Below are 144,179 nucleotides of genomic sequence, written 5' to 3' on the forward strand. Positions count from 1 at the left end.
GTTTATACTCTTGCTTCATTGTAACTTTGTTTTGGGAGGCAAAACTTCATCCTTTGAAGGTTTCAGTCATCTCAAAACAATGCTGTGTCTCTGAGTGACATTTTATCCCTAGAAGAGGCCAACTGATGTTCTACTAAGCAGCACACAGAAAGCTTAAGAGATGTTTAGATCAGAAATCAGATCTCACCCACGCATGGAGGATCGCTTTCTGTTTAACATTTCATTGTGATTTTGTCATTTGTGGGTACAAGAAGAGGCTGTAGATGTTTATTTCTTGTGAAGATTTCACACATCCTGCAATGGTTTATTATAGCTGGCCTATCTGTATTTTCTGAGCAAATTAGAAGTGGCTGGAAAAATCAGAAACCACCAAAGCATTTGCTAGGGTAGGAGATGGAAATCTATAGCCTCTGAAAATGGAAAATTAAAAATTTCAGAGAGTGGAAAGCGTTTGTCACTTGAAATGGAGGACATAATTCAATTTCACATTGAGTTGACAAAAACTGCTTACTTGAGACACCTACTGGATCTTGTCTCTCCCCTCTGCTCCTAACTAGTTCTGTTTTCATTAACAGGCTGGCTGCAATGGAATGGAGCTCCATTAGCTTTATATGAAGAAGCTGATGGTTGTCCTGCGTTAACAGGAAACACGGTCTTTTATTTCAGTGCTAATCTTAGCACAGGTATGAAAAAGCATAGAAATTATGTGGATTTACCACAGATATTAATTTATGAGAAAAGTTTGCTTCTGTGTTTTTTTTAAGGCTCAGCATTGGATGCAATTTCTTTTGCCTGACTTGTCCAAACATCTTTGGCTCAAGTTTCCAGCCATTATTTTTCTAGAGAGTCGATGTGGAGGAGAGGAATCGTGGTTCTTGCATTGGACAGACCTTTGTGCTGCAGCTTCTAGATGTGGTGTGGGATAGTTTTAGCCTGAGGTAGGCTGTGACACTCAGCCGTATCTGCTCCATGGCCCTTATATAACCTTAAGTGTCCTGGTGGTAGCAATGATATGTTCAGAATTAATATTCTTCAGACAAAAGTGATCTGAAAACTTGTTGGTTCACTGCAAGGTAGGGGGATAGCCCATAGATTGGACATGCTCAGGAGTTCATGTTCAGTTCCTTCCACTGCCTTGGTTATAATTTTGGCTCTCCCTGTTGGATGCCTTGGCTCCCAGAGGTGGAGGCAGAAGCTCAGCCGTCACTGGGCTGTAGGCCTCTAACTCCCACCTCTAACCAAAAATGTCCTGCAGAACAAATATTTTCCTCCTCTTCTTTATGACCCATTGCAACTCCATAGTAGCTATGTTCCTCTGCCAAAGACACTCAAATCTATAAAAATTTCTGGGAAATGGCACCATCTGCTACTGTAAGCGTGTCCTAGGGGGTCTTAACCAGTAATTAGGGTTTGTTTTTCAGACAAGCTCAATGAATGCAGTGTTGTACTCTGTGTGGCAGTCTCTGAACCACCTCCAAAATGTTTGCCAAATTTTCCTCTGTGCAGGGCTCTCTCTTGACAGGATTACCAACCTGGGCCTCATATTCTCTGGTCTGGGTCTGTGTCTGATTGGCCTGAAGAGCAGCAGGCTAAAGTGGCTGTTCAGTAAGTGCTAGGCACTTGTCAGCTTCTGCTGTGCTGAGTCTCAGTAAGCACTACATGTCCACCCCCATCCCCATGCCTTTTCTTCTCCCTAAAACAACAGGGCCCCACACAATGTTCATACAGCTGGGAGGTTTTGTTCTCAAAAACAGCAGTGGGAACCCGAGTACTGCCCACACAGCAGAGTTGGCCTCTGTCGCAGTGGGAACCTGCTGCTGGCCTGTGCTGCTGCACGGGCACACACCTGCCATGGGCCTGCAATGGCGTTGTGACGTGCTTCTCCACTTCCAGAGTGGTGAAACCTGGCTTCCTAGAGCTCCGTGTTTAGTGGTGTGCTGTGCTGGGGCTGGCACAGAGCAGGTTCCAGCCGAGGTGGCTCCTGCGCCAGGGAGATGCTGGTCAATGGTTTAGAGAGTAAATCCTGTGAGGAGTGGCTGAGGGAGCTGGGGGTGTTTAGCCTGGAGAAAAGAAGGCTCGGGGAAGACCTTACTGGTCTCTACAATCACCTGAAAGGAGGTTGTGGCCAGGTGGGGTGTCAATCTCTTCCTGGCAACTAGTGGCAGGATGAGAGGACAAGCTGCCATAGCTTCAAGCTGCACCACGAGAATCTTGGATTGGACATCAGGAAGAATTTCTTCATGGAAAGCGTTGTCAAACACTGGAATGTGGTGCCTAGGGAGGTGGTGGAGTTACCATCTTTGGAGGTGTTAAAGAAATGACTGGGTCACCACCTGGGTTTCAGAGAGGGGAGATGTGGCAACCTCGTGGGTTGGCTCACCTCTGTGCTGCAGAAAGTGCCAGCATCCTACATCATGGCTACCTGTGTGTCAGGTGGATAGAGGGGGATGCAGCTTCTGGTGACCAGCTAGATAAATATACTGGCCTTGGGCAAACCCAAACCTTGCTCTGCCACTTCACAAAGTGCCCCAAAGCTCTTAAGTTGTCAAGCCTTTGAAGTTTCCTTGCTGCCCAGCCCTCAGTGTGCTTGTTTGATCATGTCACTTTGTATATATATAAGATTGTGTTTAGCCTGAAAGTGTTTCAATAGCAAAGTACCTTCTGTTGGACAGAAAAGATGGCACTGAAAAGTCATCAGGGAGCCAGCCATGGTGTCCCCATGCACTGCTGGGAAGAGGCAGGGACGCAGAAGAGGCCAGGCTTAGAGGGAGAAGTGGTTGCTCCAGACAGCTTAGGTTTTGCTTGCCTGTGTGTTCAGCAAGCTGTCCTTCATTCAGACAAATGCCTGAATCTGTGTGTGGTTGCAAGCATTTATTTCCATAGTCATTGTGCTGTTATTTATTGATCATTATTCATACTTTTCCTTTCAGAATGCCTCAGTCAGAGAGGCAGAAGTAATGCTGGCATTACAAAACAATTTTAATAATTTGTAAACAGTTGAACTAAAGTGTTTTCAAAGAACAGGAGGGCTCCAAGCAGTTTCCACATCACTGTGGCAGAATAAACTGAATGACTGACACATTCTTGGAAATCAGCACTGCCCCACAAATGAACTACAGACAGCAAAACATTTGCAAAATAGCCCCTTTCAGTCTTTTCCTTGATTAATTTCAAAAGTGTCTAGTGCATTGCTTTATACAGCTGAACTGTGAGTTGAACTTCATTAGAACTTTTAAAGGATTTTCTTACTGATGCCAGTGGTTTGGGAGCCTGTCATGTTAATATAGTAAAAGAACCAGAAGGTGTATTTCATGTGCCTTGGTCACTTAGCATGGGTGTCTGGGGCTCATGCAATGGGGCCTTTACCAGCACACCAGCTGCAGTTTAGCCATGTTAACCATATCAGTACTCTGACAGAAGTTACCTTCACCATAGGCTCTGCAGCACCACGTGGATTTTTGCAGCTGGATGCAGTTCAGTAAAATGCTTTCAGCAAGGAAATGAAACTTTGCCTCTTTATTTCCTTGTTTCCAGAAAATATCCACAGGGCTATTCTCATTTCTTCTGTTAGGAAAGTTTTTGATAAAAAAATAGCCTTTTGTTGTACCCCAGGTTCACTCATCCTTTTGAGCATGTTGCTGAGGGAGACAACTCACATGCTTTAATTCAAAGCTTTTGCTTTATTTTTTTTTTTTTTGAATGACCAAGGCTGCATGCAATGTTATTTTAACAGGCTTTTCCCTGATGTGGATGCCACTGGAAATCTTGCCTACCACCATGTTCCAGCTACCATCTGGAACATCACCAGGGCTCAGAGCGCTGTCACCAGTTGTTGTCCAGCTGTGGTGGGTATGAAACGTGTAAATTTTATGTGTCATGAGTTACAAGTCATTTCACAGCACCATCTGATTGCAAACCTTTCTTGTCTTTTCCCTCTGGAAGGTGGTTGTCCTGGTTGTTGGGATGTATATCAAAGGCCACCTTGTCCAGCATTCCCTGCCTTAATTAATGGAATTAGGACTGGTGTGGGGTGAAACACAGTAGGATTGAACAAGGATAGTAGTTTGCTCTAAATACATTCGTTTTTCTTACAAACCTGAAAAGGTTGAGGGAGCTGGGATCACTAACATTTCCTATTGGATTTGATTCCTTTGATGTACACAGAGTAGGACTAATCTAGCCAAGGATCAGACAAAGTGTCTTTCCCTAGTGGAACAATAACCCCATTAATTAACACCACTGATGCTGAGGTTGTGGGCTCATCTAACCTCCTGTGAGATACCCAGTTCTATGAATAATCTCATTGTGGTTCTTTTCCCCCACCTCATTATCTTTTAACAGAGGATAATGACATAGGTCACAGATACTTTTGTACAGGATTGCCAGTATGCACCATTAAGTTTGTATAGTGGTTGATTTGGTTTTTTAAGATTTGAATAATTCACATCTGTTTTATTTTCCTCATATGAGAGCTCAAGTGGGTATTGGCTGCAGCACAGCAAGAAAAATATTTGGGTATTACTTAGGAAAATGAATGACATTGCAAAACTCCAGAAATTATAGCTAGAATTTAATATTTTCCTTTTTCACGCTTCTGTCCCCTTTTAGAAAGAAACTCTGTGTTCTTTTTGTATTGTGGAGAACTGATGAATGAACTCCTCAGCATAAAACCGCAAATGTTTTCCATGAAGAGGAGTAAAATCAGATGGTTTTAGGGAAAGCAGCTGAAAAAGCCTCTCAGACCAACTTTTTCCTTCCTTCTGATGAGAATCCAGGCCATAAGCCAAAAGCACTGTTTGTTCTCAGGCTAAATATAAGTCCCAAGAGGGAAAGTGCTTTTGGACCTTATAACCACACACTCCTCTTGGGCAGCCTGGAGCATTTCTTCTTGGGGCTGAGGGCAGGAGATGTGCTGCTCTGGGCACTGCATTGCCTCCATCATCGCAGGAGGAGCAGGCATGCTGGAAAGGCTGAGCCATGCCCTGTGCTTTCCTTGTTCCTCTCAGCAGAGAGAAAAGGGCAAATGTATCAAAAAGGATGAATTTATCAATTTAGGATAAACAGGGTGCTGTGGGATGAATCCCACTGGCTTGTAAAGAAAGAGGAAACAGAGGGGAAACGAGGATCTATTATAAATGTGCATTTATTTAATTTGTCCCTACATGTGCTAACTTTGTCCTTTTTCCTAGGGAAACGTGGGAAGGAGTGAGAGAATGCAGCATGAGGTCCTGTCTGGGGATATAATGGCTGGAGCACTTGCTGCTGCCCCTGGCACTTCCTTGGCATCTACCTGGGGAGCTGAGAGAAGAGGATTGATTCAGCTATGGCCACATCTCTTTAGAGAGGGAAAACCAGGCTGGGAAATGGGGATTGAAAGGAGAGCAGGGCTGGCAGAGGGAGCTGCCTGTGGAGCTGAGAAGCTTGAGCCACCACTCCCAGCAGCTCATGTGGGCATCGCTTCCAGTGCCCAACCTTGCCAGCCTTGAAGTCCCTTTTTGTCCCTGCTCTGCAATTAGTGCTCAGCATTGGTGCTGCTTTGGGTCCTGCTCTCCCATCACAACAGCTGCTATTGTGAAGGGACACGACGAAGAAAGAGGCTTGGGTTTGTTGATCAGTGAGAAAATGCCACCAAAAAACAACCAAAGATTTTTCCAACTCAGAGACAATGATAAATTTTATTACCAGGTTCTTTTCTGAATAGAGACAGGGAAGTGTTGGTACATTTATACTGGCATTCTTCAGTGAATTATTTTTATAGGTTTGGTTACCTGTGGTCCAGAAGGATTAACTAATTACATGGTTACAGTGAGAAGAATGTCATATCTTCCTTTGCAAGAACCATGAAAAGAGGATGGCTTCTGAAACTGGAGACATTAATGATGTCTCCTTATAAATACGTTTTTGGGAACAGGGAGAGAGGGAAAAATCACAGAGGGAAAAGGAACATTTGAGTTAAGTGACACTACTGGCTCCAACCCAACTGGCTAGAAATTGGTCATGAGGGAGTTCAGGCTTGGAATTAATAAAATCATTCAAAGATTAAAATTCTGGAGCAGTCTCTCAAGCAGTGGAATGGGGGCAAGGACCTAGATCCTTTCTAAAATGGAATGTACCAAATTATTGAAGTGACTGTGCAGCAGAGGAAAAATTATTCTTCATAATTACCAGGACATGTCCCAAATAACCCTGAAATAGCATGTCCAAAGGGATTGGAAAGGTGATTAGGTCACCATTTACATTTTCCTTATTACTAAAGCCATGTTTGGTAGGAGCCACAGAGGAAGCCCTTTCTTCTCCCCATGACAGATGGGTAGATAGTGGCAGGACATATGGTGAAGTAAGAAACTGTTCAGTGCTCTGATGGAGGGATGGCACACCTCGTTTGTGTCCTCAGGTTTAATCTCTGGATTTAGAGCTGAACAGGAATTTTCCTACAAGCCATATGAGCAGTGATTTCTTCCTGCAGTCAGCCCATGGGGTAAGACATGGTCCAGTTCCAAGGTCAGTGTGGGACCTCACTGTGGTAGCTTCCTTCTCCCATCAGCAGAGAGAAACATGCATTTTGGGGGGTTAATTCATCTGACCTATATTTACTTTGGGCTGAGACAAAGACTGCTCCAAACATGCATATCCCTTCTAGTTGCCCACACTGGGAATTGAGATGGGTAGTTACATGCCAGAGGAATCCTTTTGTCCTGAGGACAGGGTATGGCAAGGAGAAAAAAGGAGTTTTTCTCAGAACAGCTGCTCTGATGAGTTCCCAGGGAAACAAGCATTTGTTTAAGATGTGAGGAATTAAGTTCTTGGAATCATGGGTTTCCTTGGCTATTCAGAACTTTAATCAGCTCTCACCTCATCAGTCCCTCTCTTTGATGGATGTCAGGGAGAGCTTTACCACCAAGCTTTATGGAAGGAGAACTGAGCTCTCACATGAAAGCAGTTTGTTGTGTGTGTGTCTGCATGTGGTTAGCACAGCAAAACAAGACTACAAGGCCTGCAGCTTTTCTGAGATACCCTCATTTACATCAAGATGTGCTACCCAATTACTACAGGGTCCTTTCATGGCACTTTCTTTTTTAGATTGTGGTGGATCTTACACATGTGAGCGTTTGTGTGTGTGTACGTGATGTGCATGTACAAGCCTTTGCTGTGGCATGGGAAGAGGAAATGTATTGTTTGCCTGTTTAAAGAGGAGAGTCTTGTTTTTCTTTTCTCATAGGAAGTAATCATGCACCCCAAGGTGTGTGCTGCCTGGGAATATATGTGAGTGTATTTCTTGTAAGTAGGTATGCTTGAAATGTTTATATTTCACTTTCAAGAAGTAAACTACTCTGAATATATTATCAGCTATACAACACCTGCATGACTGCATTATCATTCGAACTGATGTGGAAACTATTTTTAAAATCGTCTTTGCTTTCTGGTGCAATAACTTTCTTTCTGAGGTGTCTGAGAGATACAAGACGCTGTTTTCACACTGGTGAAGCTGAAAGTAACTGAAGTGGAAACAAGGAGATTATTTATATCTCAATTACAGTACTGAGACAGAATTATGAGTAAAGGCAATCTGGAAGCCTCCAGAGGATATTTCATTGCCTCTTTGTGTTAGCCTCCTTTCTATTCTGGAATAGCAGTAAGCTGTGTTTTGAGGAAGCTGGCAGGAAGTGGCCTCAGCCAACCATTAGGTTAGATGTGAATTTGTGAATCAGAGGCACAGACTGGAATTTTGCTCACTTCTGTTTGGAGACAAGGCAGTAAATGTAGAATGAACTCCTGAATGACACTGTATGGGCCCATATGGCCAGCTGTGGGTGATTGTGCATCTGTCCAGCTGTGTCATTTACCAGAAAGCATTTTTTAATTTTAGTATGTTTCCTCTGTTCTGTGCAAAACAGCATGCTGAGGTAGGAAGGAGTAACCTGCCTTTATTATCTATCAACATCTGTGAATGAACTCTATCCTGAAGCTGCTGAGATGCCAGTTGTTTCTCCAGAGAAATTACTCTCTTGGCTTTGCTAGTTGACAGATCCATCCACAATGTCTGCATGCTTTTCAACTGGATCATTGTAGGTCAGCCTGATGAAGGGTGGGTCAAGGGGAGAAAAGCAAAGTTTTCACCCCAGTTCAACAGGTACATTACAACAAAAGCACAGCCTTGATTTATAGCCACAGTCACCACTGGTTACAACTGTTGTTAGCAGAAGAATTACGTTCAGCCCCTGCAATTTGAAGTTAGAACCAGAACCATTTCTTCACCTGATTTTTGCTTGGAAATAAGGTGGAAAACCATGCATGTCTCCAAGGAGCAGCTCTTTGGGTGAGCATAGCTGACCCATCCCACCTGGAGCACACATCAACAGTTCTCAAACTGTGTGGTTTTCACCTGCCAGGAAGCTTCACTTTCAGCCACCCTGGGCAGCAGTGGCAATGTCACACCTTGCCCAGGCTGTGGATGTTCTTCTGCCTGGGGTGAGCTTCTCATATCAGCTTGCCTTCAAAAACCCCCTCCCTCTTCCTTGAATTAGGATTCAGGATGAGAAAACTTGCCCCTTGCCTCCAGACAGATCTTTTCTAAGAAATTATTCTTTTTGTTATCTCGGTCTGTCTGGCCTTTCTCATAGTTGGTTTGGCCTGTGTTCCACCACGGTCATTCTGACAATAAAATGCAGTTATCAGGTTTAAGTTGCTTTATGCCTTTGCTGGAGTTTTACACTCCCGATCTGGAAGTTAAATCGCAAAGCAAACATTGCAGAGAAGGTTATAATAACACTCTGGGGATTTCAGTTTGACACAGACCTACTTCTGCTGCTCATCACAGGATCATCTAATCTCCCAACGTCCACCTCTAATCACATCAGATGGATTTCACTGTTTTGATTGCTTTTGAAACAACACAGCTGTTGTGTAACAATCTGGGTGTGTGTGAACTGACACTTCTTGAGCACTTGAAGCAGGGAGCAGAAAAAGAGAAGGTATTAAAAACAAGCTTGGTGAAGCCTTCTGTGGTTTAACCAGCAGAGCTGCATGCAGGGAACAATGAGATACATTGTGAATGCTGGAAAGCTCAGGGAAATCATGTTTAGCAAAGTATTGCCACTGTCACTTCATGACCCATTAGCTCCTGTCCCACTGGTTCAAGAGGGCATAAAATCCAAAGGTCTGCTCCCACCTGGGATATTTTTGGGCTGCCAGTCACCCATGTGGTGAGGGTGGGAGCAGGTTTGGCCCATGTGTGGGCTGCTCCTGAGGCCTGGGCTGAGGGCTGCGCCAGGAGACGGGACTGCAGTGTGCCCTCCCCTGCACAGGCTGATTTACCCAAGTCAGCCTCCCTGCCTGGGTGCCCACTGCGATGTGAAGGGCAAATGAGAGAGCAGCCACCCTCTGCTGCCCTCAGAGGGGACTTTGGCACTAATCTGGTCAGGTTGTGACCTGCTGGCTCTCGATTTCACCTAATTCCAACTGCTGTAAAATGTTCAGCCTTCTGTTTTGCTTCCCACTGCTAACAGATGAAGCAAGTTTCTATTTACAGCTGTTTTCATGGACTTGCCAAGGGTTTTCCACCTTTGTGGCAAACACAGACCGACCATGAGTATAAAAGTTATCCTTTTTTCACTGTGGCTTATCACCTTTTTTTGGTAGAGACATTGTGCAATGCACTTTTTGGAGTAAAGCACACATGGGGTGAGGTATTAATCAGCCCATCCTGTTGTCTCTGCTATCTGACAGAATGTTTGATTCTAATTCAAATCCCACTGCCATGGGCAGGAACAACTTCCACTATAGCAGGTTGCTCAAAGCCCCATCCAGCCTGGCTTTGAACACTTCCAGGAATGGGGTATCCACAACCCCTCTGGGCAACCAGTTCTAGTGTCCCACCACCTACACAGAAAATAATTTCATCCTGATATCTAATCGAAATCTACCCTCTTTTGGTTTGAAGCCATTCCCCCTTGTCCTACCATTACATGACCCTGTAAAAATCCCTTTCCAACTCTCTTCTAGGCCCCCTCAGGTACTGAAAGGTTGCATTAAGGTCACTCTGGAGTCCTCTCTTCTTCATGGTAAACAACCCCAGCACTCTCAGCCTTTCAATCCCAGTTCCCTGCCTTTATGTGCCAGGTAAATGGCAATCTAGTTCAGTCAGAAAGATCTGCTTTTACACCCAAATCCAGGTTTACCAGGAATTCATCTGGGGCATGTTGGTAGCAGGGGGTTAGGAGCTGACTCCATGGATTTATGTATTGGCAGGGTGGAGGAGGCATGCTCTGCTCCCAGCTCAGCAGCAGCTGGAGCAGTGTGTCTCCTGCTCTTCTATCAGCCCTGACAGCTGGCCTGCAGCAAACCCTGCATGACATATGCTGAGGTAAGAGAGAAGAAAAGCTTGGATCAAAGCTGTGTTTGAATGTCCTGGTAGGCTTTGATTGTATCTGGTTGTCTGACAAGTCACTTTTACACTCTTTGGGTATGTTTCAGAGGGAAAAGGGAGAGCTGTGCTTTGTCAGAGGCATGTTCAGTGGTAGCCCTGCCAGCGGAGTGAAAGGTGGTGAGATGAGACAATGTGCTTTGTTAAGGAAAACCCACCTGTCCATATGCCACAGACTCCTCGAGGCACCATGCTCCCAGTTACTGAGCCATTGGGGAGGATTGGACCCAGCCTTCCCAAAGCCACATGTGCCCTGTGTCCTGGCATAGCACCTCTGCTGCTGCTCCCACGCTGCTCTGCATGAGCCTTGCCCTCCAAGCCTGTCCCATTTGGGGCTAACATCACCACCTGCTCCCAGAGAGGGTGAACAATGGCCACGTGCTGGCAAGTAGCAGCCCTGGTGCAATTTGGAAACCCTGCTAAGAGCCATGTATAACTTCAGGTACTTCCCCCCTGGCCTTCCAGCTTGCAGGAGTATCACCTCCTAACAGAACAACAGGTGCTTACTTCAGCACCTGGTGGAGACTGAAATGTGTGACCTGGGGCTTTCACAGTGGGGGCAGTGGGTATTTTCCAGATGATGGTATCACTTTTCTTCTTCCTCAGCCTGGCAATGAGGTGGAGGAGCTGTGGGCAGGTACTCGCACGTGCCCTCAGAGATCTGTGTCATTGCCCTGCAGGTTTTGGTGCTTCTGCAAAACTGGGTCATCTCCCAGGTCTGTGCCCAAACTGCAGCTCTGGAAACACCAACATGTGGACTTAGAACAGGCAGGCTGCCTACAGACTCCCAGTTTGGGATAGATTGCTACAGAGTCCACTTCCCCTACGGTCTCCTAAATGGGACCTCCTGTTCCAGTTCAAGGGTCAGAGGGGTTGTTACAGTGGACAGGATCCCTTTGGTTGGTTTGTTGGTTTCTGTGATACTTCCCTATGCAAAGCTGTAGTTTCCCCTTTGTCATGGTTCAGTGGGTAGCATTTACGGTTCAACCAAGAACAAAAAGATGTTATTGCACTCAGGCATAAATAACAAAGAGCTTAACTAGGATATGATCAAGCCTGTGACTCTGAATAATGCAAGCCAGAGTGTCATAGATATAGGTTAGAGCGCTACACAAGGGAAACCAAAGGCTATTAAAGTATCTGACTAAATAAACAGAAGGTCTCAGCCGGAATCTAGATAACATTGCCGAGTCCTAGAGTGTGCCTTTGGTTCCACATCCCTTTTTGCTTTTCTACTTTAGCTGCCAATGTGGTATGACCTAGTTCTGGGGGCAGAGGGAAGGAAGTAAGTCCTGTGCCCCCTCCCTTCACAGAGGTTTAACCACTCTGAGCCACAGATGACTGCTTCCATCTCCCACCGCCTGCAGGGAACAGTGGCAGAAGGCAAGCACTGTGAGGTGCCCTCACCCCAGTGCCCCTCAGTGATTGCTTTTTCCCTAAAACTCTTCTCATCTGTCCTGTGGTAGGTGCATACACATTTTGCAAATCTGTTTCTCCTGGTCACTTCAGGATTTTGTACAATTTGTCCCCTTTGCAAATAATTTTGAATGGCTGTGGGTGTGCAAATATTCTTTTTGTCTCTCAGCTAGTGCCTCTGTGGGCAGCAATTGTGCACAGCACAACACAGCTGCAGTCTTTAAAAAATAAACTGGCTATCTGCAGGTTATGCTGGCACACAGAAAATATCAGTGAGGTCCTCATATACTGCAGGATCATCTGCCTTGCCCTGTTGTAAAGATATCTCCTTGTCTGTGCATGGATGAGTGTCCTGTACCCTGGTGGTGCCTCAGCAAGTTTATGAACACCTCTCATTCACGTGAGTGGCATTCCATCAGGAAACAGGAGCAATACTGGGCAATTAAGAGAATCAGGTCACAATGTGAAATATCATGGTGCCATTAAAAAACGTATAAACAGCTCACAGGCTGTAAATATTTTTCACATTGATTAATTTTAATTTGTGTTTCTGACTCATTATGCAGTGAGACTATGAAAGATAACAAGTCAGTAAGATCAGGATAAGGAAAATGGAAGAATGTGCAAAACTTTCTCATAATGGATCATAGAAACAGGTCTCAGTCTCCTATGAGGTGATTAGCATTGCCACATACAATAAATATAAGAAAGTGGTCTGTGGCATGGCCATACAATTTGGCAAATCCAGGACAAACTCAGGATAGTCACACTGTCTGCATTTGAGGAGGGAAACCAGGAAACAGAAAGGGGGAAATGAGGGCAATAATGATCATTAAACATTAACCCAAAAGTCATTTGGCTTTAGATGACAGTATTGGTATCAAATGTGCAAGATGATTAACTTAGACTTTTGCTTTCACAAATTCTAGGTATGCCTTTAATTTTGAAGGTGGTGGTAGACTGTCAGCATGCTGCTCCACCCACAGTGAAAACCACAGTTCAAATGGCTCTGCAATTTGAAATAAACAGAGATCTGTCTGGATGGCTGGTTGATCCTTACAAAAGTGATCCAGACCTCAATGTGATGATAACGTGACACAGATATTTATAAAATAACTGTTGTTGTGTTTGCCTCTGTAACTCCTTCTTTCTCTGATGTAGCACTTATTAAAATGTCAGAAACTATTTACTACCTGCTGTGAACCTATACAGTGTTTAAAATATTGGCTTAAAATATTGTTTCTTTAAATTCACCAAAACAGGGTGGAGTTATAGTCAGTACAGCAAGGATGAATGATGTTAATTGTGAATTTCTCAGCCTGTGGATCTTAACCCGTGATGTGTAAAGGAAACACTGTATCACAGAGCAACTGCAAGTGGTGTTTATTCATTATGGGGTGAGGGGGTGGGCGCTGGAAAATGTGACTGAGTCATAAAATCCCAAGCTTTCCCAAAATTTGGGTGTGTTCAGAAGCAGAGTTTTGTTCCCTGTGACTGTACATGAGACAACTAATACCATCTCATTTAACTCTGGAGAGACGCCTGAAAAACATCAATATTTTGAATCCAGTTTCTCACGAGGCAAGGTGATAAAATCTTTTCATAAACCCTATCTTACAAGCACAGTCCCTCTCCCTGGGCATTGTGCCTTTTATTAATGAGGCCCAGGGAGGCAATAATTGCCCCACACCTCTCTTAGCCTAGGATTTGCCAGTGTGGGATTTGCCAGGGTGGGTAATTGAGGCTGCTGCTCACTGCTAAAGTTCGCTTCCAGCTTGTGCTGCATAAAACACATCTGCTGCTCTCCCTGAGTGGACAAGTTCTGGCTGGGCACGGTTTTGGACACACCTGAGGAGTCTCACCCCAAATCCAGCTGGCAGTGCTAAGCTGTTCATCCCTGTGGATGGAGAGGGACTGTCAGCACCCAGGGCAGGGCTGTGGGCTGCAGGTGCTGCTGCTCCTGGGCTGCACAGAGAGCTGCTTCCCTGTGTCAGGCCAGGGGCTGGGGGTAGCTGGACCCACTGGGAGGAGGTGTGAGTGCTGGATGCCACCTCCCCTCTGTGCCTGGCCAAGGAGGATGCTCAGTGCTGTTGCCTCACCAAATAAGTCATTACCCCAGAGGAGACTCAGCTAGAGGCTTGGAAAACAGCCTCCCATTTTGGCATGACTTGTGTCTATGCTAGGACTTCTCAGCATTATGGGGAAATGAAATGAACACAAACAACACAAACACTGAACCTTGGCCACTGCCTTCCAAAATAAACAGGGCGTGGGCATAGTGATCCCACTTGGCTTTTTTCTGCATCCTCCAGTCATGTCTGGGGGGGATGAATTAACCCCACTCCTGCTAAGCTGCCCTGCTGACCCTTCCAGGCAGGAGCTGGGTGCGATGCTGCTGGCATTGCTGCTGGTGTCCCTGCCAGCCCCGGGCGCAAGGAAGGGAGGTGTCCCCTGGGGTTGGGTTCCCTTGCTGCCACCTCGCTGTGCCAGGTCCTGCTGGCGCTGAGTGCACCCTGCGGGGCTGAGCTCTTTGTGCTGTCTCTGAAGAGCGGGCAAGCTGCACCCTAAATCCTGCTCTGATCCTGAGAGAGCTGTGTGGGGTTCTCTTCTCCCTCTCTTTTGTGCTACCTGCAGGTGCTGTGTCCCCTGCAAGCCCCATCTCTCCCTTCAGCCCTCCCCTGTGTCACTGGCATAGTTGTTTTGTGATAAGATGGTAGTAACAGGGTCCAGCAATCTTTTCAGGTACAAGTATGTAACTCTCATGGTGCCTTCTTTTTTATTATTTTTTATTATTTTTATTTTTTTTTTAATTTTTTTTTTTTTTTTTGCCAAGGTAGGTTACTATTCTAAACATAATGGGTTTAGGAGCTTCATCGTCTGTTTTTCTAACCTGAGTTATTGTACTTCCACAGGTCCCAATAATGAAAAGTTGCTGATGGCAACATCTCTGTGCATTGACAAGAAAGGTGATTAGGAGCCTAGAAGATTACATACAAAGACAGGGAACCCTCAGTACTCCAAATAACAAAGTTTTACTTTAGGAAAGTGTTTATTGAAGACAGTCTGGAGGGCAAAGTCCTGGGGGAAGAGGTCCATTTTGTCAGGATTGTCATAGAAGACTGGACAAATGACTAGTGAAGGTATTAAGAGTACAAATCTGGCATTATGTATTGATTGATTGAATCTCATTGAATTCTTTTAAAGAAATTAATAAATAAATAATGGAAAGAAATAATAAATACAACAGCTGTTAAATGGACCATGCTGTTCTTCTCTGAGCTGGCTTCCAAGAGAATGGACAAGAAGACCCAAGAGGGAGTTTCTGTTTCTGTGCTTTTCATGGCTGTATCAGTGTCTGAGCTGAACTGAAGAAATCCATGGAAGAAAAACTGGAGTCCTTGTTTTTTTGCCAGACACCTCTCTGGCTGTCTGCTTCTCTGTTCCCAGAACTTCCCTGAATTTAAGGGTTACAGGCCCAGGCTGTGTGAGGGGACATGTGCCAGGAGCCTGGTGTTGAGGAGCTGCTGAGGGGATGAAGACCTGCCCAGCTGGCACACGGGGCAGACACAGATGTCTGGCAGTGGCCAGGGAGCCCTTGTTTTCCACACCACCAGTGAGTCACACTGCTGGGAGCAAAGAAACAGCATGGACAGAGGTCCTGCTTCAGCAAACTGTGTGGCTGAGGTTTTAGAATAGTGAATAGACTGTATATGAGAAGTACTGGAAAATGCTTGTGCATGATGGCTTGTTCCAATTAATATTGGAGCCTTTTAGTATTGGGCAAGCATGAGCAGTCTGTAGCACCAAACCTAAGATCAGAGTGGATTTAGCTGTCCTGTGTTAGGGCTAATGCTTCTATGCATACACTGATTAACACCAGTTTTCATGCTGGCTGACTCATGGCTCCTAAGAAATCATGCTGTAGGAATTTTTTCAGTATTCCTTTACCCATGCCTAGGATGTCCAACCAGTAGCATGGGAGCACATCTGGACTCTCAGTATGATGCTTCTTAGGGTACTTTTCTTGCAGTTGGCCAATTCTTATGGGCTAGAGAAACTAACTCTGTAATGATTTAGGCCTTGGTGTTTGGCAGGATTATTTTACAATGGGAGGGGTGAGGGGCTGCAACAGCTTGTCCTGAGAAGTGGTGGATGCCCCACCCCTGGGAACATTCAAGGACTCTGAACAACCTGTCCAGTGGAAGGTCTCCCTGTTTTTTGCAGGGGGCTTGGATGAGATGACAAGGTGTTTTCCAAATCAAGCTCTTCTGTGATTCTATATCCACTTTCTCATTCATGTTTATGTTTAACTCCGAGCTTTATCAGTGGTGAGTATGAATCCCACGGTGCTTCCATAACCCAGTATTTCTAACACCAACACACACACACACAAATTAGCAGTTGAGCTTCTAAAACTGATCTGAACATACATGTTTTTACAAAGTCAGGTTTCACTTGCCTTTGGTTTTGATTCTTAAAAGATACCTGCTTTGAAGCACTTCTGAGCTCCGGGAATTTAATTTTGTTTTAATGAGAGTCCAGATTGTCTTAATTGCATGATACTTGGCACTGCTAAGAAAAACAGTAGCAATCATAAGACCTTTGATATTTGCCAGAGGTGCACCAGAACCTGTGGGTTATTTTTTATATGTCTTATTCTCCAGCCCATTTTTCAGGTGTGGCTGACTATTACTTCTTTCCAGTTAGTGGACATGAACTTTAGTCATGAGTGACTTTGTTTTCTACATCTGATATGACACACGGTACCTGGAAGTTCTGTTTATTTTTTAAAGATAAAATGAAAAACTGCTTTGTCATAGCTGACTGCCTCAGTATTTTTCAGCATGGTGCTAAGCCACATCAGTTCATTTAATGTGTGTGAGCACGTGTGTTTCACATGTGGGTTCACATCACTGCTAGCAGATTTCTCCTTCCCTACCCACGCTAATTATTCTGTCCATTAGTTCAAAGTCTGAGAGAAGGGGGAAGGCAGAGATGATAATTAATCATGAACTGGACAGCTTGTGCTGTTTGAATTATTATAGTATGTGTCAAGAAACAGGCTAATTTTTGGTCATACTCCATTGGATCTGGATTCAGTGCCCACTGTCAATGGACTTGGCTCTGTTGACTCCAGCAACACAGGATACAGCTTGTGGAGGCTGATCCACCTCCAGCTCAGACAAAATGGCCCCATCTTTATTGCCATGAGATTTTTTTATGCAGGGCTGAGTATTTCCAGGCTCTCTCTCCCAATATTCCAGTGTAATTCCCCTTTGCTGGTAACTCACCAGTACTTCGTTAAAGGAACCAGGGTGAATGATATCGAGTGGCCCATCTGGGAATCACTGGGAGGGAGAGACAGCAGCAGGGCTGAGGAAATTGGAAGAGACTGTGGATAGTTAAATCAATGTGCTGCAAAAGGGAGAATCACCTGTGAAGAAGAATTCACTGGGCTCTGAGATGCCTCCTTTGGGTTATAAAAGGTCTGGAAATGCATTAACATGTTTTTATTTTGTCATCTAGAGGGGTGGAATAGAGACAGAAAGATTTGATGGGACCTACCCGCTATGGTTGTGGTCAAGAGCTTGTATGCTAATTCTCTTACTGGCAAGGAGACCAGGTGGTGACAAAAACCTAACCCAAAAGGTATGATTATTCTTTGTTTCTGTATGTGTTCTCCAGGCTGTAAGTACTTTTTCTTGTGCTGATGCTGTGCAAAATTTTAGTGAGGCTTTATTTATTTTGTCCTGGTTTTTTTTGTGAATCATTTGACTCAGCTGCAGCTTCTTTAATGCCCTTGTTTTTTCTAACTCATCCATGAAGAGGTAAATAATTTATGGCAGTGTGACTTTTAAAGGAATATTTATTAATTAATTCAAGCTGCCTCTATTGTTTGGCTGTACCCATTGAACTGGTAGTAGCTATGGACAGACACAATGGCCTTCCCTGTGCAATTATAGTTTTATTTCCTTCTGAGAAAAACAGCCCAGTTTAATAAGCGTTTGAGCCTGGGCCTTGGTTTTGCTACAAAAGAGGGGTACTCTTAATATGCCTTAGTTAGCACTTGGTGGGAGCCTAGGGAAGACAAAGCATTTTTGTAGCTGTGACTCTGGATAGTGAGCTGAGCTAGTCATCCTGTTAATTATGGACAGTAGCACAAATGGACTGATCCTCAAAACCATATTGATTTTGCAGATTAGGTCCACAGATCTGTAAATAAATCTTCAGGTCTAGACACCAAATACAGGTGCGAAATAACTTTTTGTTTGCTGCTTAGCTGCAGTTACAAAGAAGTTCTGTCCCTCTAAGTGTGAGCAGAATGGAGTTGATTTGGCTTTCCATTACTCCATCTCTTATCAAATGCATGTAGCCCTGGCATGTGGGACTTGCCACACCTAGCTTAAGAGAACATTTTTCAGCATCTGCACTTATGAAGGTGGCTATTCCTTCCCTTTTCCCAAGAGCTCTTCCTCCCTTCTTCAGCGTAATCTCTCCTGCTGCTGTTTGCTTGCCCAAGGCTTTCATTATCCTAGGAATATGATCTCAGCTTGAAATCCAAACCAAGATGTAAACAAGAGAGCAAGTGGCAGAACTGTTAATTTGGGGTTGTTTTTTTTTTTGTTTGTTTGTTTTCTGGAGAAGTAACCTTTGTGTTTAGCATCTTGTTTCAATTGCTGAGCTGTTCCCACGTCTTTGAAGGGTTACCCTGCACTTGTTTGTGGCACGCTGTTCCTAATCACCTCCGATTATTGCTGACACATATTTGGCTCGTTTTATCCGTCTGTGATCTGGAGATGGGAGCAGGAGGAGGAACCGCGGTGCCTTCTTAGCCTGCGATGGCAGCGCAGAGCCCGCACACGGCCCGGCAGGGTGAGACAGCGCTGGGCAAGGAGGGAAGATGCTGTTTGCTAATCCCTGGCTCCTGCTAAAGCCACTGCGGGCAGAAACAGCGCTGCGGCAGAAGAGGCTGTGTGTCTGTCCCTGGCTCCTGCTAAAGCCACTCCGGGCAGAAACAGCGCTGCGGCAGAAGAGGCTGTCTGTCTGTCCCTGTTAAGCCGCGGGGACAGGGCGCCTCATGCCAGCACGGGAAGGGAGCTTGTTCCCCCTTCGCCAGGCTCCTGACAGCGGTGCCAGCATGAGCACGTCTGGGAGACCCCCGAGTCCCTGCTGTTGCTATCCCCCTCCCTCCCCAGCTGTCCTTGGAGGCCAGGCTGGAAGCTGGGTGTGCCACCCCTGGCCGATACTCGAGTGGCCGCGGTGTGCGGGAGCGAGCCCGGGGCACTGAAATGCTCCGTGTTGCAACAGCTCCTGTGTTCTGTGCAGCTTCCAGCTCCTGCCTCCTCCCCTCCCCGCTGACCAACACTGCGGGAATGCGCCGAGACGAAGTCTCTTGGGGTTCTGTTTAAATTTTCACTTTTATTTTGACTTCTTGATTAAAAGAAGCCAAAGAGACGCGCAGTTCTCTGGGCTTCTAAATAAGACAATGCTGGTTTGTCTTCAAAAATTAGCTGTGGATTTTTAGGTCTTCTTAATTACTTCCTAATACTCCAGAGAGAGCTCCCTTCTTAGAGAGCAGGTGCTCAGCTCCAACTTATGTCCTGCTAAGAGAAGCAGCAAAATCATTACCTGCTTCCAAAAGCTTAGCCTAAGAATTTAAAATATGCTGTCCAAGAGAATATGAAGGTTTGAAAGACAACAGTATTGTGGCTCCTAGTGTGGTCTTCTAGGCAGTGCAGAAATGCAAACAGCCCAAGTTGAAGGTCTCCTGAAAAAGCAAGTGCGATTCCTATGCTGTGCTCATGTTTCTGGTGAGACCTTCTGTAATTATTTCAATATTAGCCTGACCAGTTACTAAGCTTTCAGAGTGGGAACGTGAATTGCTGCTGAGGGTTTTCTTTCTGCCTTACAACTGGTTGATCAGTGATTTAAAATCAAGTGAAGGCTGGAATTTCAAAATCTGAAGGACATTTTGCACTTGGCAGTGTTTTCAGCCATTGCTTCTAACTTTTGCATACTTGTCTCCCATAACCTGGAATAATGTTTTCTTGCCTCAGTCAATACCATCATTGAAGTAATGATGCTAAGTTAGTCATGATCCAGTAACTTACAGTGTGGGATGGTTCATCAGCACAGAACTTTGTATGTTTTAGATTGCAAGGTTGGAGCCCACTCACCCACTTTGTTTTTAATTTTTAAAAATAAATAACACAAGTTGGGATGCTTTCTAAAACTAACAAAAATAGAGAAAGAAAATATGATTATTTTCAGGGTTCCAGATCAAGGGGGCAAAGGTCAAAAGCCTGCAATAGATTGAAGTTATTAATTAACATCTACTTACTGGATTTTTCCTAATTTATGACTTCATGTATTATAACTCCTTCAGTAAAACATCATAAACATGCCCAGTGAGTAATCATACAGTATGAATGGACCAAAAAAAATATCTTAGAACATAGCAGCTACAAATTAGTAGAGCCTCTCCTTGACTGGGGCAGATCAGAATTCACTCAACAAAACAGTTCATTGAAAGAATGGCTTCTCAGTAGTTTTAATAAGGTAGAGGAATCCCCCTGGGTGCTGGAGAGGAGTTGGCTCTGCCAGGTGTGCTCCCCATGCCTGGAGCAGGACACAGCTGTAGTGCTGGGGGCTGAAGGAAAGCCCCACAACTGGGCCAGAAATCAGCTGCTTCCTTATGAGGGACACTTTTTGGGTGTCTGTACTGTGTTTTTGTCTGTGCCTGTACTCCAGGTGTGGGTGAGGGCTCTGGTGCCATCGCTGTGCTGAACTGACTGGGGCAGACTTGGGATGACCAAGGAACTGCTGGGAAAGGTGGGAGCCCTCATTGGAGACCTCCAAGAGGCTTGTGATGATGGACATTTGTCTGTGCTTTTATTAAACAAGGCTGTGCAGTTTGAACAGAATATTAAACCTCAAAATGACCTGGAGAGCATCTGCTTCCCCTCTAGTCTGCGGAATTTAATATAATAACCAGGGCATCATGAATGCTTGTATCCCTTCTAGCAGGAGGGGAAATGAAGAGGGAGGCAGGCAAGTCTAAAAGCATGGAGTCAAGAAGGTAAAGACCAAAGAGCTCGATGAGGCTCTCCCTGGAAGCTGGAGAGCTTTGTGCAGGGAGGAACACACAGTCCATCTTATTCTGATTAAGCCATATTTCAATAATAAATGCAATTTCAGTATGAGAGGCTGAAACATGACTGGAAATCAATGTTAATTAGACAGTGGCCATTTTACTTGTAGGAGGTTTGATCTCGTACAGAATCCCCAAGGGATCAGGATCCTGCAGGAGGTGGATCTCCATGTCTGCCTGACTGCTGCTCTGCCTCCCATCATCGTGGCTATTTGCAGTCACTAATAACCTCGTAACTTGCCTGTAAGGCATTGTCTTTGCCTTATGGATTAGAAGCTGAAGTGCTGTACAGACAAATGATTTGCTGGAGGTCATGCAGGAAATCTCTGTGAGCACCAAAACTTGTAAACCTGTATTTCTGAATCATGACTTTAACATCTCTGTACCAGCTTTGGCTTGGTCAAGGCTGTGTTCCTGCGCAGAATGAAAGACCGGAAAAAAACCCAAAAAGCACAAAACACGTCAAACCCCATGCTTGCATTCTTTAGTGGGAAACAGTGCCTGTAACTCAAGCTTTTCTCTTATCCTCTGACCCTTTGTATTTCCCCAGCTGTCAGTTACTCTAAAGAGCTTTTCCTAGTGTGGTTACTTGGTCAATGAGTGGACCTTCAGGGTCACAAAGCCTTTGTGCCTGCTGCCTCTTGGATTTTTCTTTGGTTTTTCTTTTCCTTTTGGTGGTGTTGGAGGGCAGGCAAGGGAGGGACCTCAGAGGCAGGCAGCCAAGGGTGTGAGCAGTGCCAGGTTAAGTAATGGCTGTGCTGACATGGATTCTCGTAACTGCTGCCTATTCCTGCCCTGCCAGGAACAGCCCATTGGGCAGCAAGTTTTGGAGGTCTAATCAGTCCAGACCAATAATCTGTTGACCTGCACAGGGCTGCAGGAGAAACTCTGCACATATGTGTGTGTTTTCTAAGGGAAATTATTAATTAAATGTAATAATATTTAATTATCTTGTTAATAGGTGTCTGGGAGCTACAGGAGTCTGATGAAGCACATGTGAGAGGCTAGGGAGGTTGGTGTGATCATCGTGCAGGGTAGAGGGCACAGGCTGAGCTCAGGGGGATGCAGGGCAGCTGCTCCCAGGAGTGCCTGACCCCAGGGGCAGGATGCTGCTGATCCCTGGTAAGCAGTGCCTTGCTCTGCTCATATCTGCTCAGGAGAGGGTATGATTCCCTCCCACTTTTTTGTCTACCTCCTCTTTTGTTTATTCCAGGTCTGTTGGAGATGGTCCACAGGCATTTTGAAATGCCCAAGCAAATCCTCTGTGTTGGTTCAAGCTTTAAATCCCTCTGAACAGGCTGGACACCACTTTCTGATGTCTATAGGATTGGAAACTATCTTATTTTCAGTAATTGCTTAAAATGGGATGCTAACCTAAATTTTCTTCATTAAGCACAGTCTAGCTCTTTAACTGACTGATGAAGCAAACCCTGATATCTCATTTCTAGATGTTTTCCTGCCCACTTTGAGTTCATTAATTTTTCCATTCACAATGTCAGAGAAGCAGCTCAAAGCCTAGTGCTCTGAAGGTGACTGTTCAAAGGAACAGCTTGATGGACATACTGATGTTTAGATACATTTTGAGGTCTTCCAAAAAAAAAAAAAAAGACATTAGCTTCTGAATGCCAAAATATCATTATGGGAATATTTTGGAGAAAATTAAGTTTGTTTGTGGACTTTTATTTTGAATTATCATATTTGTTGTGATTTGTAGTGGTCTATAGCTGTGACAGAGTTGCAAATTATTTTCCTGACTGGGATTCTTTCACAAGTTTTAGCACTGAACACATCTGTGCACTATTTCATGTTATTCCTTGGTTTTAAGAAATTTGTGTTTTCAGCATTTTGTCCATTAAATGTGGCCACTTCCATCAGGGTGATGTGAAGAGCAGGTGAGCCATTTGTGGAGTGCTATTGACTCGAGTTTTACTGGGGCATGGGCCTCAGCACAGAACCTGAAGTGGGGCTGGAAGGAACCGGGGGGCAGAGGTGGAGGCACTCAGTGAGACCCAGAGCCCCTTCCTCTGCTGGGGCAGACCTCAGCTGCTGTGTCACTGGGGAAGAGAAGGCTTCATCTGAACCTTTTGTGGTGACACAAAGGGGCTTTGCATTGCTTAACTGCCTTACTTGAGACAATCCTTCACCTTGTGGGGGATGTCTCTGACAATACACCATGATTTGAAGCACCTGTTTTGCCTCTGGGGGCTGCATGTGTGGGGATGTTGTTCATTCCTCCATGGTGTGAAGGGGTGTGCAAGCTTGCCAGAATCCAGCCTTCTACAGACACCAAACAAAGCTGCTGTGCAGCACTTGTGCAGAGTATCACAAATCTTAATTTTTTGCAGGCTGATGTGAACCAACTCACATGCATAAACCCAGCAAGAATAGATTGCTGTTTTCCAGAATTTTCATTTAATCAAATAAAAAAAAAATCCCTAAACATCTGCCATAATGAAGATTTTGATATTTCTCAGATAATGTGTAAATACTTGTGACAATAGGAATGAGTTATACTCTATCTCTAAACAGCAGCTGAAATTTGCTCTTGATGTAGTTTGTAGAAGGAGCTCCACTCACTGGTAGAGTAAATTGCTAGGTTGTTATTTGTGATGACTCAATTCTGAACTGAAAAAAAAGTCATTTGGAGCAACCACACCAAAAGAAAATGTGACTACCCTACTGGGAAATTCTGTATTCAATGCAAAATTACTTGCTTCATTATTTATTAAAATCAAAAATATTTGATGGTTTACTAATCTCATGCAGAGAAGCTACTGTACAGATTGGTTTAGAGAAAGTTTAATTATGGATGTAAAGGGAGTAGGACTGGAAGGTCTTTGAAAGAATTTGCTGTTTGTCTCTCTACATGTATGGCTGATATGGCTGATGCACACAGAATGCTTTGGTTTCACTATGACTCAAAAAAAAAAAAAATCCATCTTTGTCCAAGACGTGACCAACAGCAGTTTTGGTGGTTTTTTTTTTTCCTTGACCAAATCAGCAATTCCACTTCCTCTTTTGCTCTCCACAAGGAGCAAATGCCACAGAATCAGAGAATGGTTTGGGTTGAAAGAAGCCATAAAGATCATCTCTTTCCAACCCCCTCTGCTATAGGCAGACACACCTTCTACTAGACAATGTTGCTCAAGGCTTCATCCAGCCTGGCCCTGCACACTTCCAGGCTTGGGGTGTCCATAACTTCTCTGGGCAACCAGTTCCAGGCATCTGTAATTTCTCTGGGCAAATCAGTTCTCAGCACCCTCATAGTAAAGAGTTTTTTTCTAATATCTAATCTGAAACATCATCTTTCAATTTAAAATTGTTACTCTCCATCCTATCACTGCACTACCTGACAAAGAGTCCTTTCCAGTCTTCTCTTTAGGCCCCCCTTTGGGTACCAGAATGTTGCTATAAGGTCTCCCTGGAACATTCTCTTCCCTAAAAGCTAAATAGCCCCAGCCCTCTCCTATGGGAGATGTTCCAGCCCTTGCATCATCTCTGTGACCCTCCTCTGGGTCTGTCTTATGCTGGGGACCCCAGAGCTGGATGCAGCACTACAGGGGAAGGTGGGGGTCTCATGTGAGTGGAATAGAGGGCAGACCCACCTGCTTTGATATGTTGGCTGCAATTTAGATGAAGCCCAGGATGTGGTTGACTTTCTAGGCTGCAAGGCTGCATTGGCAGGTCATGCCTGGTTTGAGATCCACCTGGTGCTGTGCAGATGGCTGTGTGCTGGTGGGGCTCTGCAGGGTTTGCTGTTCCTACAGGCACAAATTACCTCCTCAACAAAAAGTTCACCAGTGCAAATTAAATATTGTAGGCTTATCCATGACCATAACCTTTGGAAAAAGGTCATAGTTCGTGAATTACTGTGTTCTACATCTAATGCAGGACGAGGCCTGCCTACTTACAGGCATGATGGGGCTGTGTGTGCAGAGATGCCTTGGCTGGTCTGCAGGAGTTGGTGCTGGCCCTGGAAGCATGCTGTTTCATCAAAGCACTGCTGGGGGGTTGGTTCTATGCTCTGTATGGCTTTCAGATTCCAGCCAGCCATGAGCCATGTGGATGCCTGGGGCTCTCTTTTGCTCCTTTTGTCTCCTTTGGCTGCTCCAAACCAAGTAGAGAGGGCTGTTTCTAGAAACAACAAATGCTTTGCACCCACATGAAATGATTATACATTATATATTCTCACATCACTTGGACTATTCTACTGCCACTGACTGTGGACAAAGTCCTTCTGGCTGCCTCAGTCTGAGACTGGCCAGTCTGAGACTGAGCAGTTTTCCTGCTGCATGGCTGGTGGGTAGGAGGGTGTACAAGAAAGTGGTGTCCCTATATGATGCTGTGGTAGTATGGCCTCAGGGTATCTTGTTCTTTTTGGGGTCTCCTGCACCAGCAGCTACATGGCCATACCAGGAAGCACAGTCACAAAAATGGTAGAGATCTAAATTACAGAAACAAATTCTATCTGAGCTTGAAATAACTGTGTCATGCTTCAGGGTATCCAAGTCACAATTTGGATCTGATCGGATTTACTGCCAGTCACAAGAATAGATTCTGGCAGGGATAATCAGTACTGCCTCTTGAATGGTGTCAACACATTCATGCCCAAGAGACACATTCCTTGCATTAACACATGACAATCAAAATACTTCAGTGGTGGATGAATGTACTGAGGGGCCTAAATACACAAATCAGTGTGCTTGCTCAACCATGATGACAATATTTTCTGATTTTAGTTTCTGAAGTGAAAACACACCCTTCTCAGTGGCAGATGATCTTGTCAGTCCAGGTTGCTCTAGGCAGAGCAGATGTACTGTGTGTGTGCTTGTGTTATCTAGCACGTGGTGGGGGGGAGAAGCTATGCTGGTACCTTGTGGCCTGGATACACCTAGGAGAGATGGAGCCCTTCTAAATGTGGAGCCTCATGTAGCTGTACTGTTTAAACCTGCCTTGTCCGTGTGTTGTGTGCATGTTGGTCATAAGGAGCTCACTCGAAGGTCAGGATTGGAGACTGCTCTGGGCAAGTATCTCCAGCAGTGCCATGGTGAGCACACCTGGAGAGCTGCACCAGTTTGTCTGGACCCTGTCCTCTCTCCAGGAGTGGCCATGAAGACAGGGACTGTGGTGGAAGGCAGGGCAAGGCAGGTGTCCATGTTACTGCTCCCCTTGTGAGGTGGTGCTCACAGTAACTTCCTGAAAGTCATCCAAGAATTTCTGTCGTGTACTTGTTCAGGGTTTTTACAGTATTATGTGATCGTGTGGTTTTATAGTCTTCTCTGCCTTCACGGGGAACTCCCCATGAGTCAAGGTTTTAAGCAGCAAATAACCTCTATGAAAAATGCAATGCTTTCCCCTTCCCTTCTCTTCACTTTATGTTCCTGACCCTCAGGGCTGGGTTGGCAGTGCCTCAGCTCCTGGCTCTGATGCAGGCTGGTCATGGACTGTGCAGGTGGTTCAGTCAAGCCCACCACTGCAGATGATGCAGTGCCTTCAGGTGGGCTTTGGGACAGGTAAAGAGGAAACCTCTGCTCTTAGATGTTGCTGCTGCTCTGCACTATAGATCTGGGGTCTTGCTGTGCTAAGTGATGCACAAACAAATGTTCCAGCTCCTTCTGCACTGTGTAACAGCTCACTGGAAGCTAAAAGAATTCTGCCATGAACTCAGGTAGTAATCATACATATCTATGTTCTCTGGCTTTGCTAGCAAAAATTTGCCAAGTCACTTAAGGAAGCGAAGTAGTTTCCAGAGACTCTGCAAAGCTGCTTTGGCAGATATTTCATTAGGCATCTTTGCCAGGAAACTGAAGCAATACCATGATATGGTAAGGGACTCTTAACTCTCTTCCAGTGTCAACATAGTGTGAACAAATAGCCAGCTGCCCCAGAGCTGTATGAAAGGATACATATCAAATACATGCTTGTGTGTAAGGCATGACAGATACTTGTCATAACCGTAAGCATATGACAATATGTTGCTATCTGGACCAGAATAATTATTAGAAAAACACTCGACTGCATTCTGAGCATTCTCCATTTCAGTGCTGTTGAAAGCCATATTGTAGCCAAGATATGAATATTTTAAATTATTTAACTTTATGGTTAAGAAAAAGATCTCAGTTGTGAAATGAAATTCTTGTTATTTTTCCCCTGTCTCTTCTTGAAGAGAAGAGTGAGCCCCTTAGTACTGATCAGCATTTTGTCAGGTCAGAAGTTGTATATAGCATTCAGTGCAGAATTGAAATTCCACTTGAAATTCCCTTTTTAAAGGAACAGATTGATAAATTAAAAGAAAAACAGAGGTGCAGAGCTCTATTTTCTTCAACAATTGATGTTAGTAAGTGGGAACAAAAAAATCGCTGGAAGTCTCATGAACTACTTAATTTGCATTTCTGGGATTTTTAGAATAACCTAATATGCATCTTTTAAGGAGTAACTGAATTCAGTTCATGAAAAGAATGCCAGTGTTAGCATTTTTTTGTTTTATGACTTTCAAATTTGCTGTCTGACAGAAGCATATAACTTTTCACATTAAGATAGGCTCTCTGCTCTCCTCTGAATAAAAGGCAGAAGCTGACACTTGTGTATTATGGTATTTATACTGATGTACCTTTTAATGCAAAACTATTTTTTTCCCCCCTACTTAACAGGCAGCTTCCTTTATGTGGTACTGAGTGCTAGACAATGAACCCCAAGTGATTGTAATACTCTGTAGACGCTTTAATTATGTCACTTTTTCAGAATTCTGATGTGGAGCAGGATCATCCAGCCTGCTTGAGCAGCTATCCTCCTCCCTTTCAGAACATTTAAAAAATTTTCCTAAAAGGTGAGGTTGTTTCAAGTGCTCTAAGTGTTGAATCAAGAATTCCTGGGTAAATCAAATAGCAGAGATGCCTTATTTATCGTGAAGTGAAAAAAATTGTGATGGATTCTTATATCATGAAAAACTGGTCATCTTCCCATCATGCTGGAAGTGCACCAGTTGCACAGCATATACCACTGGGGCAGAAGGCATTCAGCATGTGAAAGCTGAAGGTGTTGAAAGTTCACTTGTGTTTTTAACTTTAAAAAAGATGTTTGTGGAAGAGCTGTTGGGCGTACGCTGATACGAAGGAATGATGAGCAGTGGCCAAGAGTACAAAGGTCCTTTGGCTTTATTGCCTGGCTCTGGCATATTTGTGTATTGGGGCTCTCCAGGAGAGGTGGGATCTACCTCCAGGGCAGATGCCATTCATCCATTGGAAAGTGCACCTGCCTGTTGCAAAACTGTGGAAATTAGGCATGCTAACTTGTTTGTTTTTCAGAAATGGTGGGGCTGCAGGGAAACGATGAGGCTTTCCAAAACACTGTGTAAAGTTGAAATCAATGGGTAGTCTGGCATTGTGGCAACCAGAGCCTGCAAGGATTGTGATTCAGTCCTGGCTGCAAGCTGGCATCTGTGGGGTGGTGGTCAGGACATGGACATCACTCCTGTTCTCATCAGTCTGGCCAAAAGAGATAGGAGCAGTTGTGCTGTTATGCCTCACCAGAAGTGGTGGGGTACCTACGGGAGGGTCCTGACCATGAGCAGTACCCAGACTTGACCTTCTCCTGCCTGATGTCACTTGACCCAGCTCTTCTACCTCATCGTGTGCTCAACTTGTGGAGTAGACTCTTCACAAAGAGCTCCATCTGGATTCATATTGATCATCTTCTAATATGGGCTTATCCCACAGTGTAGAAAGAATGAAGGTTTTTAACTGAAGAAACAGAAAATAATGTGGTGGTTGCATTTTCAAACATGTAGGAAATGTAGATGTGGTACTAGGACAAAGAGTGTTGCAACAGGTCATTGTATTGTGGCAACACTGAAGGAGATCCAGCTGGGTTAAAGCTCTGGCTTTTCCACCAAAGCAGGTGCCTTTTGCCCTTGCATGATGGGCTAACAGGCTGGTAGTGCTGGAGGCTGATCTTGGCCAGCTCTCTTTAGCACTTCATCCTCTTTTGTTAGTGCACTGGGGGATATAATGAGGAAATGAAACAGGTAAATACATCTTTTGTAGGTGTATACTCATCCTTCTGCTGTCGTAATGGGAATTTGCACTTTTAAAATCTGCATTGACACAATTCCTCAGAGTCTGAGGTAATAGGGATCAACTTGTGTTGTGTCAGGATGTGAGTCTTGAGATCAGCATGGCTGTGAGCCATTGGAAATATTTTACTTGGTATGAGGAGAGATGAATAGCAGGGTTGTATGTCAGGTCTAGCTGAATAAAGACTCCAGTTAATCTCTGCTGAGGATTTTCAAAAGGAAGTATTTATCCTTGTGCCAAATGTCTTTACCTGATATGTCTGACCTTGGGTGTTGTGTATTTCTCCTCCAAAAGATGTGAGATTTGGCATGCTGCTGATTTGCTAGTTTTTTTTCTGAGAAGGGCAGGTGTGGGTGTACTTCTGCTCTGTTCCAGTGCACCACTGCAGAAGTGGTGAGAAGTGAGGGCAAACAGAGCAAGACCCTCTTGAGGGGTGTAGGTCAAGGTGTGTGCAACAGGCCTGCTAATCAATGTATCTCAAGTGCAATAGGAATTTAAGATAGAACTCCTCCACCTAGAAATTATTCTTATAAAAGTGTGGATTTATATACACAGGGAAATACAAAGCTCTGGGGGGAAAGTCTGTATCTGCTGGATATCACTGTAAAAACCAGAAGTGCTTAGTCTCTTCTACTTTTATTTAAAAAAAAAGCTCCTCCATTAAACAGTGTAACAATCACTTCAGAATTCTTTAGGTTATGGTCTCAGAGCAGAAGGACCAAATTATTGAAAAATTTAACTTTGCTGAAGCAGAGAGTGTGGCTCAGCCAGTGGGCTACTGGAGACCTTATCTCTCACTGCAGCAACCTGAAAGGAAGCTGTAGCGAGGTGGAGGTTTGCCTCTTCTTCTAAGTAACAAATGATAGGGTGGCATTGAATGGCCTAAATTTGCACCAGGAGATGTTTAGATTGGATATTAGGAAACATTTCTTGATGAAGAGGGTTGTCAACCACTGGAACAGGCCACCCAGGGAAGTGGTTGAATCATCATTCCTGGAGGTATTTAAAAGATTTGTAGATGTGGCACCTGGGCACAAGGTTTAGCAGTGGGCTTGGCAGTGCTGGGCTGATGGTTGGACATGGTGATGTTTAAAGTTCTTTTCCAGCCTAGATAATTCTACAATTCTAGTTCTGTGCTCTTTCTGATGGTTTTCAACATTTAAGGACAAATGATGAAAGTGTGTGTATGTGTCAAAGCTGAAAGCAAAGTCTCAAGGAAAGGAGCAAGAATATACTCTGGATGTTCTTGCATGACAATTTTGAGCTGAGAAACAGTGGTGGGCAGGAGGACTCTGTTTTGGAGGGAAAAAGCCCCTTCTTATTCTAATTTTCCCTGCAATCCAGATCAAAATTTTTAATGATCTGAATGTTCAATCAGGCTTATGCTAAAAGCAAACCCAAGTAGTGAGGTGGTGATGCATCATTCTGTGGGGTTTCCTTGTGTGTAAAAGCAGAAAGTTTGAGCTGATGTTTGGTATGCAAAGCAGAAAGGAGAAACAAGCTGTGAAATGTGAGAGTTATCAGATGGTTAAGCATAGGTTTGCTGAAACTCTCTAGTACTGGAAGAATAAAAAGTGGGGGAGCTTCATGCTCTTCATGGGGTGATCCAAGCAGGCTGTAAAGAGTGTTGATGAAAAAGTTGAAGCAAAAGGAGAAGTGAAGTGTGCACTCTAAAGGAAACTTAAAAAATCCCATGATTAGAATGAAAAAGAAACTAATCCACATACTTTGATAAGGAATGGAATTTTCTGCCGTTTCCCAGACAATGCTGGCATCATGCGACCACTTTATTTAGCTTGTTTTGTACTAAAATATTTCTGAAAAATCGTTGTTTTATCAGCATCTTTCTGACTGGTATTCCTAAAAAAAAATAAAATAAAAAAATAAAAATAAAAGTTCATGAACACACACAATTCAATGCTCATGGTGTGACTCTTGGGGATGTCCTGTGCAGGGCTAAGAGTTGGATATCCCAACTCAGAATATCCTGTGACTCTGTGACTGCTAAACTCAGCTGCTTGCCTTGCCTGGATGTCCTGCAACACCATCTCCATTTTCTACAAGACACCAGGAGTATTAAATTGGTCTTTTACTGTCTGCCCACTGTTCATGTTTTTAAAGTGATCAGTCTGCCTCTTTTAACACACAGAACAGTTTTTAGCTGTGCTTGGCCTTTGAATCTAAATGAAAGGAAGAAATTGCTATGTACATGGCAGGCTGTGGTGGGAGTGTTTTCCCACTCTGGGGATGTTTGTAAGGAATGGGAGCAGTGTTAGAGGACAGTAGATTTGCGGGGAGGGAAAGAAGCTGAAACAGCAATTCTTCCCAAACTGGAAGGATGTGGGATGCAAGAGGAGAGGTGAAGCTTGTTTTTGAAAGACCAGGAGCAGGAGAGATAATGCAGGGGTCAGGACATACCCACACAAGGAAAAAGGGGTGAGAACAAGGAGGAAAGAGACCTGCAGCGATGCTTTTCATGCCTTTTCTGCAAAGGAGAAACATCCTATTTAAGGATCTTAGAGGAGCCTTCTGGAGTCTGCTGGGAGAGGAAAACTGCATGTAATTCTGAGCTGAGCTGATTAGTTTAATAAATCTGGCTATATGGGAGTATTTTTACAGCAGTACTACAGGTATTTTTGGAGAATGGAAACCTGAGTAGAATTACACCTAATACTACTTGAAGTAGAATCATTTTACACTGACTGGGTTCAAAGAACTTTGCAGAAGTGCTCCTGAAGCTCAAGTAGATAATGCTGGGGTAGAGTAGCTTTAATCAATGATACTAGCAGCTTATTAACATGAATCTCAAATAATCTGGCAGGAACAGAATTTGTTAGAACTTTTAGAAGTTCTGTACATCCAGATAAAATGGCAAACTTGGAAAAAAACATAAACAGTTGGAAAAGTATTTCTCCCAATTGTATTTCAGATTAAGAGATGGTGTAGCAATATTAAATTTATTATAAGACAGAGCAAATGTATAATTGCACACAAGTACAAATGCACAGGGTAGAGGTGTATGCTTGTATATATTTCAGTATTTATAAACACTTGTGTATATATATATGCATAGACACATTCTTTTTTATGAAGTTTTTTTAAGAAAACCTCATACAGGTAAAAAAGAAATGGAAGTATAAATGTAAAATGAATGATAGAGCTGTTCAGCTTTGTAAAACCAAACAAGTCTCAGTCACAAGTAAGTGTTATGTGTCTGGATGCCTGATAGTAGTGAAAAGTCAGTTACTAAGAAACACATGCCTCACTCCAAAGTATGCAGTGCTTGCTCAATAAATGCAGGCATTTGTTTAAATAAATATTGACTATAATTATGGTATCTTAATGGCTTTTATGAACTTTTTACTATGTGTTTAAGTGACAGGAAATCTTTAATCTGACTTGATTGAGATTTAATGTTTTATCTTGTTCACATTTGTTTGCTCTTTGTAGCTTGGATTCTGACAAAACTTCAGCAGGGAGCAGGATACAAAATTCCACAATCCATGATAATAGATAATTACTTGGGCATCTGCCTTGCATAGTATAAAACAGACAGTTAAGTGTTTTTGCATCTAGGTGACAATTCAAAGCAGATCACTGAATTTCTTCTCCTTTATCACTTGGAATAATTGCTGTTCCCTGGGAAAGCTTTCTTCATCTAGAGTAGACTCAGGAAAATCAGACTAATTGAATTTGGTTCTGTAGATCAATGAATGTTGGCTCTGCCTTTCTATGGTAGATACTTTTCTGTAGCTTCTATCCAAAATGGGAAGACACTTTTATTTCTTTGGCTATACATGGTTAAATATAAAAACTAATGTATGCACATACCTATTCTGTGTGAGGTTTGCTAGACCATTTGTTCATAAAGACTGCTTTTTCAGCTCCTGTTCTTAGAAATTTGATAAAGAGACAGTAAAGGTAGTGTGTGTGCTGTTTTATGTGCTTTTTCAGTGCAATTTTAAGCAGGAGACTGTCTGCATTGTTAAAAGTTGTTGGGCTGGATACAAATTGAACTCATCAGCATGTAGAGGTTTTACTGTTGGAGTATGACTTACTGAAAGCTATTAAATAAATTTTCCTGAGTGTTTTAAAAGGGCATAAATGGCTGAAAAAGAAAAATTAGAAAGTAAGTGTGGCTGGGGAGAAAAGAACAGGTTCTTCTGCTTAAATGTGGAGCTAGGGAAAAGGTGAGCTTTTTGGTAGATTATGCTTTCTCTAATTGCAGCCCTGCCTTCCCAGTTCTGGTTTGAAGAATTAGAAATTCATTCCTTAATGTTTTAGAGGCTTTTGCATAGCTCTATGGGTGAAAGGTGGGATGTGTCATTTACAATGACCTTAATAATTTTGGGCCACAATATTCCTGGTGTCTGTGTAGCTTTACCAGAGCCATAGAGAGCAACCCCTGGCATGTGGAAGTGAAGTGCATCTTTACAAGGCAAATAGGCTTACACCTCTTTCTGCCACAGAATGAAACTTTGGTTGTGAAAGAAAAATAATGAGCTGGTTGAGGGTTTTTCTAAGCTGTCACTTCCCCATTTCTCAGTGGGGGCAGAGCAAGTATCAGTTTAAGATAACATCAAACATGATAGCAAGGCATGCTTTATATTCTCCAGAATATTGGCTATGAGTATGCCTTGCAGGAAGGACTGACACATCACATGCAATGTAAAAGGATGTGCCTTTGAAATGGACAGTATTAAAATGTTTGTTGTTGTTGATTTCAAATCAAAATCTATTTTCAGGGAAAAAAGAAAACATGCTAAATATTTTGTTTTTATTTTCTTTTCAAGGGGAGGAAGGAAGAGACCTTCTTAGATAGTTCAGATCATGGTTTCCTACCTAGTTTGTTAAAGATTAAAAGCCTTAGGAGGGGGTGTGCCTTCAAGTATCTTTGGTGATAGAACTCAATAGGCAGGTTTCAGCCCTAATTTTTGAATGAGAAACATCACAAGAAGTTGAATACAGTCTGAGAAATCAGCTCAAATTCCCCATGGAAAATTTGACTGAACTGGAGATCATATCAAATTCCCCCATGAACTAAACTCATGTGTCCTTAAACTTCTAATGAGGTCAGCACCCTGGCAATGGTAGGAGAGTGAAGTTGCTCTTAAAAAAAGATAATAAAAAAATTCCCAGGCCCAAAGAAATCAGGATTTTAAGACTGCATTGCTGCAGGAATTGTGGGGTTTACTTTTTGGGAAAGAGTGGATAAAGTGGTAGAAATTCAAGATCAAAGCATTCTTTAAGGATAACTTTGTGGCTACTAAATTCAGGCTGAATACCCTGGCTTTCCTGGGTTGTACCTGTTGCTCCCCAGTTTGAGGACAGGCAGGGAGGAAGGTCCTGCTTAGTTAAGTGTCATGAGAATTTAACAGCCCTGAGGGTCATGTGAGGAACATGTGAGAATCAGCAGGAAGGAGGATTGCACTTGACTCAGGTTGGCACTATGCTGGCAGAATGCTGCCTGCTCAAAAGGAGACAATGTATAGTGAGATACTCCCTCAGCTCTGGAATGTGGGAAAGAAAGGAGTATTGAGGGAGCTGTGTGACCTTAAGCAGCCATTTAGACAAGCTCTAGGTTTTGGATCTCATGTGGAAGGTAGAGAGTGGCAGAAACACGCTGCCTGTCCATTTGTTGCACTGTTTTGGAGCAGAAGAGCAAGCAGGGTTAGGGCTTGGGCCAGGTACTTTCTGGTAGCCCTCCTGGTTGCCTTGCTCCTTGCCTTGCCTGGCCTCCCCAGGTGGATTTGGTCTGTGGGACTGGAGGCTGATGGGAAAGCTTGCAGGGCTACTCTGTAAAATGCAAAATATGTACCAGCCTGAGGGAAAGAGTGTGGGAACTGTGCTGCAGTGGTGAGGCTTGAGAATAAGTGAAAACAGGTAATATCACAAAGGGCATCAGGTCTCTTATGGATCCTGGCTGTGACTGACTTAGTGCTGTTGGAAAGTAATTGGAGGGAGAGTTTTTAGCATTAAAAACCCTCTACCCTGTTTTTTTGGTAGAGCCACACCGGATTTTGTCTGCTTAACACATCATTTTTCTTTTCCCTTCCTTAGCTGTGTTTCTATCTCATTCCCACCTTACAATATATTTAATATTTTTAAATTTTTCCTTTGTGTCCTTGCTATGGCATGTGCTCTTTTGAGCAAGTCACTGTGAGCTTTGTAGGCAGTGTTGCTCACTCCCCACACAATTGCTCTGCTGCAGTGTGGTTTGTGAAAATGAATTTGTTTGCTGCTGCTCTTCTCTTTACCCAAATATTTATCATAAGAGATATGAAGGCTGTCGTGGGATTTTTAAACTTAAGAGGTGGAGTGGGTAATTGAACATGTGAGACATGGAGCTCTTTTAACATCCCTGAAGGAAATCTGGATATTTTGTGTCTCTAACATTTTCCTTTGGTGTACTTGAACTGTCTGTAAATTTATAATCAATTCAACCCTTCCAACATTTTTAATTAGAAAAATATCCCTAATTTATAGCAATAGCTTCAATATATAGTTTATCTTACCCTGGTAATAAAAACATTCTACAATATTTTAATCTAGGATTATGGAATATGCTTGGGTATTTTTTTAAATGAACATAAAGGCTGAATGCTGGAAGATGCTCCATGAAAACAAATTGTATTATTAATCAAACCAAAACACAGAATTATTCACATAGTGATTTTAAAGTGCCCAAGACAGTCTTTAATTGAAATGTTACAGAAAATAACAGAATGAGAAACTGTGTACTTGGTGTTTAATTAACTTTACAATGTATGTTCAGAAGCTTGTTAGATGGCTCAAAATGCAACTATAGGATGTAAGAGTGTGTTGGCAACATAAGTCCATTTATGTGTTGTCCAATAATAAATTTCAGCTTAGATTAATAAGCATCTTCTTAATTAAGGTCTTCCCTGGTTTCATGCTGAAATGGCTGATGCTAAGTGCCATTTCCATTCATTTTGTCCCATTAACTTCAGCACTTGCTCTTCCTTATAAACTGCATCTGTCACACAAAGAAACCAGGTTTTAACAATGATTTTCTCTCAGCACCTGTCATGTAGCTGATTTTCTTTTTTTTCATTCTCTTATCTAAATCCAGGCTGTATTTTAGCCTTCTGTGACTGTGTAAAGGATGCAGGAGATATAAAGAACTCCCTGGAGGTAGGTATTGGAATGGCCTTGTCCACTCTGTGGTTTTGCTCTGGGTCTTTTTCAAGAAAGCTAAAGGAGGACATCTAGACTTTGTCAAAAGGTGCAGCTTGTGGTCTTGCAGTAGTGATGGATAGTGGAGGAGTGGAGAGGAATACGAGGACAGGAGAAACCTACGATGATGCATTCCTGTTCTGCTCTGTCTGAATCGCACTGCCGTGACTTTGTTCAATCTGTGGATCTCCATGCTACCGAAAGCTGCTTCCATAACTGCTCAGGGCTTGGGCCCTCAGGGCTTTTTCACCTGTGCCCTCTGTCCTCTTGGGTTAGCAGATGTGCTCTGCCATTCTACCACCACAGCAGCTCCAGCTCTGCCCTGACACTGCTGCTTTGGCCTTGTCCTCACCACTTTAGCACTGGCCAGTGAAGCCTCTGGCTATGTCTGGTGTGGTGGGGGCTAAATCAAATATAAGTAGTTTCTCTGCACTTGACAAAAGCCTCTTCCCTCTTTTCTAACTTCATAACTTCATAACTTCATGTTGTGTGGGATGGATTGTAGTACAGTGCTGGCACCCCTCTTGTTACCAAGTTAATATAGAGTGGCCTGGGTTAGAAGGGACCTTAAAGTTCATCTCCTTCCAACCCCCCTGCCGTGGGCACAGACACCTTCCACTGGACCAGGTTTTCAAACCCCCATCCAACCTGCCATTGAGCACTTCTAGGGATGGGGTTGTACAACTCCTCTGAGTAACCTGATCCAGTGCCTCACCACCCTCATGGTAAAGAGTTTCTTCCTCACATCTAATCTAAACCCACTGTGTTTCAGTTTAAAGCCACTGTCCTATCACTACATGCCCTTGTAAGAAGTTCCTTGCAGGTGTCTTGTGGGTCCCGTCAGGTACTGAAAGGTCACAGTAAGGTCACCTCAGAGTCAGCATAGGACAAGGGGTGACTTTTAAACAAGGGAGGGTTGATTTAGAATAGATGTAAGGGGGAAGTTTTTAAAGTTAGGGAGGTAAACCATTGGAACAGGTTGCCCAGGGAGGTGGTAGATGCCCCATTCCTGGAAACATCAATGGTCTGGTTGGACAGGGTTCTGAGCACCTGATCTAGCTGAAAAAGTCCCTGCTTCTTACTTCAGGTGGATTGGATTAGATAGTCCTTAAAGGCTCTTTTCAACTCAAACTATTCAATGATACACCCCAAGAAAACAAGGGAAGATGGTGAGCAATAATCTTGCTCCTATTCAAGTACCATTTGATATCCAAAGCTAATGTTTAGGACCACTTCCCTGCTGCTCTATTTCTAGCAGGCCTCCTCTCTAAAAGAAAAAGTGTCTTACCTACATCCCCTACAGAATTCAGGTCAGGGCTGTCCCAGAATCCCTGCTGTGGGCAGTGGGCTGCCATGGGGGAGGACAGGGTAGGGGAAGAAGGGAAGTGCCCTCAGGACAGCAGAGTAGGCCAGGACCTGGGGTGGAATGTTAACAGTGAGGGCAAGCAAAGGTTTTCCTCTCGCTCAGATCTCAGCCACCTGACCCAGGTGCATATCAGAGCTACCTTGCAATATCCAGATCTGCCTCTGCTTTGACTTCTATTAGTCATTAAGCCCTGCTTTTAATGGGAAGGGTCGCGTCTCTTTTGGTACAAAGGTGCCAAGTGAGCTGAGTGTGGCCTCTAGTGGTCTGTTAATATCAGACCGAGAGTCAGGGCTTTCTGAGCTGCTGATCTGTTGGTGTTTTGTGTTAATTATGGTCTGCAAATCTGTGAAAGAAAAGAAAGTGACCATCAGAGAGCTGGGATAAAGAGGTTGCTTCCTATCAAACATCTGCTCATGTGAGGTCAAGCAGCCCTGTGGGCATCCGTACTACACTGAAAGTGCTGCCACCGTGAGGCATGAACAAACTTTTTAAACTGGTGCCAAAACTGGATCTCACTGCCAGAGCATTGGACCTTTTTAAAAATATACAGTAGAAGATTTCAGTAATCTGAAATCTGTAATAGATGACAACGTTTAGACAAGGACAAATTAAATCTTAGATGACAGAAGTACTGATTAATATTTACTTCTCTAATTTGCCAAGCTCTGTTGTAGGGTCTTTGGCCCTCTATGTGTCAGAGATGTTTTCCTATTATCTGCACAGTAGCTTCTTAGCAGCAGACATCTGGTTTGGGTGTCAGAGGATGTATTTTCAAAATCTCCAGCCCACCTCACCTGGTCTATAGCACGTTCTACTGTCCTCCACAAGAGAACTGCAGAAGCAAAGCTGCTCATTCTGAGTGTATTTGGCATGAAAACAAGCCCTAGCCCAACAGGATCCATTCCCTGAAGGACAGATTTAAATGATAAGCAATAACCATGCTATCAATCAGCTTATTTGTTTATCTGCTATCTTGCATTTTAATCCCAAGCAGTATAAGCATCTAGCAGATAAGGCAAATCAAGTGGCCTTTCTGTTTTGCTTTTAGTTTCTGGGGGTTTTGTGCTTGGGGAATACATTTCCCACTTTTCATAGCATCCTGCAACAGATGTGTTCACACCTGTGCTTGCCCACTACTTTGAGGTGCTTAGATGTCTTCAGACTGAAGAAAGTTATTAGTAGTGCTTGTTAAGTACAAAACATCCTTTGTAGTAAGGAACTTTCACAATTCTGTACTTCTGATCTGTGGTGCTGACTCACAAACATGAGTAAACGATAAAATTGTACTGGTGAAAAGTGAGCCTTCCCTGGACATCCATCATGCCCCTGACTCAGATGTTATTTCCCTCTGAGGTATCTGGCCCTGCTTCAGCAGTGACTCAACTGTTTGTGGCACTGAACAGCACAAATAACAGCCTGGCCTACTGAGGGAAGCTGAAACTGGCACTGATTATATATTAATATGCTGCAGCTAGGCAGCTACTTTGTGAGAAGCTGAGTCATGCCTGCAGCTGGCCCAGAAAAGTCAGAGGTAATTGAGAATCAGTCATGTTGCAACTCACGCACCTTCTTTCTTCCACCAGAGCCCTGTGTCATTTCAGTACCTCACCAGCCAGGTAAAGTCTTCCTCACCCTGCAAAAGACCTGGGAAATACAAAAGAGCTTAATTCCCCTTCTGTCTGCTGCAACTTGACCTGCTTGCAGTGGTCTCCACTGTGTGATTTATGCTGAACAGCACATGCCTGCTAGAGCACTGTCAGCATCATGAGGATGCACTTGAGTTTTCAGAAGTGTGTAACACAGAACACATATCAGTGTTTCTAAGTAATTGCTCTTGAAGTATCTTGAAGTATCAAGGCTTTCTAACTGTGCCAGTTGACTTTTTTTCTTCATATAGAAAAGGTTTGATTTATTTTTTAATTACTTTTTTGCACTTGTCTAATAGGGATGTGGATGGTCTCATGGTGAGATTAGTCACCCTCGGATAAAGGTGATGTAAGGATGCTCTGAAAAAGCATACCCTTTGCCTTTTTTGTTGTTTTTTTTTTTTCCCTGTTTGAAGGCACAGTAAAGGCTTCAACAGCTGCTTTCTCTTTAGACAGAATCTCCCTTATCTCTGCATTTTAAAGCTGTGCCAAGAAAAAGAACTTTTGGGGGTTTGCCTGAAAAGTACAGTAGAAACCATCTTAATATTAACATCTGCAGACTGTTATTTTTCTTTGTAATGAGACTGAGAAATGGTGATGTCTCAGATAACCCTAAATAGATATGGCTGGCAAAAGCTGGCTTGGGTGAAATTGCTAAACTCTATTGCAGCCACGAAAGCCTTCCCTAACTCATTCCTACAGAACTTAGGAGGTTGGCTGTAAAGAATCATGTTTTCTTCATATGTGGAAAAAACAACAACATTTGGAATAAAAAAAGTATTCAAATGGCTGACTAAAAAGTGTCAGTAACTGGCAAACTGGAAAAACTGCCTCCCTGTCTAGCCTTCCTGATGGAGCTGCTTTTCCTGGTGAATAGGTTGTGCTCTCAACACCTTCTGTGAGCACATGCACTCAGGATGGAGTCAGCTTTATCCTGCGTGGATAACTCCGATCAGTCTGGGGCTGGGAAAAGGACAGGGAAATAGGATACAGGACAGGAAGGTAGACCTTTATTTGAGCAGTGTTCTAGCCTATCTCTTCCTCACAGGCTTGATATACAATTTATTTTATAGCAAGAAGAATAGAATCTTTGAAGTTCTTTAACTGAAGAAAGTTTTGCTACATTTGCCTTTTCTCTCCTAGCTCAGATCTTGTTTGTTCTCATCTGGTATTCTGATTTCTATGTGAGTGGATGCTTCAGGGAAAGGCAAAAAAATAAAATGAACACCTTAAAATGTAGTACAAGTGTATGAAGTGTGCAGAACTACGTGTGAGAAATGCTGCCTTGTCTGCAAGGGTGATCTGCCTGTGCAGTGAAACATGAAATTTGGTTATCACATTATTCCAAACTTTATTGTAGGTTATGGAGCTGAAAGCATTATTAATGTAAATAAAATGATTCAGCCTTTCCTAGGTAACGTAGTACTCTTTAATTTTCAGAGAGTCCTGCAGATTGGCTCTGTGCATCCAAGCTGGCAATTGTTTATTTGCCCCACAACTTTCTTTCTCAGTAGCTGTGGGATAAGGGACCCACAGAAGGTCCTTGTGTTCTGACCCAGGGCATGTAAAACTGAATGCTTTTAAAGATGGTGTTTTTGTTTTTCAAGAGACCAGCACACAACAACAACAAAATCCTTTACGTGTCCGGTCCGAAGCATCCTTTTTATCTTGGCAGATGAGAAATAGGTGGTGCGGCTATCAGAGTATTTGGCAGATGCCCCAAGGCCAGGCTGGTCTGTACCCTGGGCTGGCTCTGCTGAGTGCCGGGGGAGCGAGAGCAGAGCTGCAGCTGAGACCCTGCAGATGGCAGCAGAAGAGCACCGAAGGCAGAGCCCTGTCTGCTCAGAGCAGCAGCATCCCCAGCTCTGCCTCAGATGGAAAACTTCAGGCTTCCCCCACTGAATGCTTCTGCGAGGTTGAAGAGTGAGGGCAGTGAATTCAGATATTCAAACATGCGCCAAGTGTGTTAGAGTTCAGTGCTTTCCTGAGAAAAAAATAACACTTTGGAAGAAAGTAATTTGTAAAAAAATCCTTAAACACAAAGTGCATACTAATAATCTATTATAAAGTGACGTCTTCTCAGTGTGTCCTGTTATTGTCCTGAGTAAATAAATACTGACAAAGGAACTCAAAGGTGCTGTTTCCCATCATGGGGTTCTTAACTGTGGTTATGATGAATGCTCTTGTTCCCAGACTGAGCTCAGGGATGCCTTTGGCAAAGAGAAACAGGGTACCAATACAGGCTGAGAGAGACCTACTTCCAGAGTAGCCCTAACTTCATATTTAACAATTTCTCCTTTGACACATGAGCTCAGAAGCCCTCAGACAGAAAAAGACATGAAGTAATATAATGAATGGTCCTTTGACTGCTGTGTAGCAGGGGCTGTTGCTGCTGCCGCTAAAGGGTGAATTGCAAAAGCTGTAGGACTCTCAATATACCTTGTCCTCATCGCTGTTCTCCCATATGTGTTACAAAATGGGAAGCAGGCTTCAGCTCTGAATTTCCATCAGTTCCAGGGTGAAGCTTATTCTGGGAAAATCTTCAGCCAGCAGCTGAAGCTAGTTACGAGCCTGTTTTGCATGGTTAGCTTATGTGCCAGGATCTAGCTCTGGGTGTCTGTTATGATTATTTATTATTGTGGGTGAATGTAATCATTGTAGCAGGCTGAAGAGGCCATTTACTGTATATAATAGCAGCTGATTTTATTTGTTGGTGTGTTTTACTGTTATTAAAAGGCCTCCCAGCAATGCATCTAGTGTTCTGATATCCATCAAAATAAGACTGCTATGAGAAAAGGCTATTGCCCATGCAACACAGCTCTTCTTCAGCAGCATTTTTATTAGGTATTTTTATACACATGCAGGTGGTAGTACATAACCTCTGGAAAATGTACATTTAAACAGTGTACTTGCACTCTTTTCAGAAATCATGCCAATATACTGATTTTTTCTGCAGTCATGTTCCTGATGGTGGCTTCTCACAATCACTGGAATAATTGAAAGAAAGGGCAGTGCTCTATATAATGGGGTTTATTAGGCATATTGAGCAGTAATACACAGCTCAGTGAACCTGTATGTAGCCAAATAACTCTAAGTTGTAGAGGTAGTACTTGCTGGCTTAAAAATGAGCTCAAAATGTAGTTTGCTTTTAGCATAAGGATCAGCAGGATGGGTGCTTTGTTTTGTGTTTACCATCTGCCCTGCTGACCTCTAGAGCATCAGACAGGCAGCTGGGAGGGTATATTTCCCCCCCATATATTTGTTTTAAATAACAAGAGTCTTCAGCCGGCTCCTGATATTTTGCACTGTCAAGTCAAAATAGTCAAGCACTTCTAGCTGAACGAAATATGGCGAGTCTAAGTAATGCCATCATGTTACTGTTTTCCTGATCCAAATTGATTTGATACTTAAGGCTGTCACAGCACCAATATGTAGGAGCAAACAAAGTCCAATAAAAAATTCACCTGTGGTATGAGAAATGTAAAGTTTAAACGTGTAGATTTGGTTTGGATAGTGAGTGGAAAAAAGCGCAGTCTCAGAATAGTACCTGTTGCCTAAAGGATGTCACCAGATGTCACCTGTAGTCTTTTATGGCTGGTCTTGATCTGTTTTGCTTAAAATACTTATGATTTTGAGAGAATGACATCTGCAGTGGTGACAGGACTTCTTGGCACAAGAAATATCTGGATTAGAATTTTAGTTCAGAAAAAGGATTCCAAAATTTTGTGCTTAGGGTAGCAAGTCAGCAGGAAGGGCAGAAGGCAGGTCCTGATGTATATTAGCTGGCAATTAGGCACTTCTCTTGGAAGTTGATCTGGTCACAAGGATCCATACAACCAGAGGTGCTTGGCTGTATTTTGCATTCAGGAACTGTTTCAAGCACTGGGCCACCCTAGGCTATGCAAGTGAAATCACACTGAAACCATTGCTTTGTCACAAAGAAAGATTTTAATTCTTTGAGCTCAGCTTTTTGCCTCTGTTAAAAGTGCCCATCAGCTGGGGAGGAGGGGGGTGTGGCTGACTTGCTGTGGATTGAATAGAATATTAAGTGAGTGACCTTTGAAAGATTCTTTTCTGACATATTTCTGGAGAAATATTCCAATCTTTGTTCCCCTCATTTTAGACCCTGGCCTTGAAATACATTCTTTGAACGCTCTCAGAAGCTTAGCTGGTTTTCCTGTTGAAGCTCATGGAAGCTGGGCTCTGTCCATGTGGTCTGTTATGATTATTCATTATTGTTGGTGAATGTAATCATTGTAGCAGTGAGAGCTGTTTGCCTGTGTTGAGCTACTTGTCATCCAAAATCCATTTTCCATGTTAGCTTGGCTTGAGACAGCAAGCTGCTGTGGCACCTTGCAGAGATGTCAGTGTGCCACAGGACAGAACAATGATGATGTCTGTCCCTGTAGCCTGGCATAAAATGCAAGAACTCTGTCTTAAGTGGGATTTTGTTTGTGAGGTGTGTCTGTAAATTCAGGCACTGTTGCCTGGAAAAAACAATATTGGCAATTTCTAGCAAAGTACGGATTGCTGACAGGGGTTGGCACTGAGGCAAGGAGCATCAGATTTACTGTCAATAAAGTTTTTAAGACAATGGGATTTCCCTGAATATTCACTGTTTCTAGAAGACCTTAGGGTGACTCCTTTGTTCTACCTCTCCCTGCACAGCATCTTTGTGCAACACCAGTGTAGGAGTGGAGGTTACAAAAGGTGGAGAAGGACCGTGAGATCGTGTGGGCCATCTCGTGAAGACAGAACGAACTCTCTGAGCCAGAGAAGTGTGTTTTACATGAAGACAGCAACACAACAGGTGAAGAGATGAATGGAAATGAAATTCACACTATTTTCAGTAGTTTGCTACCAAAATGGGAGAACTAAGTGAGCCTGGAAAGTGTGTTCTGGAGCTTACATTGCTGAGAAGTTACAGAAGATGGTCACTGAGTGTACTGGTGCTGGATGTGATATTTCCTGGGCTCAAAAGAACTGCAGGTAGCTTGGAAATGACAAATAGTTGAGAAACCAGGAAAATTGTGTGTAATAGAGAGAAATAGCATGGAATAGAAGGAAAGAAGAAAAATATAACTCAGCAGAACAAGTATGAGATACTTCTCTTAAGCAGGAGTAATGAATTGCACAGAAGCAGGATGGGGGAGTAACTCAGTGGGTATAACTCAGGGAGGAGAGTAAATCTGGTGTCTCCTACAGAAGGAGAGGTAGGGAATGGTAATTTATCACAAGTAGCATATGCATTAGTAGTGTTATGATGCTAAGGAAAGAGGCAAATATGTTACTAAAGTGTATAGTAGGCAGGATTACAGTCATTCAAATGTGCTGAGCAGACATACTGCTTCACACTGCTGTCCTGGCACTGCTGGAGTTGTGTGAGCTGTTCTGTATGGAGTGCTCAGGAAAGATGTGATCTCCTGGGGAGGCCCCAGCAGAGAGCACCATGAGAGAGCTCAGCCATCTGGCAAGCACAGCCTGTGACAGGTTGGAGCAGACTGATGGTGCTTGGCTCAGAAGATGGTATTCCTCTGTAGTGCATTAGAGGAGGGCAGTGGTCTGTTCCCTGTCTCTGAGGTGGGTACAGAGAGACCTGATGGACCTGAATTGCTGCCTTTGGTTTAGGCAAAGTGTTGGGGGAAAGCTGTGGTGATTGGGATGGAACGAATGGGAAGAGGGACTCAGCACACTCGGCAATTGGAGGTCTTCAGGAACAGAGCAAGCACCTGTCAAGAGTGACACCAGAACCCCACAATCCCCCTGTTATTTGGGCTGCCTCTATCATTTTTTCATTTGAGCGCTGTCTCCATTTTTCATAATTTTTAAAACTTGTTGGACATTCCCTCCAACTGGAAGTACACCTTCCCACTTTGCAATCCATCCCTTTCCCACACGGTTTCCTCCTGCCGCTCTTGGGTGACTCCCGGCTGGCTGTGGGAGCCGGGGGGGCTCGGCTGCGGCTCCTGCCCGAGCCCTGGCGGAGTGAGGGGCGAGGGGTCGGGGCCCGGGCCCTGCCGGGGCCCTGCCGGAGCGGGCCGGGCACCAGGGGCCGCTGCCGGACCGGGAACGGGAGAGAGGAGACAGCGGGGCTGGTGTGAGGCTCTCGGGCAGGAAACCCCAGCTGCTGCCCACAGGGAGAAGGTTCCCGAGGCGGGGATGGGGTGGGCTCTGAGCTGACACCCAGATCAGTAAGAGAAGGTCTGCTGATTTCTATCAGTTACTGTTCACTTTCCAAGCCTTGGAAAGCAGGAGTGTGATCTTCTGGTGGTCTTTGCCAGTTCTACTTTTTTTTTTTAACCTTTTTCTTGAAGATCCATTATGAATGCTAGTCCCATTTTTCCAATTAGCTGTCCAGGCCTCTGAGTATTACATAGCTGTCACTTTAAATACTCGAGCACCTTTTCACACCTTTATGTTTTAGACTTTTCCTGTCCTCTTTAACACGAAATTTGAAGCATCCTTTAAGTGAATTTGAGAACTTAGTCATTGACAGAGTAAACTTGCCCCGTTTACTGGCCACCTCTGCTCTGAATTCTTAATCCTGAGCGCTTGAGTAGCTCAGCACGTGGCAATATCAAGTGCAATGTGACAAGGTTAACTCTTATTGCTCAATATTATGAGAAGATGCAATTTTGTACGAGCACCTTCTCAGGGGCTGGGAGCAAATCCTCCAGATTTATGTTGTTTTGCTTTGTTAGGTGTTTTTTTCTTAGGAAGAAATGTCCTGGATGTACTCCGGGTCTCTGAGAGCAGGATTTGGCATGGAAAGGAAAGACCTTTTGGTTTGACTGGTCTCTCACTGCAGAGCTATCTGCAAACTCTGTCATCCCTCTTGTTCCCTGCAAATGAAAGGCAGCATTTTGCAATTAATTCACTTTCAACTATACTTAATATGAATAATAACGATCTCATTAAGGGCTGACAAACCTGTCTATTTTAGAAACTTTATTTTAACATGGGATGATTTGAATTTCCATAGATAAATTAGGTGCTAGCCTTGAGTAAGTACAAATTTGTAGATAATTAAAATCAGGATTAGTGAGAGAAGAGGTGAAAAATGGGGGTCAGATGCAAACCATCACGGGTCAGGCCCTGTCAGTTTTGCTCTTGCATTTTTGTGCTGTTCAAAAAAAAGTTTTTGATTCTGCTGGTTAGAACAAGCTTCTAATAGTTTGGTGAACTGAGCTATTCATTTCTAAGCAGGGCCTTATCTCAGTGACAGTGATAAATTCTCTCACTTAACTAAAAGTTGCAGACTAAAAAGTTTAAATATATACTGAATGTCCTTCCAGCTTTATGGGAATGCTCCATGGACACCTAAAATACGTGCAAGAAGTTCAATTTAGTTTAGAGAAAAAAATAAAATAAAATAAAAATATATATATATAAATAGGGGATATATGGTTTGAAATTAATTTGATGTTTCCTTATGGATGATGCTTTAAATATTAATATCTGTTTCTTGTGCTCACTGACTATCTTATCTTTTGGCAGCCATTTTGTATGGGTGATAAAATGGGGATTCAGCTTAACATGCTTTGAAATGGAACTGTTATTCTTGGAATAAAGTAAAGTGCTTGAGGTAACATGCAAAATTCATGCAGCTTCATTGTTCAAGGAATGAGATAATCATTTATGAGAAGTGCAGGATTTAGAAGTTGTTTCAACCTCTGGCAGATTGCAGTGGTGCCCAGCTTGAGACCTTTCTGTGATATAGTTAAGGGTGAGTGCTGGAAAATGTAAGTTTGCACACCTCTGATTTGAGCAATAAAGGGCTTTATTTCTCTTTATATCTCACTGCTGGTGGACCACCATTCACACAAATCTATACGTTTTTAATGCACCATTATAATGTTACTGCTAACCTATAGGTATTAAATTTTTTAACAGACCTAATCCTTCTTATGGATTTTTTTTTTGTTTCATCAAAAACACCATGCAGAAGGGAAGTCTGGTGTAGGAGACTCTCCTGTAGCTTAATGTAGGGGGTTTGGAGGAGACATCAGAGCTTAGAAAAACTGTGTCTTGTGCTTTGAGTAACACAAGTTTTAAGCATTGCTGAAATTGAGCCTAATGTATCACTCTCTGCTGCTGGAGCAGCACTAACATAACCTGGAAGTAGCCTTTTAGCAGAGGCAGTACTGATAGAAGTTGAACCAGGTCACAAAATTTCCCAGAAGGTAAAACAGAGGGAGGGGTCTGATGACAAGCAACCTGCTTGTATTCTCTGTGTAGAAGTGAGGAATGCCTTCATTCCTTGGGGAGTCCTATGGACTAACACAGGCTTCAGCCCTTAGGGTTGGCTTAGGTGCATGGCTTTAGGACCTTGACTCTACACCAACTTGATATGCTTTGAATTCTCTATAATTACAGAGTCCACACACCACCAGTGACTCTTCTGGTAACAAGAGGTCAGTGAACTGAAGAGCCATCTTAAATTTTCATTTTTACTGTTTCCCTTTGTGTTAGGTATTCCAGAAGTGCAGAAAGGGGTTTGTTTTAAAGGCATGGTCTTGTTCCTCTGAAGACCTCAGGCAGACAGCTGGAATTTGGCTGTTTGCTGAGGTTTCTTTGGTTATTTTTAGAAATAGGACATCCATCTTCTGAGATACCGAGGCTTCATCCTGTAGCTTGAAGGGAGTGGGGGGCACAAAAGGTTCCAACAGAGGGTTCATGAACCCCTACAGGAGTGAAAAAATGTAACTGTTATCTTTCTTTGTTTCTGATATCCACAATTTTTATGGTAAAAAGGTAATTTCTGTTCTGTTTGAAGAGCTGAACCTTTGCTTTTGTTGTCACTTTAGAAACCCAAACAGTGAACGAACCAAAAATGACCCAACCAAGCTGCTGCATCTCCACTACTGCCCCCCAGTCTCCCCAATACCGAAACCTTAAAAATGGTAATGCATTTTGCCACTGTGGTAATTTGCAGGTTGAAGATAATTGGAATGGAAAGTGTGGGGGGAAAACCCCATCACCTGTAGAGCTTCTACAATTGCAATTAATTCATTTTCTTGTAGGAGAAAGTGAAAAGTTTCTCCCAAGATATAGGGGTGGTAAGGAAAAGTCAGTGCTCTACTGCATGTTTCCTAGATGTATCAGTGGCCTGGTTCCTCCCTCCTGCAATACTTCAAGATTTTATGTGGGTGAGAATCTTCCCCTACTGTCCTTCAGTTCCCAGTCCAGCAGAGTAATGTCTTCTGTAGCTGCCAAGCTTTCTGCCCCTCATCATTACTCGGCTGTTCAAAAGGAGGGAACTGTGGAGTGTTACTGAGTGGCAGTTGTGTGGATGTGAGCTGAATTCCACTCCTTCTATGAAAAATTCGGGAGCAGAAGCTGGTGAGTAGTAGCTGGCATATACTGAGGGACCTGCAGCTTGTCAGAGGCCCTTGAAAGGGGTACCTGGTCAGGGAAGAAGGAGACAAGCAGTTGAAGGTGGGCAGTTGCCATTATCACAGTGCTGTGTTTGAGGGTGACTTGTTCCATGTCTTGCCCCCCCTGAGGATGAGAAAGCTGCAGGGTTGGCAGGAAAGAATGGAAGAACTGCTCTTATGGAAATGGTGATTCAAAGAGGACATGCTTTTTAGAATGTATACTAATTCCCTCTGCTTCCCACTGATGTTCTGTAGAGGTACTCTCCAGAAGCTGGATTACTTCTGGATTAGCTGTGCATTTATGCCCTTGTGGTGACTTCAGTATTTACGACGTAGGTGGAAAATAACTAATTATGAATAGCTGTTTTATGTCATTAGAGTTACTGGAATCATATGTGGATATTGGCCTTTTAAGTGTAGCTGAAATGAAGCCAGGGTACAATCCCAGTAAATTAGGATACTTACTTTTCATCACTTGTCTGGAGTTTCCATGTATTGTGCTGTTTGCAGCGGTGTGAGAAAATGAGAGGTAGAAATTAAATATATTTCTCTGTGATGGTACAGTTTGCAGTAATTTCAGCACAGCCAAAGTTTCCTGCAAATAAAGAAGAAGTTGAGTCTTATGAATTTACTTATTTTATTTTAAAATTGCTCCTGTGGTTGTTCTAAGTGCTTGGAAAGCAAGATTAGAACATTATTAGAAACTTCTCCCTTGGGGCACATCTTTTATAGTATTACCACTGGGAAAAAGGTGATTGGGAGGGAAGCATTAATACTGAAACAGCAAGGTCAAGACATACTTTTCTAAGTAATACACCATTGAATGTACAACCTGGTGCCCCTTCACTGTCACAAAGAAATCCTTTGCAAGGCAGAGTGCCATTTATTTCCTAAGTGCCCTCTCATCTTCCTTACTTGTGCACTGGCAACATTTTTTCCCCTCTAATTTTTCTTAAGGTGTTAGGCATAAGAGTCTCCAGCTGAACCTATTCAAACGTGGGTGTTCTGGTGAACTGGGATCTACTTTTTGGCTTTTCAGCATTCTCTGAATGTGAGATTTCAGCTGTGAAAGTCTCTAATAGTCTGTAGGATTGAAGAGGAAAGTAGGAAGAGTAGGCTGTGGGGAGGAAAGGAGGTGGTGGGACCTATCCTTTGGTTCCTATGATTCTTTCTTCACTGGGTTTGGTCTTGTAACTTTTTTGACTGTTGGTGTTTTATTAAATCTGCAGAAAAGGTGACTGGGGTTCCACAGAGCTACTGTCATTTCCTATCTGTGGATATAAGGATTGGAATCTGTCTTCTCGCTCCAAGTGGTTTTTGTTCTGCATCCAAGGAAATCTTCTGTGGGATATGTGCTGGCTTGCAATAGACAGTGTGATCCTCATTCTTTGTTTTCCAGTAAAGCAGTGCTTTTTGGGATGAAAACCTTCCCTGCCAACCTATTTTTATTTAAATCTGTTTCTACATACTATCTTATTTTCTTTCATGAGGGTTGAAAACTCTTCTTAAAGAAATTTTTGATTATTTTGCTCATTTAGTTTACTGACCCCTCTGGCCCCAGTCTAGGTGCTGTACAGAAAGAGGTATGCTCTCATCAGGTTCTTTCAGGTTTTCTATCTATGAAGGAGTGTTTTTGCATGCCCTTTCCCTTGAAACTTCCTAAATACTGAGGTGGTAGAACAGATCAGCACCCCAGAAATCTCAAAATAGATGCAGAGTAGCTGGGAGAGCTCTGTGTTTTTTCCTTCCTCTCCTCAGTGAAAATGTTTGCTAGTTTTAATAACGAGCCCTGGATGTGCATCTTGAGATTTGCAGCATCTGGAGCACGGTGCAATGATTTCTGCTCTGTGAGAGGCATGCAAATAAGCAGCAGCTTAAAGTTGCTCCCTATCCCTGCTGGTATCTGTGTCGCTTCTGCACGCAGGCTGCCTCGTCAGCCCGTACAAATATCTGTCTCCTTGTGTTGGCCTGAGAGACACATTTTCACATTCCCTCAGCTTCCAAGGCAGAGGGATGGATTCTCTGAGGGGAAAGCCTTACATGGCTTCAGTGGTTGACTTCTTGAATTAAATGAGTATTTTCTAATTGGAGAAACTCAAGTGAGTCACGAAGCTACATATGATAGGGGAGGGAAGATTGGCACTGAAATGGTTTGTTTATTGCTCAAACCCATGGATAATATTCTTCATGGTACCAAGTTTTCACTCCCACTTCCCTGTCCTGTCCATCACTTTGTATATTGCCGAGGATAGCTCTAAATGGAGCAGCTGTGCCATCTGCCTCCAAGATTATTTCAGTCCTCACTGTTTTGGGATACATTTCATAAAGTGTATTGCACATGCAAACATTTAATTGAACAAATGGGAAGCCTCTCCAGTTAAGAAAGCTTTGCAAATGACAAGTAGTGTCCAATTTCCATTCTAATGGTTACTCTGGGGCTTTAAAATATGTGTGAATTCATCTAGCAGGGGCTGATGGTATATTGGAGGCAGATGGCTTGGTTCTGCAAAGAAGAAATATAAGTGGCTTTTACTATAAATCTTATTTTTTTTTTTTGGCAAAGGGTTGACACAATAAAGATGTGACTATTACTGAGAGTGCTCTTTAATAATCATACTACCTTATGTTTTCCCTCAAGAATATGCTTAACTGACTAGAAAAATCTATTCTGAATTTTTATGTTTAGCTACAACAAACAGTTTAGGAACACCCTTTTCTTTCTTTAAGAAAGACTGAAGAGTGGGCAGGTGATTAAATGAAAGGCAAACACCAGGCCTTACAGAAACACTGCAGACTCTGGAAAGGCGTTGGACCTTGTGAGAAATGCAGCCCAGCCACACTCAATGTCCTTGCCCACCCAAGGACCTTAAGACTAAGCATAGAGCCAACCTTCCCTCTAGATTCTCAGTATTTTTAAGGTAGTTAGGAGGTGGGAAATCAGAAAATATTTGAAATGTTTCTCTTAGGGCTGTGCTGGTGACCTTTTCTTTAAGCTTCAATGTCTTCTATGTTTTAATGCTCACGAAAGCTCAGCTGTGAAGCCGAGGATTTCTCAGTGGTTTGTCTGAGTGGGCAGAGACAAGAGTTGCTGAATGCAATGCAGATGAACATGCCTATAGCATGAGTAAAGGGGGAAGGCCTTGGGAATATTGATAGTGCTCGTCTGAAGTTGCATTTAATGAATGTATGGAAGTAGGGTGTCTAATGTAGGTTTAGCTGTAGTCTATGGCTTTGAGACACTTATGATACCTTAACGGGATAAAACATGAACAAGTATAAATTTGTCAGTAGATTTAGCTGCACAATAAGGACAGATCTTGCTAGCAGGAGCAGGAAGGGTGGGCATTCCAGGTTTGCATAACTGAGAATATCTGCATATTTGCCACAAATTTGGTCAAAGCTGTACAGTCATCGCATCTTTTCTTCTCCAGCTTTACTGAGATACACTTCCTCTCTGATATTTTCCCTCCAAAATAAACTCTTGTCATTTTGTTCCCTCCTACCTCAGGATCTGGATGTATGTATGGATTTTTGTTCTGGATTCTGGTGTTAGGATTATAAAGATGTTACTTGGATGGTTTTCTGAGCTCTCTATCTGGAAAATTGTGAACAACTGAGCTCTGGAGTTGATTTTAAATCTATCATAAAAATAAAATTAAATGGGAAGAGAGAACTAAATGTGCTACCTACCTTGGGGACCAGCACTTGACATTAAATACAAAAAAGGCTTGAATAAATCCTAAAAGTTGCAATAACTGTTGAGAAACCCACAACAACTACACACAGCTTCTGAATAATAATTATCTGGTGTAAAGTCTGGGCTTATATATTTGAATTTGTATACTAATGAATACTTTCATATGTCTTAAATATTAAAATATGCTTGTCATGGCTCCTTTTATAAGAACAGACTGGATTATTGAGTCTTCAAGTGGCATTTTTTCATTGTTACTTGAGACGAGTTTTACTAGAAAAGAAGACAGACACAATGAAACCTTGACAGACTCCTTAAATAGGGTAGTTTTGGCAGACACCAAACTAGTGCTCATAAGCCTTCTCAGTGATTCTTATTCTAACTGTAATAAGCAGGTATTGACTTTGTTGTAATCAGCATCAGGATTCATTGACCAGAGAGGTAAATAGTGGTGAGAGCAAAGCCAGGGTCAATACAATCCTCAAGGGTCTGTTAATCTCTGTAGACTGAAAAGAAAGTCAGTATTCGTGGTATTACGTGATTCCAGTGTAAAAATTTCTTTTATATGCATACAAAAAGGAAAAGAGGAAGGATAATCCAAAAATGTAATGTAGCTATTTCAATGGACCCTGTGTGTAGTGTTCAGGTCATAAAAGTTGATCATTTTACTAATAATATTCTACATGTAATTTTTTTGTATGGTGTAGCCTGAATTAGGATCACAAGCAAAGGATGGTTCTGAGACAGAGTGACAAGAAGATAACACTGACTAAGTGTTTTTTCTACCTGGTAGGCACAACCCTGCCAAGAGCTAAATATTGTCCTGTTAATGCAGCAGACTGTTGGAGTTGCTGTCATTGCTCACTGCAGAATAACTAAGTGCTTGCTGCTTCTCAGGCTCAAGAGGCACAGTTCTTACAGCAAGGCAGCATCTACCTAAAAGCTGGCTGGTAAACTCATCTCTGCAGACCAGGTCTGCTGGTCAGTCTTCCTAAACAATTACCTGACTTAACTGAGCCATGGTTTAGAGCAGTGCATGTTTTTTTTGTGTCATCTGGCTCTCCCTGCTTGTCCCTCCCATGGTCTCTGTTCAGTTCTTCTTCTCTGGTCCATCTCTTTCTCAGCTGGGGTAGATATCTTAGAAACTAACTTACTTGATAACTAATCTATAGTTTTGAATGCTATGCAGTTTGAAAACAGTGGTGAGCTTTTGGAGAACTTAATTTGGACACAATTTGTGATTGGTACAGTACAGCACTAATTTGGCACAAATGAACCATGGGGTCACAGTGATGCCAAATAAATGCTTATAAATGTCTGCAAAATGTGAAGTTTTGCCATTGTCCTAGGGAGGCCAGTGGTCTGAAGAGTGCTTCTGAGTTTCAGAAACAAAAGCAAAGCCATTTTGAAAGGCTCCTGTAGCATTTTCCTTGTTGCCTGTGTCTGAAATGGGATTTGCCACCCTGCCAGCCCTGCTGCTGTGGTTCATGAGTCACACTTCCTGATGTGCTCTCTGAGAGAATACTGTCAGCTCCTAGACAGCTAGGTAAAGATGCCTTCTCACTAAAACAAAATTGGATGTTCCTGATTCATGATTTGTTATTTCTCTAGTATGGCTATAACAGCTTAAAGTTTCACTCATTCACTTGGGGAGTAGAAATAAAGTTGTGTGACTTGGGAACCTGCTCAAACACATTGAATAATAGACAGGGAAGAGTAAAAGTGAACAAGCTCACAGGCAAACCCTTAGGGTGAATTTCCTTAATATAAATTATTCAGTGAGTAATTTGCAAAAAGCAAAGATATTTGTAGAGAATGGATTTGGTTTGTGAATGACTCAACAAAGTGAAAATAGATTTGGAAACACTGGGCCATTTACTCACAAAAAGTAACTGGGCTGACTCTTGTCTCTCTTAGGATAGTCTGCAAGTTTAAAAATTCACATGTTTTTAGAAATACATAAAACTCTTCTTTTTGCACTTAGTTCCATCTACTTATCTACCCATCAGTCTACAGACACAAGCTCTTTTTGCATAAAAAAATTTAATTCAATTCTTAAATAGGAAATAACTCTTAAATAACAATATAATTTAAGTGATGGAGATATAAATTCTTTGCATATGCTGTATTCAGATATATGCATACATACAGCAAAAAATATTGACTTTTTCTATATAATATACTTATAAACGCATTCTATAAAATACATTTTTAAAAGTACCTGTCAATAATAAGAAAGGAAATACTATCTTTTCCATTGTTAATAATCCTGGCAGTTCAGATAGACTTTCTGGTGGTATAACATCCTAGAAAGGCATGTTTTGAAAAGTGAAATTAGCTTCAAGTGTGGCTCTTATTTGGTGTTATTTCAGGTTTATCATGGTACAGGTTGGAATTTGGTCAATAAAACTAGTTTAATATGGTGGTCCTGTGGTTCTAGCTATTGTAAGCTTTGGCAGCTCCTGCTGTCCTTTTTATTCCATCTCATCGTGTCTCCAGCTACCCATTTTACTTCAAGAGAGAATTTCTATCTAGAAAAACTTGTTTTGTTTGCTCTTTAAATGTTAAAGCAATATTTTTGTGCAAAAGCTTACAAATTTCACAAAATGTGAGCCAGACTACCGAGAGGTAGTTTTCCTTGATTGTCTACAAGTTAATTTCCTTCTCTGAATGGTCATCTCTGAACTTCAAGGTAGTTTTTCTGCATGGGTGATTATTTTCAATCCAGCCTTCTTATCAGAAGTTGGGTAGATCTCAGACTTTTTTGTCTCTTCAGTGCTGTCCCATCCCAGAGATTTTCCTGAAATGAAACATTGCATCCAATATTGAGAAGCACAAAGAAAGAGGACACTGCTATTTATCTAGATGTATGTTAGAAACAACTGTAGCTAGGAAAAAAACATGAAACAATTGAGAATTTTCTGCCTGGAATTAATAGAGCTGAAAAACTGGAGCTGCATAATTGTGACTAACTGTATTAAACCTTGGGTTTCAAACAGTTTTGTTGAAAAGAGGAAGAGAAGGAATGATGTTTCTACAAAATATTGAGGGTGGTTTTTTTTGTTTGTTTTGTTTTATTTTTTTAAAGAAAAATTTTAAACAAAATTTTTTTTTGTTTTCATGTAGCTCATTAAAGTAGTTTCCTGACACTCTGTAGTCATTAGGATTATATCCCAAAATGAGGAAAAAAAATGGAAAATCTGACACATTGTGTCTACTATCATGTTAGGGTTTCTATTGTCTGACATCATTATTTAATAATAATGATAACCTCTGTTACAATTTCTACAGAAATTTGGCAATTCCTCTTTCCTGAGCTAGAATTGTATTTTAGGCAAGGAAAACTTGAGCATAATAGTGATCTGCTGAAACACCCACTTTTAGAGAATTCCAACATTAGGAGGTAGATATATTACTGACAAGAAAATATTTAAATAGAAAATGTTTAAAAGAATTTGATAGAAAATATTTAAAAAGCCTTATGCTATTAACACTGAATGGATGTTCAATTTCCAGGCTCACAGCAATGGAGCTAAAGTATGTTGTACCAGCATGACTGTGTGGGTTGGACATGTGGCACTGGACTAACAAATTGATGTGCTGAGCTCAGTGTTAGTCAGCTTAGCCCTGTGGATTCCTCACATTTGCTTTTAAAGTATGTACTATCCATTTTATGTAAAAAGCACATGTGCACTTCCAATGTATGGCACAATCAGAGGACAGTAGAATAAATGTTGCCCATATTTTATTAGGGTTTGCAGTTTACTGATAGCACATAGATCAACTCTCTCAACTCTTCTGTCTGCTGCTTTGGAATGCCCATATCTTTTCTTTCAAATTACAGCTAGAAGTTGGTAACAGTTTCCCATTACTTCCCTTTGCTGGAAACTCACCTACTCCTGTTCTTTGTGATACAAATTCAGCAGCTGTAGATATCTCCCTGCCTGTCTCTGGTCCCTTGTTTTAACTTTGGAAACAATGTAAGAACTTTTTTTTTTTTTTTTTTCCTGTATGAAAGCCAGAAATAACTTTATTCTGTTAATGTCTCTTGGAAGAATGGATTTCCCTCACTTTCAAGTTTCCTTAAGGGACTGAGGGCAAGCTAAGGGTATTGTAAGTCTTGTAAGAGCCCTGTTGTCTGAATTCAGCTTTGTTGTACTTTGGTGGCAGCAGGCAGTACCAAAGTGGGTAAGATGTGTTGCCTACATTGCAGTCTGTGTTTATAGTGTGTTAAATCTAATTCTACATCCTTTAGCCATATAAACCTCCTGTTCTGCCTGTAGGCTAAAATATTATCCAAGTCTTTATTTTTTTTTTTAGGTTATCCACATCAGAGGCTGATCAGAATTTTGCCCTTGCTAGCTTGTCTTTGAGGCTTCCTCCTGTGCCCTTCACAGTGAGAAAAGCAGTGTAAATTTGTGCTTGTCCTGAGGCAGCATTCACCTGGGTATCCCTCTCTGCTTCTGATCCAAGATCTTGGAGTAAGAAGTCTTCATTAGGCCTTTGAGGTTGGAGAAGGTTTTTCACTGCAGAACTCTTGCATTGTTCAATCAAACAAAGTGGTCAGAAGTAAGAAAAAAAAAAAGCTTAGTTAAGGTTGAAAGGTAATCCTTGTTTCTATGGAGTTTTGATTATACCTCGTGTCTGTTCTTCATAGATACTGAGCACTCCAAATACTGTTGGCAAATGATGTAACTTCCAATGCTGTCTGATCAGAAAGCTTTTGAATATTGGCCCTGTAAACACATGGAAACTCAGTAAAAAGATTGTTTGCACAGTCTCTCACGTGGACATTGCCAAATGATGGGGCTAAATTAAAATAACTGGCAGCTGCATGCAGGGCTGTTTCCTCATCATAAACATATGGACAATGTTCCCAGAGAAGAGTAGAATAGAGTTTGTCAGGGTTTGAGACGACCTTGCTTTCCACTTGGGAAAATGGATCTGGTTGGGCTTCTCTGCCCCTCTTCTACTTTGTTCCCACTTGCCTCAGAGAGTTAAGCTGAGGGGACCAGAGAATTGGTGTGTCATGACTTGTTGCTGTCTTGGTGTGACTGTAGGAGGTGAAGGAGATAAGATCCCCTGCAAAGCTCCTCCTGCAATTCCTGTGCACTGCTGTCCGCTCTCTGTCTCTCTGCACCTGGCTCTTGCAAGCACTAAATATTTGTGACAGACTGGTGAACAGCCACAAGAGTAACCTGTGGCCAGAGACTGGAAACTAAACTCCTGCCCTGGGGCTTCTGCTCATACAAGATTGGAACTGGAGGAATAACAGCAGAGAATCCAGGCTCTTGTGTGTCCCCCACCCCTCAACTTATGCATTGTCTCCAAAAGACTGAAAAGGGATTTCTGGGGCCTTGTCTGAAACATGATTTCCCTCCTGTCCATTACCCAGGTACTGCTATTATAAGTGTATCAATTTTCATCTTTCTTTCTTTTTTGTAAACCCTCTTTTATCATTGGGCATTTCTGCCTGTCTCATCTTATAGGTGTGTGGTGGGAACCAGCTAGCCTTTTGTTTTCTGCAGATGGAAGGAATATGACACCAATGTACTTTTCTGGTATGTTACCAAAATTAACGTATTTCCTTCTCTGCCTCTTCCACAGCATTAGAAGAGTGATGGGAGTGATTTGCCTTGGTTCTTTAAATCTGTGGCAGGAAGCATCAGGGAGAAGTATATAACTGCATGTTCTGCAATGGCACAAAGCTGAGAGAAAAGCTGCAAGGGTAATGTTCTGTCCTTAATCTAATAATGTTCCTTGTTCAGTATTAGTAGAAAATGACTCTTTCTGCATTCCTTCATATTGCTCTGTAATAAACGACAGCCTAATACTGAAAATATGAAGTAATTTAGTAAGTTCAGGTTTTGTTGCAGATAATGGATAACTATGCACAGGAGTATAGTAAGTCTTGAATGACAGTTGTATTTGATTACCAAGCCTGAATGCAATGTTCCACAGCACTGCTTTGCTGTAACGCCGTGTCATGATGTAGGAAGTCTGATTGCCCTCGGATCTGCTTGAGCAGTTTTCATTCTGTGGCCTCCTGTCTCATCAAATCTGACAGACTGTGCCCCAGCAGTGCTTGGGTGGAACCTCTGGAGAAGATTTATGTGCAATAGGGAGAAGTTCTGGTGACTCAAACCCATCATCCCCGCCTAGCCCAAACTGAAACAAAGTCTCTGAGATAGTGCTAAGGGAATTAAGATTTGATGCAGTTTCCATTTTCAGCTGTGATGTACTGCTCAGACTCATGCCAAATATTGAGCCATTAAAATGTGTTCTGTGGTTTCACTTATTTTCATTTTTTTTTTTAATAAATGAAGGTTTTTTCAGGTATCCTTGCATTGTCCCTTGGCTTCATTTTAATGATCAGTGAAATGGTTTAAAATGGAGCATTGTTCCTTGGCTTCATTTTAATGATCAGTGAAATGGTTTATAATGTAGTGGAAAGATGACAAAGTACTTTGCTGCATTAAATAGAATGTATCTTTCTCTTAGAAAGTCACAATTATTAAATAATTATTTCTCAGACACTGATAGGAAGATGGATTATGTTCCCTCCTTCTCTTGTGCCCATTTTTTCCATTCAGCCTCTTACCACTGTGCTGCCTTGGCAGGGTGACTTTGAGGAAAACAGGAAGACATCTGCCAGCGTTCTAACGAAGCACTGACACTGTCCTTTAATCCTGCCCTAAGAGAAGTCATGGTATTTTGCTTTTGCTTGATAGGAGGCAGCCAAATGTTGTGACATTTTGTGATGAGCTGGGAATGAGGTTTTGTCCTTAGGCACTGAATTAGTTAACTGCTACATTTATTTTGCAGTCAATAAAGTTCAGTCAGGGTTTACTGAACATCCTGTGGGTGTGGAAGGGGTTGCACTTCAGGTAGTTTGCTCTTTCCTTTGTGGAGATTGCCAGTTTTAACACAGATTGTGTTGCACATAGATACTTTGGTTTGTTCACAATTTGCTGGTTTCAATTTTCAAGTTTTTTGGTAAGAGTTGTTTTTGGATTTTTTTTTTTTGATTCCTACATTTACACATATTTTAAGGAGGTATGAAGTTAAATGGGTTTCAAATTATATTTTTTTGATTTGTTTATTCTTTGTTTTACCTCTTTGATAGAGATCCTGGGACAGGAGGAGCTATTTCTCAATTAAAAGATAAATTGCTGGAATGCTCTATGCTAAAAAGATTGAAGCTATATAATACTACTTTGCTGGGACACCACAAGGACAAGGAACTTGCTCTTTGCTAGAGAGAAAGATTTGAGACTGGAGAGGTCATTTGGATATGCTCCTAACACCACTGTCAAGTCATAGGACTGCAGTAAAAACAGTGTTGCATCAGGATTGAGTTTTTCAAAGTGTGCTGTAAATGGTCAAAATAGGGGCTTCTCTGTGTACCAACCAGTGGATATAATTTATTTTGACTTTCAAAAGGCTTTTGTTATACACATGCATAGAAGATGGCTGAGAATTCTTCAGTAAAGTGTGAGAGGAGGGGGCCCTTTGAAAGAAGGAACAAAGGCTGAGAATAAATAGCTAATTCTCAGTGTGGAGGGAGGTTAATAGTGGGGCAGACCAGCTGAGATCTTGAAAGGAGTACTGGGAGATCAGAGAAGCTGTTTCAGAGAGTCCATCACCTACTCTTTAACATCTTATTCACCACTGAAGCTAACTTACACATCTAAGGAAACTTCTTTTGTCTTCTTAATTAGACTGGATGTCAAAAAGCAGCTGGAACTTCTGCAGCTAAACTGAGGCCAAGTAGATGAATCTTGAGGTTTCAGGGTCCTATGAAGGCAGTATAAATACAGAGCACTTGTGATGAGGGTACTTGTAAGGCAGAGCTCCCACCTTCTCTCAACGCTTGTGGAGAGGATGCAAGTTTGCAATATTTGATTCATGTTTTATAATTCTAGACAAGGCACTTAATAGGGAAGCCAGTTCAACTTTTTATTTCTCTTTGAAGAAGGAGTTTCTATAGTGTTAGGCCCAATAACATCTCTTGACAGACACCAGCTGTTATATTGTGTATTTTACTAGTTGATTTGTTTAGATCACATCAGTGCATTGAGCAGCCAGTGAGGGGACCAGTGATATGCATTCTGTGCGTGATACAGAACTCAGATGAGAATTTTGCTCTAAGGAGCTGTAAGTCAACATGAAAAAAGGATGAGCATCATCTTTTTTTTATCCACTTCTGTGTATTTCTCTAATGTGGCTTTTTTTTATACGTAATGAGGCTCATTTTTGTAGAATGCCGTGTTTGGATTATTCATGTCGTGTTTTGGGGAGAGAAGATAAGAGAGACTGGAATGAAGTAAGGAATAGAACCTGATTTACTTCAGGTCCCTTTAGATTTGAGTAATACTTAAGTCAAGTATTTGGCCCCAATTCACTTGGCAGAATGAGCTCTCTATACTGAAGCTCTGTGCTATATATACCTCAATGTCCTTATTTGCAACCAGCTATTAATGTACTACAGCTGAGTAAGTAACACACAATCAGTGATTTATCCTGCAAATAGAATCTTGTTTTTCTCCTTTGGAAAATCCATGAGCAGTAGAGTCATCTTGGCACCAAGATCTGTTGAAGTGTAACATTTGCTATTTGCAAACAAGCACCTTAAAGTCTTTTTTTCAACCATATCTGCTAGCATGACTCAGTGGCCTAAACATATTGGAAAGGGAATGCAAAAGGGGTCCATGTGGTCAAAGGAAGTCTTCTGTCTATTTTGAGACTTATATATATGTATAAAAATTTTGTATGTAGTATTCACTCAGATCTTAACTCATTGTTCTTTTACTCAGGGGAGTTGCTGAAGTTATCACATGTCTGCAAGGTGTTTGGTAATATGCTGCCTAACTTAAAACATCCTTTGGAAATGGCATATTTTTTATCTAATCTGTATATTTTTTATCAGAAACTGTACCCAGAATGCAGCAAATTAGAGATTGCCCTGATGATGTAATGGCCATTGGTTGCCTGGAGAGAAAGTGGGTTGAGGTGATAGAGCACTGCAGGTACTCCACTCTATTGCCTGCATTTCATCACAGCTTTTAATCAACTCTCGCTTCCCCCTTTTTCTCTCAGAACATCAAACTGGTTTTAGAAAAAAGTGCTAAGCCAAGAAGAGAAATCCATTCTTTGCTCTTGAAAAGGTGACAGTGAACACAGACATAATCCCCTCTGCAAGTGCAGGTAGAATTTCTCTGACATGGCCAGACTTGTCTAGAGTTAATAATATGATGGGGGTAGGTCATGGCTAAACCATGTCTGCGTCACTTCAAGGGATTAAATTGTGCCCACTGAAACAAAGTGCAGAGCTTGCCCAGAGGAGGCAGGATATGGCCCTGAGTGATGGAGGTGCTGGTATTACATATGAGAATGCCAGGCAGAAAGCCACTGGAACTTTACATGTTGATTTTTTTCCAGCTGGATTTAATGATTTAAGTCCTGTGTCTAGGACCTGCATAATGAACTCCTTTTCCTCCTTTGGGTGTTGGGTGTATAAGGTGGATATGATAGATACGAACAACACTCGCACAGAGGTAAATACAGCAGGTTTTTCTTTATTTAGGTCCATCCTTAAGCAATGGATGAAAGCATCCATAAGCATGGAGAGCAAAATTAGGATATTCAACAAATATCCTCTTTGCAATTAAGCAACAGGCTGAGTTTTAGCTTCATTGTTAAATTTCCTTATGACTGTGGCTCTGAGTCCCCTTCTGTTACTTTCCCTTGGTTCTGTTGCATATAGATACAGTGTCTTATGCTAGAATGGCTGAGAGGAGTCTGCAAAGACAGTCTGATCTGTATTATAGAGAGCTGACACACATCAGAATACTAAGTTGTGTCTTTGGTGCCAGTAATCTACACAACCCAACGGGCTGTGACTGCATTAGATTGCTATGATTTTTGACAGAAGAGACCTTGTTTGCATAAATCCCTTGAATACCGATGGGAGTGTGATTACAGCTTTAACAAAGGGAGAGGTTGAATACAAATTTGGGAGGGCCAGAAAGTGTTTAGTATCTCTTATTGTTTTCATCAGAATTCTAAATCTTATTCATGCTGGTGACTCTGATCTTTATATCAATGCACAAAAAGAGAAGAACAGAGGAGCAAAAAGACTCTTCTCTTTTGACTGAAACACTGATTTTGTTATCGTGTTACCAATGAGGGTCCATTTGGGATATTATTCAAGCACAGAGATCAGTGCTGGCCTTTTGTAAGAGCCCTTAAATGTTTGGAATACATTTGCCCTTGAGGGAGAGAACCTACTACAAAAAAGTTAGATTTCAAAAGAGGAGGTAGAGGAGGTGGGATTTTGCTTTGCACATTGATGCTTGCTGGCAGAGCAGTTCTGCCTTAAGCTTAAAGCTACCTGCATTATTTTGTAGCCTTCTGTGCTTAATAGCTGGGTTCTGTTTTTCATGTCAGGTTTTGTTCATGAAACAAATTGGCAATTAGCCACTGGCTGAGGCAACAAAGTGTATTTGTTTGGGATAAATGTGGTGATCGGGATGTGTCTTGCTATTTGGTTTCTTTTGAGATCAAAAATACCAGGCATGTGGGGTTTTTAACCAAGTAAGTTAGGCTGCTTATTATACTTAGAATGCCAATTCAGTTTTATTTTCTGTGCCTCTTCAGGGGTGGTAGGGGTGCTTTCCAGACGGAGCTGGACAAACCTGAGAAGTGGGCCCACAAGAGCCTCACGAGGTTCAACAAGACCAAGAGCCAGGTTGTTCTGGGTTGGGGCAATCTCAGCTATGAGCACAGCCTTCACAGGGGAATTGTGAGCAGCCTTCTCAGGGTGCTTTAATGGATAAAATGCTGGACATGAGCCAACACTGTGCTCACAGCCTAGAAAGGACAGGAGCTGCATCCTGGGCAGCATCAAAGGCCAGCAGGTGCTGCTCCCCCTCTGCCCTGGCATTGTGAGAACTGCATCCAGCTCTGGGGTCCTCAGCACAAGAAAGATTGGAGTGAGTCCAGAGGAGGGCTGGGTGATCAGAGTGTGGAGCACCTCTCCTGTGAAGAGACAGAGCTGGGGTTGCTCAGTCTGGAGAAGAGGTGGTTCTAAGGAAATAACACTGCGACCTTCCAGTACCTAGAGGGGGCTTTATATAAAAGAGAGAGAGCAGCTTTTTACATATGTATATAGTGAGAGGGCAAGGGGAAATGGTTTTAAACTAAAAGAGGAGAAATTTAGACTAGATGTTTTGGAGTAGTTCTTTAATGATGGTCATGAGGCACTGGCACAAGTTGCCCAAAGAACTTTTCCATGTACCATACCAGGATTTAGATGCCCTTTTCTAGTTGTGATCATCATTTACTTCAAGTTGTTTAAAAATTGTCCTGACTGGCTGGAATGTTCTGTATGCAAAAATCCTCTCCATATAGGCAATGTAATGATATACTTAATTGTAAGTACATAAACCTACTGACACAGGTTTTTCCCATGGACTTCCATAATGGACTAGGTTTATTTCTGTCTTTTTTCCCTGCTTATCTTCCTTCTCCACCTTTCCAAGCTAGAAGAGCTGCCAACAAAGGACATTTCTTCTTAAAAGAATAAGATCTGAGTAATTAAAATAACCTTTTTAAGGATTACCATGGGTCATTAAATAGCACTGTAGAGAAAACAGAAATATAAATAGCATTATTGGTTTATGCTTTTATCAATACATACTGCCTCAGAAGTGAGCATTTTACTTTAGGTCATCAGTTCTGACAATCCCAAAGAAACAGTTGTTAAACCAACGCTCCAAATCAATAATGCAGAGTTTCTAAGTATACTTATTTATTTTAGTTACTTTTTTTTTGTGCCAAGTGGATGGACTGCTATAGGTAGCAGCTCATGTACAGCAAAGGAGATACAAATATTATTGATCTTCTCCAGTTCTTCCAGTGAATGCACTGCTCTGTACCTTCATGTTTTCTCCAGCACTGTCAGTCCCATAAATGCTACCAGGGAATCACAGGCACAGAAACAAGAACACTTGCCATGCTAATTGTCAGTCTAACAGCAGGGTGCAGTTGTGTAGCAGTGTCCAGTGTTATTTTTGTCATAGCACTGACAAAGATGGATGCTTCAGCAGTGCTCCTGTGGGTTCCAGCTGATGCAGTGGTGCCTCAGTGAGTATGGCCAATGTAAAGTGTGATGCATGTGTGCAGTAGTGACAGAAGGTCATAGGAGTGGGGGGAGCTGAGGAGAAAAGCCCTGCATTTACCTATCTTGCCAGTTCCTTAGTACCAAACCCCTGTTGTCTCTAGGTGCCCTTGCAGCTGTGGAAGAAAGAAGCTGGACTGCAGTGCTGTGCCATGACCACTCTTTGTGGTTGCAAAGGTTGAATGACAGCTGTTTGACACAACAGCAGTTGCCCTCACTGGTCACGGGAAAATGACAGATTGCTGTCCAAATATTTCAGTGTATTAGTCCAAGACTACTGTAAGAGTTGTTCTGTGTGATAATTCAAATCAGAATGATCTTTAAAACTATTCTTATTCTTCTTTTTTGCTTTCCAAACAGAATGATGTTTGTAACTAAGGAAGTATTGGCGTCCTCTGTTATATTTTAAAAAAAGGAGTTAAAAATATTAGATATATTGAAGTAATTCAATATCTTGCTGCTCAGTTAGTGCCATCCTCAGATTACTTCAGAATTAAGATGATGCTGTTTTTAAATTACTTCTAACTTTACTGGAGTTTTGGAGACATTTAAGCTGAATATCAAATAAGTTCCTAATTTTGACTCCTTGCCATACAGTGACATGGCTGAAATGGAAATATCTGGGGTCCATTCTGATTCCCAGTAGACCACTTAAGCCCTAACATGCTGTCACATCTCTCACCTGTTCCATATTTTGGCTCTTTTCTTGGGCTCTCTAAGCAATTAATCAGGAAAGGAAGTCAGTGAAAACTTGCCACACTCCTTTAGCACCATATGTTGGCTTGAGTAACACTCATTTGTGAAGGGAATTCTCCCCTTCACATTTCATTTGCTTTCATAGGAATTAGAGCCATGCATAACATGTACAGCCTAAATCCTAACACAAAGGAAGAAATGGAGGTCCCATGGCCAGCATTCATTCCTCTCTCATCTTATTCCATCTTCATGGTTTGCAACATAACACCTTCCACATACCTGATTAATACTTAGATTAATAGATTTTGAAAGTTGAATGTTGCAGATTTTCAGCTCTTTATTCAACCAAAAAAACCCCAAAACCAACCAAACAAAAAACCACCAAAAACCCCAAACAAACAAAAAGCCCAACAGAACACCAAATGAAGCATCTTGAAATTCTAAAACACTGCTTTTGGTAGCCAAATGTGGCCAAATGATGGGGATCAATGTTTAGCTGGCTAGGGAAGACTGGTGTGGTCTGTAGGCAGAATGTAATCAGTGATTTATGAATTTTTCTTGTGTGCAGAGATTGGGACTGCCTGAACATATGGAGGTTAATCATGGGAGATGTTGAAATAAATAAATAAAAGATAGGGTACAATCATCACCAGTGTTTCAGGGAATGAATGGGACAAATTATGTGCTGGATTTTTTCAAATTCTAAGAGGTTGATTGTCACATTTAACGCCATGCTTGTTTCATCTTTTTACCAGGTTTTATGAAGCAATACTTTTCATAGGGAATAAGTATATAGCAAACATTCTGTAACTTGAATTTTTCTAGTTTTGATTTCAAATGTTGCTTGTATGAGCCCCTGTTGATAGGCATGAAAGCAGATATTTATTTTCCGAATGTTTGAAATCAATGGACTTGAGGAATGTGCTTCTGGCCAAAACTTGACCATCATGTCCAAGTCAAGTGTGAAGCATGGGTATGGCTTGAAAGTCAGCAGTGCAGAGAAAACATGATTGGGGGTTTGCCTTGCAGGGTCCCTGCTGCATTTGAGATAGTGTTTCACACTTAGCTGCTTTTGGTTTTCCATGTGAGTGCTTGCAGAGGGGCCCATCTTGCCAGCGTCTTGACAGGGCTTTGGCCTGGTCCCTCTAAGGGTTGAAGGTATGTGTCTGGGCCAATTCCCATTAGCTGATGGGAAAAAAGACGTGCTGGCTGTGGGTCTCAGCCCTCATAATTCAGGTTCTGAGTGCCTGTCTGAACTCAGTAGTTACCTTCCCAGTTCTGGTTCTCTGGGATTAGAATCTTCCCATGGAAGCAGTCATCTGTTTTGGCTTGCACTCAACTTGCACTGAATTGCATGAGACCAGCAGGGAGAGTGGGAGAGCTGTGAAAACCTGCTTACAGAGGAGGTAATATTTCCTTCCTCCTCTCCTTGTGGAATGTCTTCTCTTTGCAAGCATCTTGAGAAGCTTTGGGAACGACCTTGCAAATGTTGGCTTTGTCTTCTATGTTTAGGAGCAGGAAAAAGGAGGGGAAGGAAGCTGTCCTTTGCTAAGACTGTTGGAGGGGAACCACAGCATATAAATAATGAAGCACTGGGCACTTATGTGTGGTGTGACATAAACACCTTTCTCTGCCTATCTTGCAGGTGAACAGCATTGTGGATTTTTGTTTTACTCCTGAGGAAAAACAGGGGAAAAGATCTGTAGAGGTGCCAATACTATAGTAGTATAGCCTTCAGTCCTTGCAGCTAATAGTTACGACTACAGACACTTCAGGTTACAAAAAGGCTGTGTCATTTCTTGCTGGCATGTGGCACAGCTATCATTTCTTTGCTTGGGCAGGGCTGTCTCATCAATCAGTGCTTGTGCTGCTTGTCCAGGCTGGGGAAAACATACTGTAATAATGACAATAATAATAGCAATCAAAATAATAGGGCTGCTAGAAGAGCATGATGGTCTCTCCCGCTGAGAATACATTGTAAACATATTGAGAAATGGAAATGTACTTCAGTCCATTTAGTGCTCTGTTTCCTTGAATACATTTTGATGATATAGGATTGCCATGTCTTGTGTGGGCGGAGAGTTGCTTCATGCTTTGTTCTATTTATGTGTGCTGTAATTATGAAGTGGGAATGGAATTTCAAGTTGTCTCTCACCTGGGGTATGAATCTTCTACTCAGTGCAGCTGAGTGCACACATGCTTGTACTCAAGGCACCAACAAATAACTACATTAAAAGAGTGTTAAGGCTGTGAAATAAGTGTGGAGAGTAAGAGATAAGGAGTGAATCTCCAGCCCAGTGATGTGGAGTTTAAAGGAAAATCAGGCTACTGAACCACACTCGTCTGCTATTCAGCAGAAGTTTAATATTTGGGGGTATGTGTCTGTAGTTATTTCATTACTTGAATGGATTTTCCCTGGTATTTAAAGTCCTGTGTCTCTTGGTACTGGTGGGCTCATGGGTCTCTGGAAATTCTGTGCTTTCTTATTCTTTGAAATATCAGAAAACAAATACTCTTATGAAATGACAAGGGTGTGTGAGCAGTGGCTTGTTAAGAAACAAACTTGTTAAACAAGCAGTTTGCTTGTTAAGAAACAAGCAAAAATTTATCCATATAAGCTTGTACTTGATATGTATTTACATTGTATATTTATATACAGCTAATCAATTTATGTAATTGGCAATTTTCAACCATATATTTGTATGTAAAGAAATAAATGCTCTTTACTGACTCCAGTTTAGTTTTTTTCAATAGATTGTATTGTGAAAGGAATCTGAATATGAAGAACTAGGCCTTCAAAAAAACTACTTGAAAATGTGGTGATTTTTATCCAAGAAATTTAAATTTAAAGTAACCTTTTAAGTACCTTTCCAGTTAATGCAGTTGTCAGAATTCTGCCTGGAGTTGTTGCTGTTCATCACATGTGTGGTATTGTGTGGACAACTCCAATGGTGTTTGGAAGATCCTGTTTTAAGAAAATTAAATGAAGTATCTGCCTTCTCATGAGGCTACTAGTGCAAATTGCTGTATTTGTATCATATGGAAGTCTTCCAAGTCCAGTTCTACAAATGGAAAAATAGTAAAGCATTGTAAATTAGACATGTTTTAACAAACGCTTTTGGGTTTACACAATTAATTTTGAGGCTTGGCAGGGCTTTTCTTTGCATTTTGGATGCTTATCCTTTTCATGTATTTTGCCTGCTTGAGAGCACAGTTGTTCCTAGAAGTGAATGGAATTCAAACAAGAACAAATGCAGTAAGATTTTTCTAGTTAATTTTCCTAATTCTTCTACTAGATAAAGTGTATCAAAATTCAGGATATTTGTTCATAATATATTTAAGTTATCTGAGCCTCAAATACCTTGGTATTTCATAATGAAGTACAATTTTTTTAATTAGTTTTTTTCATCTTGTCTTTTTGATCTCTAAGAATATGAATTTTGCTTTCCTTTTGTAATTATTTCCTTTTTTGTGTGTGTCTGAACTCTTATCTCTTCCATAGATCTGAAGCACTTAATAGCTGGTGCCTGTAAAAGATTTGGAATAAGTGCTGCTAGATCCAGCAGAAAATATGCTTTTGCTGTAAAGACCAATCAGTTTTATGACCAATTTGTCAGCTGTTGAAAATGTGATGCTGTGGTTTGCAGAGTAAATTTAAATAAGACTATACATTAAATTCTCCTATATTGCTTCTGAATTAGTCAGAATTCTCAGATTCTAGGGGCAGAAGCAAGAACTGTAGGGAGACATTCTTGGTTAAGCCTCTCCCATTCACAAAGAAAAGCTGTTCCATACAGAAGTTGTACTTATTACTAAAGTCTGAACTTTATTAGACTAACTTTTGCCTGAAATAAAAAAAAAAAAAGTTCTCTCCTTTACACAGCATGCTCCTGTCTCCATCTTAATTGATGCCAACTGATTTGATTAATTTTGTTTCTTTGGGGTCCAGTGTCACGTTCAATCCCTTCAAAACAGAGAGATTTCCTCTGATCAAATGTGCTGTGTTCTACCATTTGTATCTTTGGCCACACTCAGCTTCTCTGCTGATTTGGAACTTAAACCAGAGATATAATTAACCACTAATGGGGTATGACTAAGTGTTGTGTGCCTTACCCCAATAATAATGCATGAGTAAGCATTGTGTGTTTGTTAGTGTTGATCTAATTAAAAATTTGATATTGGTCACTGGAGTATTTGATGAATATTGTACTGTTTGGGATGGAAATTTAAGGAGACTGATGTTCTCAAAGCTGATTGTGAAAGGTTGTATGAAAGTAAGGACATTTGCTTCTGTACTTGTGCCATTTATATAAGGCGAATAAATTCCTGAATGCTAAAGGGAATGCATAGATCAATCCCACTTTCTGGCCATTGATTCAAAACTCTGATTACCATTTAATATTTTTCTGCCAGCATTAAGATTACAAAATAAAATAAACCAAACAACTGTTCAAGCCGGAGTTAGAACCTGAAATGGAAAGAGCAGGGGAGGTGTTCTGTTGTGCAAAAGCTCAGACTAGAACATTAGAGGGGCTCCTCTGGTCTTCAATACAGATTTGAAGTTAGAAGTCAGATTCATGCTGTTCTGAGACTGAATTGCAGCCTACATACAAATGTTTCTGATTGTGGTGGAGGTACCAGTAACTGAATTCATGCTGTGGAGCACGATGCAGAGAAGTCAGAACTTTGGTTTTGACATATGTAGAGTATGATGCTGGTTGTTTTTCTGCCTCCCACTGCCCTGATGGTACTACACTTTTGTACTTTGCAGGGTTTGGAACAATAACAGTTTTCATATGTGATATTTTTGTTGGTGGTGTTTTCCCTCTACTGTGCCTTTGCTTCATTGGTGTTTGTATTTCCTGAAGGAGTTTAGTGACAGCTCCAGGAAGGAGACTTCTCAGCAAGAACACTTGACTTTGACATGGTACAGTGTCCCTGTTTAACTGGTTCCTGTGAGTGCATTTCCAGGGTCCTGGCATAGGTACTTTGCAGCTGAAAAAATTAATGGATGATGGAATAGAGTATTCATCTGGAGGCTGGTAACCAGAGTAATTAGTCAGCATAGCAAGGAGTCCATGACATTGATGTGTTTATATCCTTCTGGTATATATAAAATAAGTAAGAATATTTCTGATTATTCAATAATCTGGCTTAAGAAATCAAAATAAATTAAGAGTAGCTAATTCATAAAATGGACTTTTCAATAATTGATAAAACCAAACATTATTCACAGGCTCAGAGGTGAATCTTTATGTATTTGCTTGATGACAGAAATAAGCATCTTAAATTTGGGAGCAGGCCAGCAGCTGTGCTATGCTCAGTCTGTGGGATGATGGCTCCTGCATCTCCCATGCATGAGGAGCCAGCTGTGCACCATGGCCATGTGAGGCCTGCTGCAGGGGTAGCAGCTGCAGTGAAAGGCAGCAGGAAGCCTGCATCATTTCCTTGGAAGTTACTGAAGAGGAAGGTCCAGATCTGTGGCTGAGAGGTGGAAATGTCCCAGCTGTGACAGCCCAGCCCCACCTCTGTTTGGCTGGGTGAGCACAGTGGCATCACTGCCTGGCTCACAGCAGAGTCTGTGAGGCTCTGTGTGTTGTCCTGCCTGTGGCTCCCAGAGGGGCCTTCAATCTGGTTCCTTTTTAGCCTGATTCATCAGGGCCATTGGTGAATCCCATGACCCAGCTCTGCCTCTTGTCCCCAGACCCTGGGACCTGGTGCTGAGGGTCCCCAGGGCTGCTGGCTTGCCTTGCCCTGGCGAGCAGCTGCCCCTTTGCTGCTGCCTGACACTGGTGACTCGGGTGCCTGAAGATATTGTTGTGTGTCTTTGTCAGTGCTTTCTTGAGGAATCAGGTCCTGGAAAGCACAGTGTTTGATTTGCCTGTTTGTTTATCTAAGGTGTTAGCTCTACAGGGGAAATAATGCTAGTATTTTTGGTAGCTTGTGGCAGAAAATCTCTCTTATATCTTATATCTTGCTTGTGGAGCATAATGAAACATGCCATGATGGCCCAAGACCTTTAGTAGTGTAATAACTGTGGTTTTCTGCACAGTGGTATCTAAAACATGGTACATAGGCCATTTCTTTTGACAGACATGCAGCACTTGAATAAACTGGGTTTTCAACTACTGAATGCTTCTTTACAAACCTTAAATGTGCTGGTGGCATGAAAGATTTTTAGTGAGATGTTAATGAAATATAGTGAACGTGGGTGCCAGCCAGGCTAGCCAGAAAGGTATTTGCAGCACTTCTACCTGTAAAAAAACATGAATCATATGCAATGCTCTCCTTTGTGATGGGAAGGGAGAAGGTGACAGCCACCAAGCAAAAGCTTGGCTGCAGGGGCAGTGGAAACAGTGGTTTCTCTTGGGGTCATCATCTTGCAGAACTGCTTCAGAGGTGCTGGAGCAAGGCTGGGAATGGTTTGGAATTGTTTAACTGTATGAAAGTGTGAAGAAATGATGATCTTGAAAAATGTTTCAGCTGATGGAAACTTCCTTTTTCTATGTCAATTTTAAAATTAGGGAGGAATTGTACAAATTTAATTCATGTTACCCACATTAACACAACATCTCACCCTTCAGTGAAGTCTCCTGTATGCATCTCCTATAGAGAATAGAGAAGGCAAGAATGGCTACATTAATGTGTTGCAGTAAAATGGGAAACTAAATTGATGGAAGTCAGTGGTAAAGCTTTTGTGTATCAGGGAAGCATACAAACCATGTGAGTTCTGCAAACAACTCGATTCCCATTGGGATGTTCTTTAGAGTTTGTGTATTCTCTTGGTCTTTGTTCTTGTGTGGAAGAAAGGAGATCCTTGTGGCAGTGACCAAAGCTAATGCACTAAATATGGAAAGCCTTGGGAAGGGTGAATTTTGAGGAAAGTAGTCATACTCTTGGTTTAACTGCCTATACCACATTACCTTCCTGCTTCCCTCTTTTCAGAGCACTGGATTGTGTTGCCAGCTTCTCTGTACCAGTGCTGCTTGTAGGTTATATACATTTTTTTTCCCTCTGTGCTTGCTTCCAAACACTTATCCTTGTGTCCTGATCTACACAAGACATATAGGCACTTCCACCTTACTGTGTTCCCACTTAGTGTTTAAAAGGCCTTAGTCTGGATCTAAGCTGAGGTAATCTTTTTCCCAGATAAATAACTTAAAGGTACAGGTAATGAAATAATCATGTAAATATAAGACACCCTAATTTAGTAGAGCCACTAAATCTACTTCATCAACTATTTACTAGGATATTAAGAATACACATGCATAAAAATAGACTGAAGTCTCAGCTAAGACTCTGCCCATATTTTTCCTAATATAAATATTTAGATAGAAAACTTAAGTGGCCTGAAATGTTATGTTGGCTGATAACCTTTTTCTTAAGGGTATGGGAAAATTGTGTGACCTAATTGTTACTCCTATAGCTCTTTTAGCTCCCATCCTTCATCATAAATTTACCATGCTAACTTAAGTCAATAAATGAACTCAGATGAAACTTATTAAAATCTAACTCTGTCCACATCATTAATTGCATGACATTTTATATCCTTAGAACAAGCATCTCTACTGTAAAAGAACCTGCCTACAAGGTTATCTGTCCTTGCAAAGTTATGGATTATAAATCTGGCCCAAGTATTTATGCTGATAGTAATTTTTATTCTTCTCTTGCTCATAGTTCATAGTATTTTTCTAATAATAGCATTATAGACCTTCTTTTAGCCCAATATGAGCATTTGAGTTATTTACAACCTGAGAGCCCTTGTCTGATAATATTAATGTAGATTTTTGAAATAAAGTAATAAAATGCTACCATTTACTGTGTACATAGAAAACAATGTGAGTATAAGTAGAAATAAGTAAATTTTGGAAGTAATTACTTTCAAACATTGATATGTACACCCAGTGTATTGATCTGTGTAAACATGATTATCTCTAGGCAGTGTCTAAGTACTGCAGCTCCCTTCTGTGAAATCTCAGTTTTATTTTGTTGTGCAAGAGATTGAGGCTGCTCTTGTCATTGCACTCTGTCTCTTGTTCCAGAGATGGGGGCTCTGACTCATGTCTGTTGGCTTGCTGAGTGTATTCATGCTCTGCTTGTACTCCTCTAGGATGTGAAAGTACAGCTTTAGCTGGCTGTGTCTGTGTTGCCTGTTTCTTTGTTCACTTGTTGCTGCCTTCTTCTGCACTGAGTCTGTGCTCTTTGCAAGATCCCTTGTGGCTTTAGATGTTATAGCTCCTTCCCCATGCAGTACTGACAATGTTGCCTTCTCCCTGTAGTGAGTGATGTGTCCTGCTTCCAAGATTATCTTCATTATTTTGCTTCCTCTCATGCCAGGTAAGAAATCCTAGCAAATATTTCTAAATATACATGTCCCCCCTCCCTATTGAGGCTCTGTTATGTTAAGGACTGAACACATCTTGGCTGGACTGCTCGTGGTCTAAACCATTTCTCTTCCATTCCCAGAAAAGATGCTTCAACATGACACGAGTCAGGTGGAAAGGCTGGGATCAGGGGCTGGGTTTATGGCTGGGGCTGGGATTTATCTGGCTTGTTTTCCCTGCTGCTCCAAGAGAAGGGCCCGAGGACCACAGCTCCTCCTGCTGCTGCGTGGGGTCTCATGGCTGTCCTGTCTGTGAGCCACATGTTCTCCTGTACTGCAAATATAATTACTAAGCTTTTGGGACAGATGCTATCATCTTGGTGTTTATGCACTCTCTGGCACAAATGTAGGATTATTACAGTAGAAACAGTATATAATAATCAATGGATTTTATAGAGACTGCTTTATCTAGTTAAAGTTCTTTAAGTAGAGCTTTAGCTGAAAGAAAATAGGAATACAAAGCTAAAAGAGAATTGAAAATGTTATTTGTTTAAGAAAAATGAATTTCAGCGTGGGTTTTTTTAAAGTAGTGCATTATGTTGTATGTTCTTTCCATATATTATTTTTATTCCCACTTACAGTGTTTGGCATTAAACTAGACAGCAAACTCTCTAAAGCACAATTGTTTTCCCAAATGTATTTGTCTTGCAAGTAGCATGCTTTCATCTTAAGAGAGCAGCTTCTTGCATAGAATAATAAAAAGCAGTGGTAGTTACTTTTGTTTGGAAATAAAGCTGAAAATGATGTGGACTGTACAGGAAAAGTGTAAAAATGGTAGGCTTTGTTTATGATCTCCCTTCCCATGTGCTAGCTTAAGCTATAAGCTACAAGTATAGTTGTAGTCTGTGGATATACTGCTTTAAAACAGATACAAGATCATATCCTGATGCATCTGTTCAAGGATTGTTATTAGTGGTTAATCATTAGTGGTTAAACTCATAGATTATTTTAGTAAGAGTTTTCATCTGCTTTATGCGGATTCCATTTTTTACTATTGATAATGTTGCCACGAGCTTACATCTATTTTGATATCAAGAACGTGACTCTGTCTCTTATGTGATTGTCTCTGAGGTTGTACACAGGTCCTGTTGAGGAAAAAATATTTTTTTTATGTATAAAAAGATTTATTACATAAATAGAGTTTGTGTGTATGTGTTGGATAGATTATTAAAATGTCATCTTCATTTTCTGCAGCTCTACAACCTGATATGAGCTTTCTAGTTTTCTGCAGTATTTCTTTTAAGTTAGCCATAGGTCTGCAGCTCTTCATTGCTACAAGGATTCTCTTGAAGCTGTGATTTGTATTTTATTCAGGAATAGTATTGCTAAAGTTCTTGCTTCTTCTCTGTTTTGTGACCCATTGTTATTCATATGTTCTTTTCTCTGTTCTAATTTTAAAACCGTCTGTGTTCCAATTTAGTTGAAATGTTCAATGTATTCCTTTTTATGTTACTTAAAAGTTTTTATATCTCTTAGTGGCTTGATTTCAGAAAGAGATCTGATGGAGCCAGCTGGCTGAAAAATGGATTTCTCTATTTCACAGGAGAACTTCACTTATTTTAGAAAAACGATCTTTTTATTTCTCCAGCACCCCGATTTGAAATGGAAATGAAGTTTCAAATGTCCTATGGAATTCAGTTTTTGAAAAGAAATCTTTCTGATGTATCAAGCTAAAAAAAAAACCCAACCCAAACTCTGATGCTATTTTAATGATTTATTTAACATTTTACTTGAGATAGTTTCAACGATCAACACGTTCGCTTTGGCCCCTTTAGTCTGATTTTTTTTCTCACTGCTCAAAAATGTGTAGAGAAAATAATAAGTACCTTTACAAACAATAAGGTACAGGAGACTCTCCAGTCACAGTGTGAGAATACATAGAAAAAGAAATAAAACCTCTGTTGAACATTGCTTTACCTAGAAAGCCGTGTTTTGGTAACAATTATCCTTGTGTAGCTCATAACAAATGTGTGGCTATCCCTGCATCGTTTCAGCCACTGCTGCTCGGCATTCAAAAGCCCAACATCACTTGTGCAAGTTGTGTAGGCACAACAGAGTGTGTTTTGTCCATGTAAGTGTGCTGCAGGATATTTACCTGATTTATGGATAGATTTTTAAAAATGCTTGGGGTCCCTTGCTGTTAAGCCTGGCTCCCATGGGTAGAGCTGTACTCTTGAAACGCTCTGAAGTTAAATTCTGTCTCATCTTGCAGCATAAACTTTCAAACCACGTTTGGTGTGCTGAGTGTGGGTTCTGGGGCTGAGCAAAAGGGGGAGGGCTGTCTCTCACAGTAGTATTTCTTTATCAAAGAAAGACAAAAATCTCCTTTTACACCCCCGAATGTCTTTCTTGGCTGCAGTGTGTCCTCAGTACCGCAAGCTTTTTGTGCTGCCACACAACTGCGGGCAGCAAATTGCTATGATCTGTTACTGCTGCATTTAGCAGTAACAGTACTTTTAAATCAAATGGTTTCTGAGTGGTTATCTTGATTAAAGAACTTGAATGAATAAATAATGGAGTGGACTTAATAGTAAGGAAAGAAATAGATCAAGTGGAGCTGTAATTCTTAAGAAGATATGTTTTCCTCGCTTTTTGATTTTATGGATTATTTTAACATATATTTAATCACAATCTTTCTTTTTTTTTAGACTTTTTTTTGCACTATTTTTGTTTAGTGTACTAACATATCCTTTGATCTGTTGCTATGGTATTTAACAGGCAATTCTGATATTTAGCCTACAGTATCTTTCCATAATGTACAAACTAATGAAGATTTGCAAGCAATCATTTCTTCTATGTTTTCTCTATGTTTAGAGCTTAAACTTTGTAGCTCTTTGCACTGGTTTTGCATGGATGAAGATGAAAACTAAGGTGTGTAATCCTGAACCACCAGTATATTTTAATTTTCAGTTCCTAGAAGTTGCCTTGCAGATCCTTGTAATGTAATATCAAAGAAGGGACAAAATCCCAGACTGGGCAGGTCGGAATGGATCATCTGGTCCAACCTTCCTGCTCGAGCAGGGTCATCCCAGAGCACATGGCACAGGATTGTGTCCAGACAGGTCTGGAATATCTCCAGTAAGGGAGACTCCACAACCTCTCTGTGCAGCCTGTTCCAGTGGTCGGTCACCTGCACAGCAAAGAAGTTCAGAGTATATCAGAGAAGGGCAGCTCCAAATGGGGATTAGTTTTACCAATTCAGATGGACTGCTAAGGTCTGGTGGTGGGCATGTTCAGCTAGTGAACAAAGGAAGGAAGCATCAGCTTTGAGTTCTCTCAATGAAGAACCTGGGGTACGTTGTTTCTTGCCTTGGGAGATAAACTGTGCTGTTAAAAATATTCAAACAATCAGAGAGAGAGTAACAGTTTCCTTTCCTCCCACTCCCACCACAGAAATATCTGATCTTATTTGGCTGACTACTAAGGTAAGTGACATAACCATCATTCTCCACTGAAATGAACAACTTATGGAATATCTAACTTGTTCAGAGATGCAACAGAATGGAAAAAAGAAAGGATATGTCCAAAAATTGGAGCACTTCTCCCCCTTATAATTCTGTGCCTTTTGCTAGAGCAAAAACGATTTTGAAGTACTAGTAAACTTTGCACTTCAACACCAAATTTAAATAGAAAAAAACAACTCAGCAACCTATTCACTTTCCCCAAACCATACCATTTTAAAATTACTTTACTCTCTAGCAGAAGACAAATAGCTCCTGAAGATAAACAACATTTTTTTTATTGAATTTTTCCCGACAAACAAACAGCTCCCTTGGAATCCAACCAGGTTTTGGGATGAAGATAAGTCTTTACAAGAGAAAATTGTGCCTGCTACACAGTAAAGAGGTGATGTAATGGACAATTAATACTCAGCCAGTCTAAATTGCTGATAGAGCAGGGTGCAATCAAATAAAATGAAAGCACTAGAGGGTGAAACAAGTGGGAGGAGTTAACATTGAATTTTGTACATATAAGTCTTACCTCTAAACACAAATTATAGAGGAATTAAAAGAGCATAATGAATCAGATGACAAGACTGTTCCCTCTGATTCCAACCTTTCTCCAGTGAGTCCTTCTCGCACAGGGCATTTATGGAATGGTGATGTATGGCTGGGAGAGGAAAACAAGCCTGGCTCATGGTAGCAAGAATGTAGAAATGTATATGGATTTTGTATTGTTTATATTAAAAGAAGAAATCAAATGTAAACTTGAATGAAAAGGTAACTGCTGTTATCCTTCTTGTGATGTTATTTGTAAAAAAATTTGGTGGCCATGATAGAAAGCTGCCTCTGCAGTAGCTCCTTTATGTTATCTGAGGGATCTGGCTGCTTGATAAGGTGTAGAAGACTTAGGTTTAATGCCTCTCTAGTCTGAGAGCTTTATTTCAACTTCATTTCTCAGAACAGTGCTTCAGGCACTGATCTAGATGCTGGACTGGGTTATCCCCTCATCTCCTGTAATTGACATTAGAGTCTTCATATAACCAGTTCAGTATGAGTTGGTGGGGACAAAACCTGTTGCCAATAACCCAGGTGTAAGTTTCATCCTTTGACGTAATGGAGTGGGACGAGAACACAGTCTTGGTAAAACCACAGTGATGGCAGCACGACTGATTTTATCATCAACTTATTATGATTAGCTCTTTGCCATATCTGTGAAGGTGCCCAAGAGGGGAAGCAAATATTTATTCAACAGGGCACAAAAATGCTTTCATTCTCAGCTTTGACAGCGACCATGAAATATCCATCTTGAGTAGATCCAAAGTCATGTTCTTTTTAGCTGATGCAACCACTAAGCTGGTAACTCCTCCTTGCACAGGGAGAGCTGTTCTGGCACACGCCCCTGCTTGGTGGGAGCCTGGGGCAGAAAGGTGTTCTTGTGCTGGGTGCTCGTAAATGATCTGAAGACGAGTGAAAATCGATGCACCCTTGGCAAATTATGATTTGGGAGCTCATTATCTCTTTGTGAAACTCATTTTCCAGCCTACTGATTAGGCTTATAAAAGCAGTTTTAATATGCCTCCTGCCCTGTTTTTAATTCCCTGGCTGACAATAAAGAAAATTCTGGCCAACTCTCAGGACAATTTATACTCTTCTTTTATCTTGATGGCATATTGATCCTGCTGAACATTCCTTCTGCAAAATAATGAACATGCATCTTAAATGCTGTTCATAGGGGTTGTGTACTGAGCTTTTTTCTTCCTGGGGGCAGTTTGCTGCTTTTGTATTCTGAGAGCAGGTACAACCTAGGAGAAATGGGTCAAGATTCTTCTGTGGCAAAATCTTTCCGATCTCTGTCACTCTCTTTTACTCCATTATTAGAGTTTCCTGACATTTAATGGTCTTATTGTTTTGAAGTTTTAATCTTGCATTAAATTATAGAAAATTGTCCTATTAACTACAACAGTTACTGTATTTGGCTGGGAAAAATCTTAGTGAAAATGGTCTTAGAAACCTGTCCATGAATTGACTAAACATGGGAAAGTAAGTGTTTATTCCACTGAACTTTTCTTTCCTTGAAAATAAGTAGCTTAAATCCCCCCTTCCTCCAAAAATAAGAGACTCCCAAAAGAAGCTTCTAGTGTAATGTAAACCAGGCTCTAAAGCTGAAAACCCCACTTATGCCAAAGGAGGTGGGGGGAACCATTTGGCTTGGGGAACTTCACTGGTGTGTTAAAGTACATTAAACTCTCATCCTACCTTACTTGGTGATGGTTTTCCGTCTTGGGGAAGCCCCAGGCTGTGGGTGCACACATGGTCTGCAGCAGTGCTTGGTCAGGCAGCCCCTTGGCCCCCTTTGCTCCCTTTGGGCTCTTGCTGAGCTGGAGCAGAAGCTGGGACTCTCCTCATGTAATTTTTCACCATTGTGAGCAGGGCCTGGCTCTCTGAAAAAGAAAGAATGGTCTCAGGATTCGTCCTTGGAATAATGACAACTTCAGGCATATTTCTTTGCAATGCAAGCTCAAGTACCTGTATTTTTCCAACAAATAATTATTGCCTCATTCACCCTACACTCTGGAGGGGAACAGGCTCGCAATCATATGAATGAGGTAATCTTTCAGCAACTTAACACTAAACTTGAGAACAGATGAAATAAGGAAACCACTTAGAGGAAAATGACCTCTCTGTGATAGCCCTTTCTCAGAAATAGAAGATTTGCTGTTCAGCACCAGCAAGTGTGTAGGGAACCAGCTGAATGGGAGAATCTGTCCACTCCTCTAAGTACTTAATGGGACACTTATTTCCCTTTTCTAAAGAAAGGTTGGTGACATCTGCATTTAGTTGAAGAAGCTAATGGCAGAGGGAGACAAGGAAAAAGGCTATGCTGTAAAGCAAGAGGACCAGGTGAATGTTCCTTTCAGGTCAAAAACATCCTTTCTTTCTCATCTGAGAGATGAGAGGCCCTTTACAGAAGAAAAAAAATGCTTTAACTACTGAAAAATTAAGTATAATCTAGGACAGGAAGAAAGACTGTAGGTTTGGCAGAAAGGTGGAAATGTGTTCACAGAGGAGGGTGCCTCAGTTCTTAGATACAAGTGTGTAGTGTTTAGGATTCATCTAATGCTACCAAAGAGTGTGCCTATTTGGAAATTGTAGCATTAAAAACAAACTTGTGTCTTGTGTGTGAAAAGTATAACTATTTATGACTGGAGATAAGATAGCAAATGGCTGCATGGTGGTTTTTTTTGTTTTGTTTTTTTTAGATTTGGAACAAAATATATTTTTTTTTGGTGCAATCCAAGAGGAAGTGGAATTCCAGATTTATTTTCACAGGGAGCTGTCAAGTCTGAAATTGTCAACATGAAAACTCATTTTCAAAACAGTCACAGGTGAGCTAAGGTCATGTATGGTGTAGATCTAGATTCTACCAGTAGGGGCTTAAAAATCTAAACCTAAAGAGAAGAATTGTGAAATAAAAATGAATTCTCAGTCAAGAAATAAGCTGATTTTATTCTAAAGCATAGAGAGTATGTATTTTGTTACCACAGAGCAGGGAGGATTTGCATAAATCCAGAGAAATAAAAGGAGTCTTGTGTGTATTTTTTTTTCCAGTTTCCAATTTGTAGCCACAGTCATTTCTAATTCACATTTACCTCTGCTAATACTGAAATGTGTTGTTCTTTTGTTATATAATGTTGTGTGCTAGTAAAAATGACAGGGATTTGTCTGTCCCAGTTTTGTGGTCTGTACCCAAATGAAACTGATGCCTGGGTTATGTACAGTCTGTTCAGGTCACACTTTGGCCTTTGGTAAAACTTTGCCTAAACTGGATTCGGGTTCTGTGATGTTTGAGCGCAAGTATAATTTCATTATCTTTTTTTCTCAGTTGTGCTCTCTGTTCTGCTAACAATTTGCATTAGAGAGATTTAAATTAAAGTTGTATTGGCAAGATAGAAAGTGAACTAGATGGTTTTGAGACTGAATACTATTCAGTTAAAACTGGTGTGCATTTTCTCTGGATGCCGGTAATGTAAAAAGCTATGACAATTTTTAAACCGTTTGTGTGAGTATATTTGATTACAACTAAGGAGGAATCTCTCATGCAGTATTGATTTTTTAGGGTTTTTTTTTCCCCTTGTGGTTGCAGCACACATTGATTAGGTACAGTAAGAATTATATAAGTTGTTAATCCAGTTTAGCTGGGGTTCGAATTAAATCTGATCTTTTAGAAAAGAAACTTGGGTAGTAATGTGAATTGCTTATATCAAGGGGCTCAGTGTGGACCTACTACTGAGAAATGCCCAGAAAAGCAAGTGTGTATGTGAGGGGGATTTAAATGCAGATGATTACAACTATGAGAAGCACAAAGCAACTGGAGAGGGAGTGGGGGGCTGTTTGGAAGCTTCCAAAATTTCACTGTCAGTACTGAATGTGAGCGATGATGATGTCTAGGGAGGGAATCCATGAGAACACTCAAATATAAGCCTATATACGCAGACATATGTCCTAAAAATATGCCAAACTTTGACAGGTTATTTTGTCAGAAAGATTTGCTTGTTCGTGTTTTGACAGCTGAGGTTGTTCTTTTAACCATCCTATTTTTTTTTCCAGACATATTTTAAACATTTGATGTTGACATATATTCTACAGAAAGCACATGACTAGAAAAATTACATATCTAATTGTGTATAAAACTTGCTCTTTTCCTAAACAATGGAGATGTACTTTGGCTGAATTCTTCCATTAGAAGGTCATTTAAGCTGCAGAACTCATTTCATGGACACTCCAGAAATCACTGTGCACCTTTAGAGCTCATTTCCAAAAAACCCAGAATCCATCCTCACAGAGAAAAGCATTTCACTTTTAAACTGCGAATGGGAATTTTGTATGACTTACGACATTGAAGAATATTTCATTTTGAAATAGCCTCTGTACTTCAAGCTAGCAATCTAGCTGAGGTTTGTAGCATTTCATATTAACAGCAAAGTTCTGATGTTGTCTGAGTTTGGTAGAAGCAAGTTTAAGATAATTCCAGAGCTATCTATAAGAAGATAATAGTGATAAACCCCAGGATTATATTATCTATCTTATTTTTATTACGATAATTGCAAATCTGGAAAAATATGTAATTCCATTGTGAGCAAAATAGCAGTAGAATTTGGCTTGTGTGTGGACTGGTTAAAAATCTTTAGACATAACCTTTTATGTAAAATTTGTTCTTTATTGTGTTTTTCTATTCTCTTTCAGTTTGTCTCCTCACAGGTATTTAGATATGAGTAGCAAGGTGTGGGGACATTCTAAGCTCTGGAGAAGAGGGAAATAGAAATGTTTTTGCTTACGTGTTATGTAAAAATGTGTTTTGCTTATCTTTCTATATGAAAAGAAGAAAGTTCCTTAGAAGCTAATTGGTAAAATTAATTAAAAGTAATCAAACTGTGTCCAAATCACCTTGAAAATGATGCTTTAGAAGAATCAGCTTGTCTGATTTCAAATTACACATAAAATATGAGTGAGATGGGCAGAAAGATTTGTGGAATGGAGACAGATTTTTAGTTTGGAAATGAGCAAGATGTCTCTTACTCATAATGAGGTACATTTGGAAAGCTTATTGTGATCTATTCATAGAACGGTGGTCTTATGTTTGTTCTGGCCATAATAACTGTTTGAAGTCATACTGAAAACTTTCAAAACCACTTTACATTATATAGAGTGAAAATAGTTATCCTTATGAATACACTCTTAGATTAGAGAATCAAATATTTTGGGGCACATTCTCTCAAGGGTTAATGTTGAAATATTCAGGTTATTTTTTTTTCTCCCGTCAAAGAATTTAGGGATTTCTTTTTATTTTAAATGTAAAGAATAGAGAAATAACACATTATATAACAGGGAAATTACAGTATTCTCTATAGAGAACTTGAAAAAGCTCTCTTGAAAAAGAAACTTGGATTTTTGAGGGTGTGTGGTAGATCCTTCAGGTCACTTATAGGTACAGTGATATAGCAGTGAAGGGCTTGTTTTTACTAAGAACAGGGATTTGTTGATGGATAGCTTCCTATAAATATGATCAGTCAATTAATGATGAAACATGTTGGGCTGTTTTTCACCCTGCCTGTGGGGTTTTAATAGATTGAGGGGAAAACTTCTGCCCTTCCAGGTGGCAAAAGCTGCTTGGGGTTAACACCTAGGTAATCACTGTTTCCCTGAGAACGATAAGGTGAGAGCTGCTGTGAGCCATGACTTTCACAGGGGTGCATGCTGTGCCCTGCTGGGATGAGGGTGATGCAGCCACTGTGGCTTTTAAAACCCACTTGTGCTCACACACGTGGGCAGGTAGAAGTGTGCTTGCCTCAGCCAAGCTGCTCCTACAGTTTTGGGGAGAGCTGTGTCTCCCAGGAGAGCACAGCCTTCACAGCTGCCCCGTGGATAGCTGCTGGTGACCAGCTCCTTGAGTAAGCCTCACGTATTAAGGACCTGCTGTGCAGTCTTGTGCTTTGTCTCTTTTATTTGCTGGAAACCAGTCCTGCAGCAAGGGAAAGGTGGGATGACACCTGTCAGGATTTCATTGTGTACATACTCCTGCAGAGGGAGGAAACACAGATGTTGCATAAGCTGTGACTGCTGTCAGTGGAAATAGAAATTGCACTATGATTTATGATGATTTGGTGTTTTCAATAATCTCATTTGAAGACCAAAAGGCAAGAGATGACTTTTGGTATTGGACATGTCTTAAATAATAAAACAACATAAATAGAGATTCTCATTTTGGAAACCTACTCAAAGTTAGACTGCTCTTTAAATGCACTTGTTTGTGAAACTGATATTACATAGAGAAATTTTAGTTTGGATTTGTGTGATGCTTCAGTGTTAAGAAGAAAATCTGCATTTGTCTGTCACAGCCCTGGCACTGGAGGATGGTGAGGAGGAGGCGAGTCAGAGCATGATGTCAGCACTGGTTCTGCCATGTCTGCTCTGCAGGGCCTGCCTGGGCTGCCATCAATGTATGCAGTGTGCTCTGCAGCACTTGGATGTTTCAGAGGAGCTGGTCAAAGTGAAGACATGGCAAAGGCAGGGCTTTTCTCTTCTTAAAACTGCCCCACATTCCAACAAATCCAAAAGCTGGCACCTCAAAGCTGTCTCTATGATGCAAAAACCTACAAACTACTGTTTTCCCTGGCCAAAGGTGTAATAAAAGCTTCCAGGCATAGATGGTTACTATATAAAATGGAGAGAGGGGGCAGAAGAAGGAAAAAGTCTAATGCCAGAAACAGGAGTTAAACAAACCCCTCCAAATCCCAGAAAGAGAGGAGTAGATATTATGAAGCAGGCTTAGTTTCTAGCAGCTTGATCTTTGCCTTTGTGTGCACTTGGCTTTGTGTGCATTGATGTCCTGTTGGTAATTATCATTCTGTTGACACCTGTATTCACGATGACACCACTATATCACATTTTCATCACAGTGTGAAATGTCACTCTTTTTGCTTTTGTTTTGTTTAGTACCATGAGTTTAGCCCAGAGCTGGAAAAAAAAAAAAAAAAAAAAAGACAGACACTTCTCACAACACACAACGGTACATTGATAACCTTGCAGTTTAGTTACTGATCCTATCTCAATGCTTCCATCTCTCTTCCTCCTCCCACCCCTCTTTTTTAGCAGACAAGGTTTTCTCTCAACAAGCTGATGACAGAAGAATTTCTCCAGGTTGATTGTTTGCCCCACATGGTCCTCTGGATTTCTTCATACAAGTGGAGAGAAGCAGATCAAAAGCCTGCAAGGAAAAAACAGGCAGAGGATTGAAAAAAGGCACCATAAAGAACCTACTCAGGTTTCATTCTGATGATGAACAGGCTTGTAAAGTATTCTGAGACCTGTCAAATTTTCCCATCTGAAATCCAGCCCTATTTTAAAAAGAATTTTCATAATGAATGTCTCTTTTCCTCCATCCACAGGCTCAGAGTATTTTCTGAAAAAGTTCTGCAGGGCAGAGGGGTTGAACAGTTGATCACATGCAGGAGCACGGGATAGATGGAGTACAGCTGACTCAACAACTACAGGGGATTTCGGTAAGTGCCCACCATGTCAGCCAACTAGAACTTACTGAAATATTGGTTAATATCACAGTATTCATTACTTTTGAAAGAAAATTCTTACTTTATCACCTGTCAGACAAATTTAACCTCACCAGGAAATCTCAGTGGTAGTTTGTTGGGGCAGAAGTATGCAGGGAGTGGCTGATGCAAACATGAAGGCGTTGGCATCCAACTATGAGTGACTTTTGCAACTTAGCTTTTACCCAAGGGTACCCAGGCCAGACTTGCACTGTTAATGCTAGAGGAGGAAGGTTGTAAGCCCTATGCAATGTGGAGGCTATCGATGTATGTCAAACCCACTCGTGTTGCTTTCAGGAGGGAAACAATCAATTGCTTGAAGGAGACGATGTTATCCAGCTTGTGGTGTCAGTCAGCCGGTTCCCACAATCATTGCATTGACGGAGGAAAATTTTGATAAGCAGGACTTCTTATCTGGCTCCACTGCAATTGAATGACAGGAGTTGACTGGAAATTGCATTGTTTCCGGTCACAAAGCTGGCTGGACATGGTAATTGCACCACCTTTGTTTATTTTTAAAGTAATAATAACAGCGATATATTTATTCTTCAATGGAGATCATGGGGATTTGAAATCAAGTCCTTGGTTAAGCTGATGAACTGATACTGTCCAAATTGACACAGTTACCATAATTGACTTGTGTACTGTGGGGGAAAACCTTAAGAGCTGCAGAAGATAGGAATGCTGGCCCTGCTTGCATGTTCTTGACCGAGGAATGGTTTTACCAGAGCATGCTGTTTTGTTTTCTTTCAGCTAGATCTTTAGCAGCACCCCTCGGGCTTGTTTTACAAGTTTGCTCAAAAAGCACTTCAGATCTTGTTTTAAGTCCCAAATGGCTACAGCTTGGACTCGAAACATGATGAAAGAAATAGCCATAAGTGAATCTCTTCTATTTTACAATAGAAATAGTTTTTCTTTTTAAATATAAATCTAGGAACAGAATCTCTTTGATTTCACAGTTTATGAAATCTGTGGGATTACATGCTTTCTTTGAGCAAGATAGCAGCAGCATTATTTACTGCAAATTTGTTTAACTTCCAAGGATTAGATAAGGTTTTACTCTATGGCAGCGCTACACTGCAGTCTTACTGCTTAATTGTTGTTTCTAAAAGTGAGGAAATTGAAGTAATCATGATGGCATAAACTCTTGGTGCTTTTTGTCAGGGAAGTCTTGTTTTACTGGTAACTTTTCAAGCTGCAAACAGATGGCTGCAGTATAATCTACTTGCTAGTGACATCAAACATTATTTTACTGAAGATTTATATCTATATTGCTCTCTTCAAAAGCATAAAAAGAATAATTAAGTAGAATGATACTCATTTAGATCTTTATCTGCCCATGTGATTGCAGGGCTCTGGGGTCAGGCAATAGGATTAAGAGCATCTCATCAGTAGATCAGTGTGTTGGAGCCCAGACCATGGTTAGAGGTGACTGAAGGCCAGTAGAATGTGATGAGGCTTCAGGGGCCTATATCAGATGATTTGACAGTCTCTGTAAATTTACCAGCTGATGGAACCCCCATAATGATCAGTGGTCTGAGAAGGAAATCTGTAGATTGAATGTGCATGTATGGAGAATGTATTTAAGCTTAGGAACTAGTCTCTTAGTTCCAGGTTTTAGGGACAGCCTTTGTGCACTACCTGTGCAGGGGAGGCGACACCGCTTTTACTTTTGTGTTTCAGTCCAAGATGACCCTGGACTTGCTTTAGTCTCAGAGATTGCCAAATTGCAGTGTTTCCACTGAAAGTGAAACACAATGTAGACCAGCTGCAATAGAGCTAAATTGTCCCATTTTTTCCCTCACTATTGGATTAATTAGACAGTATCTTAAACACTGTAGTTGTGTTCATTACAGATACTTCTATATGTGGTTGCCAATCTGTAAGTGAATGTGGCACAGCTGGTGTTTATCTGAAGGCTCTTGTTTTGTAATCAGATTGTTTATAGTATTTTGTAGCTGAAGTAAGATAAGGAAAATGCAACACGATTTTTATTTTAGTTTTATGATGTGAGTCAGAAGTGCAGTGACCTCAATAGGGAATCTATCAGTGTTTTCAGTTGTTTTATGTTCTTGGCATTTCAGCTGAATGCACTGAAGATGCACTAAAGAGTTTATAAACCACAAAATTAAAGAAAAGCAGACCACAACAAGCTTTGTGGATTTTAATGATTAAAAGGAGGTCTTGATTTGTCAAGAACATCCAAATTTGAGCTAAAATGATCTTTTCGACTACTCACTGCAATAGTCTCCAAATCTTATACCGAATTTCCTTTTTTTCTCAGATATCTTGCTGATGTCAAAGGTTTTCTGATGCAATAGACAATAAGAAGAGTGTGAAGGTAGAAGATAATCTGTTCAAAATTGTTTCATTCAGGTCCAAAGCCTTGACTATAAATTGCTTCCTTAAGACCAGTTTTCCTCTCAAACCTGCTTTCACTGGCGACATTCTGTGCTTTGTATCTGCACGAATGTCCTGTGGGAAACACTGGTTAGTTCATGCAGGTTGGAAGAATAGAATAGAAATGAGTCTTTACTGTGAGGCTCAGATGTCATTTTGTGCATTCCTATATGTGGAACTTAAAGTTGATTTGTGTTTTCACACTTTATTGAAGTATCTGTCTACCATGGATTTGAAAACGCAATGTCAAACAGAGACTTACAGTTTTTAGCTTATTTCCCAGATACATAATTATGTACTTTTATGGTATGATTAGCATGATTTGAAAAATGCTAGCATTTTCTTAGGTTGTTAAAATAAATGTCTGGAAGAGAGATATAAATATACTGTTAAGGCTGCTTTTGTGGGACTGCAAAGGAAGTATTCTGGCGATATTTAAACTAAAATTCAACTGCTCCATCTCTAAGCAGAGCTATGGTGAAAATAATATGTAACAGCGTAGGGGGAAGATATCACATTTGAAGAATATTATTTCACTAGTGGATGTAGGAAACACTAGAATAAATCTGTTATTTAGGGCACAGAATAGCAGGTGAAGAGTCTACTCCATGACCTAAACACTTGCAAATGAATAAATTTAAATAGATTTAATAAGTCAAGATCTTTGGCTTGTTCAACAAATAGTTGTTTGGATTTATTGCTTTTATACCTATATTTTCACAATAGTCTGTCTCCTTGGAAGAAGATATTATGCTGCTTTGTATAAATCTGGAAATATTTCATAAAGACATAGTATTCACTTGATCACTTGTTCTCTTCTTACATTGTAAATATGCATTTAACTTAGTTTCTTCTCAGATTAGATGAATAAAAAAACCTCAGCGCATCCAAGGATTGGTTGTAAAAATAAAGACATAGATGTATACTAAAGTACAATGTTTAAAAGTTTATTAGGAACATTTTGAAGTATTGAAAGGTAGGATTTTTTGTTGTTTTTTTTAACAGCTTATTGGCAATATGGTACACCAATTAAATTTCTGTAGTCATTAGGCAGAAAAACCGTCTCAGCTGGATTTTTGCCTATCTGAGGCTCTGAGATGAAGCTCCAGATGGACTTGTGCTAGTGCCTCTCTCTAAACACACCTGGTTTTATGGATTCAAGAGCTCAGCATGGCTGTAAGGCTTCTATTATTTACCTAACATACACATTTATTTCTCAATACAGTAATAAGAGTCCCAAAAAATACTGAGCTGTGAATTCTGGAAGCAGATGTAGGTTTTCACCCTTTTGGTGTTCAGCAGGGTTTAATATTATTATTATTTCATTTCAGAAGCACAATATGTATTGCTTCCATATAAATATTTTATGATCTTGAATAGAAGTTGCTCATTGTAGTGCACTGGTACAATTTGAGGTCTTTCAGATTAAAGTCTAATGATTTTGATGTGGCGTCCTTTTGTGGAAATTTAACATCTCTTTTTCAGACCCTTTGGCTTTTTCGTTCTGTGAAAGAGAATACTGCAAGAAGACTTGAAAACAACTCAAAATTCTCTTAACTTACGCTAGAATTTTTAAACTTTTGAAGCAGAACAAAAGCTTCTTTTTCAAAAACTGCAAAAATTACTTTTTCAGTCTCATTTTCCTTGTAAAGTGTGGGCACCTACATGAATCGCAAAACCTCCTGGCATTTGAGACTTCAGCTATGATTTAGTATTGGTGAGGGAACGCTCCTGTTTGGTTCTGTTAGAACTTTGATTAAGGAGGTGTTCCAAGCTTTGACCCAATATTTAATTACAAGTGTAATATATTATGGATCTAATTCAGGATTCATTTTATAAATCTCAAGAACTGAGGGGAAAAATATGACTGGAAAATGCATGCAGGTCATTCTGGGGCCACATAATTGATGCTAAAGGCAAGTCTCTGCCCAACTAATGTGTGTTTTTAAATTGTGGCCTTTCTCATTCAGTCCAGAACTGCTGTGTTCTGAATAGCTACTAGAGAGATTAATTTACTTATTTAAAACAAAAATATTTTCACAGTTTTCATGTGTGAAAAATCAGCTGGTTTTGTGCATTTTGAGGTGAACTGATTTATGATGTTCTTAGTTTTATTATTTCCTCATATATGTAAAATTATTACATTTGCTGTGGGTCCTTATATACTTTAAGACTTAATTACAGACTGTTCATAGGTTTAGTAAGAAACTGTTGAACTTCAAGATACATGTGTGTGCCTCTGTGTGTTTGCATTTGTCATGTACATCTATGTGTGTGAGTGTCTGTATATATTTATTTTTTCCATTTTGCAGGTTTTGCTATGTGTCAGAAATGTGATGGCATTACCGAGTCTGAAATCACAGAACACTCTAAAGAAAGATATAAGTGTTTCAAAGTCTTAGAACCAAAGATTATCTACAAACAGAGAAATTTTGTAGTTGAAATGTGTCTTAAAGTTATTTGCATCTCAGTTTCCCTTTTTTCTACAAAAAATCTTCTAAAAAATGGCAATTATCACCTTTAGATAGGCTTATCTTTAAAACAATTGCTGTAAAGATCCAAGTCCTGTTTTATCCACATCATAAGACCCAAGGGTATATAAAGTGGAAGGTGATTGTGAAAACGATCTGGAAAATTTATTTCAATTGCATGTAGGAGTGAAAAGAGAAAGTTCTACTGAAGAACTTGAGGTAGAGAAGTGTTCTGGTTTTGTTTACTGGGCTACTTTTAAGTGATGGCAAATGATCTCTTGTGTGTTTAGAAGCAGAGTGGTTCTGGAGGACCCAACAGTGGCACAGTAAATGAACTTCATAACGATTCACTTCTTGGGTGCACATGCAGAAACAGGTGTGGCAGAAAGATGAATGTAAGCCAGAAGGACAAGGAACTATTTTGTCATGACATTACTGAGAGGGACTTGTTGAACTGTGTAATTATAATCTGAAAATATTTTATGAGCAGAAGTAATGTTCCTATTTCATTACTTGTAGATACCTAATGTACATTGCTATACAACATTTAGGCAATTACCAGGTGTATTAGGCATATATGAAAACACTTATAAATGTGCCACCACCTTACTATGTTCTCATCACATCTCTAACTTTCTTTCAGAAATTTTTGTTGTTACTATCAAATATTCTTTTTGAAAGATGTATCCAGTCAGAAGGTCTAAAGATCACCATATTATTCTGCTAGCTGAACTGCCACACCCTGTGAATTTAAAATAGAGAATAAGCAGTGGATTACAGGAAGTTCTTATAAAATACAGGAAGAATATCTGAAATAATAATGTACACAAAGTCACAACTCGCTCACAAATGTATTTAAAAACAATGTTGGGCTGAATCAGTGAATGCTGTTGACAATGGAAAATTTTTGAAGAGCTTTTTAGAGACAATGGGAAAGAAGAGAAATGAATATCAGGTCATGACAGAGGAAAGAAGTGGGAATTTAAATCAAACTACAGCTTCTCAGTGGAATTAAATTCCTAAATTGACTGCAAAAGCTTGTCATGTTCAAATCATAAACATCTTTACTTGGGAATCCTCTGCAGGTTTTCTGACACGGTGAAGTTTATCAAAGCAGGGACAAGGGCTTTGTAAAGTGATAACAATTCAAGTGAGGACTTGGTGTTGCAACTCTGACCTCTCTGTAGTGTTCAGTGGTGTGCAGCACAGAACTGCAGGGCCTGGTACATCAGTCTTGGTGCATCAGTGAAACGTGGGATGGGTTTGTTCTTTAGGGGTTTAATCAGAGAGGGTCAGATTTCCACTGCAGTATGTGTTGGCATGTTTTTAATCCTGGAAGTCTTAACAGCCAAATATGTTTGTTGTAGATCATAGAAGCCCCTTTTTGTTTGAAAACACCAAGAGCTGCGTTCCTCAAAAAAGGCATTCTAAGAATCTACTTTATATATACTTATATATACTAATATATACATTTATAGTACTAAATGAAGAAAAAAAGGTAGATGTCTTCCTCATGAATTTCACTCCTGGGTTATAAATCATCCCATTCCTGACACTTATTTTACAGTTTTGTACATGGATTTTTATTTTCATATTCATATGACAGCAATAATAATCATGTTCCCATTACTATTTTGATAAAACTTTTTTGTTTCTATAATTGCATTAAATGATCTGTCATTTCAGTATGGTAGAAACCTTTAGGTTAGGATGCCTTACACATTTTGGGGGGCTGAAATTTAGAAATTTCTCTTGAGAAATAGCTTGCTGGTGCCTTTAAGACCAGGCTGGAAAAGCAGGAATGGCTGCCTTAATTGTGTCTGGGATGGGCAGATCAGTGATGTTGGCCTCTCAGGGTGCTTTCTAGCCCTGCAGTTCTTTTGAGAAATTAAAAATAATGTATGTTCCTAGCTTATTTAACCAAAAAGCAGAAGGAGTCAGCTCAATTGGTGATGTGGATCTGCATGTTGATCCATATGCAGATGAGTAAATAGCCAAAATGCAAGTAGGACATTATTGGTTGTGTTAAAATCTGAATTGTTCTGAATACAGTTAGAGAAATAACACTATAAATACTTAATGTCTTAATTCAGATTTGTTCCTTAGCAATCATCTGTCCTCCCTTTAAAATGCAGCAAGTTATTTTTAATAATCAAAATTTTGGAATTTATTGTGAAGTTCTGCTTTTCATCTAAAATAATAGCTACAGCTTTATCAGTGGCATCTTTCATTAAACTCTTTCCAAACAGCGTTTTTTTGTGGTTTTTTTTTTTTTTTTTTTTTTGCAAGCAGAAAACCACTATGGATGTTAGAAAATTAAACTCAGATTTAGACCTTGGTAAATTGCCCTTGATATATCCCATTTCAAAGGACATCAGAAACCAGCCCATATACAAGAGAGCGGTAATACCCCCTCTATCAATGTAACTGCTGTACAAGCAGAGGTAAGGCTCCAGGACACTGGAGAAATGCCAATTTTCTGAAGGAAAAGATGTTTCTTTCAAAATAACATATGAATTCCCATAGTAAACAAACAAGCAAAACACTGCTGTGCTTCTCCATCTGAGAGTGATGGACAGGGTGAAGAGATCATGAAAATACAGAGGTTTCATAGCAACCCAGTTGGAAGTTTTATTTTCTTTCTTATGTTTTCACAATTCTTCATTTACATTAGGTGCAAGTGCTGTCAACCTCCACAGGAATCGAATGGAAAAAGCATAAAGGGTTAAAGAGGGCTTTTGTTTAGAATTTAGTATCCACCTGAAACACAAAGGAGGTTGCATTGTTTCTGTAACTCACACATGGAGAAAGTTGTGAAGAACTAGGTGAGAGAGCTGCTTTTGGATGTGATAATAGCAAAAGTTACACCTAACTTCCCAAATGTACATGCTGAGCTGGAAGCTGGTGTTTCCAAATCTGCATTTCATTCCATGTATTTCTAAGCAGAATTACACAGGAATCATTGGCTGTACACTTACCTTTGACATTTTAGAAGAATTTGGGTCAGTGTTTTGTTGGAGTTGATCTGTTCATTGACAAAGAATGTGAGTGTCCTCTAAAGGGTTTTATTTCCACACAGAGCATTAAATGAGCATGGTTTGAAAATTAGCGAAATATTTTGCATTATTGAGGAGAAGTAGCTCAGACTGCTATTGCTGTGTAGCCTTGAAAGATTCAGTAAAGAATGGGGGTTTGTCTCAAAAGTTCTCTCCATGTGCTGTGGCCAGCTCTCCTCAGCAATGCAGGACAGTCCCTTGCCATGCCAGGTGTGGCTGATTTAGGTATTCTGTATCTCTGAGGTTTGCACATGTTCCTTACCCACTTAGAGAGAGCTGATCTGTAATCTTAGAGGAAGCAATTTCCTAAATCTTAGAATTGCTGAGCTCCTGTCTAGGCAAATGGAGAGCATTGCCACATTTGGGGTCTACATCAGCAGCTATATTCTCTAGAATGACAAAATCTTGCATATATAAAAAAACAAACAAAATAAACCAAATAAAAAATTAGTGCACTTGGGTTCACTGACAAAAATCTCAATGTTTTGGGATGCTTTTGATGGACTTGTATAAGAAGTTGGGGATTTTTTTTGGTTGTGGTAAACACCACAGCTATTACACTTTGGAGCTTTCCTTGCAAAAGGAATCATTACTGAGAACACTAGAAATTCACGTGTTCTGATTGCCAGATACAATTCAAGTAGATGCAAGCGTCGCTACCAGCTCTTTGTGTAAGCTCAATTTAATTACATTTGTGCTGCAAAGAACAAATGTTTAGCAAATAGATATAAACTGGTTTTTATTCTAGGATCTTGAGCCTGACAATTGCTGAACTAACCATGTATCTCCATGGTTTTCCATGACTTGGAATAATAGTTTTATTTTAGCCAAGACATCTTTCTCAAGGAATTTTACATTGAAATGTCAAAAACCAGTTTGAATTTAAACATTCAAGCAATTCTAATCTATAAATATATTTTAGAGCTTTTTTTTTTTTTCACATTTGATATTATCCTTGAATACCTTTTACTTTGCCACAAGTTATGATTCAAAGTTGTAGAAGTCAGTAGAAATTACACATTACTCAGGAGCAGAGAAATGGGCCCTGCTTTCTGTGACCTCTTTCTCCACAAGCTTGTGAGCTTTATCCCCAGTTCCTTTGCTGGAGACCATCGCCTCCTGAGTGATAGAATGTTTGCAGTTAGCATCTTTAGTGCAATGAACAGATGTGTGTAATAACCACTTAATGTTTTGCTAGGTTTTGCAATGGAACAGGTATGGTTGCTGCTCCTGCTGACGATTAAAGTGCTTCCAGTGATTGCTCAGTTCAATGGATACAACTGTGATGCTAACCTCCATAGCAGGTTTCCTGGTAAGTATTTAATAGACTTTTTTTCTAACGGCTTCTTTATTGTCTTGGTTCAAAGCAGTGCTTATTTTTAAATACAGAGCTTTAAATCTGTCTAAAGCCTGGGGATAGGACTCCACATTAAGTGAGTGTTAACTGTTTTTGTGACAATGAACTTGTCTAATGCTGCACTTTACTTTTTTCTTAATTGCACAATCGGTCAAATTCAGCCTGGTAGCAAAGCAAGCAATTCCCCTCACACTAGTGGGGCTTGACCCACTTTTGCCAGAGCTCTAAAACATTCACCAGAGCTCATATTGTTGTAAATGTTCTCTGTAGATTTAATACTCTCACACTTCTAACTGGGTTTTCTTTTATGTCTGGGTTTCATAGTTTTCTTTTCTTGCATAAGAGAATATAATTATATCCTTTTATTAAAATAATGAAATATGTATCTATTTTAAGCAAAATTAACTTGATGACAAAACTTTAGTGCCTCACTTCAACATTAAGTCCTTGGTTAGGGACAGGTGAAGCAATGGGATATTTCTATGGATGATGTATTTTCCTTCCTCTAAGAAGATGGGAATGAAGTAATTTTGGGGACATTGGATGTTCAGAGCTGTTAATACAAAGAGAAATAGAAATGAAATGTCGGTCTTAGTGGCATAGTATCAGGGTTTACTCAGGCAAAGGACCCTTTTAGTTTCTATTACATTTCTTATCCTTCCTGCTTCAGTTGTATCTTGGGCAGAATAACAATAATAAAAAGTAGGCTGTGAATACTGTCTCTCTCACATCTTGTTTTTCTGAGATAGCGATTGAATTGAGTAGTTCAGTAATGAACACTCAGTGTAGTATTACACTGTAATACCTTTCCTGTTGTTGCTTTCTGAATAATAAAAATTTTGATTTTTTTTTTTTTCTTTCGGGAAGGGTCAGCTCTTTTGTTAAATTTAAGTCAGCAGAAGGCAGAAAATCTGTTTATTGATTCCTGTGTTACTATCACACTGCTAGGTGCTTTGTTGCCATAAGGACCATCAGTGGGTTTGATTCTTTTCCACTTAATCAATATGAACACGAAGAACAGAGAAATAAGACATTCAAAGGAGACCATATATATTGTCTCCATTCCTGAGAAAATCACATATAATATAATATGTGTGTGTGATATATATCACATATATATAACCCTTCTATTTTTTATAATTATATATATTCCCCTTAGTATTAATTTTTACAGGCTTGCCCCTGAAGTGTGAGTGAATTTTGCCCCCCTTCTTCAGAGCTACCTTTTGAGTTTCTTATGTAATTCTGGCTTTTTTTGGTCCCTGTTTTAGGTTCATTGAGAGGTTTGCAACAGATAGAGGGAAGTTTATGTTCTTCTCTCTGTGTTTTAAAATTTTTCTCTGGTCATTTTTTGCACCTGCTCTGTGCCAATGTTTATTTGAAATGTGATACCTGCGAATTGAATTCATCTCTTATTGAGGGTATTTAGGGGCCTCTTGCAGTTCTGCCTCATAAAAATGAGTCATATCAGATTCTGTGTCTGCCAAATCTCATTGTCTTGGGAGAAAATCTGTTTAGGTTACAAGTAAACAGATTTTTTTTTTTTAAAGTAAATTCTAATCACCCCTCAATGTCCATAGAATCTGAGAGCAGAGTCCTGCTTTTCCTTGTTTTTCATCTAAGGCAGCAAAGATTCAAGGGCTAGAATTTAATCAACAGTCTTACTGTTTTGATTTTGAGAGCTAGGAAAACAGAATAATTCTGTTTGTCAGTTGTGCATCCAAGATGGAGGTAAAAGCCAGGATCCCCTCTTGCCCCAGATTTGACAGGTGCTATTTTCAATATGCAGAAGGGTCTAGTACATAATGGGCTGGGGCTAGTGGGGCTGAGAGGGTGCTGAAGATGGGTGAGAGATCCTCTGCAGGGAGAAGGGGCTCACTCTTCCTGTGCTGGCTTCCCCAGCACTTGGCTCGGGCTGTGGTTTTGGGCATGCTGCCTCAGGGCCCTTGGGGCTCAAATCTAATGGGAGAGGAGAGAGAGAGGTCAAAAAGGAGAACATTTTAAAACCAGTGTCTTCCAGGCTGAGACTCACAGAACCTGGCTATGGATATGGCTATGGATAGATTTTCTTCCTGTTCCTTATTTGTTCCACACAAGGGGTCTTTATTGCTGTCAGCTGGAACTCCAAGCATGGTGTGCAGATACTGGAGAATCCACTGGGTGTTGAAGTTGTCTCCTCTTTTTCTTTAAATGTTGATAAGAAACAGAAGCTGTCTTCAACAAGGAGAACAAGGGAAGCCTTCCTAGAGGAACCATGGAACTCATCCATTTTTCATTTGTTTGTGCTTTTATCATCCATCACTTAGGTGACTTCTTGCATAGGAATGGTGCTGCATAAATAGGATGACAATCAGACAGAACTTTTATTTCTGCACTTTGCAGGTTAATTTTAGATTGCAGGTATGCAATAGTCATCAGGAATAAAGGAAAAATAGCCCCATTTTTGGTAGACAGAAAATGCAGTGATTTTTTTTGTACCAAAAGCTAGATGTGTTCTAGAGAATACATAATTAGGTTAGATCTTGCCATCATTCAGAAGGCTTACTTAGGGGAAAAAAGCTTGATCTCTGCTTTGCAGTAAGGCATAGCTTTTAGAGAACTACTGATACATAGAGCCATAGCAGCCTGTCTCCAGTTGGGACATGCAGTTTTGGTTCAGGGAGTTCTTGTCTTAAGTACATGTTGAGAACTTAGTAGGGACTGAGGAAATGTTGCTTCTTTTTCACTTACACTATGCATTTTAATTCAATATCAGAGCAGTGATTTGATCAAAGATGAGGTCCATGAGGAGAAACTGGTTTTGAACTACACAGGTCTTTTCATTCCTCTTCTGATGGAATGACTTTTGTCGATAACTCTTGTCCTCTGAAGGTTTTCTTACTGCCTGCCCTGGGATGAGTTGTCAATATGTGGAGGGGGTAACAGAGCAGAAGTGGGAGTGGAGCTCCCAGCATTTCCCCCCATGAGTCTCCCCATAATTCAAGATGGTCTCTGTTACTGTAGGATCTGTGTACTTCTTGAGTTTTACTCTCTTCTTTGAGAGCCATCCTTGAGCACTGCTGCCTTGTATGTAGCTTGTGTGATTTGAGTCAGAAAGAAACCAAGTGGTCTGTCTGCATGGAAACTCTGTGACAGAGGCCATTATAGTTAAGGCTTCATCAGCTGGGTGCCTTCAAATCATCGCTCCTCTGACTCAGAAAACCAGAAGCTTTTAATGCAGGAATGCAAATACATTTTTGTTCTTGTTTGTTTCTTTTAACTTATATAGGAATAATATTTACCTTCCCAAATTGTCAAGAAATGAGCTAGATATTTAACATCTAAGAGGGCATGAGATCTGTTTGCGACTGGCCTCAAATAATTTTCTGAACAAAAAATGTTTTATTTCCAGAATGGACTCATTTGGAAGCAATATTTCCTCATGAAGTAGTGGACAGAGAAGGTTGTCTGGAAAGGTTGTTTATCCTTCTGTATCACACAAGTTGGTTTTGTACAGTATGGCCTCATTTCCCATGGTGCCAAATGATAATTTTGCAAGCAGTAATGGTAACTTAATTGGTAAAGTTATTGTTCTGCTTTTTGAAAAGGCTTGAAGTGAGTTATGAAATTAACTGAGCTACTTTGTTGCATCCTGCAATTAGTTACAATCTGTTTGTGCATCAGTCCAAGAAAGTGTAAATGCACCCTTTGCCATTCCCCTTTTTGTACTGTCCCCTCTACCTTAGTACACTCATTAAATGGATCAAATAAATAGTCCTCCTGCTTTGGAGTTTTTGGAAAACCAAAGCATGCTGCTTCCTGATCTTTGTGTGTTACATTAGTGGGATTATGATTGTGTACAAATCAGGCGAATTTAATGCCAAATTGCTTCAACTCCTGTCTTGCCTCCAGTACCTTTCTGCCCAAATTGACACCCAGTGAGTAACATTTATCATGGCATTAGCTCAGTACTGAGTTTGGCCTGTTATTTTCTGCACTTGATTGTTTTGGCTTGAAAGCCACCATTAAGGCTGTCTAAATTAAACTGCTTTTGCTCCTGTACCATGGGGGAAGAACTAGTTCATTGTAATGGAAATTTCATTTCCTCTCTGCTGTGACTATGCAGTGAAACAATTCATTTTAGCAGGCTTAATGGTACATTATTGACTGAAGTTGTTCTACAGTTTTTAATAGCCCTTAATCTTTAAGCAGATGTAATAAATTAGTTCTATAAAGGAGTAATGTCTGTGTTTAAAACAATGTAGTATATATTTTTGTAAAGCACTAGGGGGAAACACCAGAACAACCCCCCAAACATCTACGGGCAAAGAAGACGTTAAAGAAGAGCAATGTTAGAGCTTTAAAGCAAAACAATCTGTTGCTTATGCCTGTATCTGAACCTGATGCTTTTCCATTCAGTACATAAAAATCCTAAGAACTTTTGAATATGAGGTCAAGTTGTCTGAAGATGGTTTTTTTGCTGTTCAAAAATTGATCAGTTTTAACAGCTGCTGCTTTCTAGGTCTTTTGTGTTGTCATAATGCACAGAATGAAAGATTGCAAGATGCTTTGTAGTATTGATCATTGTCTTTCAAGAGCCAACTGATTTTTCATTAAAGCTCAAGTTGATAGTTCTTAAAAAAAACAACAAAAAACCCCAAAACCCAGGAAAGCCAACTTTAGAGAGATCATAATAAATTACTTGGATATGCTGTTGATTGTAGTTCAAAGTCTGCACAGCCTGAGACTGTGATCTCATACAAAGTGGACTCCAGACAACTCAGAAAAATGTAGCCAGTTTCCATGCCAGAGTGGGCTGGGAGGCAGAGCTTGGCCTTCTCAATTTCTCAAAATTGCTGGAAATTTCTGTTCCAGAGGGGGCTGCTTAATCAGACTCCAAATATTTAACCACTTGCTGTTTTCTACTCTGTTGCAGTGTTTCATTATATAACATGAAACTACTAAAAGATTTGCTGCAGGATTAATGTATTTCTTGCTTGATTACACTATGTTGCTATAATAATTCTTGTTTTTTTCTATAGTGAAGTGATAGAGTCAAATCTGTTCTTCAGACTAATGCAATTCCTACCTTTAAATTCTAATATTTTGCTGCAACTGAAATCTAAAAAATCATTTGATTGGAAGTCACAACTCTAGACTAACTGCTACAATAGTTGTATGATGATTACTTCAAATCGTCTTACAGTGTCTTTCCCTGTATTTTTTTTGCAGCTGAGCGAGATATCAATGTTTTCTGTGGAGTACAGACAATTACTATGAAGATAAATTTTTGCACAGTTCTTTTTTCTGGCTATTCTGAGACAGACCTGGCACTGAATGGGAAACATGGGGATGCCCACTGCAGGGGCTTCATCAATAACAACACCTTTCCAGCAGTGGTCATTTTCATCATCAATCTGAGTACTTTGGAATCTTGTGGAAACACTTTAGTGGTAAGACCAAGTCAAAGTGAAATTATAGCATGGTTGTGTGTACATAGGATCAAGTGAATGCTCTTGACAGTATTCTATCTTTTATAGATAATATTTACTTTGTCTTACCCAAATAGAAACATATTGCATCAAAAAAAACCCAGAAAAAGCTGGTGACTTATAATCTTGATTAGTATTGAGAAAATATGGTGGGACACACATTTTTCCTTTGATTAGAAAGTATAATTTTAATTTAAGTATTTTTTTCCAGTGGAAGAATGAAATTTTTCCAAAATGTTTCCAAAATTCTTGCTCACCATGGCTTAGATTTTGCAGAAGTGGAGAGTCCCACAGTTTGTGTGTATCACATTGAGTAATATCAAAGTATCTATGAATAACTTAAAAAAAAAAAAGTTTAAAAATGTATTATTTTCAAAGGTTTCATTCTCTCTAGAATTCCTATTTGTACTTGATGTCTGTCAGTTTTTCCAACAAGCCCCTGTTTTGTTGCTAATAATTTTGCTGAAATGTTTGATATGCTCTGTGACCTCTTTGCCTTAGGCTGAGTTTTCTTTTTAAATTTCAACAAAAAACCAGTTCAGCCAATTCAAGACTCCCTTTTCCAACTATAGCACCTCCATGACTTGCAGTTAGAAGAACTTTCCAGGAAGCACCTTCTTCCTATTCCTGTGTAGTTGGTAAACTTCTAAACCCCCTGAACCTGCTCTTTGATCGTGATCCTAAGAGCTTGATGTTTAAAAAACAAAATAAAACGACCCTCAGCGTAAGTCCAAATAATTGGAGCTCCTCATAGAGTCCCCCACCAAGCTGCACTGAATACAAAGACAAAGTAGCAGCTGCTAAAAATATAACCAAAAATATTCCTCCCATCCTCTCTGTTTATTCATGCTGTGCCCCAAATGAAGACAAAAAAGGAGCAGGGAGCATTTCTTATCGTGTTCCCCACACTGGAGTTTGACAATCCCCTGCATTTCTTGGCAGTGTTTCACAGCAAATACTTTCAAGCTAATTTTCAATAAAAGTAAAGGAAAGACAACAGTTCAGGCAGAACTTGTGTAAAACCCAGGTCTTTCTCTAATGCAGCAGACTCAGCTTTTTGCTTTATGGTGGTGGGGTGGTGACGACGTTAACAAAGCTGTAGTTGACTGAATTACTTTAGCCTGTACTGTTTAGGCAAAACTCAGATCCTGGGAAATTCTATTTTCAACATTTTTGTGCCATTTAGAAAATTACTAGGTATGCTATGGGCAAAATGCATGCCTGCTTCTGTCTTTTAGGAGTGTTTTTTAGTAGACAAAGAAGTCAAAATTCCTGCTGTGTATCCACTGGTAATTACTGCAAAATGTTACAACTCATGTGCACCTCAGGACAATTCTTCCATAATGAAATGTTTTTTTTTTAAGAAATCATGTGTTTTAAAGCTACTGAGAACATCTATTTTGCTAATACAGTTCTACAAAAAATGCTGCAGTAGAAGTCCAGTGCCATGTTAATTTGCCCTGTTGTGTATGTGCCTGCTGGGAAAGGAATTTGTGCTGCTTCTCAGCTGTTTTCAAACCACCCCCTTACTCAGATCAGTAGCTGTGGATGGAGAGGGGCTGGGATGATACCAGGAGGGAAGCATCCCTCAGTTTTCCTGAGGGCTGTGTGCTCTTGCAGGCTCTGCACACTCTGTGAGCTGAGCAATACAGAATGGAACATGCCCACAGAGGTTGCATTGGCATTAAGTTAGTATTGCTTTTCAGCTCTTTAATTTCTGACAGTTTAGAGTTTATAATTAAGATTTAGAAATGTATAATATAAACAAAGGCCCACACTCAAGGTTCAACTATTTGGCTTGTGTCTGTTTATAAAGTACCTTATTTTTGATGTGTCCAAACCAAAGCTCAACAGTGAGAGAATATTGTTTCTGTGAACGAAATTGCTTGTGTATTGACCTTTTTATTGGATAAGGAATCTCATTGTAAGGTAATATTTTTTAACTGTAACAGAAAAGCTGCTTTAGTTTTTCCCAGTAAGTTGCATGAATGCATTGGGAATGTAGAAAAAAAAAAGTACCTACCGAAAAATATGTTTCCAAAACTCATAATTCTTTTCAAATGTTGTTCTAAGAACAGAGGTATAGCTTGTGATTTTTATGCTCATGATTCCAGGGAGGTGAAAAACAACACAGGGAAGATGTTATTAAACTAAATTAATCTTTGAAGGTTTTAGTGAAGATATTTCAGGGTAAATTATGGGCTAAACCATCAGTGTCCTTAAGTTGCTTCGTTCCACAGTTAACCTCAGCTAATAGTAATTTTCTGTCTTCCTCAATAGGTATCCTCATCTCGAGGTATCAATGCTTATGGAAATACCTCAGTGGTGCAGATAGGAAATGTTTCAGGGTACATTGATACACCTGACCCACCAACAATCATCAGCTACTTGCCTGGCCTTCTGTACAAATTTAGCTGTAGCTACCCACTGGAGTACTTGGTTAACAATACCCAGCTCGCCTCGTAAGTGTGCTTTTCCATTGCTGTGTGTTTCATCCCCACCTTTGTGTAAGTGTGCATATGCACATGCTGTAACAGCATTGTCTATGTAGCAAAAAAAAAAAAAAGGACAAAAAGCACCAAAAGTGTTGCAAGGAAAAAGAAATACTTGTAGCATCTTAATATGAAATAATATATTTTATGAAGATACCCTTAGACAATGTAAAACTTCCCTTAAAATTCAGATGCCCTTCTGAAAAATTATAGCATTAAAAAAACAAACAAAAAAATCTTCACAAAATAGTTTGTAAGCCTGTAAATATAGAATGCAAGAGAAAATATTTCCATGAGTAAATGTTGTACATTATGTAAAGTGAGTTCTTTTTTGTCACTTTGCCTCTCTGCTAATTATTCTTCTGATTCGTGTTTCCAGCAGCATCCATTATTTTCTGCATAGTTAAGACTGTCAGTATTTCCACTATAAATTCCTGTTTCTGAAGTTTATAACCCAAATGCATAAATTAACTTCTTGTGATATGACTCATTGAGTTTTTTAATGATAAAGCCCAGTGAAGTATGCAAAAACACAAATAAGGTATCTTTCTTCATGATGGTTTTTGGTTTCTGGTTCTGTTGTAGGTCATCAGCTGCTATTTCTGTAAGAGAGAACAATGGTACATTTATCAGTACTTTGAATTTGTTGCTTTATAATGTGAGTATAAACCACAGTATGACCTGGACTAAATTAATCTCTGTGCTATGTGGATACAAACTGTTTTAGCAGACCAAAGTATAGATGCCTCTTCATAATTTGCTGTTTCCTTCCCACTCCTCCCATGAGCCAAGCCTTTCTTCCAGGCATCTTTCATCTCTGAATTCCTTTTTCCTTTTTGTTTGCACGTACCTGCTGTCTTGTATTTATATAGCTGGTCTTTGAGGAGAGACACAGTCTTTTTGTCCTGTATACAGTTCCTCAATTTACAGCTTTGGCTTTCAGTTGGTAGTGCCATGTGACTAATCAATTGTAGCCATAATAATCATACTGCAGAGTGCATATTTTGTTTGCATTTATTATGTTTCTGTGTGTGTGTATAGGTGCTTTGTGCTTTGACAGAGAGTACTCTGTAGTATTCTGCAAAATTATTCCAGACCTATTCCCATAGCAATGAACTGTAGCACTTTGGCTGGGCTATTTTTATGCTCAAGCCTCATCAGAGTGTTTTGATCATCTGTGATTGTCATGAAGGCTATATTGGTTCCAGATCTATAGCCTGGTGCATATGTTGTCTTATATGTGGACTTCACAGATGTTAAGGGTTAATAATTATAACAGTTTTCATCCAATGAAAACTGTTCGTCCTTATGTTTTAGGTGATTTGAATACGCATTATTTTAAAAGATTTTACCATGTAAAATGGGTTGGTGACACTAGAACATAAAAAATGCAAGGACCTTTACTTAACATTAATCCCTGAAATTATATTTTTGTGTTGATTAAAATTTTCACTCATACATTTTAAATACCTGATTTAAATATCAATTTTTCAATCTATCAAGCATCATTTTTGTAAATTATGAATCCGATTTTTTTTGCATTATTATTCATGCCATCGTGTTGCTGAGTTATAATTCATGCAACTGATTTAAAAGTCAATGCTTTATGCTTTGAACATAATGAGCTATAAATATTGCAACAGGACATTTTTCAATGGCATGCTCTAAAAAAAATCATGTTTGTTTGAAAGAGCAGAGCTCCAAATAACAACCTATAATCTGTTAAAATGATGATTATAGTTCTCTCATTTTTAAATAACCCTGTAATCAGAAAGATGGGGCAGAATGAGGATAGGAAAATTTCTTAGTCAGGCCAAGCATTGACCACTGCCTGTTGACTGCCAATTCAGCAGTCAGGAATAAATGCTATTGATGCTCCTATTGAACACATTTTTTCCTCAGATATCCCACTCCAAAATGTGCTTTCATCCTGCCCACCCCTGTAAACTTGCAAGTTGACCATGAACAGTGGTGTCTTTTCAGCCTGATAGCAGTGACATGACTCACCCTAGTGAGTAGCACCATCATGAATAATACTGCTAAGGCTGGCAGATTCCAGTGGTGGACATGCCCTGCTTCACTTCCCAGGGCTGGATAAATACATGGACAGCATGTGCACTGCCTGCATTTTCCCCTGCTGGGAGTGTCTCTTGTCATGTGGGCCCTCTTGATCTCTGTTAGCAGCCCTGGTTTTGGGAGGAAATGTCCAGCCTTGCTGTTAGTGAGGGGATGTGTACAGATGTGCTTCTCAACTGCAAGTGGCTATCCTCTCCTAATTCAGCTGTAGTGTTATTTCTCAACACTGACTCTTCATCTTCTTAACTTACCTGTGTCTTCTGTCATAAAATGTTGCTTAGATTTACTTTGTGATGTTTGTACATGCCATTGTTAGGAAAGATAAGAAGAGCTGTTATGATAGACTCAGGGTATAATAGCAAAATGTTTAATGGGCTTTCACAGAGCCCAAGTAGCTATGTGCTTTTATGCCTTTTTGCAAACGTCTGTCCAAATGAATAAAAACTACTCTTAAAGAATAAAAGAGCAACTATGGAGTGTAATAATGAGGGTTTTGCACTTCTTAATGAGTTGCAAAATGTAGCAGAGCTAAGTATTATAGAAATGTATAATTAATTTGAAAGAAGGCAAACCTACCTGAAGGCCTCTGATACTGCATAGAGTAGATATTGGGCAGTGCAATTTGGCATTGTTACCTTTGAAAAAAAAAATCACTTGGTCTCTGGTGCAAACCTTCTTGTTGCTATCACCTGCTGCCTGCCATGGTCTCGTTTGCCACAATGAACCTGGTTGAAATCCTATTTACCAGGTGTTTTTTTTCATGTGTATTGAGTGTTTTGACCTTTCACAGGAGGCCTTAACATGGTGAGTCACTCTGCTATCTGCATTAGCAATGTTTTTGACACAGGTGACTTTACCAAACAGTGCATTTTGATATTCTCAATATCTCTCACACAGGGCTGTTTCATGGCTTTGTTGCTAAAGTGAGCTTAATGGTTTAGATTTTGAACAAAAAGCCCCAGTAAAACAGCTATATTTAAGTAGTAGTATATCAGAAATTCCCAACTTTTATGTTGAATACAGCTTTCTTGAAACAGCTCTTTTGAAATACTAGAATTTAAATGAAAATGTTTGTTACTTGTAGTTTTCAACAAGGCAGCTTCCATAGAAACTACACTTTGTATAACAGAATGTCTTTGTTCTCCAAGACAATAGCTTAAAATATATAACATCTCAAGGCATTGCTACCTCCACTAATTCAAATAACCTTAGCAACCTTTCCTGGGAAGGAGTGCAGTGTGACAACCCAGTGAAGCTCCTCTGTTAGAAAACCAGAGTAGCTCCTATGCTTGCCTGTAAGCTCTGGGAGACTGACTGAAGTGTCAGTGAATGGTATGATTTCTTTAATCACTGATCCCACCACCTTATTAAATCAGATATTCTCCCAAATTGTTGCATGGGGAAAAGCCAGTCTTTAAAGACAAACTTGTGGGCAATTTCTCTGGCACTGCTTTTTGCTTCTTCCCTTACACAGGACAAAGTAAGCAATTGTTCTACACAGAAGGGTCAGAAAAATTGCTGAGGGCTCAGTCTGGATGCAGATGGGTTGTTAGAGTGGAATTTCTGTTACAACTGAGGAAATGTTTGTTTTACAGGATTCAACCTACAGCCAGCAACTCCTTATTCCAAGTACAGGTTTACCTTTGAAAACCAAAATATATGCAGCTGTAAGAGCAACCAACCTTGATGGCAGGTACCATAAAGGGTGTTATTTCTTGTCTTGCTTGCTTTTCAGCTCTTGTTACTTATCTGATTTAGAAGCATCTGTCTTACAGCTTTTTGTATTTCAAAATAATAGTTGTTGTTCAATAATCACTGCTCTCAGCTGGAGGGTGTCAGGCCCTTGGCAGTGAATGCATATCTTGCTGCAGTTCTCATTATGGAAGTTTTCCTGAATTATAATTTAAATCCTATATTGTTTTTATTTAGGAAAGGACTTTGTTGGACCAAATGAGAAAATCCAGGGCTTTTAAAAGTGGGCTGGTTTTGATTTCTAGTCCTGTGGGGCCATGATTTTTGAGAGGAGGTGTGCAATGTGCATTGGTGTGGTGGTTGATTTAAATGAAACCAAATGATTTGATTTATAAAACTCAGCAGCTATGTTGTACTGTTTAATTTTCTAAGTTGTTGAAGAAACAGGACAAGCTGTATGTGACCTGTTTAACACAGTAATTCAGTTTCACTGGTACAGACTGCATTACCTGTTTGTATGCTTTTTTGTACTGTCCTTTCATCTCACCTCGCTCACACCCCCCTATGCCTGCACTGCCAGTTCCCCTCACCTGTGCCTTTACTCCCTGTGCAGGTGGAATGTTTTGATGGACTACTGTTACACCACACCGTCTGGCAATCCTAGTGATGATCTTCGATATGATCTTTTCTTCAGGTAGGTGCTGTGCAAACCCAGTATTTTTTTTGGTCCTCCTTAAAAAAAATAAATTTACAAATCTCTTCAATAGTGGTGTCTTAAACTGCCTGGGAAGTTAAAGCATTATTAGAAAGCAGGACCAAGGACTGGACTTATAGATAACATGTCAGAGCTTCTTTGTGTGTGAACATAAATATAAAAGGTGCTAAGTCATAAAAATTATGAAGGTAGAAAACCATATATACAAAGTTTATTTATATATGTATATCCAAAGTAGTTCTACTAGAGATAACATAAATTCTGCAAGTGAATGACTAACCTGGCCTCTATTTTATCAAAGGTGAATGTGGTGCATGACAGTGATTTAAAACATCAGAGACTTCAGTTCAGGAAGGTAGTTAAGCAAATGATTAAATATAAATAGATGCTCCTACTTCTACTCCCAGTAATAACATTTATTTGAATTGGAACTTTGAAAAACATCTTGGCAGTATCTCAGATTAAATTTTATCCATGACACCTATTGGAGAGGTACTGTCTTCATTTGGAGTTACCTGTCTATACTGGTTAGCATACCTGATTGCTTTTTGCTTCAGGTCTCAAGTTTCTTTGAGCACTGGATTTAAATGGTACCTTGGTTACAGCTGTGGTGCTGCAAAATAAAACAGTGTTTTTGTAAGAATGTGTTTCAGCACTGGAAGCTGCAGCCTGACAGGCACATTGTGTCTGCAGATACTTGCACCCTGTTCTTTTCCAAGGAACTAAAGTGCTGAACTTGCTGCTTAAGCTATCTTTTTCTCAGCTGAGAGCTTCAAAATACTAACAGAGCTGTTCATCCCAGTTTCACTTTTCTCTACAAAAACTAGCTGTGACAAGGATCCGCAGACAACCATAATTGAAAACGGCAAGAGTCAAATGGGCCGGTTTTCCTTTGAGGTGTTTCGCTTTGTGAAGCACAAGAACCAGAAGATGTCCACGGTCTTCCTTCACTGTGTGACGAAGCTGTGCAGAGCAGATGACTGTCCCTTTCTTGTGCCAGTAAGTCGAAATTATCTGGATATAAAATAGATGCACTGGAGTTTTGCATACAAGTGTTACGGAAGTTTGGATGGCACAGAATGAAAGCAACTTGTGCAGACTGAAGTAAGAATGCTTTTTGTGTCTGAAGGAATGTGAAACAACTAGTGAAGAATATGGAAATGAATAATGTCATCTGGAGATAAAATAATACTAGACCTGCAAACCACAGGTTATTGAATATATGAGGAATGACCTCTTTGCTTTTTGGTCCTTAATTTTTAAAAGTAGCAACTCTGAGATGTTTCTTTCGGGTTGATATTCTTAGTATAGTAGTAAGGTATCCATAATCACAGTGGATGAAGAGAAATATCTTAGAATATAATTTATGGAAAAGTTAAAGCTATAGGAAGTGCTGTTATACTGACAAGGAAAATTTATGAAAGTTTCTCATAGTGAAAAAAAATATCATGCCCCTTAGAGTTTATAATCTGAAAACTGCTCTTTTATTAAAGTTCATGAGGTTATGTCTATTTAACTAATTTTAGGAGTATCAGGAACAACAAAGATATTTTGGAAATGGAAACATTTAAATAAACATATAAACACAAAGTTCTGTGATGACTTCAGAGCACAGCATTGTTTCCTACTGAATGACTTCCCATTTGGAATTTTAAAGTGTGGTCAGTTCAGTATACTCCTGGAATTTTGTGTTATTTTGTATTTTTATATTGCACGTTTATGTAATTCGGTTTGCATTCAATTTGTCTTCTGAGGTTTCTGAAGTTCTTTCACAAGAAGCTGAAACTAAGGAAATGCTCTTGTTTGAAGCATGTTTGAGTACCCTAGATTAAGGTAGATGGTGGGTTACAAATGTTAAAGGTGGAATCCAGATGGGAATGCTGAGGGTTGTTTTAGTGTGCCACTGCTATTTAGAACTCCATGGAAAATGTGCAAACTCTCACTCAAGAAGCTTGCTAGAACAGGGATTGTCAAGCAAAACAGATTTGTTGGGGAAAACTGTCTGTAAACATAGCTTTGGGAAATTAACTACTGAAAGTTTAATATACTATGAGATGGATCTTGTACACAACAGCAATGTAGTTTTGTAAACAAAGTGAGGCAAAATAAAATGGGAAGCCAGGAATTTATAAGATACACTTCTAGGCAATATTGCAGATGTTTTTATTTCTTAGTAATTTAATGCATACTAAGAAATAAAATCAAAGTTTTACTATTGCTTACCAAAGAGTTCATATTACATCAGGAAGCACAAAAAGGGCACAATTCTTAATCTGTGATTGTTTTGACTGACCACTCAGATCTGCAGTAACAGAGAAAGAAGAGACACTGGTGGCAGGACAACTTGGCGCCCTCAGAGCACATCTGGCAATGCTGTAATCTCTGCTGGCCCCATCATTACCAGGAGTGGTAGGAATAAACAGTTTTTCTCTATGGACTGCAGGAATTTCAGAAACATGGGGAAATGTTTTGCAGTTTAATGTAAATTTGCAGTGATGTAAAGGGTAAATTCTCTGTGAGTTTGCTGAGTATTATTATTACTACTGCTGATTATTTTTTACTACACTTTTTACTACTTTGTTTGGTAGAAATTTTGAGCTAGTATTTTTGTTTTGCTCTCACATGCTTCCTCCTCCAATAAAATCACTGTGGGATACTGTTATACATATAAAGCCATTATAAAAGTCCAGACTCAGTAGGTTGACTTCTTTTTTTGTCAGATTTCACAGGAGATAATAGAATTTAAGGTACTGTGCTCAATGTTGCAATTTAATTTGGATGGATAATGAATATTCACTGTCACTTTCTGTTTACCATTTCTTCCAGCTTCCCTCTGGGTTTTTTATCTACATATGGCTTAAAATTAATGCACACTATTCTTAGATTCAGCTATAAGAAAGAAATGGGACAAAACCATTGTAAATTTTAAAGAGTGGGCCAAAATCCACTGCTTTAAATTGAGGGTGAAATGCCATGATTTTCATTTTTATTGCCAATTGTTTTAGGGAAAAAAAAAACCCAAAAGGCAGCTCTAAATGTAACCTGCAGTGTCTGCAAAAAAAAATAAAAAATGGATGTGATTGCTGTTTAAGTTTTACAAATTATATATTTATAAGTAGTTGAAGTTAAGCAACTGATTTCAGCAGTCTTAGGTTTAGGATGCTGAGAATAGGACTGAACCTGGTCTAGTTTAAAACTTGAGAATAAAATCTTTCTTTAAATGCCACCTGGTTGTACCTGCATATAAAGAGAGCAACTGACCCTGCAGAGTGGGGAACCACCTAACGAGAGACCATTTCTAGAACAAATAGGCTCCATTATGAGCAGCATTTCTGCAATAAAAATGAGCCATTTTTTTGCATTATACCTGGTCCCATTTGAGTTGCTGCCATCTGATTAGCCAAGAAAAAGTGAGAAGAACTAACTTCAAAGTTGCATACATGAGCACATGTGGGAAACGAATGACGGATTTGCTCAGCCAAGCAAGTGTGCTGGAGTAATGCTGCCTCAGGCAAGGAATGGAAACTTGATACAGCTTCTTATACAAGCAGCCCCTGCTAGGTAATATAGCTCATGATTCAAGTCCTGTGAATGCTGTTCTTACAATTAAAAAAAACCAAAAAAAAAGAAAGATGCTTATCAATTACTTTTAAACACTGCCTAGCTTCGAGCAAAGAGATCTGATGGATGTTTAACGGCCCCAAAGAAAGGATAAACAATTTTATAATTTCATGACAACTGTTAAAGTTGTTTAAATGAAATCATGAATAAGGCTGAAGAAAGGAAACCAATTTTTTAGGTGTATTCTAAAGGTGTGTGGGTAAAGCTTTTTTGGTTTCTTCATCTTCATAGTTTCATAGTGCTTTCAGAGCATTCTACTCATGCTGACAGAAGGATGTTTTAATGGGAAGTGCTTGAAAAAAAATGGGATTACATTCTATACTCTGGCACAAATTTAATGAGTGGCAATAGGCAAGTCCCTCAATCTGACTTGTATTTTCCTTTTTCTTCTGGATCAGAAAGAGGGAATTAGTCCTGCTGTCAATTCCCATTGTGAAAATAAGCTCATGTGAACCAGGAGGTTTATGAATACTTTCATTAACAAACTAAAAGGGAATATCATGAGAGAACTTGACCAAAACTATCGGGATGATGGATAAATTTGGATAATTTTGGTTAACTTTTTATAATTTAGGTAAATTTTTGAATGAGGAATGCACTCAGTCCAAACCACTGGCTTGCATTGATGTGATGCTGCATGGAGGTGCTTTACACTCTTTTCAAGGACAGCTCTGGTCCAGCTTTAACACAGATACATTTGTCCAGAGCTCATCAAACCTGCTGCACCTTTCTCACCACAGTCCCTATGGCAGTAGGAGGACTGTGCAGATGTGCAGACCCTTACTTCCCTCATTTAGGGTGGAGCTGCAGCTCTCCTGGGCTGGCCTGTGCTCACCAGTACCTGCAGAGGCTCCTCAAGGTAGCCGGGTCCCCCATGAGCTGTCACCAGCTGTTCTGGCAGTGGAGCTGCTGGTGCAGCTGCCTTGGCAGGAACTGAATAGTGCTGCTGCAAAATAGTGATGGTCCCTCTCCTGTGTGTTTCTGAACTCATGTTTCTAACATTTGGCTCTTTTCAGAGAAAGGTTATTTTTTTCTGTTATTCTAAAATAAGTAATTAAGGGAGACATACACAGGAGAAAATGTTTTAGTCTCTCTATGGAAACAAAGAGGGTACCTACTTGTGAAGTTAAAATTATGTAGCTTTTGATAGGTGTCTCACTTTAGCTTGGGAGACAGCTGCTCAAAACAAATGTATATGTGAACTGTGCTTACGGATTGCACAAAAAAACCCCAAAACAGTGTCAAGAAATGTAATTCTGAAATTGACACTGATAAGTAAAAACTGAAGGCAAAATACAAATGTTACCCTGACTATAAAACCACTATGGAACTTCCAAGAAGAAAATGAGCATGGTGAAAAGAGTTTTTTTGTAATAATTTATAGTCACTGACTATAGTTTTTTCCTATAAAGTTATTTTATAATATGATTAAGTGAATGGACTTACACATAACTGTGCTTATGCTTGTGCTCTCACTGAGGGAGAAAATGGAACTGGCCATCTTTTCAATTAAGAGATTCCTGATTTAAGGTGATGGGTTTGTTCTTCCACAAGACATTAAAAATATTAATTACTATTTTAATATCTCCTGATATTAAAAATGAAGCAATGACATGCAGTTAATGTTATTGTCCATATTTTAACAGAGATGCTAAAAGCTGCTAGTCAATGTTGCAAGTAGAGCTGATGTATTTTTAAAATAAAGCTACAAATATTAGCTTTTGTGTTGCACGAGGAGAGGAGGTTGGCAGATGTATTTTAAAAGTATAACACATGCCATTTTTATTTTTATATAGATGAGACACCAACCAACAATTCAGAGCTTGGTAAGTTAATCAGAATTACAAGAAACATAATAGAGGGTTTATGAGAAAAACAGAGCTGAGGATGAACCATTTTGCTTAACATTAATGCACTGGGATTTTTTATTTTTCTTTTTTTTTTCTTTTTGTGTTTTTTTGTTGTTTAAATGAGTCAATACCAACATGTGTTGAAAAGAAAGCAATCGGTGAATATGGAATTCTCAGTTTAATTTGTGCACCCAGTACCATCTGCATTGAAACTTTTAATTCCTGTGATGAAATCAAAATGAAGATCTGATGCTACAGCATATTAGGGTGAAGGGTACATTATAGCCACCAGATACAAAACCAGACTTAAGCAGTAAAATTTTCCCATGCCACACAGGAGTAGAGCAGGAAAATTGTTATTATGGTGTGGTCTAGCATGGTTCACATCTCAAAACCAGAAGGTCAGAGCTTCAGCTCCTGTTCTCCTAGCATTTAACCACACAAAGAGCCTGTGGAGAAACTTGAACTTGTGCCCTGCTAGGGCAGTGAAGGAAACAGGCTGCAGGGGAGATCAGCTCTTTAAGTTTTAGGGTGCTTTTCCTTTGAGCCCCTGGAAAACTTGTTTTAGCCTGCTACTGTTCTCTGCTGGTAACTAGGAGTGGCTGATAGCTAAGAAAAGATGATCAGGTGGTACATTGGGCCATTCCACCTTGTATTTTGTCATAACTGGACTGAGTGGAACAAGGAATCCATCCTGCCCTCTGAACTCTAACACTATTTGTTCCTTTCTTTACTCAATTTAGAACATATGAAAGCAGCTGCTGTTCTTGTCTGTCATGGAGAGTTCTGCCTGTAATTAATTGCTCCCTGGTGTGCTCCTACCCATGGATATAATTAAATCAATAAAAAAGCAAATTCTTTATTTGCTGCACACAGTTTGCTGTGTTAATGGCTGCTACCTTTCCTTCCCATCCACCAAAAGCAGCAGCTTCTCCATCCCAGAGCAGCAGCCTTTCCTTCGCCTGTTGCTGTCCCTGTGGAGAGCACAGAGGTGGAGAGAGGCAGGGTTACTGATGTAGGGGTCAGAAAGCAGCACAGTGTTGGGAAGGGCAGGGTGACCAGATCAACACTGCTGATTTCCCTTCAGCTTGGTGAGGAGGGTGGGATTAATGGTGTTAAGGGCAGGTGGCTGCTTCTGGGAGGAGAAGTCTGGTTTTTCACATGGAAACTGTGTTGTCATTTCACCTCACTCACCACCACTGGTAAATGCTTGTTGGTACTCAAATGATTTTTTTTCCCCTCCTGCTAGAAAATACAGTACCAGCTGTGGATGCATGTGGCCCATTATCTCAGAACTGGTATATGAACAGCTTTCTGAACTTTAATAATTAGTCACCTTTTCTACCTGAGAATTGATAAACATATTAAGAAGCCCTTTCCGAAGGTGTACAACAAACTTTCAGAATGTCCACTATCCTGTGCCAGACATGTCTGCTGATTTACATAAACTTTGAATTGAAATATAGATAGTGATAGTGGGGAAGAAATCCTTTCATTAGCTTGATTAGGCCACAAATCCTTACACATCTACCTTGACAGTCCTTGGATAAATCCTTGAATAATGATAGTCTTGCCTTGTGTAACACAGGTCAAGGTTGGTCACTAGCAGATGAGGGATAATGCCTTAGAAGGCACACGTCTTTATCCCCTAGCATGATTAAAATTGAAAGATTAAATTACTGTTTTCAAAATGAACTTAGATAAGCTTTATCCAAGTAGACAGCTGCTCATTCTGAGGTACAGTTTTAGTTCCTTCATTGCAATGATGCAGTATGTTGGGTGTTGGAAGGGGAGGGCAGAAATGTTTGGCACTCATGAGAGATAAAACCAGATCTTACCTGAGAATTTTTCTTCTCCTTGCAGCTCACCCAAACGGACCTCCTTTCCAGATGAACACAGTCACCAGTGCGCTGATTTCAGGCATTGTGGTCCTAGGAATTTCGAGCATTTTCTTTTTTGTATGTTCTCTAACCCTTCTGCACAGAAACTGGCCCAACAGCTCAGTCCTGAGTGGCATCCGGAACCCAGTTTTCAACTGAAAGTGATGATTTGTTTGCACTTTGTGTTTGGGGTTGCCTTTCTCGTCTGTGAAATATGATTCCATTAAAAAGTAATATTAAGGCAACACTCCAGTGGTATCCAGCTTCTGTTCCAGCTATTCTATATTTGTAGGTTTGCTAGATGATATTGTGTAGGTAAGCAGCAGTGATGTTGGTAACAAGCCTAGAAAATGTTGAGAATCTCAATTGTGTTTGCTATCAGACTGCACGACGTTTGCCCATGAATGTGCTGACAATAGAGCTCATGTCTTCATCTGCTCAGTAAGGTCTAAAAGCTGAAGAGGCTGCAGATGAGAACCTTTCCAAACATGCCACTGTAATTCAAAGGCTGACATATTCAGAAAAATTCGTAACTTCATAAACACCTAGTAAAATAAGGATCACTTCTCTTTTGTTATTTCATTTTTCACAAAAACAAGTGTGTCTCAGGAGGAATTTGCTTTCAGCTGTCTTGGTTAGAAATAACCTAAGAAAGCCTTGGAACAAGTGAGTTTTACTTATTTGTAATTTGGAAATATTTTCTTAAACATGTCTTCCATTGGCTTGTGGAGATACCATGTATCAAGTATTGCCCAAACTTTCCTCACAGAAAATTATTTTTGGAGCACAATTTGGAAACCGAGTAAAACTCTCAATAATATACTAATTGTTAAGAGAAAGTTTTGCCTCGTTAGTTTTTCAGTTCTCAAACAAAACTTCCATTTCCACATGAGGAGTCATCAATCATTGCTTATTTTTTTAGCAGATTTTTTGTGTGAGTTAGACGTGTTCACTGCATGGATGAGGGGAAGAGGGCAACTAGAAGGATAACAGGCTACAAGCAGTACTGTCCTGTTGCCTCTAGTTAATCTGATGAACATCAACTTACCTGAAGCGAGTGTGAGTGACAGGTGCCCCCAAACAGGAGCACAAGGCAGTGGCTTTGCTGTGTAGAGTAGACAAAAATGCTGGTACTAGAGAGGCCACCATAGACACAACATATTAAGCTGGACTGGATAGACAGTTGGGATTTTGGTCACACATACAGCAGTTAAATTTCATTTTTCATGTACTGTACATATTGGCCTAGAAACACCTCATTGATATTTATCATCATCCTGTGTTAACCGTGTCTGTGTCTTCACTGATGTGACAGAACTGGCTAATGATCAGGGCTTTTTGGCTCTCAAGGCTAAAGACAAATACAGTCTTGTTCTCAGTTTTCTCTGATCCTGCAAATGCTGTATAAAGGCCTGTTGTTTGCAAATTCCACTGTGCTGTAGGGCAGTATCCCTAACAACCAATACTGTGCCTGTTTTCCTCCAGTCTTAATACCTCAGAAACATTTTTGCACTTCAGGGGTTAGGTCTGATGACATGTAAAACACGATTGTTTAATAAAATTATTTTAAATGTTTCAGAGTGGATGCTTTGTCTGAACTGTTTTCCTCCCCCTGTCCAATTCTGAGTTTTGTATGTGCTTCCAGGGACCTCATTCTACAAAGAGGAAAACTGGACCTGTTTTTTTAAGCTGGTTTGGTAAGAGCTTTCAATATACAGGATAAATTAATATAATTACTGATTTAGTGACCTTTAAAGGAGTGTGGTAAACTCTGGAGGTTTATATTCAAGCCTGGGGATAAATAAATTCAGATAATCTATTTTAATTTACTAATAAAGACAACCACAAAAATCCCATTAATGTAATTACTACTTAGTAAGGAGCATCTTTAGCTGAAAGTTTCCAGTGATAGAGGTAGTCATTATCATCCTCAGAAAGTTGTTTCAGCAGTTAATTGCTATCTTCAGTACTTTCTAAAATACTTTCTAATGTGAATATGCCCATTTTAACTTACCAACCATTAAAAAATGTCAGGCTTATGTCTGCTAGAGAGAGGGAAAGACCTCTTTTCTAACACAAATCCCATGCAGTTTGGTTAAGACCACAGGAAAAGAAGGTCAACGGTGTTGGAAGTAAAAAAAAGTTGCTGATATAATATCATTCTTGTCCTGTTTGATTTTTCTGTGTTTCTGGAAGACAGTTTGTTGCTTTTCTATAAGGAAATGTAATTAACAAACTCTTGTTGACCACATTTTTTAAGGCTTGGGTTACCTATTACAAGAAATGGAGTTGCTACTCAGTAATGTAATATGCAGAATGTTATTCTTCTATTTTTTAAAACTTCTGGAGCGGTTTGTTTTTTTGAAGAACCAGGTAAGATACCTGTTTGACTTTTCCTCATGTGGAAATTGCTAGGTATTAAAGGGTGATCCCCCTAAAATTAGTGACAGAGTCCCAACAGCCATCTGTGGGAGTCATTACTGAGTTCACTATGGATTGTGAATGTATTTGTCTCCATAATTCATTAAAAGAGATAAATATGAGTTCCTCCTTGGTAAAGAAACATGGAGAGCCACAGGTGGAAAATGATGCCTAAACCGAGGCTTATCCATTTACAGTTCTGATGTGGGAATGATTTATGAATTGTAGGGGAGCTGAAAACTTGAGCCAGGCTGGCAAAATATTTCTGGGAAGGTAAAGACTGACTGAATTTGTGAAAACATCCCCATCCTGGCTTGTTTCAAAGAAATAATATAGGTATTAAGGCACATGTGTAATCCATAATTTGTGACCTCACAAGTTTCATGTAACAGGTTAGGCAGAAGTTGAATGATGTGCATGAAGCTTACCCTGCATTTTGAAGGACAGGATTTCAGGTGAGAGGGAATGGGGAATGGATTAAAAATATAAATTACATGTAGTGGGCACTCAAAAGATCAAGTTTTAAATGGAGCACTGGGCCTAAGAAGACACTTTGTACTTTGTGTGAAGGAGCTCTGGCTCGATACAAAATGGGCGTCTCACAGGCTTCAAGTGAAGCAGAATTCCTAAAAGAATAGTGGCTCTAATAATGCAAGCACTTCTTTGAGGGGTGCCTGTTATGTGTGTTTTAATGGTTTTTTTGCACAGAGGTCTGGTTTCTGCAGGTCAGCACAGTGTGTTGAAATATTCTCAGGTCCGTGTCTCAGATTGTGGAGCAGACCAAAAAGAAACTGAAATTTTAAGCTCAGTTCTAAATCCAGTAGAATTGAAGAAACCTATGAAAGGGTGAAAACACTCCCAGACTTCCCCCTTGGAAGAGATAAATAGCATTTCCAACTGGAGCTGTGTGTACCAGTGCTTGGGAAAAATTCTGTTAATATTTGAGAAACAGGCCTTAGCTAAGGAACCCGGAAGTAAATCACATTTCCTACTTTATTCAGCAGACAATATTTCTTACTCTTGATATCTCTTAGGCTCCACAAATGTGCCAGAAGAAGCAGACTTGCCCTAATTAAATTACTCATGTCCTCATCTGGAGGAGACATAGGCAGGAGTATTGTGATAAACTAGGAGATGTTCTAAGTGTCGTATATTGGTCCTTCCTCAGGTTACTCCCAGCTTTTATTTCAATGCCACTTGGACCTTCCTCTGTGCCTTTCAGGAAGAAAAAGGTAGGATGGATGTGAAAAATACATCAGAGAATAGCTCTGCACAGACTGGACTGGTTTCAGTACTGTCATGGCTCTTTGCCATAATGTCTGTTTTGAAATGTTTTATTAATTTTTCTGTTATTAGTAAATTAACTCTTTCCTGGTCTTTAAAAGAGTATGTGTGTACAATTAGGAAGCACACCTTTGAGAACAGAGAAATAGAAAGTATAGGGTGGAAAATTTGTTTAAGTGACTTATTTTGTGAAAAAGGTAAATTAATCACTTTTTGGTAAACAGAGGAACTGGCCAGCCATATTTCAAATGCTGCTATTGCACTTGTAACCTCTACTTTTGGACTTCAGGGTGCAGTGTGAAAAGTACTTTGTGCTAAAGCAGGACCTGCTCCTGTCTTTGTAACCAAAAAATAGCATTCAGCCATAGCTGAAATGTTTGCTGCCATCCCCTGCTGAAATCTTCAGTCTTTTGAACTCATGAGATGGTGGTGGTTATAAACATTGACTATGCTCACCTGAATAGGCATCAAATGCCCCTGAACTGCTTGTGTATAGACTCTAGGTCTCTTAAGTGTGTTTATCAAACTTGCTTGTTTTGCATAAATAAAACATAAAAATAGCTTTGCTTCAGCATGTTTTCAACCCCTTTTTCTGGACTGGAGATTGAATCAGGAGAGGCCCTGTGTTCCTGCCAGCACTCTGCTTTATTTCTCATCAAGACAGAGGCTGAATGATATCCATTACAGACACTCTTCAGAGTGGGTAAAGAAGGATCTGCTCTTGTGACTGTTTTCTCCTCAGTGCTGTAATCCCTTGTCTCTTGATTCAAGCTGAGCTTGAATCAAGCTCTATTCAGACAATTTTATTACTTTTTATCAGGTAGCAATATCTCTCTGCTCAGCAGCTGTTTTGAGGGACAGGTCTCATTTTAGTGTGGTTTTTAAAACTGATTTTTTGATTCCCTTTTTTTTTTCACTTTATGAAAAGGAATTAGTGAACTGGTCTTGTCAGTACAATTACAAGCTACTTTATTAATCAGATATTCCTGATTTGTTTTCCCCTCTCCACATTCTAATAGATAAAAATAATGATCCTGTTAATTCAAATGCTAATTGCAAATGGCTGTTAGGGAAAAAATTCAGTGTAGGATCTATACTGGCTGGCTCATGCACACACAGCAGGTGTGTATTCTGCACAGGCTTGCATCCATTCTGGAGCCAGTGACATGTCAGGAGGTAAGTAGACTGGGCACTATCTCACTTCAGAGTCAAACCCTGCTTCTGGATGTAGGGGATGCACAGCTGAGTCAGTGCCACAGGATGGAATGATGCCTTGGGGCTTCCTCACCCCAAAACCCTGAGCACTGGGTTGCATATTGTCACAGCCCTGCAATTAGTATGGCCAGAACCGTGAGATGGGTGGTCAGGACAGGTGCTCCCAGGCTGCAGGTCCGACCCTGGAGGAGCTCTGCACGTGTGCTGTAACCTGGCAGAGTGCTTGTGCTGCTGCTGTGTGCTGCTGCTCCCAGAGACTGCAGAGCAGCTTGTTCTGCTACACCTGAGCTCCACACAGACTTGCCCTGCTGGGAACACCGACTAAATACAGAAACAGAAGTGTGTGAGTTAGTGGGAAATCACTGACTAAGCCCCTTTCTGGATAATTGTGCTTGTTTCCACAAATGGAGGCAGGGCAGGGAGATGAGGAGGTGTCAGGACTGTGGCCTCAGGTGTGGGGGTTACAGCCCCTGCAGAATGGGCTGTCGAGGTGTCAGGCCACAAGGAAGAGAAGCAGCTCTATTCCATGTGTTATGTGGCAGGAATTTTTAATGTTTGTGTTGTCTGTAGGGCAACCAAACATCTATGGCTGGCCTGGTACACTCCAGAGCAGTTAGTGCATAATGTAGGCTGCATGGTATAAACTAGGAAGGACTGTGTCATCCTGGGGAAATCTGCTTTGATACCAAGCTTACATCAAGACCATAGGTGTTCAGATTGAAAACTTAAGCACTCACCTACTCTTTTCTTGTGCAGATCACTTCTATAGCAGCAATGTGTGTTTTTCTTCAGTGGCACTTGGGTGCTCTCAGTTCTGTCAGCTTTTTTATCAGTGCTTGCAGAACACTGTACAGGTACAGTGCTCAGATAGGAACCTCTTCCTGGGAGCTGCTATTAAGTTAACTTCACTTAATAAAAGTGTTTCTGGTCTGTCAGACCCAAGCTGTGAGTGACTTGTACCTTGACTCCTACTGTGAAACTTGGAAATGCTTTGAGTATGGTCCTGTTTCAGTTGCTACCCTAATTTTAATCCTTAGAATGGAAATTGCCAATATCTTATGATGTTGCATTGTTTTACTATTTTTCAAATCTTCAAATTATTTAAGCCTCTTAGGTTCTTCATTCCCTCAGCGGGTGTTCTAGCCTCTGACTACCTTGTCGGTTCTCTACCAGACTTCTTCCAATTTATTGATGCTTTCCTTCTAATGTGGGGAGTTAGAAAATGACATAGGACATCTAGTTTGTGCAAAGAGTGGTGAGTAGTGAGGGGAAATGACTTCCCTCAATCTCCTGGCCACGCTGCTGTTCAGACAGCCCAGGACACTGCTGACCTGCCTTGCTGCCAGGACCCACTGCTGGCTCCTGTGCAGCCTTCCATGATCCCCCACTGCTTTTCACCAGGGCTGTTCCCCACCCATCAGTCCCCAGCCTGCATCACTGCAGGGGTTACTCCCATGCAGACACAGGACATTGCAGTTGTGGGACATACAGGATGTTGCAGTTGTACTTGTTGAATTTCATGATCTCCCTGTCAACCCATTCCTCCAGTGTGGTGAGGTCCCTCTGAATGGCTGCACCTCTCTCAAGAGTATTGGGTGGTGATCCCAATTTGTGGCATCTGAAAATTTTACTATAGTCTTCTCTGTCACCTTCTCCAGATCACTGATCTAAACAATCTGATCAACTGTACTAAAGAGGACAATCTCAAGTAGACTTCCACAGTACTCCATTTGTTGCTGGTATCCAGGTGGAGAGTGACTGCTACCCCCTAAACTAAGTTGTTCCTCCATCTAAAACAAAAGAAGAAAAAAGAACTAAAATGTTCTTTCCACTGAAAGAGATTGTCACTGTCAGCTCCAGGTTCATGTTCTGCTGATCTTGTATGACAGGGACATTGATGATGCTACACAGCAGAGGTTGTTATACTGTTTATTTTTAGTCAGGAAATTAAATCAGAAATCCAGTCCTACTGAGGGCTAGTGGTACAAAGTAAAGCACTAAGGAGCTATGCTTGAGCTTGGCGTGTTTTCTTGGAAAGGTGCTTATTTTCCTTGGAACCTTGTTTTGCTTACTAGGTACAGGGTGAACAGTGAACCAGGGTAATTTTAAGCAGTGTCAAGCAATGTTTGAAAAGGAGTTTGCTGCTGAGTTGAGCACTATCTCCTTTACTTAAGAAGTTAAGTTTCCAGTGAATAAGGCAGGGAAATGGTTTAAAATAAAAGACAATGGCTGCATGATGAAACCAGCTGATTGCCCAATTGGACAGTGCTTCTGGGTCAGTCTCTTGTGGGACATGGCTGGAAGGACAGCTTAAGTTGAAGTCATGCTCATTACTTTAATTCTTAACCTTCTCCCCACATCCAGTGTACTTGAGCCAAAGCATTAATCCTTGGCATAATTCCTGGTGTAGTTTTCCACCACCTTGGGTGTTCTGACCCTGCCTGCTGCTTTAGGGCTTCTTGAAGCTGTAGCCCCTGTACTCTCCCAAGATCACAGTTCCTGCTGCTCCCTGACTGGGTGGGTGCCTGCCTTCTCTCACACCTGGCCCCAGCCTGTCTTGCCTGCAATTCTGCTTCTGTGCACCCAGCCCAGCTTAGCCTGAAGCTGAGACCATGTGAGAGCCACGTAAGCATTACCCCCACTGTGTTTCTGGTTCTGAGTGTTAGTGCCCTTCCTTCAGGTGGTTAAGCCAAACACTTCTTAGATGACTGTTGCCTTTTCAATTTCCATTTACTTGGGATAGGGCACAGGAGACCTCTGGTTACAGAAATGAAAGCATACAGTGGCTAACAGTCTGGAAAATGAATTCTTGTTTTGGTAAATGTCAAACTTACTGTTCCTCTGGGTAAGTCTTAAAGAAATAAATTTTGATGCTTGATATATTGAGCATGGTCTGCTGCTGTTGTCGTACTGGAAAGAAGATCTACTAGTATTAAGAGGAAGAAAAACATGTTAAGCAAAAGCAATACATTTTACAATAATATTTGTTCACTTGCCTCATAATTAAAATTAAATTGAAATCTATGTGCTTCAGTAGCATTTTTGGTCTACTCTATTTTGGACTGGAGTTGTAAAAAAATGTCACTGATACATTCTGATTTACATGGATTTACATACAGCATGAAGGTCTTCTAGAATTAATAAAATAAAGCAGTGAGACACTTGTGTTCTCAGAGGGCATCCCTCTCCTCAGCTTTGTCCTTACAATTCATACAGATTTTCCCTCATGATACAGAGGCTATTTGCCATTCTCATTGCTTTTTTTTTGCTTCCATGTTTTGCCATGGAAGAAGGCTGGAGAGAGACCTGCATCCTGCTTCTTGTTTCTCTTTCTATGATTAACTGGGTTAGTTCTGCTTCCAGGTGTGTTGGAACCACCAATAATCCCTTTTAGGGTAGGTAAGGAGATTGTTGTCATTGGCTGCCTGCAGGTAGAGAAGCTGAATTTTGCTGCTGTTTTGCTGTCTGGAAAGAGCTTCCCTCTGTGAGGAATGCCCTGTTATGATTACCAGGCTGTGAATATACAATAGAATAGTTAATGGTGTCTGTATCTGATTCAATCTGATACAAACAGTCTGGCCTCTCACAGAGCTGCCTCACAAAGGGTTCCCATTTGAATTGCTGAAAGAAACGCTGAAATGGGTACACTAGGAAGAGCATAAGAGCATTGCCAGCAGGTCGAGGGAGGTGATCCTGCCCCTCTATTTGGCTCTAGTGAGGCACATCTGGAGTGCTGTGTCCAGTTCTGGCTGCCTCAGGGCAAGGGAGACGTGGAGTTCTTGGAGCAGGTCCAGTGGAGAGCAATGAAAATGAATAATGGACTGGAACATCTCTCTTACGAGGAAGATCTGAGGCAGCTGGGCCTGTCCAGCCTTGAGAAGAGATTGCTGACAGGGATCTTGCCACTACCTACAAGTATCTATGGAAGGGTGTCAGGAGGATGGATCCAGGCTCTTCATGGTGATGCCAAAAAATGGGACCAAAGGCAACGGGCAGAAACTGAAGCACAGAAGTTCCACCTGACTATGGGGAGGAATTTCTTTACTGTGCAGTGGCTGAGCATTGGAACAGACTGGCCAGAGAGGTTGTGGAGTCACTGGAAATGTTCCAGACCCATGTGGACACAATCCTGTGCCGTGTGCTCTTGGATGACTCTGCTTGAGCAGGGAGGTTGGACCAGATGATCCACTGTGATCTCTTCCAGCCTTACCCAGTCTGTGATTCTGTGACATGGGTGCATTTTATAGAGAGATGTAAATTTTGTGGTGTAAGCTGCGTGCTTCCTTTTCCTAAATTTTTTCCTTCTGTATATGGTTTCCTTTCCTTTGAAATTTTGGTTTCCTATCTCAGAAGCTCTCTGAAAACTTTCTTTCCCTAATAATCATCTTTCGGTACCTTCTTCAGCACTGTTACAATAATCCTTCACCCTCTGACTTCTGCTGTAACACAGATGTGTCTTTTCTAGTTATATTGCATCTGTTTCTCTGGTTTTTTTTAAAGCTGCTAGGGACAGTAGAAAAAGTATCCAAAGAGTAAAATAATAAACAGCAATCTGATATTTTTTTTTTATTCAATTGATTTTTACAAGATAACCTTTGGTTAAGTATTTGCAGAGGTATAGCAAAGAAAGTCAGGATTGGCAAAGTAACCTTTGGGTAGGCTTTTATTTGAAAAAAAAATAAAAATTTGTGTATTCTTCCATCTTGAATAAAATATCTCCTCTGTCTTCCTAGGCTATAGAGAATGTTTTACCTGCTTTTAATTGTAACTGGATGGCTTGGCTGGTCAGGCTTTCTTTCTGTGAAATATAAATGTGAGATAGTAATGTACAAAGAACACAAACTGTGAAAGTTGTGAGGAGAGCATTTGTTACCATTTTATTCATTCAGTCATCTGAATCTTATAACAATCTTATAACATCTGAAGAGTTATGCCACTGTAAAATTGAGGAAATGGATGCACATTGCTACATTCATGCAACAGACCTCTTGACATCACGTGTCCTGTTTGACCAACCTGATCTCCCATGACAAAATGGCCTGCTGATGAGGGAAAGGCTGCAGGTGTTGTCTGTCTAGACTCCAGTAAGGCATCTGACACTCTCCCCCACGGAGCTCCCCTGGAGGAACTGGCTGTTCATGGCTTGATGGGAATGTTCTTTGTCAGGTTAAAAAAATGGCTGGATGTTGAGGCCCAGAGAGTGATGGTGAATGAAACTAAATCCAGTTGGCAGCTGAGATTTTGAGGTGGCAAGAAGCTGTTTGGACATGGTGGTATTGTGCAGGTTTGGTTGATATCCAAACAAGACGAATGGGAACATCGAACTAAGTTGGATGGGACTTGTCCATTTCCTTGACAGTGGGATCTGGCATCTGGTAGTGTTTTGAGTCCCATTCTGTTGAGACAAGCCTGTACAGGCCTCAGCTGAAGGATTATTCATTGATATTGCAGCATCTGTCTTGAGCAAATGACTGGGAGGAAAGCTGAGGTACAAAGTTGTGGTTTGTGAACCGTGTTATGGCACTTGAGCAACCTTCATCTGCTCTCAGGGCTGAATAAACAGCTGATGTGGGCCAGCTACCAGAAGATAAATACCAAAAGATAAGTAAAACACAAACCCATGCCCAGCTTGGGGTGTAACTTCCTCCTGGAGCACTGGGAGGACAGCTGCTGGCTCTCTGGAGTGCAGAGTGCCCATCTCCTGCTACGCTGGAACAACTCTTATGTATGTTGTAGAGCATCTTTGTCATAGCACATCCCAATGTTTAACACTGTGGGTTGGATAATGATGAAAAAGTGGGAAGGAGGCAGAATTAAGATAAAGAAGCAAGAATGAAAAGAAGTTCTGCAGGTGAAAACTGAAAATGTGTCAAGCCTGAACCAGTTCCTTGGATCCAGCCCAGTTGTTTTAGGGATGTATTGCGGCACCTTCTCTGTATGGACACATCAGTTAGATGGAGTATAGCTCTGGACAGCCATGCTTTGAAGGTCTTTTTACTGATCAGGGATTAAGGAGTCACCCTGGTGACTTAGCAAATAGTGTGATAGATGCAGAGATATGATCAGGTTTTGTTTCTGTACTAGCACATTTCCAAATCAGTCAAGGCAGCATGAGGGACTGATGAGCAGCTGTTCTCAGTTTATGGTAATGTTATTAAATTTACTGAGGAGCCAATGGGAATCATTCAGGTCAGTACACTTAATGCTGTGGTGTCTGTGATGTTCATGTAAGATCAGAAATGCCTAGAGAAGCACTCCTGATAGCACCAGCTATATCAGGGAGCTGCTTGGAGTGGAGTTGGGAAAAATACTTCTTTTGCAGTTGTCACACTTTCCCAGTAGAGAGAAGGAATTATAATATAATTATAATATATATATATATATAATATAATATATATTATATTATATATAATGATTATAAAGATCAACATTTGAAAATGCAAATATATGGTATTTACCAGGAATTTATATACCTATATAGAATGAACTAAAATTCTTGACCTTATCTCTTGCCCTCTTTTGAAAGATAAGAAGCTTCTCTCCTGTGGCTTCTGATGACAGCTCAATACCTCTTTCCTATTGCTACTGGTTCATCCCACGAATGGTGGCAGAAATCAGAGCCCTGCAGCTCCTATTATCTATCTTGATATTTTATATCAGGTCTGTCAATCATTACAGTACTGCACGAGGCCATTTCACATCACCCAGATGAGTTCAGAGAAAATGACTTTGTGCTGATCAGTAATATGTTTTGCTTTTATAATGCTCTATGTTGTACTGCAATATGAGGAGATTGTTTTTCCTCATTATCTGGTACCATTATTTGTTTTTTCCATGGACAGATGTGGTACAGATTACCTTTGCATGTGTAATAAACTCCTTGGAAGCAAGAAGGAATAAGATGGGTTTTCCAAGAGTATTGACTGAGCAATTAAAAACACAGCTGAAAATAGATGCTTGTTCTCTTACATTAAAAACTTTTTTTCTCTGTAGAAATGTGTGCTGATTTGAACAAAAAGAGACAAAATAAGCAGTTTGCAGTTTTGAAGAGTACAGCACTGTTTTTAATAAAAATCCTTCTATTTATGTAGCAGGACAGTCTTCATGTTAAGGCCTGTCCTTCCAAAATTAGCCCTGGAGTAAGCTTCTTTCAATGTGGGGATTCCCTGGCTCTGGGGAAAGGCAGGAAAGCCCCTGCTGGAGCTGGAGTTGTTGAGAATAATTGTCAAACACCAGTAAGTGACAAGAAAATTAAAAAAAAAAGCCAACAACTTTTGCTTTTGTGACCTCCTAGTCAGAATCCTCAGGGTTTGTCTCCCCTCTGCTTGCAGGCAGGGAGGGGCAGAAAATGAATGGTACAGCACAGAGAAAGTCTGTGTGGCACTGAGGATGTTCCAGGGCAGTGAGGCCCAAGCAGTGCTCTGCACTCTCATCTGCATGGATGGATTTAAAGCTGTAATTTCAGACTTCAACACCCCTGTTGGCCAAGACAAAGTCCTGTCCTTGTTCCACAGTGAAGCAGGTGGATCTTCCCAGCATCCCTCTTCTGGAACTCAGGCCTGGCCACAGATTTTCAGACAAGACATCCTACCTGAGCGTAAGCAGGATGCAGCACCACCATCAGCTTGGTTGTTTCAGGTTGTTGCTGTGCCATAGGTTAAAACCAAAACTGCTGGAAGCCTTGTAGATCAGGAGTTTTTTGACCATTCTGTTTCAGATTGAATTCCTGTAAATACCTTTTGCTTCTGCTTTTCTCTGATTTATTTTCTTGGAGCTCAGGATGTGTGAAGGTATCAAAAGAGTTAAAGAAAGTTCTTACATTTTAAAATGGCAGCACTTCTGTATCCATTAAAAACTTCAGTTAACTATTTATAGATCAGATATAAGCAGTCTTGCTTGCCACTGGCCTGATTTTTCAAACTATTTACTAAGCACCCAAGATCCCTCAGCTTTAGAGGAAACAGGGAAGATACTTTATTGTTGAGCAGTGATAACATGGAAAGGACAGAAGAGCATTTGTTATTATCCCCTCTCATATTTATTGATTTCAGGGCCAACTAGATTGCCTTTGGTCTCTTTAACCTGCAAGTCTGTAGTGTGTTGTAGAGCACCTCCAGAGTGAGCAGAAAAACCAGAACAGTGATGAAGTTTTAGCTGATAAAGAAAAGTGTTACTGTCCTAACACAGAGCATCAACTGGCAGAAAGTTGAGTACCCTGTACCAGGTATGGTTGTAACAAGAAATTCTCTGGACTCATCACTGCACTACACAGAGTAAGTAACTGCTAAAGCCTGAGATCCTCAGAACATAAGCTGAGAGCCTCAGGGACCTTGGATAATAATCTCTGCTTTGGTTTGGTTTCTGATGTTACTCTGCCCTAGCTAGAAAGGCAGTGGATGACATGCATGAGTCTATTGCATTTCACATTTTTCTCATATTCTTGGTGTCCTGTGTGAGAATGGCATGAGGGAAACCGGGTGCAGAGACCTGTTAATATCACCACAAAGCAGGGAGCAACCTCCCCCTCTGTACTAGAGAAGAGAATAGCATTGTTTTATTTGTGAGATGTTGGGGGGTGAAGAAAAGGAGAACAAACAGCCTCTACATGATGGCAGTCTGTCTAGGAATAAATGTAGAGGGTATTGTACAAGGAAAAGGAAAAAACATCTTAGGGATAGGTTACTCAAGCCAACAAAACTCCCTCCACATTAAATGGTCTATGAGAAACTCAGAAGTGTAATTTGAAGATAGATGTCTTGCCAGTTACATTCCTTTGACTTACAACAATTTCTGTCAGCAGATACTGAGGAAAAGTCAGCCAAGTCAGTACCATCTCATGAGTTGCCATTGCTGTTGTAGGAAATTGCTTCTCTCTGTTTTTTTTGTTGTTTTTTTTTTTTTTCCCTTTGCTGGAGATTTGCCTTTTATTAGCCAAGACCTAGCAGTGACTGATTCAAGGAAGGAAAGAGTGACATTTGAATAGCTGAAGCTACAGTGACCTACTTCTTGTAACAGCTTGATAAGAAGCTCCACAATGGGTCGTGCTTCTGAACAGCTGTATCTTGCAAAAACATTTGCTTCATGGGAATTTTAATCTCATCTCTGCTCCTTTGTATCTAACTAAACATGTGAAAATATGAAGATTTTCCAATGAGTGAGTTTGCAAAGCTGAGTTTGTAATGAGTTAAATGGTGCAGAAATTGAGCCCTGACTGATATTTCAAAATGTGAGAAATGCTGTAAAGTCACAGCAAGTTAACTCCTCCTTGGAATAGGGTGTAGGGGTGGTGGCAGTGTGTGTGTCTGTGCCTTGGTGTACTGGTTTTGCTCACATTGCTTGCTTACCTGCAACTTCTGCCTCTGATTTGGAAAAGTTCCTTAGCTGCTCACACTGCTCTCTGCATTTCCACCCCATCCTCTCACCTTTCTCTCCACTATCCAATTTTCTTCTTTATTTCTCTCATAATCATTATTCCTTCCCTGCTTCTTCAAACCCAGAGTAAAGATGAATCTATAAACCTCTATTGATAGTTTCAGATCAGTTTCTTGATTTTTAGACAAGATTTTTAGATTTCTAGGACTTGCTTCTCTTAAACATGACAAAATAGAGAAATAGTGTATTAAATAATTTATGGGGAAATTAAAAAAGGAAAAGATAAGTATATAATATCTTGACTCTCCCAACTTAATTATTTTCTTTTTTTTGGTCAAATAATCCTTAATAGATCTTCCTAGAGTTAACTTTTTAGTTGGTTAATATTGAGGCTGTTTACATCAGTAACTTACTGCTATCTAAAGTAACAAATTTGCAAAAGGTTCAGGACAATGATCTTCTGGCTGTTTTTCAAATCAATAGGAATAAATGAGGCATTTCCATTGAAATTACATTTCACTCAGGAATAATTTTGTGAAAACAGGCTGCCACAATTAGAAGTAACTTAGATTAGTGACGACCTGTTCCACAAAGTCTTTCCCCAAAAACGAATGGACAAAAGTGTCTCTCCCCAGTAAAAATACATCCTCAAAAAAGATCCTTCTGTTTGTTCATTTGAATAGAGAAAAAAATCAATTTCATGTTAAAGCTTTTCTGTTTACAAAAAAAAAAGTCCCCCCTCAACACAATCAAGTTAACTAATGGCAAAGCTATTTTTCTGCCAAGAGGCTGCATCATTAAACTGGGAATTAGACAAATGAGATCCTAATGCGTTTTAATAAAAACAATATATTTCTCCCTTCACTCTAAACCCCTGTAGTCTTACATATTTTTTGTAGTTATGCCACTGGCTATGTGGAGCTCAGTTATAATTGCTCACCTTATAACTCCTTCTGACACTTATACCTAGAGCAGATTGCATTACAAGGATGTAGATGTATTCTGATTGCATGGAATATTTTATAGTTAGTCTAGAGATATTTTCAGGAGAAATAAAGGTAGTTTCAAATGGCTTTTCAACCACTGAAAATGTGAATCTCTTATGCATTTTATGCATATTATGCATATCTTGCTACTCTGCATTGCTCCATTAAAATGTGCATTTTGGAAAGAAAGGGCATTATGTAGGAATAGAATTTATCTATGCAACAATTCTGTTCCTTGGGCATACTGAGACATACTTATATCCTTTTGTGAGTAAAACAAAATCTTGCAGCTAACGTTCCAGAAAACTCCTCCATGAATGTGGAGCCAGGTTCCTGTCCCCTCCCTGCACTGTTGGTTTAAGCCATTTTGCTGAATTCAGCGTTCAGGATCCTTCCTGGCAATGGAAGGATCTGCTTGCCTGCCTTTGGGCCCTGAGCTGGGTTTGATGCCTACCAGTGGGAGGCTGTGAAAGACAGGGAAACTGGTGAAAGGGGAGTTCTCTCATCTTGCAAGTCGTGTTTAATTTGTGAATCATGTTTAGCTTTGTACATAAATCTTATAAAATTTTTAGTTTTCCCATCTGCATAAGTGGTGCTAAGCCGTGCTTCCTAACTCTACCAACCCATGCTCATCATCTCTTTCACCTGCTTGAAATTTCCTCCCATTTGTCTCCTGTTGCTTAAGTAAAGCAGTTATTTGATAGCTCTGCTGGATTTTTGGCTTCCCTGTTTCATGTTTTTTTCTTTTTCTTCTCTAATACAAATGGCTCCTGTAAACTCCTTGGGATTTGTTTCCTTCTGTAACTTTACTCGTGTTTCATGCAGAAAATCAGAAAATTTCAAGCAGCAAACAAGTTCACATGTTGGCAGAGTAATTACAGAATCATCAAGACTGGAAAAGACCTTCATGATCACCGAGTGTAAAGTGGGTCTTCAACACTGTTCGAGAAATGCTAGAGATTTATTTTAATTCCTCTGTGTGGAGTTCTTTTTCCAGTGGGAGAAAGGATTTAAAAATCTGCTCCTGAGTGTGAAGGGAGCAAACATTGTACAGAGGAAGCTTTGGCACTGCCATTTCCCCATTTCTAGCTCATGGTTTTGACCTTCAGAGTATTTTAAACACAGTAGATCAAACACACTGCAGTTCCTTGTGCTCTGCCTTTCCCTCCTGATCCCACTGCAGGCAGCCCTCAAGTGGAAGGATGGATCCATCAGCTCCTGGCTGTCAGGGCACTTCTCCAGGCTATGGCAGGGTGTATAGGTGTGGCCTGGTGCTCCTCTCCTCAGCAGCCTTGCTCTTTTCTGGTAGTTGCCCTGAGGGAAAACATTGAGACAGTGCCTTCCAAAACTGCTGCTCCTCTCCAGCCAGGAGCACTCAGCTAAAGAAGCCTTGGCTGTTTGTGGAGGATGGTGCTCCTCGTTACAAGTATGGCCAGAGTTTGGGCCATAAAGGTAAGCAAAGTGTGCCACTGGAGAGCATGTTGAGTGTATGGATGGCTCCTGGTATCTGGCTTGGTCATGAAAAGAAGGATAATGAATGTGGTGCTGCTCTTTAAAATGCTTGTCTGACCTTCCAAATTTTTAATTTTTAATTTTACTCTGTGTGGTGAGAAGAGCAGGCTGAGCAGAACTGGAAGGATAAAACAAAACCCCAACATAGTCCTAGTGGTCCTTCTGGTGGTGGTCATAGATTTATCTAGATTACTGCTAGGGAAGGGAATGTATGGAGTTCAGCAAAGAGAAGTATTTTCCTTTATGCATTCACAGGCAAACCCCAAGTATCACATGTATGTTCAAACCACTGCCTGCCAGTTGATGAAGACTGAGCAGAGCCAGCACAGTGCCCAGGCATCCTGCACACGTGCAGGCAAAGAGCAATGCTGACTTTAAACCTTCCCCCCGACTTTACCCCACTCACAGGGGTGGTGACATTCAAAAGCAACCTCAGACTTCAGGTGATGTTGCCAGGGGGATGCTCACTCTTTTCTTACTCATCCAGACAAAAAAACGCTGCAGAATTCATTACATGACTACCAAAAAATAGTTGAGGCTTCGTGTGTACCGATGTCCTACCAGGTGCTGTTGGGCAGGCAGACTTACTATTCTGTTGCGCCTTGTAGTTTCTGTGATTTTTTGGAATCTTTGTTACCTTACTCTCCAAAGCTGCTGAGTTGTATAAAATGTAACAACATGCTCTGAACAGTGAATTGGAGAAATCTCGTCTCTTCTTATACTGAGTCAGAGGTGAAGCTCATGACTTGCTTTGTCTGTCATGCTTCATCTGTCACAATGGAACAAAAAAATGTTTCATGGTCTTGATTAAAACCAAATAAAAGCATGGAAATTGCCCACTAATTACCATCAATGTCAAGTAATTTTCTCCTACGCAGTAGTTCTATTTGTTTATTATGCATGTTTATTGCAGTCTTCTGGCCAGTGCTTATGATCAATACCCATTAAGGAAGAGGATGTAGAAAATTCAGGGTCTGACCTGCAAAGCCCAGTCACAAGTTCCGCAGTTAAGTTCAGACTGAGAAATATAACGTGGTAGTATGGTGAGTTTTGTCATCCTGCCCTAGGTTCTCAGACACAAAGCTCTCTTGAGTGTCTGAAGGCCTTTTATTTTGTGAAATAGTGTAAGTCTATAAAATTGGTATAGTTCTTTGGATAGTGTTGTAATTCCTATTTTACTCGCTGTCCTCTGCTGCAGCTCTGAACGTGAGTCTCCCTGTTCATTCCTGGTCTTTACCTGTGCACAGTCTTGCCAGCTCTGTGTTGCTGTATGTCCATTGATTCTCTTTTCTGTGAAAAAAGTTTCATTTTCTGGAGTTGCATGGTTAGGTGAGACTTTCAGCCTTTGTTTAGAAAAGTTCCTGATCGATTTTAGTGGTGGAGAGGATTTTGAAAATGTGATCTCTAAGATCTCGAAGGCTGAAATCATGAATGTCAGAGGTATTGCATTTTAATTTTATGCCTTCTGATATATGATGTGGCTTTTCATGGCTTGAAGAAGGCATTACAGCCTTAAAGCACCTGACACAGTTGCCTTATGATGAAAAGGCAATAACTGTGCTGCTTTAGCAAAAAGCCTTGGCACTTAGGCACCTGAATCTGCATTTTTGGTGCAAAATGGGTGTGTGCTGCTACTGTGGAACCAAAGAAGTTTGTGTCAGTGTGAAAGGGCTTTCCTCTGCATTCTGGTTGCTTTGCATTAGCTGCACTGGCTCTGGGAAATGGTCCCTTCACATAGGAGAACCCCAGGACTGGGACAAGGAGCCTTCTGTTCTACCTAAGACCTCATGTTGTAATAGCTATAGTGATCTATATCCATTTAATTCTTAATTATAAAATTATTATAATTGTTAATTATATAATTATATCCATTTAATTGTTAGTTTGGTGAATCTTGATTCTTTCTCATTTCAGTAACCCAGCAATTTCCCTCCCTGTTGTCTCCTGGGGATACTGTCCAGGAAAATGTTCCAGAACAGATGAAATTCAGACCTTTAGTCATCAAACTGGTGAGCAGCTTTTGTGACATCTGACTGGTGTGAGCAGAAGTGATTCTGGGTCCTGCATGAGTCTTTGGGAGAAGGCTTGGTTTGGGAAGAGGGCTTTGTGGGGTTTTTCTGATTAGTCACATGTGTAATGGGGTCAGCAGTAGTTCCCAGTAGTTTGATACGTGTTTCAAACCCTCTTCCATGGGATGGATCTTCTGGGACCAGAGTCCAGTTGCTTTAAGAAGATTTTATGTAGTTCAAGTAGTTCACAGCCTGAGCTGCTTTAGTCTCTGATGTTCAGAAAAGTTTTACTGGCATCCCCTCAGACTTAGGACTCTGAGTCCTTACTCAAAGTAAATTCCTACTTACTCTGTTGAGAGCTGGCTAAAATTTCCCCTCAAGGCAGTAGAAAGGGGGATTGTCCAGAAACCATTTTGGCAGAGGGGTATAGCAAATAAGTTCTGTTTAATTGTTGTCACTGGGACACAATTGCACAACAAAGCATCTAAACAGTTTCCTGAGCACAATGTTATATTACAGCCTTGGAGACCAGGCAAAGCCACCTCTGGGCACTGTGCAGCTCCTGAGGAAAGTGTGCACTCCAGTTCCTTTGAAATTCCAATTTTCATCTCTATAAATCCCTTGGCAATATTTGTAACAAAAAGCCTGTGTCAGAGCAATTTATTACTACTGCTGACATGATAATACAAGTATATCACTTGTATTATGTTTAATAAAATAAATATATACAATAAATATAATACAAGTATAATACAAGAAATCAGACATTGCTTAGAAATTTGAATTTCTGTTATAAAAATGTTTCTGTCATGGCTGTACATTACACAGTACCTACATTTTCTCTTTTAAAGTAGTACGTCATTTTCAGCTCTACTGCTGGCTTTCAGCTCTTTCCCCCCTCCTTAATAATTGGCAAATGATGGGATGTGATTACATGGCCATTTACAGTACTTATTAGCATTTCATTTATAACATTATCATATAAAACTGACTTAATTGCCCTCTGGGTGTAAACATTTAAATTTTGTACATGGCAGCTCCATTCACTTCTCTGCCACTGAGGCATACAGTATATTACTTCTCAGAAAAGAAAACACAAATTTGTCACGGATGGCTACATCCACTGTATATGAAGAAGAAAGGGCTTAAAAGATGCTATGGCTCCTTGGGAGTATACACAAGGATAACAACATAATTTGCATTCAGGCATTTGCATATATGGTACAGTAATTTGGCATGGCTCCTTTGTTTTTTATCTCAAAGGAGGGAAGGATTGTCATTTTTCCAGTTAGTATCCTAAAAATCACAGCCTAATGCTGGAAAAAACCCCTGCAAAAGCATTCATAGCTTTGTTACTGTAGAATTGTTCTCAACAGACTATTTATTGGTGCTTTGTCAAATCTGCATTTAAATATACCAATTTATAGCTTGGCATTATTTTCTGTTGGAGGGTGTTCCAGAAGCCATGCAGAGGTCTGCCTGGGGACTTTTTTTTTTGGTGCTTGGTCTGAAATTTCATTACATTTCTCCTTCTGTTCTTACCTGGTCTATTGCCTGTGTGCTTATTCAGCCAAGCTGGACATATTTTTAGCCATGCATCTCCTTGCAAGGGATTTCTGAACCACTTCAGGGAGCTGTTGCTTTCCACCTCATGGTGCTTTTTAAATGCCCACTGCCAATCTCTTCCATAACACTCTGCCCTTGCCTCCAAATGTTATTGGCCATTTTCTTGTGAACTCTCTTTGGAGAACAGCTCTCTCAAACCAGCCATCAATGTGCCAGATGCTGGGGGCTGCAGCCTGATCCAGAAAGCGCTGAAGCCACAGGAAAGCCTCCGTTGATTTTGGATCAGTACCATGATGAGGAACCAGGGAATAAGATAATGGCCCATAACTTAAAACTCTGAAATGTGAGTCTGCATCACAGTGCAAAGATTGAGTGGCTGAAGGGTAAAGGCCTTCCACAGCCATAACCAAGAGGCAACAGCAATTAGCTAATAAAATAAAAAAAAAATAAAAAATGTTCAGAGTAATTTTTGTGGCTGAAGGAGGCTGAAGACGTTTTGGCAGGCTGGGCAGGGCTGAACTTGGCAGTGGTGGGCTGAGAGCAGTGTAGCTGGCAGTGTTCCCTCTGGGATCTGGGATGAGAGGAGAGCTGTGAGGGCTGAGGGGGAGGATGGGGCACCATGGGGCTCCCTGAGGACTGGGAGGGTTTGGTCAAGGACTGACATAGCGTGACAACAATTTGCTTCTGTTGGAGTTTGGTGGGAGCAAAGGGAAAAGAGGTTTGCAGCGCTGGAGGGATCCCAGCAGCTTTGGGAGGATTGTGACTGTGATGAGGGTGTCACTGGGGGTTGTCTCTGCTCCTGAAGCCAGCCACTCCACTCCTGCTCTGAGTATGGGGAGGAAACAGCTGTGTTTCTGGAAAGGCAGGTGTTGGGGCTAGGCCAGTGGTGGTAGCACTCCTGAAAAACAAGGTGTTTTGCTTCTGTGGTGTTGGGTGCAAGAGTCACCTCTGTGAATCTCTCTTTCAGCAAAAGGCTGTACAGATGAGAGATGGGAAGAGACTGCCTGCAGGACAGCAGTCATGAGTGTCCTGCCTTCCTCCTCCCCACTATGCTGCTATTTGAAGCAGTGCTAACGTGTCTGCCCATGGGTCTGGCACATGGAGGACGGGGGCTGACATCTTTCCCAGAACTTTCTGGTCTCACCTCTTCCTTCTCACGTCTGTGCCTCTGCTCTTGCCACATAGCCACATGTCTTTTCTCTTTGTGCCTCGCTTGCCTCCAACATTTTCCTGTCTGGGCATGATCCTACTGGCTTTCTCCATGGCCAGAAAACCATCTTTGTGCTGTCCTGTCCCAAAACTGCTGCCCTACATCCTTTTGCTCTTATCTCTAAAGTGGCCAGCCCAGTGCTGGAGCAGTTGATTCAACCACTAAAGCCAGGATGGGGAAGATGAGGAGCAAGGTGATTTAAACCTGAATAAGGAGATTCTTGGAACTCACTGCAGTCACGTAAGTTGGGGGCAGAATCTGAAGCTGGTCAGTGCTCTGTTTTCCCACAGCCCCCCTGGGCTGGACTGAGGGCAGCAGGAGTGCCCCTGCAGTGCCTTTCTGGTGACAGTCTGATGAGCTCTTCCTCATCCCATCACCAGCACTGAAGCCTGGGAACAGAGCCTGTAGTGCATGGGAGTGGTCTCTGATTCAGGAGATGCTGCTGGGATGTCCCACTGTTCTCCCTAAGATGTTGTTTACTGTTACCTGGAGCACAGAGAGCCTTTCTGCCTGAGGTGAGACAACACACAAATGCTGTCAGTGTTGTTTTTTCTCATCTGTAGTGTTTTCAGTCTCATCTGGGCTTCCTGAAGAAACCAGATAAGTTTTTTCTCTTTTATCAAAGACCAGCAATGCATATTTCCATGGCAGACTGAGCTAGCTGGCTGATATCCTTTGCATCAGCAAGATTATTATTTTAGATTTTCTTCTCCTTCCAGATTTTGCCCAAAACAGCTTGATTCATTTCAGTATCTCTCTTACTGACCTTGCAGGTCAGCTTTTTTGAATGTCTATGAGAATATAGGACCTTTAGGAATAAACCAAAAATGTCATCATACCTGAATACACACAGAGAGGATGTGAAACACATTGTATTAAATCGTTTTCCATATAGGAACGGGGAAAACAATTATTTGAGATAAGGAAGGAAAATAAATATGAAAAAGAATAAATGTGAAATGAAAGAGGAAGGAGAAAAGAAAAAGAGACCACCCACCCATTCAAAAAAATGATAAATGACAATTGCAGTGGCCAGGTTGCCATGACTAATTCCTAAGGATGCACTGCCACCTGCCAGCCTTTGAGCAAAACGCAAGGAAAGGAAAAGCCCATTTCTAATCGTACTGTCCTTTGGCTGCCCAAAATACTACACGGCCGATATGTCCATTTTAAAAAGGAAACTGCAATCAAGGATTTACACACGGATTTATACCCCTGCACTACACATTATGCAAAGTTGCAGGACACATTTGCAAGGTGAAGCACCCTGAGCCCAGCCTGGCCGTGGCTGTGAATCAGGGACACGAAGCCAAGGCCTCTCAGAGCCCCTCTTGCCCTGTCCTCAGCTGAAAGTATGAAACATTGTGAGGGAAAGGCACAAGTAACAGAGGTGCTGGGGAGTCGATTTATGCTCCTAGAAGAGATTAAATCTGCTGCCTATTACAGGATTGTTAAATGGGAGCAAAAGGGGTGCGTTGCTGAAACTTGAAGGTGACAAATAATGGAAGGAAAAGAAATATTGATTTAAGGTGGGTGCCCAGGAGTAATGGGATGAAATTTCAAAGGGAAACATGAGTGTTGTGTATTAGGAAATGTTTCCACATACTGAGATCTATCAAGCTGTGAATAATATCTCAGGGGAAGCTTCTTCACCCCAGGCACTTTAAACTAGAACAGAATAAATGGTATGAAATTATTATAGAGTGAAGTCTTATAGTGGTAAGGGGATGAAATAGACAATCTAATAGGTTTTTATTTCCTCTCTGAGCTGACTCTCCATTGTGTTTCATTATGCAGCACAAGCTGTTCAAGCTTGTGTATCCAGGAGAATGCTTCTGCTGCTGTGCACACTGATGTCCATTGTACAACACCTGGTAAAGGGTGCATGGACTAGAGCTTCGCCTTGAAGCTGCTGCAAGGCAATGTAAATTGCATTTCTGACCTCTCATCTTCTTAGTCCTGGCTCAGATGTAGCTTTTCTTTAGTGCTGGGTAGGGTCCATTACCGTGAAGGACCTCATATGTGCTTTGTTCATTGTATTTCTTAGATAAATACACTTGTGTAATTGGGAGCAGCACATCACCTTAAGACCTCATTGAGTCAAAACCAATTTAGCAAGGACAATCCAGTTACTTCCTCCTAAAGTGACATTGTCTTCTCTTGGTTGTGCTGAATGTAAAAATTCAGAAATGCCTCTGGAAATTAAACAAACTTTCCATCTCTCTTTTAAATTTTGAATGTTCTCTGGGCTGGGATTGAGATAAAAGTTTCTGTCTTGTGTTCATGACTGAATGAACACTTTTATATCATTCTTAAGAGAGACTTTGTGAGAAATGGCAAACACTTAAAGAGATGGTTGCTTGTCAGAATTTGTCTTTTTGCATATATAGGAAAAAAATTAGCGAAAATGATGGAAACACATGCTGAGATCAGAATCAAACCATGATTTTATCATCTGGTTGAGTTCACTCCAAAAATATTGGCTACCAAGTCTCTTTTTTGTTTGTTTGTTTTTCTTTGGTTTTTTGTTTGTTTGTTTGTTTTTGTTCTTGTGTGTATTTATTCTGAAATACAGTTTTGAAAGAACCTCTCTAACTTTCATCATAAAGATACCACACCAGTTGACTGTGGCCTTACTAGCTGCCATCCTAAACCTAACACTGTGAGTTTAACTTTCTTCCTCCCTTGTGAAACTGACTTCTTTTCTTTCTTTCCTTTCTTCTTTTTCTTTACTCAGGAAACAATTTTAAAACATGTTCCACTTACAGATGTTAAGAGAAGTCTTGGTTTAAGGATGAAATTACCATATGGCTGAAGCTAGGCATATACTGAGCCCTATTTACCTTAAATTAATATTAAGAATATGTGCTTGTTTCTAGGAAGCAGTGCTTGTCTGTCACTGAGCTTTGGGAACTGAGTTTACGGATTTATTCTTGGGAAATGTGAAGTTCAATCTGTACAAAATGTAAGAACAAAAATAGTTGCTACTACCTACAGAGTGATGGCGAAAGCTACCTCACTCTGAAGTCCAAAAATTGCCTGACTGCATGTGGTAGCACCTGACCTGCCTGACCAGGTAGCACCTGTTGCTTTATCTCTGGTGAGAGCAGCAAAATATTCAGAACCTCAGCTCTTGGTCCCCTGGCTGAACCAGAGGTTGTCATGTGATGGTGCTTTCCACCAGAAGGTCTCTCAAGTCTGGTTTTTCTCAAACACAGCTTGGAGATCTCGTGTGCATTGTGGGGTCCCAGCTACAGACAGATTAAAAACCAGCTGTGAAAGTCAGAAGAGCAGCAGACCCCAGAATTCAGTGTGTGGAAGCTTCTCCTTGCAGTCCAGACATGATCAGTGATCAAGCCAGAGGAGAGTCTTAGGGTGCAACAATGCAAGTACAGACCTCTGACTGGGTCACCAAGCACAGTATCATGGAAGAACTCACAAAAATTTTAGCTGGGCCTGAGCAGTAATTCCTTGTTTTCGAAGCTGATTTGATACTGGGGCAGCTGGGAAATGAGGTGGTCCTTGCTGCAAAACCAGTTTCTATCAGCCCCCTTTCAGTACTGGGGAACTGTGTGAGGGCTGCTTTGGCAGGGAAAGGTGATTTTAGTGCCTTGTGGACAAGGGACAAAGGTGCTGGGAAGTGTGTGGGGAGGAGGAGCTGGGTGCAAAGTAAAGCAGCTCTAGGGGTTGGATGGCATACTAGAAGAAAGAACAAATCATATGGGCTGTATTGTGTTCATTGTTTTGCCTCTGGATGGAGTATGCTGTGGGTGGGGACACTGGGATAATTGAATGCTTTATTATAGAGTATTTGTTAGGACTTCTGACTTGTTTGTGCTAGTGACAACTTATGCAGGAGGTTGTTTGATTTGTATTCTCTGCAGGAGAGGAATAAAAATGAATACCCACCTCATTAATCCCTTTTAAAATTATGTGTGGATGGGCTAAACAAACTTCTGTGGTTCTATTTCCTAATAAGCAGGAAATCATTACAAAAAGTTTATTAGCTTTACTTTGGTTAATCACCTCTATTGTTTCTCTTCTATTGTGTAGTCTGCAAGAATAAATTAAACTAAATGAGCCTTTATGAAAGTCCTTTTTAACAACATTTTTGTTTAGAGTTTCCCTACCAGCTCTGTAATACTCTGGATTTCCAGGTTTCCAGATGGACCTTCCAACATCTGTTGTGCTTGCCTAAATGCAGAGTAGAAAGGAAACCCTAGTTCTCTTAGATCTACCCTCTGGGACTAATTATACTCATTTGACTAGAGTAGCAGTTAGATCTGAATTATAGTCATGAATAAGTTAGATCTTAATTAAAGTCGTGTTTGGGTGCAAAAGGCAATGTCATACATGCAAAGAAGCTGCTTTGTAATATGCGGAAATTAGTGTTAATAATAATTTGTGTATGAGATTTGGATTCCAATTTATTCTTCATATTGCTCTCTCTGGAACTTTAGCCATTTAATAGTGCATCCTGCTCCTGTTTCCATGTTTGAGTACTCTCAAAGTAATAGAAGGTAAAATATTGCTAAGCCAAAAGATAAAATGACCCACTCGATTCACATCAATATTTAAGGAGCTTTGTAATTGCCAAGGCCTTATCAGGTGTTTGACAATGTCTCTTTTCTATTTGGAATATGTTGAAAAATTAACGATATTATGGTGTACTGTAACGTCTTTCTTCTGAAGACTTGCAGAGTTTCCCAGGAGGACAGCTTAATCTCATTATTTTCCCTGTTCTGATCTGTTCTCATCTCTCCCATAAAATTGCCAATAACACATAAATTAAACTGTAGGGAGGTAGGTTTAGATTAGATATCAGAAAAAATTTCTTTATTGCAAGTGTGATGAGGCACTGAAAGAGCTTTCACAGAGCAGTTGTGGATGCCTGATCCCTGGAAGTGTTCCAGGCCAGGTTGGATGGGGCTTTGAGAAAGGAAGAGAAGGGGTCCCTGTCATGGCAAGGGTTTGAAGCTAGGTGAGCTTTGAGGTCTCTTCCAACACAAACTGTTCCATGGTATGTACATACATAGATAATAATACACCACACTTCAGAACACTGCTGCATTTGGGCAGCCACCAACCCTTACTTTGCTTTGGATATTGGTTAAAGCTTCTTAGGGGAATATCTACACCACATGGGAGATAAAGACAACTTAAAAACATGGAGAACTTGTGTAAGGCCAGTTAACTGCACTGAGCTCAAAGATCAACATGGGGATGCCACCTAGACCAAGGGATGCCTACGTGGATGACCAAAACATTCCAGTAAAACAGTGGCTGTGGTTGGTAAGTGTCTGTGTCTGTGATATGTTCCTCTGGCTGAATGGAGAGCTAGGTCTTGTAAGGAATTGTCACCTCCTTAGTGTGAGCAGATAGCCCGAGCCAGCGTGAAAGCTTGGCAGACTTCTTTCCTGTGACGTGTTTTCTGCCAAATGCTGCATCTGAATATGTTAGGTGACAAAGGATCTTCTATATTTTTGTGACCATTATGTCATTTTTTTATTTGTGAAGAAAACTTTGAGAAAGTCCAAGTACTTTCTTTTGATATTCTCTAAGGAACATGTTGTTTCTTGAAAGAAGATGCTATCTTTTAATCCCAAGCAACATTTTTTTCTTTGACACTTTGTTATATTTATTTAGAAAAAGAAGGAGGAGTTGAAGAGATAGAAAACTTAAAATAGAATAAGCTTTTTTGACAGCATCCTGAAAGATATTTTTGCCTTGTGATAATTCTTTTCCCCATTAGATGCACTATCTATATATCTGTATATCTATATCTATATCTATCTATATATACATATATATTTATATATGTTGAGAGCAATTCAGGCAAGCATAATACTCTTGTATTTGTTTCACTGCTCTGGTCAATGACTGGCCTTCCACTGAATAGCACTGAAGAGCCTGGGTTTGGCCTTTATAGTGTCCAGGGGGTGTGGATCTCTGGAGATCACCTTGGAAGATGGATCTGGTGCACAAAGTTGCACTTGCATGTAGGTCAGATCATTGTGCACATTTGATTCTGTAGCCATGGCATCACTGCCAACACTGTGCTTGTGGACACTGCAGTTCTCTCTCTGTACTGCTCACTCCGCTTGTATTGGTCATTTGAAACCAGTCAATAGCCAAAATACTCCAGACAAGGATGTCCAAGGCAATCTGGTTTAGGAGGAGTTGTTTGCACTACAGGTTTGTAATGATACAAATATAGGAAAAAATCTGGATGGGTTCAAATTGCAGCAAGGGAAATTTAGGATAAACATTGAGACAAGCTTTCCAGTAGTTCAGCACTAGAATAGTCTATTCATAAACCTTCTCACATTCTGCATCCTAAAGATTTTAGGAACAAATAAACAAAGAATGGTTTTGATTAGCTTGGTCTGTACTTGGCTAGAAGATAGATTGGAGGGTTTCCTGAGGTGTTGATGCTTAGTTAAATTGTTCAAGGAAATTACCCACAAGATATCAAGATATTCTTTACAGAGATTTGCATTTAAGATGTAAAATATCTTAAGAAAATAGTAGAAATGTTAGGACTTGATCAAATGGATTGTAATGAAAAATGAAAGCATATAAAGCAAAGAAATATTTAAAGGTATAATTTAGACCTTTCTTTCTACCATTTATTGTTATTACAGAAATTATGATAGCTTGGTAAAATGGAGGATGGTACTATGAATTTACATGATTTTTATTTTTAGCTGCCTTTTTTTTTTTAACTTACGGGGCTCACCCTTTTGGACACTATTACTGAGGTTTTGAATCTGAGTGCAGAGGATTCCACTCAAGTGAATGTCTATGGTAGCTGGGATGAGGTAACATATTAAAGATTTGAGCCCTTCTGCTTCAAGACATTAAATAGTCTTAAGCACCTTGATTTTGGAAGAAACATTTTCTATGGGAACATAACTGTGTGACTGTCTCTGAGGATTTGAAGCACCTGCTATTGCTACCTGTCAGAGACAAGATAGGAGCATAACAGACTTATTGTGTGATTCAGCCCAGCAATTAATTTCCTTTGTAGGAATCCAGTAAAGCACAGAGCAGAGCAAAGCCCTGCCACTTCTTCTTTGTTTTAGTCACTGCTTCTTTTCTTCTAGGAGAAAAGTAATTATTGCAACTGGAGAATGTGATTTACAAATATAGGTAACATTCCTGTAAGCGAGTCTGAGAACAATTCAAATGTATAAAAATCTCCATAATTTAGAAGTTCATTGCAGGGTATGGATGATCTAAGGTGCAAAAGAAGTCCTGAGTGTTTTGCATGGATGCACTGTACCACAAGGGATGTGCAGCTGATCCTCTTCCTTGCCCTTGCATGTGATAATGTTTACATGAATTACTCAAATATGTTTCCAATTCTCTCTTTTTTTTTTTTTTTTTCATTTATTTGTGGACTATCAACAGTCAGCATCAGTAATATATTTACTTTTATTTAGTTAGATGTATCCATGCCTGTTTCAAGGTGCTTTATTCCTGTTGGCAAAGGCAGAATCACTGTAACTCCCATTCATGTGAATAAACCCAAAACAAAACTCAGGGGCTGGTATAATTAGAACACATTTATGCTTGTTTTCCAGCCTTGGTCTGCTGAACAGCAATTACTTTGAAAGATAGTTCCTGTGCCTTTTAAAAATTTCTTTTTCTTTTCCAGTGTTCCTTTTTCTCAGCCATGGGCTTGCAGTGGAAAGATGGATGAAGTGGAGAGGTACATTCTTTGCATATTTCTCAGCACAATGAAAAAGAACACAGTGTGCCATATACAATAATCTGCAAGTATATGAAGATAGCTGCAAAGAGAAACGGCCTTGGATGGAAAACATTGTTGATGAAAGAAGACTAGAAATAATAGGCATGTATTTCCCCAAGGGGATTTGAGATTGGATGTTAGATAACCAGACATGTAGTACAAACTAATGCTTCTTTAAGAAAACATGGGCTTTTATCACAGACAGTCATTAAAACAGGTTAGATGAACTGGTTGGGAAATGCTTAGGAAATCCTCACCCTGCTCTGTGAGGAGCAATGGACAAGGTTGCCACTCCATGTCTCCTTTAGTCTTCATTAGTTGATGTACACCTTTGTTGTGTTGTGTTTCAGCCATACAGGCACAATACTCTTCAAAATGTAGTTACACAGCTACAGCAGTGATAGAAGCATTCTAAGTATGTGCCACCAAGATAGAGCTGCTCCTGTGGAAATGCCAGTCCCTACCAAGCATTGCCAAACAGCAGAAGGGATGATTCTTAACTAATTACAACAGCATGGACAACAGGGATCATACACAAACGAGGCTACCACATCCTCTCTTCTCCATTGATGAAGGTATAAAGGCTTTGCACCGGGACAGAGCTTTCATCTGAGGAT

The 144,179-nt window shown here is 40.6% G+C and overlaps 1 protein-coding gene and 1 long non-coding RNA gene across 51 annotated transcripts; both read left to right on the top strand.

Annotated features, from left to right (window-relative positions):
* The first annotated feature begins 3,733 nt into the window (after positions 1-3,733).
* On the top strand, positions 3,734-7,597 carry LOC147654373 (uncharacterized). Its single transcript, XR_015285048.1, has 2 exons — positions 3,734-3,845; positions 5,190-7,597. It is a non-coding gene; the product is annotated as an uncharacterized LOC147654373 (long non-coding RNA).
* A 9,605-nt stretch (positions 7,598-17,202) lies between these two features.
* On the top strand, positions 17,203-115,809 carry ZPLD1 (zona pellucida like domain containing 1). 50 transcript variants are annotated; one of them, XR_015285056.1, is made up of 17 exons: positions 17,272-17,488; positions 57,950-58,070; positions 84,696-84,893; positions 84,992-85,105; positions 85,448-85,640; positions 87,435-87,491; positions 94,276-94,389; positions 99,646-99,866; positions 102,186-102,367; positions 102,983-103,055; positions 106,069-106,166; positions 106,779-106,859; positions 107,708-107,879; positions 109,181-109,289; positions 109,707-110,441; positions 112,298-112,327; positions 114,215-115,809. XR_015285056.1 is itself a non-coding variant. In XM_086883200.1 (17 exons), the coding sequence occupies exons 8-17, from the start codon at positions 94,284-94,286 to the stop codon at positions 114,388-114,390; spliced, it is 1,248 nt and encodes a 415-aa protein (XP_086739326.1). In that variant the 5' UTR covers positions 45,407-45,462; positions 80,306-80,431; positions 81,654-82,000; positions 84,696-84,867; positions 84,992-85,105; positions 85,448-85,640; positions 92,696-92,846; positions 94,276-94,283; the 3' UTR covers positions 114,391-115,809. The 50 variants fall into 50 exon arrangements, 43 of the variants coding, with proteins under 43 accessions (XP_023798485.1, XP_086739298.1, XP_086739309.1 ...); XM_086883200.1 differs by lacking the exons at positions 17,272-17,488; positions 57,950-58,070; positions 87,435-87,491; positions 109,707-110,441 and adding exons at positions 45,407-45,462; positions 80,306-80,431; positions 81,654-82,000; positions 92,696-92,846 and having other exon boundaries at positions 84,696-84,867; XR_015285053.1 differs by lacking the exon at positions 57,950-58,070 and having other exon boundaries at positions 17,284-17,488; positions 84,696-84,867.
* Positions 115,810-144,179: the final 28,370 nt, after the last annotated feature.

Source organism: Cyanistes caeruleus, chromosome 3 (genome assembly GCF_971803275.1).
Source record: "Cyanistes caeruleus chromosome 3, bCyaCae1.hap1.1, whole genome shotgun sequence".
NCBI classification, from domain to species: Eukaryota; Metazoa; Chordata; class Aves; order Passeriformes; family Paridae; genus Cyanistes; species Cyanistes caeruleus.

Excerpts from the sequence above, each read along its gene's own strand:
- ZPLD1 (XM_023942717.2), top strand. The coding sequence starts at position 94,284 with ATGGAACAGGTATGGTTGCTGCTCCTGCTGACGATTAAAGTGCTTCCA. Across the intron at positions 106,860-107,707 it reads CGATATGATCTTTTCTTCAG|CTGTGACAAGGATCCGCAGA; the intron begins GTAGGTGCTGTG and ends TACAAAAACTAG. Across the intron at positions 109,290-112,297 it reads CCCCATCATTACCAGGAGTG|ATGAGACACCAACCAACAAT; the intron begins GTAGGAATAAAC and ends ATTTTTATATAG.